Source organism: Notechis scutatus, chromosome 3, assembly GCF_049901735.1.
Source record: "Notechis scutatus isolate UNSWTSFEM ecotype Mainland chromosome 3, rNotScu1.2, whole genome shotgun sequence".
Classification (NCBI taxonomy): Eukaryota; Metazoa; Chordata; class Lepidosauria; order Squamata; family Elapidae; genus Notechis; species Notechis scutatus.
The window spans coordinates 186,564,959-186,680,204 of NC_142011.1; the positions used below are offsets into that span (position 1 = coordinate 186,564,959).

The 115,246-nt window shown below is 37.1% G+C and overlaps 2 protein-coding genes and 1 long non-coding RNA gene across 14 annotated transcripts; 1 reads left to right on the forward strand and 2 right to left on the reverse strand.

Annotated features, from left to right (window-relative positions):
* Window positions 1–12,836: 12,836 nt before the first annotated feature.
* Window positions 12,837–24,390, reverse strand: RRM2B (ribonucleotide reductase regulatory TP53 inducible subunit M2B). 2 transcript variants are annotated; one of them, XM_026690181.2, is made up of 9 exons: window positions 23,177–24,390; window positions 21,049–21,204; window positions 19,232–19,348; window positions 18,746–18,879; window positions 17,715–17,809; window positions 15,817–15,950; window positions 14,906–15,010; window positions 13,492–13,605; window positions 12,837–13,129 (listed from the first exon to the last, which is right to left on the reverse strand). In XM_026690181.2, the coding sequence occupies exons 1-9, from the start codon at window positions 23,237–23,239 to the stop codon at window positions 12,977–12,979; spliced, it is 1,071 nt and encodes a 356-aa protein (XP_026545966.1). In that variant the 5' UTR covers window positions 23,240–24,390; the 3' UTR covers window positions 12,837–12,976. The 2 variants fall into 2 exon arrangements, with proteins under 2 accessions (XP_026545966.1, XP_026545971.1); XM_026690186.2 differs by lacking the exon at window positions 21,049–21,204.
* On the forward strand, window positions 23,180–24,736 carry LOC148131528 (uncharacterized). Of its 2 annotated transcripts, none has more exons than XR_015749004.1 (2): window positions 23,180–23,559; window positions 24,616–24,736. It is a non-coding gene; the product is annotated as an uncharacterized LOC148131528 (long non-coding RNA). The 2 variants fall into 2 exon arrangements; XR_015749003.1 differs by having other exon boundaries at window positions 23,526–23,650.
* Window positions 24,737–28,512: 3,776 nt separating this feature from the next.
* Window positions 28,513–108,754, reverse strand: UBR5 (ubiquitin protein ligase E3 component n-recognin 5). Of its 10 annotated transcripts, none has more exons than XM_087962070.1 (59): window positions 108,413–108,754; window positions 96,803–96,847; window positions 95,789–95,870; window positions 95,581–95,657; window positions 94,727–94,846; window positions 92,966–93,155; window positions 89,189–89,348; window positions 82,328–82,477; window positions 79,915–80,126; window positions 78,239–78,355; window positions 77,431–77,541; window positions 76,813–76,967; window positions 75,261–75,378; window positions 74,694–74,878; window positions 74,078–74,187; window positions 72,936–73,048; window positions 71,780–71,923; window positions 70,899–71,010; window positions 69,928–70,082; window positions 68,967–69,164; window positions 68,128–68,338; window positions 66,894–67,017; window positions 66,056–66,207; window positions 65,579–65,674; window positions 65,120–65,243; window positions 64,778–64,875; window positions 63,899–64,047; window positions 62,618–62,709; window positions 61,531–61,677; window positions 61,324–61,442; window positions 60,192–60,318; window positions 59,957–60,086; window positions 59,684–59,844; window positions 58,108–58,347; window positions 56,421–56,544; window positions 55,926–56,037; window positions 54,727–54,858; window positions 51,878–52,135; window positions 51,347–51,615; window positions 49,869–50,080; window positions 49,418–49,648; window positions 48,908–48,981; window positions 47,599–47,771; window positions 45,731–45,844; window positions 44,541–44,758; window positions 43,513–43,633; window positions 43,331–43,429; window positions 40,616–40,859; window positions 39,344–39,458; window positions 38,916–39,060; window positions 36,739–36,869; window positions 36,076–36,136; window positions 34,809–34,984; window positions 34,528–34,612; window positions 33,642–33,797; window positions 33,385–33,498; window positions 32,553–32,697; window positions 31,924–32,009; window positions 28,513–30,960 (listed from the first exon to the last, which is right to left on the reverse strand). In XM_087962070.1, the coding sequence occupies exons 1-59, from the start codon at window positions 108,472–108,474 to the stop codon at window positions 30,748–30,750; spliced, it is 8,394 nt and encodes a 2,797-aa protein (XP_087818196.1). In that variant the 5' UTR covers window positions 108,475–108,754; the 3' UTR covers window positions 28,513–30,747. The 10 variants fall into 10 exon arrangements, with proteins under 10 accessions (XP_087818196.1, XP_026545933.1, XP_026545942.1 ...); XM_026690148.2 differs by having other exon boundaries at window positions 63,899–64,044; window positions 66,894–67,020; XM_026690157.2 differs by having other exon boundaries at window positions 59,957–60,080; window positions 66,894–67,020.
* Window positions 108,755–115,246: the final 6,492 nt, after the last annotated feature.

A 115,246-nucleotide genomic window follows, 5' to 3' on the forward strand; every position in this document is an offset into this window, starting at 1 on the left:
CCCTTCCAGCTCTATTCTGATTGATTGATTGATTGATTTTAGGTTGCATCGTCTACTTGTAACAAGATAAAAACAACACAATCTCCCGAGTGTAGTATCTGCTAAAGGGAAAGGAGCAATGTTTCCTATAAAAATATTCTTAGCAACACATATCTAAGTTCCTAAGTTATTGCCCAGTTATAACATCTAACCTTCTCCAGATGTTGTCTGCTAGAAAAAAAAAGTATTATTTTTGGCAGAGGGTCAATGTTTTGAATTCCTAGATTACTGACCACAGATGTCATCAGAACAATCTTCAGGTGATATCTATTACAGATCCTGTCTTACCTAAAAATATCCCTGAGCCCTCTCTCTCAAATTATAACCAAATATTGATAAGACGCGCTACCAAATCATCTTCAGGAATAAGTGTTTATATTTCCCATCTCTTAAGAATATTATAAAAAGGCGCCAAAAGGCTGTAGGTATTTCACCTTCCTCTTCAGGTTAAAGCTAACCTTAGTTGTTTATACTGCCTTCAAAATTCTCCAATAAGCAGATAAAATGCCATAACAACTAATGCAAATAACAAAATTACAGTGACAAATGCAGGAACTGAGCCTGGGATTTATTGTTGGCTGAACAATTCAAATAGATATAATTGTGTATAGCACTCATTTCAAAATGATGCATTTCACTGCACTTAATTTAGTTGTTTCTTAATTCATTTGTTTTTACTCCGCAAAGAAGCTGCTGGCAGATAAGCCAAGCCAGTAACTAACAATGACGTATTTTATGAACATTTTCCGGTGCATAAAATATTTTATCAATGTCTGAGTTGAACTGATCCAATTTGTCTTATTACAGAGTCAAGAAAATAAATTAGGAATGTGGTAGTCTATTATCAAGCACAACATATGTAAGAATCAGTCATTGAATTGCTGTTTAACAGACCATTTCATCATATTTTGAAGCAAATGAAATATTTGCATAAAATAGCACAAATCAGGGACTGCAACATTGACAAATCTATATATTTCAACCACTTCTAATTTGCTGCCTTCTTTCTTTGGAATTGCACTTAATTAGCACCCATTCCATTGGGATGGAGGCAAATAAACTCAAAACCCAGCAGTTTCAATTGGCTGTGGTGGAATCTCCAACTGCACAGGAGGGAAGGGTCAAAAGGAGGCTGAATTTAGAGTCTTTGCACTGCATTAAGTGGCACAGTGCAGGACTCCTCCAGAATCCTTGAAGCTTTATTATGTTGTCACTACATGTTGCTCTGTGTGCAGCTCAACATGCAGCTAAACCCACCTATCCTCCAATAAAACAGACTGTGTGCATAGATGTGGATGTTTTATTGAAAGAACAGGATATGGTAAAATTGGGGAAAATAGGAATACATACAATGAGAACCAAATACAGGTAGTATTGAGTTACTGCTGAACATAACAATTGATAAATACAAGTAATCTAAATCTCACCAGCAATGCTCTGTGTGTAGCATGTGGGTTTGTCCTTGGATGAACATGTGCCACAAATTAAGATGAATTCTTATTTGTGCTTCTGCCTCCTCCAAATGCTAAAGGAAAATGGAGTCTGTCTTCCCAACGTGAACTTGTTTTGAGAATGAGGGCTGATGGGTAAAGGGGTTGAATTAGCTTCAAACAAAATAATTGGTGTTTGTCTCTCTGGCCACTAGATGGGACTAGAGAGCAAAACAGTATATAAAAGTTATGTTTGGGGCATGATACTTATGTTGTCAATTCCCAAGGAGATGCAGTCAGTCTGATGAGATTCTTGTAACATAATTGACTAGCAATTATCAGGTGCAAGAAACCAGGAACAGGAGTAGAGTTCAAAGCACTAAAAAAATTATTTCATGCTACCTATAGAGTAATCTGATTTACTAACAGTCAAGTCAAATTGGCGCTAAAGGTCAATGGAATTCACAGGGGGACAAGATTAAGTCTCTTGTGATAATGTAATGATTTCAAATTGATGATGCAATTGATCCCAACCTCGGGCTCCACCTAGTCATCTCGTACATCAGTACAACTATTGTTGAGAGTCTTCATGAATGATTCTGGTTGTTATCCCGACACTGGCGTTCAGGATGGATGTGGTATGACACTGGTCTTTTTTTGATGATGTTGAATGCAATTCTAATTGTTCTTTGGTGCAATGTGGGTGCTTGTAATTTGCTGTGGTCTGGTTGTTATTTTTTAAATCATATTTATAGATGTTTGGTAAGTATGCTGCTTAGAGTCGATAACAAGTGTAACAAGCTTATAAGATCAAGAATTATATATAAATATCTCTAAAAGTCTTTTCTCCCTCTCCCCTGCCAAAAATAACACACACCCCACAGTCTTAAATCTGGAGAAGACAACAATGTGATGTTTGTTAGATATTCCTCTTGCTGATCAGGCTGCTTCTTCTCAAAACAGTATGATGTATTAGTACAGGCTCCAGATTGCAAGACCAAATGACTGAACGACTAAGCCAACTAGGTAATACCCTTGGCCTGTTCTCCCGTGTTTATGTCAGCTAATCTTCAATATGTCATTGCATGCCTTTGCCAACAATCTTATTGATATAAGTTCATGAAATAATCAGCTGGTTAAAGAGCCATCCTATGAGAGATATGTAGAGCTGACCCAAGTTACAAAGAACATCCCTCTCACTTTCAGTTATTGAAATGAAAGACTGGCTGCTGGAACTTCCTTCAGCTCAGAGTGGAGTAGATAGGTTTCTATATGAATGTAGATACTCTATGGCAGGGTCTCCAACCTGGCTGGCTGGGGAATTCTGGGAATTGAAGTCCACTAGGCTTAAAGTTGCCAAGGTTGGAGACCCCTGCTCTACGGTGCAGGAAAAATACATTAGTAAAGCTATATTCAAAATAGGAATATTAGTAAAAAAAAATGCACATGGAGAGAATGTGTATATATAAAGGTACTTCTCATTTTTAAGCAGACTTTCACAAAAATTCAGAAAAATGAGTTATTTTTAAAGCCTCCCAGACACCAATCACCCAGGTAGAACAGCTTGCCTTCACTGGAGGATTTTAAGAAGAGACTGGACAGTCAGTTGTCTGAAATGGTTTAGGGCCTCCTGCTTGAGCAGGGGACTGGACTAGAAGACCTCCAAGGTCCCTTCCAGCTCTATTCTGATTGATACAAAACTACAATTTATCAGAACTGAAGTGGTTCAAAAAATTGGGGGGTGGGTGGGGAGTAAATTTGTCAACCTTTCTCATCCCCACCATCATTTAGGTGCTGAATTTAAACTCTGCCTTTGCCCTCCAACCTCAATCCTCTTTAATTTGCAAATTCTGCTATAATACTTGCACTTGGAAAGAGGGTAATAAAATCTGCAAGCGATTTGTCTTGATTAATCCAAACCCTAATCCTGGACTCATATCATAAAGAGCTTTAAAGGTAGTAATCAATACAAGCTGGTAGCCAGTGCAACTTTATTTATTTATTTATTTATTTATTCATTCATTCATTCATTCATTCATTTTGTCAAGCGATTATAAGATTACAGGTATAAGTATAGACATAGTTATGAATACATGAAATGGTTACATATAAGAAAAATAAAAGAAACAATAGGACAGGGATGGTAGGCACGTTGGTGCGCTTATGCACGCCCCCTACAGACCTCTTAGGAAAGGGGTGAGGTCAATAGTAGACAGTCTAAGGTTAAAGTTTTTGGGGTTTGGGGAAGAAACCACAGAGTCACGTAGAGTATTCCAGACATTGACCACTCTGTTGCTGAAGTCGTATTTCCTGCAATCAAGTTTGCAATCAACTTGCACAATGGGAGTGTTACATGTGCCACCCTCCGAGCTTCCAGAACTGTCCATGTCACTGTGTTCTATAGCAGTTATAGGTTCTGCATTCTCTTCAAGGGTAGCCCCATGTAGAGCCTGTTGCAGTAATCCAAACAAGAAATGAGCAAGACTTTGGTGCTTACAGCCCATTCACCAAGAAGTGACTCCAAGAAACCAATAAGGTTTGTGTCCCCCCCAAAAGTTGCCATGTCTATTGCCCTAGGCCAATAGGACAAATTAGGCATTTGAAAGATGGGCAGGATACAATACTTTAGTTAGTAAGCGTGTATATGCTAATACAAAAAAGTTTTAGTATATACAGTACATATTTAGTTTTCATGTATAAGGAGACAGATCCAACATGATTGAAAAAGCTAGGAGACATTCTAATTTGCATCTGGATTCCAAAAAGAAACATCCTAAGACATACCATTTGCAGAAACACCTACTTTGCATTTAGATGTGTTTTTCCTTTAGTGCAGCATGGTGTACAAACAGTTCTTTCCAATTCATTAAAGATGCACAAATCACTTCCAGAAGAAAGGGCACCGATATCTGGAATATTTCAGAAGTGTTTTCAATACCTCAATATTATTTTCTTCCTGCGGAAAGGCTACAGCTGAGTGGCAGCAATCAGTCTTGGCTCATAAAAACAATGTGGTTTCTCCCCCACCCCCAGGAACACAAGATTGACTAGTTATGCAGTCCTGGAAAATAAAAATTAATTACAGATTGGTCTTTCATCCAAGGGATGACCAAGCCCACTTAGCTTCTCAACCTAAACAGGACGGGATAGTTGCAACACAACTTGTCCCCAATTTATGATTGGTAGCTTAACAACCTTTCAAAATTATGACAGACACCGCCCCACATCTTCAAAAGCTATTTACAACCCATTTTCAAAGTTATGGTGGCCACACACCAGCTCCCCTTTTCGGCTGTTTGCAGCATCCATGGTCATGTGACTGCAATTTGCAATGCCTTTGCCATGGTAAACAATGCTCATTGGGGAAAATTGATTTCCTTAGTGACTGATGTTTGCTTGATGTTTGCTTGACTGCAAAAAAAAAATATGTAGAAAAATCAGATCCAGTCATTCCCTATAAATCAAATTTGCTTTTCCAGTGGACTCAAATTTATATGCTGAGAAGAGGGGAATAGGTATAGAAATAGTGTGCTGTGCATTCTTTAGAAGTGTAAGTCTGCATTTTAAAAACTGGCAATCTATAACCTTGAAAACAACAGTCCTTTCCAAATTCTGTGGGACCCTAATCTACTCCATCCATGTAAATTCCTACAGCTTTCCTATAACTAAGTCAACATGGCATGCTTACTTATGGCTACTCAACCCAATTTTCTAGTTTTGAATGACAAACTCCAAAAACACTGATTCACAATTTAATCAATATATTTTTACTGAACCGCTGTGCATATTCAGTGTACATGATCAACTAGAAATGTGGTCAAAGACAAGCCAAGGATGCTCAAAAAAGTGTTAACAAAAAGAGGAAAAAAACAGCTCTGATTCCAGGAATCAAATAGCCATGATCTAAAACAAAACCAAGTGCAAATTATAATCCATCACTGAAACTAAAAACTGAAGGGTTTGAAGCCAGAGACTCCAGAACCACATCTAGGTTCCACCTGCATACAATCAAGACAACCCCTCCACTGAAGAGGTTCCTATCTCAGAAGATCTGTATCTCTACCACTTCTCCAGTGGGTCTAAATTTTCATCTTCCCTTTACTTTCTGTGGCTAATTGGTCCTCTTCATTTCATCCTCTGAACCAAGTAAGAGTTCCTAGGTTACCCGAAGATCTGAGCTTAGAGCAGTGGTGGGATTCAAACATTTTTACTACTGGTTCTGTGGGTGTGGCTTGGTGGGCGTGGCAGGGGAAGGTTACTGCAAAACCCCATTCCCTCCCCACCCCACTAACCTGCTTTCCAGCTCCATCCTCCTGTGCAGGGCAACAAAAGAAGACCCAGCCAATCAGCTGGGACTCAGGAGGCAGAGAATAGATGGGGGCGGGGCCAATCAGAGGTGGTATTTGCTCCTTCTCCGAACTACTCAACCTTTCCACTACCGGTTCTCCAGAACTGGTCAGAACCTGCTGAATACCACCTCTGGCTCAGAGTAATGGCTTTTAAGAGTCCTGATTCTTTAGGATGTAGTTCAGAAGTTGCTGTCCCAGAGAAGAACACAGACTTCTTTAGCAAGGTCATTACACTGTATTATATAACAGTACAATAGCTCCATAAAACAAGAGCAATCTGAAACTTGAAATCTTTCCAAGACTTTTGGGAAACATTTGGGAGGAATACAATTCAAGCTCTGTCTAAACTAGGAAGGGAAATGGAAGAATTAGGAGCCAAAATGTAAGAAAAGGAAATGGTAGCTGCTTCTGTGCAGACCATAAAAAGGTACAGCTGCAGGAAAGGTATCAAATTCCATAGCCACTCTGAATTTTCAAAAGAAAGAGAAATTATTCTGAAACATTTTTGGGAGCATGTTCTTTCTTTTAAAAGAATAGAACCTGTTGGGAACAGGTTGCTATTTCAACCCAAGTCAACTTTTCAAAGGGAAATCAGACAGTTATTCTAAACCTTGCTTCAATCTCTAGTGGAGAAACTAAAATTTAATGACATTTTTCCCTGCACCAGCTGCGCCTTTAGTGAGAAGGCTGATTACCCGGCTCTTCTAACTGGAGGAGGCAGAAGCGTTCAGGTCTGATTTATTAAATCTCTGGATAAAAGACAAGATCATAGAAAATGATCTAAAGGTAAAAGCTGCCCAAAATAAGAAACACAAAATTGCCACAAAAGTGTGAGATTTGATCGGTTGCCGCATAGGGCCTTTCACTCTTATAAAAAAAGCGAATATGTGATAGGCTTTACTGTATTGCCACCTACTGGCTGGTACAAAAATATCCAATCTGCTAAAACCAAGCTTGTTGATTTAACCTCTAGACATTCGTGTTTTAGTCAAATTCAGAATCAAGGTTTAGAGAATGTTATCTGTGTGCTGTTGCAGATTGTGTAGAAATTATGTGTTCCTTTGGCTGTCTTAAAGAGTATTTCTCAACCTCCGCAAATTTTAAGATGTCTGAACTTCAACTCTCAGAATTCCTCAGTCAGCCTGCTGGCTAAAGATTCTTAGAATTGAAATCCACACACACATCTTAAAAAGTTGCCAAGATTGGGAAACCCTGTTCTAAAGAGCTAGCTAGGAACTAGCAAAACTAGGAATGATCTAGTGAAGCTGAAGCTCCTACAGCCGTGATGGCAAACCTGACATGCGTGCCACAGGTGGCACGCAGAGCCATTTGTGCTGGCACACAAGCCACAGGCAAACTTACCTCACTGATTTTCAGACTGTTTGAGGCAGACTGTTTGGGGAAAGCCTCTGCAGCCCGAAAAATAGGACCATTTCATCACTTCCTGTATTTCTGGAAATACCGGAAGTGACAAACGGGCCTATTTTTTGGCCTGCAGAGGCTTTCATCAAGCCTCTGAGAGGCCGAAAATCAGCTGGGAGGCGCAGTGCAGGTAAGGAGGCAGTGGGGGGTGGTATTGCATGCACATGCGCAGGGGACGTAAGGGGAGGCATTGCCTTCTGGGTGCGCGCACGCAAGTGCACACACAATTTTTGGCACAGGAGCCCAAAAAGATTAGCTACCACTGCCCTACAGTATTTAACCTATTTTATTTGCAATGGTTTCTCTTTTTACTTTTAGCACTACTGCCTCCTAACCTAGTAGGAAAAAGAATCACATCTTTTTACACATTATGAGGGTCTGCAGATTTAGATGTCTGTGACAAATTGTCTTCATTGTAATATGTCTAGTCAATTGTTAAAACAAGTCCTTTGATACATCCCACGAAATACTGTCAACTTCCAGCCACCCTACAAATTAACTTTCTACATAGCCGTGCCAGAAATCTGAATCTGTCCTGACTTTAGAAAGGTAACTAGTAACTTTAAAGCACATGTTGGAAGACCACCTACCCATTCCAGTGAGAATGTTACATAGTTTTATTTCTCTTGCCTTTCTTGCCATTTTAAGTTCCCAAACTTTTTAAATTGAATAATAAGAGTTTTGATATCAGATCTGTACCGAAGAAAATGGAGTAGTGCTACTTCACAAACTACATTGGTTACATCGGTTTTCAGGTACCCCTTTGGGGTTCTTGGCTCCCTCTCAGACATCTATCTCCAACCATTTCTACCAAACCGGTAAGAATTGGTAGGACAGGTGTGCTCTGAGTCCTATCCCACAACCCGCCATCTTGTGGGACTTCGCTATCACAGCTTCTGCTTTCTGGAATTAACATTCCCTGCAATGTTCAATCTAGAAAATCACTAATAAGTTTTCCTGTCAGACTCTCAATCAGACAATTTGTGACCTCACTTGAAAGGTTGTTTATTGACGTTTGAGTGAATTCACCAATGTGCTATCTCTATATTTGACCCTGCACTGTTTTTAACACTTATACTGCAGGAACTAACCAACTATATTTTTGGCTTCAGGCTAGTTAAACTCAGGCAGCATAATTAGACTGTGTTTAGAACACTGTGCGAACTTTACCATGCTTGCTGAATTAACCTGGTTGCTTGGCAAAAAAAAAAAAAAAAGATTGGCTAATTTCTATTTCAGGGTTAATAGCAGCAGTGGGATCTACCTGTTCCACTACTGGTTTGGTGATCGCGCACGTGCTTTCCCCACACCAGTTGAGGCCTGCAGCGCCAATTAGCTGAGAAGATAAAGAAGAGAAAAGCGCAGGGGCGGTTGGGAGGGCTGATCCTGCGCTTTCTTCTTCTTTCTCCTCTTAGCTGATTGTCCTTTTTTTCCTCCTCTCAGCTGATCCTCAGAGGCCTTTTTTTTTTTTTTTACTACTGGTTCAGCTGAACCAGTCCAAACCGGTAGCATACCAGCACTGGTTAATAGGGCGTGCAAATAATTTCAAATGCATGTTCAAATTGCCCATTTTGAGTGCAAAACAGCTATTCTGGGCACCACTTGGACTCTCCCAATCATTTTGGAAGTATTTTGTACATCAACAGCTGTTCCATATTCAAAATCCTGGGATACTTCCAAAATGATTAAACCAGCCCCTTTGACACAAAACAGCTGTTTCGTTTTTGCAAACTTGAGAAAAAAAACATTACAAGGTCAACATGAATTTGAGACATTTTGCGTATCCCTAACTTTTACTGTCTCTGGCATCTTAGGGGTTTGAATTTGGGTTCAGAGAGTATGTTTCCATGCCTAGCTTTTCAGTCTGGTTAAGAGTTTTGTGTAAATTGTGGCATGGTTATCCTCAAAGGGTCCAAACAGAAAACTCACACAAGGAAAAACATAATTTGTTCTCACAATTTTTATTTAAATTATTTTGTATTTTTTTCCAAAACGTATGAGTGACAAACTCACTGTTTTTTTTTAAAAAAAGAATTCTTTACATTGTCCATTCTAATGTCATGTATGTCATGTATTTATGACACTTTACTGGCGAAAAAAAATACACTCAATTAAAAAGATTTTACAAGACTTAATACAAGTTTTAAGCCATTAATAAAATGACTAAATCAGAGTCTTATACATGAAACAGGACTATTTGAAAAAGCTTCAAAATACATCCAACAAAATATCTCATTTATTTCCTTGAAGTGGGCCAGAAATTTGCCTGCACCAAAACAGAAAGCTTTATAAACATCAAACTAGTACAATTACATACATATTTACTCTAAGGTAAAACTTACTGAGTTCATCAGTCACTGACTTTCTAAATTTCATTTTTATATTACAGTTCCTGAAAAAGCAATTTTGCAACTACTTCAGCTTCAGATAAGACACTAGACTTTTAATCTGTACCCCACAATCTGATCACACATCACAAACCTTACAATGGTTTAGCACAATGTGTCAAACCCTCATCAATTCCTGGCAATATTAGGGTGTGATTTATTTCATCCCTGTGATATATTTGATCCTTAAATTGTGCTTCTATTTGGATTGGAACAATTATGAATAAAACTGTTTCATAACCCAAAGATTATGGGAGTTGAAGTCCAAGGTATTTAGAAGTTACTAATGCAAACTTCCAGAAGAAAAAAACAATGATATAGTTAGTTTACTTTATTGTCATTGCACCTTGTACAACAAAATCAAACACCATCTTCAGTGCACATCATGACCATGACCATAAAAATAAACACAAACACACATCCTTCACCCTTCACACATTGAACCGAAAACCCCCGACACCACACCAACACTGCCCTATACAGTAGAATTCAAAAGAGCTACTGCCCTGGGATAGAAGCTGTTTTTCAGCCTATTTGTCCTTGTTTTTATTATTCTGTACCGTCTGCCAGATGGTAATAGTTCAAAAAAAAAAGGGTTCCCAGGATGAGATGGATCTTTGAGAATGTTTTGAACTTTCTTAAGGCAGCGGGAGCTATAAAGCTCTTCCAAAGAGGGGAGAGGGCAACCAATGATCTTCTGGGCAATGACATTAACCCTCTGAAGTGCTTTCCTATCTGCCACTGTGCAATTGGCAAACCATACAGAGGTGCAGTATGTTAAAATGCTCGCTATGGTGCAGCGGTAGAAGGTCACCAGCAGTTTTTCATTCAGTTGTTGTTTTCTGAGAAGCCTCAGGTAGTATAATCTCTGCTGAGCCCTTTTGACCAGGGCTACAATGTGGGTACCCCAGGTCAGGTCCTCTTTTAGGGTAACACCCAGATCATGAGCATTGTTAAATTATCTCTGCCTCTGCCTTACTCAGTCCCCTTTACTGGATGCCCATACAGAAACCTTAACAAAACTGGCTTTTCCACATAAACATTAGCTGTGATATTTCACAAAGGAAGCTTCAGTTTAGTCAATTACCTCTATACTGTTTTTCTCTTTTTAAATATATGCTTTTGTTGCCAAGTTATCTGTTCTTCATTGCTCACATACTAAATAAAGTAGCTTAAATATTATCCCACTTCATACATTGAAGCTAAGTTCATATGATATCATTATGCATAAATTATTAAATTATACCTATTTTCTAAGTTTGCATGACACACCAAAAACAAATTATAAAGTCTGGGTTCGGGCAATAGCTTAAAATGCCCTGGATAGCTTTTGGATCAGTATATATATATCAGTATATCAGTATATCATATAAACACAGATACTGTTCACACATTACTTTAAGCACTGATTTGTTGAGAAAACAGCTATATTTGCATAACAAGGACAAGCTATGTTGGTTCATCATGCTGAATAAGCCAGACTTTTATGTAAGGTGATCAAGTTCTATGTTAGGTGGGTTGCTGCAGTCAAGTTTATGGCCAAAATGAAGTTTTGAGGCCAAATGAAAAATCCTTCCAAAACACATTATTTCAGACATTGTGTTGATTTGACTAACCAAAATGAATGATAAAAGATTATAAAGTGCTCATGTCATCGTCTTCATTTTCCCAAGTACAGTTTTCTTTTGCATAAAAACAGTCTCCACCGAGTCAATTTCGATACCTGATTACGTGGCCATGTCCATATTGCGATCCTTGAAACAACACAGAGGTGGTTTTCTATTGCCTAGAATGTTTTTCAAATCTAGTTTGCAGTCTTAAGTTTCTCTGATGGTCTCCTATCCAAGACTTTATGCTGGAACATTCCTTTAAGAAAAATAAGTATGTCTTTCAACTCAGTTCAGTTCAAGAACTGAGGTAAGAAGGAATGTTATATAGCGTAATCATTATCCTCATAAAAGCTTTTCACTCTTAATGATGGGATTGGATTTTATCAAAAGCATCAGCAGCTGAACTTCGTCCTAAATGCCACAATATAGTTTTAGAAAAGTTGTATGATGTTATAGAATTAATTGTTGTTAAGAGTGTATATATGCACACGACTTGTAACCTATTTGTACCGTGTTTCTCATAAAATAAGGCCTGGTCTTATATTTTTTTGAGCCCCGAAAAAACGGCTAGGCTCTTTTCGGGGGTGACTTAATTCCCCCCCTTGCATCCTCATTTAGAGCGCCCCACCGGCAGCCTCGCCACCAGCCGCTCCTAACGGGTGATCATGGCGAAGCGCAGAGAGCTCCCTACTCCCACCAAACACCTTTGCTGCAGACCCAAGACCTTTGGCACCTCCGCTGTTGCTTTCCCTTCTGCCCATTCCGCCGCCACGTTTGGAGCTGCCGCTTCCGTGTTTGGAGTGCCGCTGCCATTTGGAGTGCCGTTGCCATTTGGAGCACCGCTGCCATATCTGGAGCTGCCGCTTCCGTGTTTGGAGTGCCGCTGCCATTTGGAGTGTCGCCGCCATTTGGAGCACCGCCGTCATGTTTGGAGCTGCCACTTCCGTGTTTGGAGCTGCCACTGTGTTTGGAGTGGCGGCGGCGCTCCAAATGGCGGTGGTGCTCCAAACAGCAGCAGTGCTCCAAACGCGGAAGCAGCAGCTCCAAACGCGGCGGCAGCTCCAAATGCGGACATGGCAACTCCAAACAGCGGCAGTGCTCCTAACAGCAGTGGGGTTCCAAACGTAGAAGCGGCAGCTCCAAACGCGGCGGCAGATCCAAATGCAGAAGCGGCAGCTCCGAACAGCAGCAGTGCTCCAAACAGCGGCAGCGCTCCAAACGTGGAAGCGGCAGCTTCAAATGCAGAAGCGGCAGCTCCAAACGGCAGCGGTGCTCCAAACAGCAGTGGTGCTCCAAACGTGGAAGTGGCAGCTCCAAACGCGGCGGTGGCATGGGCAGAAGGGAAATCAACAGCGGCGGGCGCTGAAGGTCTTGGGTCTGCCACAAAGGTGCTTGGCAGGAGTAGGGAGCTCTCCGCGCTCTGCCATGATCGCCCATTAGGAGCAGCTGGTGGCGAGGAATTGCTGCCCACGGGGCGCTCCTAACGGCAAGTCCCCCCACCCTTCCCCCCATTTTGCATGTTTTAAAATAGGCCTAAATTTCATTTTATGCCTAGAAAACATGCTGGGTCTTCCTATTGGGGGAGGTTGTATTGTTGGAGAAACACGGTAGAAATTTTTCTATCAACTATTAATAGTTAATAAAACATTCCAAGAATACCCTACTTGGCTTGTAAGATGTTTCTTGTCATTGAAGGTGAATGTGTAGTGTGGCTTTGTCAATCTCCCAAGTAGGCAGCATCAAAAATCAGCATCTAAAGTAAATATCTTATTATTTGCTTGGGACATAACTGCAAAATGTTGATATTCTGAAACCCTCCTCTCAAAGAAATTGGTTTTTCCTTCCAGGGAAATGTTCTCCATGAAGTCAAAAGGGTTTTCTGCTTGAAAGACCTGAGAACACCAAAGATATTAATAAAACATAGGAACTGAATGAGGCACTGCAAGGACAAATCGTTCTTTGGTGATTGCTAGGGAGTATTTCCATTCCCCCGCCCGCTTTGGTTTCTTCCTCTTTGACTGATAAGGATGACCAGGAGAAAGCCAAGACATTTCAAGTTTTCTAAAAGCCCTCAGTTCTGTAAAGATTGACACATCTTTCCACTTTGCTCTCTACCGGTATATTCACATCTTTTTTCAAACATCACCTGTTCTATCACATTTCCCTATCCGTTTGCATTTTTAAACAAGACATGAAAATTCTCAATCTCTTCAAATACATAAATATGTGTATACTTTAAGGTAAATTACTTTACCTTAGGGAAACCCAGTTCCAGGAGCAGCCTATCAGCCACAAATTCAATATACTGTTTCATCAGAGTACAGTTCATTCCAATCAATCCCACAGGTAAGGCCTCTGTCAAGAACTCCTGCAATAGTAGAAAAAAATGAAATGATTTCAGAGAATTTTCCTGGACTGTTTACCCAGTTTGATTCACATATATAACATGAAATAGAAGCTCTTACACCAGGGGTGTCCAACCTTGGCAACTTTAAGACTTGTGGACTTCAACTCCCAGAATTCCTCAGCCAGCAAAGCTGGCTGAGGAATTCTGGGAGTTGAAGTCCACAAGTCTTAAAGTTGCCAAGGTTGGACACCCCTGTCTTACACCATAATAATTCTGGAAGTGTGAGTCCATGCAATGTAGTAGTTCATGTTGAACAAGGACCAGTGAGATCTGGGTTCCAATTTCACAAAGCCCCAATTTTTTTTTTTTTTTTTTTGCCATTTTGAAGTTTTTCAGCAGGGACTATCCCCTGAAACCTAAACATATTAGAAATTTGAATTTACTGCAGCTTTTAGAGAGTTTTAGAGCTGCTCCTAAAGCTTTGTTGGGAGAGGGAGGCGGGGGGAGAGAGAAATCTCCCCCATCTTAGGAACAGCAATTACTTACCTTAATTATTAAACAATTTAATTGTGGTTTGTAAACCATGCTTATGGTTTAGAACAGTGATCCCCAACCTTTTTTACGCCGCGGCCCGGTACCGGCATCAGCTGGGCGCCGCCATCTTTTTTTGATGAAAACGTGCTTCCGGTGAGCTTTCTACCCGGAAAAGCTCACCGGAAGCGCTGGTGCCGCCATCTTTTTTTGATGAAAACGTGCTTCCGGTGAGCTTTCTACCCGGAAAAGCTCACCGGAAGCGCTGGCGCCGCCATCTTTTTTTGATGAAAACGTGCTTCCGGTGAGCTTTCTACCCGGAAAAGCTCACCGGAAGCACTTTTAACCAAAAAAGATGGCGGCGACCAGCAAGCCAGCGGCCCGGTAAGACTTGTTCCGCGGACCGGTACCGGTCCGTGGACCGGTGGTTGGGGACCCCTGGTTTAGAATATTGTGTGAGCTCAGCCAATTGTACCTCATTCAGCAAGTAAGTGACCTGTCCTTCCATGCAATGCATTCTTGAGCAATCACAGCAGCAAATCACAAGAATATAAACCTTGGGTAGGGTGGTTGTTTGCCTAACCCACTAAATCACAACTAATCCACCACATTTTAACCTACAGGATTTGTTAACCCAATTCAGATGGCCATATTAAGGTGTGTATTATGAAAATTCAGAAAATTACAACTGAGTCCCTCAAGTTCATCATAGTAGGCCAAATGGTCTTATAAACACAGCCTACATTATTTTGAGGTTCATCACAACTACGTCCAGGCAAAATCTCCTCACCTTTTCAATTTCAACTGCATTGACAATGATCTCTTTCACCCTTTCCTCCAAAGGTTTATTCACTAAATACTGAAAAATCAGGCAAGCAAAGTCACAGTGAAGCCCCTTAAAGAAATAAATAGGACAGAAACATAAGAAATTGATCTTTTTTTAAAAAAGCAGAAGACAATTTTTTAAATGTAAAAACTACTTTAAGCCTTTGCGTTTTTTTGAAAAGTTAATATAATCCATTAACAATGTATGTTAACAACAACTATTTCAAATGTGTTTTAAAACTTAACGTATGCATTAATTTTGTCTATATTTAAGATGACTCTGGACATCTCTTGCTTAATTCAGAAACTTGCGTTGCATACCCCTATTCCTTGCAAATACAGTTTATGACATTTCTAATTCACAAGTTATAACTACAAGAGTAGTATGGTTGTGGACTGGGAAAATACCCAACTCCTAAAAATATTGGTAGAATTGGGAAATGTGTTTGAGAAAACAAATGTGTTTTCTCAAATATATTGCTGTATTTAAAAAAATGGTAGCATTAACAATATTCTTGTTAAACAGCATTCTGTGGATTTTATTTCAGATTTTAATGATGTATGAATCATCATCATTTTCAAAACAGTAACAATCCCCATCAGTTAATTGCAAAAGGCAGTTTTACTTGGAATAGCTTACATCCTACAACCATACTCTAACACCATTAAAAGCATCTGCTTATCCCAGGACCCTGGGAAGTACTTGCTAGGTGGATAAAAGTGCCAAATCCAGTCTAAACATCAGGTGACTGTGCAACCAGCCATAATAAATTACATTTGTAGACTGTGCAACTCTTCACAAATAAGACAAGTAATACTGCTTCTCTGAGAGCATCATATTTAACCTTATTTATATATTTTTCCCCCACACCTTACTTCATCTCTGCTAATAAGTTCGTTGGAGAAAGTAAGGCCTGGCATTAACCCTCTCTTCTTGAGCCAAAATATGGCTGCAAAAGCACCAGAAAAGAAGATGCCTTCTACAGCAGCAAACGCAACCACTCTTTCACCTGTTTCAACAAAATCAAAAAAATTTAAGTTATCAGACAATGAACTTCTTCAAATTGAAGAAAAGAATAAAACAGTTTTCTCCTATTTTACTCAGCCAGGGTGTGAGGTAAATGCATCTGGAGCACAGAAGGTGGGAAATACTGACAAAACTCACAACCCAGTGGTGGGATTCTATTTTTTTAATACTGGTTCTGTGGGCGTGGCCTGGTGGGCATGGCGTGGCTTGGTGAGCGTGGCAGGGGAAGGTTACTGCAAAATCCCATTCCCTCCCCACCCCACTAACCTGCTTCCCAGCTCCATTCTCCTGTGCAGGGCAACAAAAGAAGACCCAACTGATCAGCTGGGACTCGGGAGGCAGAGAATAGATGAGGCCGGGGCTAGTCAGAGGTGGTATTTACAGGTTCTCCAAACTATTCAAAATTTCCGCTACCAGTTCTCCAGAACTGGTCAGAACCTGCTGAATACCACCTCTGCCACAAGTCTTCCAAATGTTAATTAAGGTACAATCTCAATAACAAGGAAACAGCATCTACTGTATCTTGTATGAATACTCTGGACATTGTCTCATTTGGTTTGTCCTGTTAATTCCAAAGAGATATTTTAGAAAACCTGTTAATTGCTTGATTTACCCAAAGGAATAGCTTTAATACAGAGACTTCTGGAATCTGCATATATTTAAGAGGCTGATATCAACTTTTAGGATGTAGAGAAGATTAAAGAAATATATGTAAATGTAGACTCTACTGGAATGGCAAAGGTTTATTTTACTGTCATACCTATGAGCATCTCATAAGTACAAATAACACTTTAACTTAAAGAAAATTGGTTGCCCTCCAAATTTCAGAGTAAAGAGCATTTGAAAAAAATGAATGAATGTTAGCAGGTTTCATCAATTTGGGATGGAAGTAAAAATGCCCTGACTTACAAAGCTTATTGTCTATCTCTAAATGTATGATCTTGGATTATATTTGCTCCTCCTGGCATAAGAAATACTCACATGCTTAGAGGAACCATCTATATATACAGTATGTGGCCAGGTTCAGTAAGTGAGAAGCCATCTATTGATTGTGGACATTATTTGACTCCCTGAATTGATTTTGAATGTGTGTGTGTGTGTGTGTGTAGTTGAACAAGCTGGCTTCTCACCTACTGAACCTCGCCAACTTTGCAGATTACAGAACAGAAAGATCCTTCCAGTTATTATGTTATTAAGACTTTTCAAACAAGGACTGCAAAGGGAGAAATTAAATCTCTGTTCACACAACACACTTACCAATGATTAACTGAACTACTGTTTATTCAATTAACCCAATTTCATGGGTTCACATGACACACATAACTATGAACTAATCAGAGAGGCCAGGTTCATATAATGCACTAGAACTAAAAAATAGTCTGTGGTTCAATGGGTGTCATATAAATCCAGCCCATAATTATTAATATGCTTCAGTCTCTCCTTTTTCTTCCAATCAGAGAAGACTGGGAGAAATCCCAAAAGTCAAGATGATGGCCCTGACCACACAAAGCTCCACCTCTTTTGTATTTGCATGTGATGTTGCTGCATGTAGAAAAGGGGCAGGGCTTTGACAACACCCTTACCCCTTTTTCACTGAGCATGTGACTGGGTTCCTGCAATCTACTCAATTACTGCTAGAATACTGATTCATCAGAATGCCCCAAAGCCTGGTGAACCCCATTCTGATCCACAGCTGCTCCCCCCACTCTCACTCCATGGAGAACACATACAATGGAGGCACACCTACCAAAAGTGGCTTCTCTGTCTGTTATCCACCTCATCGCCCAATCTGCTTTCTTCTTGACACATGGCATTGTTTCAATAGCATTAAATAAAAAGTCCCTGAAAAGATGGGGAAGGAGGAAAGAGGAATGGAGGAAAACCAAAAGACTGTAAATCTGGGTCGCGAGACTGACACAAAAGCATTGTTTGTCACTTGCTGTGACAAATTAGCTTACATCCAAGGCTAGCAAGAATGCTTTTAATGTAGCATCTTCATTTCTCACTGATATAGGATCTTCTGACACTACACCGGCATATGCTAGAAATCTCTTCTGCAGTTTGAACAAAAATTAAAAATCAAATGTTTTCAAGGAATTGCTATCTAATCACAAAAAGGATCTTCATATACTTCGTCCTGGAAGTGACTCACATGGGTGACACAACTATATGAGTTCTGAATGTTAAACGCAAACAATTTTTTCCAATTTCTTCTCCATTTCTCCAGGAGCGAAAAGCCGATGCTTTCGCTTCTAATGACACCAGTTGGGCCCATCATAATTAGTGAAAATAAGCCAGCGCCCAAGACTGTAATTTAGTATTCTTAATTTAACTTTGATTGCTTGAAGCCAGTATAGTCTAATGGTTAAGGCACCAGGCTAGAAATTAAAACTTTAGGCATGAAAGCTGGCGGGGGATGACTTTGAGGCAGCACTCTCTCTCAGCCCAACCAACCTCAGTGGATTGTTGTTATGTGGAAAATAGGAGTAGGATGGAATATTAAATATCTTTGCCACCTTTAGTTATGTATAAACATAATAAAAGACAGGATAAAAATAACATTAAAAAAGTTAGAGCAAAGACTGATTTTCTTAAGATCAAGCAAAAACTCCTCCTCTACCCCATATAAGCATAAAAAAAAATTACAAATTTCCACTGATATGTCCTTGCAATGTTAAACCATGGTCTCCCATTACACCTAGACCAGACTAGACATGAAAATTACAAACAAAGAAATACCTAAGTCCTCTACATAGTGGTAATACTTACACTAATTACCTTTTCTCGGGGTCTTTGATGTAAGTGTCTATTAACAAACTATACATCTCAGAATGAACATTTTCTATTGATATCTGGAAGCCATAGAAACAGCGAGCTTCTGCGATTTGCACTTCTTGGCTAAAACGTTCTACCTGTCAAGGAAAGAAGTCAGACATCTAAATGTCCATGTAAGACCGGGTTCAAAGCCTGCACTAGACCACAATGCCTTATATAAATGACTGTCTTCTCCCAAAAGAGCATCTCTGGGTAAAGCAAATATGAGATACATATATACGATTCCCCCCCAAAAAGCAGTTGAAAGTCAGTGTGATTAGTACAAGCTTCATTAAAAGTAAAGTACTTATAGGAAAATATCCACAATGCTCCTTATGATGGACAACTAATACATGCAAAGTACAATTACGAATAGATGTTTGATTGCATGCAATGAAAAAGAAACACAGCATCAAAATATTAGAGGCTATGTCACAGGAAGCATCTCACCAAGTTTTCATTGACAATTCCATCACTGGCAGCAAAAAAAGCTAGGATATGCGAAATAAAGTATTTCTCTTCTGGTTTTAGGTTGTTCCAATGAATAACATCCTCTGACAAGTCAACCTATACAAAAAAAAAGAAAGAAAGAAATACAGATTACAGACTTGAAATTGTCATTGTTACTGATAATTCTGAAAAGCAAAATAAATGTCTAAGAGAATATATCCTGTAAGTTCAAAGAGGGGCATTCACAGGAAGGGAGGCATTTTTGATAAATTTGGTAGCTGCAACCTTACCAAAGTCCCGTTCTTTTTCCATGTCTTATAATATACATTAAAAAGGGTGGGGCTTCTATTATATAGCTCTTCCTGCCATCTTGACTTTCTTTTCATTGCCTTTGCAGATTCTTCTGGCTTCTAACCATCTTCTCCCTGGTGGAGTCTTGTAATGTAATGGATTATTATTGCATGTAATGGATTATAATTACCATCACCGTCCTCTGCCAGGAGGGGTCTGTGGATAATTGGGAGTTGTGTCCTAATCATCTGGTGGTTACCTGATGAGTAGACACACTGGTTTACTAGAAATTCTCTGCCTAGGTTTATACATAACTTGCCACTAATGGAGACGGAAAAGCAATGCCACTTATTGTATGATCTATTCCAGAAATCCCTTCTATCAATGACAGAAAACAAAAACAAGTAAACAAATCCCTCAAACACTTCATTGCTCATGCAAGCAGACAGTGCATTTGTTTTGTTTGTTTGCAATGGTGACTGCCTTTTTATAACAGGAACTGACTCTTTCTTAAAAGCATCTTAACCTAAATGTAAGGAAAGTGTGTGAAGTAGAATATCAGATTAGTGAACAGAATTTCTTCTGCACCTTTGCTTCCCTCTCTTGGCTGCTTTATGGTCTAAATATATCAGGGATTTTTCACTTGTTAGGTCTTGAGGGATCTACTGTAGGGTTTTGAGTTTCATCATATGGACCAAGGTGCAAAGTCACTTTTCTGCCAAGATGGAAATAAAAGGATTACCTATGCTCTGGGTAGAAATCTGTGATTTCTGCTAGAAGCTGATCATATTCTTTTCACAAAAAAACTCTTTCCCTCTGGTATTCAGCCATTTTCGTGTTGCTAACACTGTTGCCAGTATTAGGCATGGGGTGAATAATCCATACGTAGCTTCCCAAATCCTGTCTGCAATGCCCAGAAAAATCAGTCCAGAACACTTCAAGCTTTTACTTCTAAGGCTAAAGTTTAAGAGGCAGAATGAACGTTTAAGTTCTGCAGAAATCATGGTGTCATTGGTCATACTCTGATGGTCCCAAGATAGGACAGAGAAAGAAAATACAGACAGTCCTTGACTTACAACACAAGTTTGTTTAGTGACTGTTTAAACTTACGACGACAGTGAAAAAAGTTGCTTATGACCATTTTTCACACTTATGATGATTGCAGTAAATCCCCTGGTCATGTGGTTTTACATTCAGATGCTTGATAGCTGGTTCATATTTATGATGGTTGAAATGTCCCAAGGCCATGTGATCATCCATTATTACCTTCTGACAACCAAAGTCAATGGAAAAGCCAGATTCACTTAACAACAGTGTTACTAACTGCAGTGATTCATTTAACAAATGTGGCAAGCCAAGTTGTAAAATGGGACAAAACTCACTAAATTTCTCATTTAGCAACATAAATTTTAGGCTCAATTGTGGCTGTAAGTTGAGGACTACCCGCATAGTCTCTAGGCTGACATTGCAGCTTATTCTTGGGTTAGTGATTGTCACCTGTGCAACCTGCCTTCTGCCCAACTCACCTCTTCTACTGTCCAGAAAGAAGCCTGAGCCTGCTTGTACATTTTCCATATATCAGGGTATTGGATTGGAAAGATGACAAATCGATGGGGATTCTTCCTTAAGAGAGGTTCCTCATTTGATTTTAAGTCATTTTCAAGTCCATCTGAGGGCAATCCCTAAAGAAAGAGCAAGAAATCATACATGTGCTATTTTCAACAACACCTCTGATTTTCCTTAACTTTCATCTAAGAAAAGCAAGGCAGATCCTATTAATCTAAATATCAATTATATTAATCTTTTGTTTCTCAATCCAGAAACTATCCCGGCATGGAGGTTCTGAGTTAGTCAGATACTGATTCACTGAAAGACCATCTTGATGAGGACAACATACACACTGAGTAAATACAACTTTCGGTTCACTGAAAGTGTGCAATGCCGAGAAAGATAACAATAGCAACACCACAACTCTGATGTACACTTTTAGCACGAGCTTTCTTGTAGTACATTTGAGGGGACTCGCTTTATGTTGCAATAAGACAAGCTTTGTAATCACAACTCCCAGATCTTAAAGCATTTGGGGAAACTAAGTCAATCCCAGGCATTTTCAATGTCTACTGTCCCACCTAAAAGCTGGAAGCCAGTACTATAGATACACAGTAAATAGCAGCTCAGCCATCAACCTTTGGATTCATGTAAACAAGTTAAAGCCTAAATAAACTTCAAATGTCTGGGAAAACTCCTAGAGATCATTTCCTTACTAAGATCTTCTACATTCACCCAACCATTGTTGGGCCAAAATAACATTAACATGGAGCTTTTTGTTACTTCAGTGAAGACTGGATGATGTCCTGAAGACATGGAAAGCTACTACTGCGTATTGACCTTAGACAGCTTGCACTGTATACAGTACTTAATTGAATTGTGCTTTACTTGCAGACTTACAAATTGCCACCACAGAATCAGAATCTAAGATCTAGATGCCTAGCTTTGAAGGCAGGTTGGAGCCCTTTTGGGGTGTGTGATATTTGTTGTTGGATGGATTTGCCCTCTTTCTTATTCTTTGATATTCTATTGTTTCTATTGTGTTGTTTTGCTTTCATTAAGGGAGTCAGGCAGCATCTAAATAAATATCTGATGCCCACTGTAAATAAAATATGGGACAAATGCATAATCAATCTCTAACAACATTGGTATCAAGACAGAATATTAAAAAAAAACATGGGGGAAAAACTAATTTGGGCAGAGCTCAGCTGCCTGGCCTTGATTAACATTTCCATAATTTTTATGCCACCTCTGCAACTATGAAGGAGTAAACAGGTAGCCCACAATTGAGCCCAATTTTTCTGTTGTTAAGTGAGACATTTGTTAAATGAATTTTGCCCCATTTTACAATCATGTAACTCTGGGACGCTGCAATGGTCATAAGTATGAACCAGTTACTAAGCATATAATCACATATTCTTGGAAATTTACATTTTAAGAGAGTTGAAAGAGACCTTGTAGGTGGTCTAGTCCAACCTCCAGCCCAAGCAGGAGACCATTTCTGACCAATGGCTGTCCAATCTCTTCTTGAAAGCCTCCAGTGATGAAGTGTCATGTTACTTTTTTTCAATGCCGTTGCGACTTCGAATGGTCACTAAATGAATTGTTGTACGTCGAGGACTACCTGTACCTGACCACAAAATTATGATGCCCGTAAAAAAACGAGATCAACCACCACCAAGTGCTTTAAAAACTATAAAATGACAATTTTTCTAAAACCGAGCCGAAGGCAGCCTATTGGAACGTGCACAGGGGATCTCTTAAGAGGCGGAGCGGAAACCCCAGAAGCGCCGGTCAGTTTCTGGCACGTGCTGTTAAGCCGGGTCCCGCATGCGGCATTCAGAAGTGCCAAAATAATCGTAGAGATGGATCTCCCAAGAAAACGGGCCAACTCCACCGCGGCGTTTAGCCCGCCTGACCCGACGCGCTCTGATACGCCGCTCTGCCGAAAGAGGCGTCCTCCAAAGCGTGGCAACTTGTGGACTTCAATTCCCAGAATTCCTCAGCCAGCAAAGTTGGCTGAGGAATTCTGGGAGTTGAAGTCCCTGCTCCAAAAAGCCTCCGCCGCCGGCTCTTAGGCCCAACGGCGTCGCTCCGCCCGCTTACCTCGCTGCTTTCCGGCCTCGCCGGCCCGTACGGTCCAGAACAACAGCCGCGATGCTCGCTCATGGCGCCCTAGAAGCCAGCGAAGGAGAGGGACGCCCGCGGAAGGCTCGCCTGACCTTGCTCTGCTTCTCCGCCTCCTCCCGGGGCGGGACTGCGGGCGGCTGTGAAGGGCAAGGCGGGAACAGCGCCGAAGATCCGATTCCGAAGTGGAGTCGAACGAGGCTTATTCGCCAGTCACCTTCCTCGCCTCGGTCTGCGGAAATCGGCTTTTTTCGTCCTCGCGTGGGCGCCCCCTCCCGTGTCTTGACGCGCAGCGCCTCGGGTTGATGTCCTGCGGCCGGGAGAAAGCACGAGGGGTCTCTGCGGTGCTGGGGATTGTTAATGTAGTAGTGGGGGCGTCCTTGCAAAATGGCTGGAGGTTGGGGGGGGGGCGGCTGCCTACTCATAAAATGGCTGCCAGAGGCCCATAAGCAGGTACAAAATAATGTTTTATCAGCATCCTGCTTGATCCTCCTCGTGCCTTGCAAGACACCATTCCAAAAGTAGTTTTACCTTTTTTAAAAGAAGAGGTATTGGGCCCACTGATGACTCAGACCCGTTCTTGCAAATCAAAATTATGCTGGAATCTTTGCTTGCACTTGGCCACCGTTGCATTTGTTTGATTTGAAACTTTTTAAATGTAAAAGGGTGGGGCAGGGACCCAGAGGGAGACAGCAATACTCACTCCTGTTGGTGTCCAGGAGCATTGCACTGGAGGAGGGCTTCACTACCAGTAACAAAAAAATACATGGAGTCATCAGTCCCATTGGAAACTCTTAAACCTTCATGTCAAACAACAGCAGAAAGTCTTGGCTTGTCCATGAGGCTCAGCTGGTTTAGGATTTTGAAAACTGATACAAAATGGTTCTATAGTATTGTTTTTCTTGCCAGAGAGTCTCTGGGATGTACAGCTTCAACTATATACTGTTAAGATGCAAATGTGCCTCCGAATACTATTTGCTAGGAAACATTGGGCTTACTTTTAGTAGGCTTTGTAGTGGTTTATTCAGTTTTTCCACTACTGGAAAAGGCAGATGATGTCTGTTAGGAAATTTCCCATTGGTTCTGGAATGCTCTGAATTCTTGGGTCATGAATCATAAATTCATTATACAAGGTGTGAATTGGTATTGCAAACATTTAAAAAGTTTCACTAAAAATTAAAATAATTTATTTAAACCAGATTACTTTTGCTATGCACTCTGTGTATCTTGAAATATTTGACAGTATACTGTTGCAGTGACGACTTATCTGTTGTGTTCTATTTCTTCTCGAGTTCAACATGTACAGCTGGGACTAATGCAGCACAACTATAATTCTGTGCATGGAAAGTATGGTCTGCCACTGCATTAATTTCCTTCCTTTGATAAGACATTATCAAATAATGTCTTACTTTTTACAGAAAGTAGACAAAAGTGAAGGGCATACAGAGGGACCTTGAAGGACAGGAGGAAGAGCCACTGCTGAGGCAAAAATGAGACAAATGTGGCATAATCCCATTCCAATAAATAAAAAATATAAATGTATTTGAGCAAATGTCTCAAATGGAACTCTTAATTCATGTGAAGATAAACTGAGGGATGAGAGAAGCACATTCAGACTTGAAAGATTATGGTACTTTTAACTTACAATAAAGATAATTATCTCTATATGGCATTGGTTTCTTAGACTGATCTATCTTAGAAGTAGCTCATGAAATCAGATCATAAAATACATGAACATGATATAAGATTTAAATATTCCCTTAAAACAGCTATTAAAAATAATTGCAACAAATAAAATCAGTTTTGGAAAAGCATGTTATTTCTTTAAAATGTAAGCAGTAAGAAGGGTAGCTTTGAAAGAGGGAAGGTTCCTTACCAAAGCAGTGAGAAATAAAAAGGCTTAAGTCTAAACAAAGGATGAATGTATGTCTTGGGCAGGTTTCATGCTCTGATATCTTGGTCTGACATAAGCAAAGAATATGCACCTGAATCTATTTCAATTGAAGGTCCTTGGAAGGAAAGAATTTTCAAAGGAAATTTGCCAAGATGCATAGACCTTTCTTTCTATTAGGTATGGCAGTTGGTATGATGAGGGTTGAGATGAGCCATTTGATATGGGAAATGCACCAGGGTAGAAACCCAGAGATTGTAGTTCTTATTCCACATTAAGTCTAAAGCGGGATAGCCTTGGGTCAGTCCTAGGAAGCAGGCAATGACAAGCCACTTCTGAAATTTTGCCCCCCAAAACCCTGCAGGGACTAGTCCAGGAAATCATCAGGAGCCAACATTGAGTTGAAGGCACCAAAAAAAGGTTGTTTAGATGTTACTTCTCACAGGTTTTAGTGCAATCTTATGTGTATTTATTCTGCTCAATATCTGCTGTGTTTGCCAAGTCTGGCTTCCTAGAAGCGTCTCTGGAATTTGTTCCTGAGAGTGATACTTAGCCATTGCAGATGGTGTTAAAGGTTCCTGGAAAAGTTAAGGGACAACTAGGCTATCAGCTGCTATTAATCTTGATGACTGTTTTAACTGCCTGATCTCAAAAGGCCTTTAAATACAGCTACTAGAAAGTAATAATAGAAAAAGCACATCATATTTGCTTCAGACTTTCCTGAATACATTTGTTGACTAATTAATAGATATGAAGGGTCCCCAACCCCTGGTCCACGGCCTGCCAGGAATCCATCTGCGCAAAGGAGCGAAGCCCTATCCATGCATATGCAGGATCCAGGCAGCATGAAACTGCCCCCCGTCTGTGAAAAACCGCCAGAAGCATCAATTTCAGCCATATTTTTCTCTACTGGTGCCCATTCTTGAGGATCATTCTGCACACTTTGATACACGTCCCAATGATTACTTCTGGAATTGACTTGCAATCTCCTTTATGTAAGTCTGCCTCAGTATTGGTCTCCCCACTTTTCTCTATGGAAATGGTATTCTTTTAATTTTTTAAAGACATGTATTGGTGTTGAATACATTTTATGGTGCTCAGTCATCACATGGTGCAGGGCTGAAATGATGTTTTTTTTAGAGTTGGGATTCTTCTAATGCAAATCTAGGTATTCATCCCAATTTACCTTAAAAGAAAAGGTAACATTTTAAATTAAGTTTTTTTTAAATCCTGTGCACTGTACCTTCCATAATATTGTGGAGATTTATCTTCCTCCCCTCAAAATATACGCATGTGAAACTATATGCATGTCAGAAGTCAGTCTTCAAAATAGGTTGAGGCTAGATTAAAAAATAGTATTGAGTAATTGCAGATTGAATTAAATTGTAAGAGAATGTCCACATATAATAGCAATAGCATAGCACTTATATACAACTTTACAGCCCTCTCTAAATGATTTTAGTCAGCATATTTCTCCCAACAATTTGGGTCCTCATTTTACCACCTCTGAAGGATGGAAGTCTGAGTCAACCTTGAGCCTGGTGAGATTCGAACTGTCAAATTGCAAAATACTGTATAAATAAACATATTAAATATATGTTTTCAAAAGCTTTTACAGTGCTAAATAAGAGTTAGGTTATTAGTTCACCAGCACTCAGCAAATGATAATTTGCCTGAAAGACCTGGTGAATTGGAGACCTACTGTTGGTTACATTGAGAGATTTTTTAAAAAAATATGAAAAGGTAATAGCAAACCACTTCTGAATTGTAAGGAAAAACAATAATTTTGTTAGATGTGTCCATAAAGTTAACCAGAAGTCAATTTGATTTGAAAGAAACTTAATTCAACATTTGTGTCAGAGGTTGTAGGAAGAACATCTCCAAGGATACAAAACCTAATGGTTTTTCTTAGCTTTTTTTTTTTTACAAAGGTATAAAAGCTCAACCACTTTAAATGCAAATTATTGAGTTTCACTGGTTTTGAAAAATATTTAAACAGATTAAATAATTTTGTTAGAAATTAAGTATTGTAAGAAATTTTTAATTGAAGATAGCAACATTTTAGGATATGCAGTGAAAATGTGTTAACAATATTAAAATATTTCTCAGCTACCAACAGGTACAAAAAAAGTTAAAATGTTAAGGCTTCAATGTACAACTTGCACCTCCCAAATCCATCCCCTCTACCTCCAAGTAGACGTTCTGCATGATTTTTGACAATTCATTTTTATTGTTAATCTTGCCTTTTCAGGAATTCAAGGCAGTTTGCATGATTATCTCCATTTTATCCCAATTGAAACCATCCTGTAAAGGTGGTTAGGTTGAGCAAGAGTGATTCTCCCAGTTATTCAGTAAATTTCCATCAGGGATTTAAGCTTAGATATCTCCAATCTTCATCCAAAGAACTTCAATCTCTACACCACCCTTAATGAGCGCCCAGACATAGGCACGTCTTCAAATAGCATCACAGACAAAAACTTTTTCTTATTGTAATGAAACATGACATGCAAAAAATTATAACTGTAAAAGATATGACTCTATTGCTACAATAAAGTGCCTTCAGAGGCTTAAATACCTTATTTTGCTTATCTGGTCAGTCTTTTTCTATTTAGATTTCTTGGAAAACTGGGAATAAAGCATTTATTTTTACCAGACTAAAAAAACTATTTGAACCAAATAAAGTAGATAGGCTAATGATGGCATGAAGTAAATGGGGCTTTTTAAGACTATTTAATAGGTACAGTTCAATTAGGATATAGCCATTAAACTAACTAGGAATTGGAAACCCTAAACAAATTTCATCAGTAATAACAAGCATTATTAGTACCTCACCTGTGGCTTGAACAATTCAAGTATTGGTTTATTTATAAAGCATAACAAAACTTAGGATAGTGTCTAAAGGATTACCCACAAACTAGCTTGATGATTGATCTTCAGCTGCCTCCAACTTCCGAAATGTTAACTGGAACAAGTGGCAGCACTCATGCTATCTCTGACAGATAGTAATATTGACAGATATGCCATGTTAAACGTATACATAGTGCTAACAACCAGATTAAATAAGGGTTTTTAATTGTTCATAAATCTACATACGTTTCACCATTTCATATTTTATCTGTTTCTTGCAAAAATAAAAAGCTGGCCTGATCAATAGACAGTGGTGCTAATTAACAGATGTACAGAATAACCTTGTTCTGTCTTCTCAAGAAAGTCCCAAAGGACTTTAAAGGGTTACCACAGCAACTCAATTGTCATGATTTCAAGACCGTTTCGCTCAGTAGCTTCTGAGGGAAAAAAGTAACCAAAATCCAGCTTTTAAAAGAATATGATTATCAAAAGTTAAGTAAAATTCAAGACACTATTGGAAAACTTTCCTATGATTTTTCTTGCCATATATTTAAAAGAAACTAATTTAAGCCACACAGTAATGCGGTGTACAATTTTAATAAGCATTTCTTATTAAAAGCTTGATAATGTTCAAATATACAGAGAAAAGCTATTTATATAGCTACATACACATTTTGAGTCAATGACTACAACATTAATCATTCTAGCTTTCCCCTTGGCATTAGAGTAACAACAAAGTATTGTTTGTGTACTATTGTATAGGCCTTATGAATTTTTGTAATGTATTCTGCTGTGACTGTTGTAAAACAATTGTGTTATATACAGAGCTATACATATAACATAGGGATATGCTAGATATACACAGGTTATATATAACAATATTTTACAATATACACAGCCTTTCCTAAAAGGGCTTCGGAGAATATTAAATTTATTATGCCTCAACTCTTCTGTGAGGTAGGTAGCATTTTTAATTACAGAATGCAAGAGGCTCAGACATTATGAAACTTGCTATATAAGCCAAGTATCAAATTCAAAAACAACCTGAATTCTATGCCAAACATGAAAAATTCCATCCTTATCCTTAAAAGGGCTGTCATTCAGAAAGAATGATTTCATCAAAGTGTGCAAGGGGAAAAAATAAAGCATCTGCTATTTAATTTTTTAAAAACCGAGTAAGCCTGGCACAGTCAGCTTTTAACAGAACAGTCTTCAGTCTTTATTTAAAAGAGGTTACAGTTAGATTTGCACTGCTAGAGTGCCTGCCAAAACAATAGATTCTCTACAGAAGCAGGATGCTATTTTCAAGCTAAGGCAGAAAGAGGCATGAAAGTTGTTGGCATAGAGAAAGAGAAGAGGTGGTCCATTTTGGCAGAAATTCAGGCAAGTTCTTAATGATGTGCAATTCTCTCCCCCCCCGCCAAAACCCCACAGAAAAGAGAATTAACAAATTATGAGGAATTCCTGACTATGAGATGGTAAGAGTAAAATAACAAAGAATCTTCCCCTTTCCTACAATATATTAGTGCTCAACTAAATAGGATCTTAATATACTGAAATATTATGCACTAAAATGCTCCAATAAAAATAGCATTTTGTATGTGCACCACAATGCATTTGGCAAACATTTTTGTGCTGTGTAAGCTATATCTGATGAAAAGATTATACTTTGTTGGATCAGGCCATCTTAAACTTTTCTGCTAACTAAAATGCAGACTGAACTGCTTCTATTTTAACTGAAGAGGAAGAGTAGTTTTATTCACTTACAAATAACTTAATAGATAACTGTGATGTGCAGTAGCAACTAAAATGTACAGGTCACATAAATAAAAACTATTTTTTTCAGTATGACTGTAATTTATTAAAAACTGTAACAAGATACTTAAAAAAGGCTAGATACAAAAGTAGTTAAGCTGCTCACGAACATTAAATTTTTTTTTCAAAATGTACCTTCAAATAATCATGATCTTATAAACATTTTACAGTTACCAGGTAGTGCCTAGGCTGAAAATTTAACCAGCTTGAGACACAGCAGAACAAGTATCTGGATTTGAGCTGGAGGTATAAGCCTCCTAACTGAATGCTCAAAGAAAGAGGGATACAAAATGTTGATTGTAAACGATTAAATACTGTGCATTGGCTTCCTTCTTGAGTACAAAAAGAATCTCACTAAGGTTATACAGACTACATGCAAAACATTAATGGTGGTATTTATTGTGCCAGAGTCCAGTGCAAGCAGACAAAATTGCAATGGCAGTGGTTTTTGTAAGCAAACGTGAATGATTTCAACTCTTAGCTCTAACTGGCAAGAACTTTTTACAAGTTCAATATACATGATGCACAACTGCAGCCAACCACAAACTTAAACACCATTTTTTTCTTTTTTTTTTAAAAAAAGTTAAAATAAACCACAGGACATACTTCATCTTTTATTTTGAAATTTCCTATTCCCTCTATAACACTTTCCACAAAGGCAGCAGTGAATTTTTTTTTGAAGAACATTTGACATATTTCCACCCCTTTTGCAAAAAGTTAAATCACAGTGTAATTCATATTGTTCTGCTGTCATCTTTGGCTGGATTTGGCCAAGAAGTTAATGACTAGCAAATTATCACTATCTAACATCGCCACTGCTTCTTCAGCCCTTAGGTTGCAAACTTTGTTTGGGAATGTTGCATTTTATCATTGCAGTACCAGCAACAGGAGGGGGCATGACAGCATTAACTTTCATAAACTTTTATGGACAATGGAAACTCTACAAAAAATCTAGCTAGTAATAATTATACAGCAATACACACTTTTTTTTAATAGCCTACACAAAACCAAAATTTTTGGTCTTAATGGCGAGTAGTAACTTCTGTTTAAGAATCTGTTTAGAAGAATAAAGTGGAACATAAAGGCGTGATATACATGTGTTTGCTGTAGGAAGGTGTTGATCGTCTGGTGGTCTTATTGTGATGGATGGCATAGGCTGAAATCCTTCTTCGCTAGCGGGTAATGATGGACTAGATGTCCAAAAGTAAACCTGAGGGCCATTAAAAAAAATATTAATCCTTCACTAAACAAATTCATATCCAATTTTGATATTAATAATATCCTGTAATAAATATACATGGATAGTATCTTGCAAACAACGTATTTTTATATGAACAGCTTTTCATCTATATCACTTTTGTTAATATTTTTCCTAACCCGAAGATCTGTATATAGTGACATTAAAATGAACACCTACCAATTTCTTAACATATTTAATTTTTAACAAATATTTGTGTCAAATCTCTTGACTTAAAAATCCCTTTACTGGTAAACATTCAAGTAGTACAGTAGTATATTCAGGTGAAAATGCCACAGATTGGCTGAATGTCCTTTTCCACCTATTGTACTTTTTATGCTGATTAGATGTTTCCGTAATTTAAGTTAAATGCACTTAACTGGAACTATAGGAACTATACAGTCTTACGAATGAGACCCATCATTTCATTAATGCTTCTTAGGATCTGATTCTTAACATTACTTTTGATTTCCACAAATAAAGGAATTTCTATTCACATGGTAAATGTATAAGATTCCAGCAAATTTATTGACACACTCTACTATTATTTTTTTGTGACAACAACACTAATCTTCTCTACAGACCTGGCCTGGACAAAATACAAAAGTGGGAAGCAAAACATCTACCTTCTAAGTATTTTCAAGGACTACTTATTTGTCATTTACATTTTTTCAGTTTCCATGGAAAATCCATGTCATATCTCAAATAGCCATTCAAATTCCCTCACTTTCAAAAGTTTGCAATGCAATCTCAGGACTTCATTTTAAAGAAATTCTGAATCTAAAGTGTAAGGGGAATAAATCATGAGAAAAAAACTGAATAATAATATGTAACTGAGAATAATGTGTTTTTAAACTTTTCAAAGCTTTAAAGGAATTTAACAATTAGATACTCCAAATGTATGAATTAGCCCCAAGGAAAAGAAATAATACTTACTAAATCTTGTCTTTCAGTCATACTCATCTTCTCTACTATGGACCAAAACCATCGTTTAAACTGCAGAAGTTTCTCAGCATTTTCTCCTATTCAAAATGAAATAAAAGAATATTAAAAGCAGATACCGCACAGTATTGCTTTCAAAAGTGAATTAATCTAAATATAGTATATATTTAACCATGTATTAAATGCTATTGAAATAGTATGATTCAACAGCACTCTTTAGTTGATCAGTAATACAATGTTCATTATAAATTACATTTTGCATTAAGCAAGTGATCAAGTCTCAAATTTTCAAAAAAAATCCAAACATCGTATCTGAAAGAAATAACCCTGAAGTATCATTTTTAATTTGTGAAGAAGTTCCCCAATGGGCACAGGATAAATACAACCAAGAAGCACTAGTATGTATGGATTACACACAGCTGTTTCCATCCCGCAGAAGAATGGACACTAGTGACAAAACAAATTCCCACTAGATCCCTTTCACATCTTCTCTAGAGGAATGAAATAGGCTAGCTTATACAACATTGGATAACCCTACAAAACTTATAAAACATTTTATTTTTTAATCAATGATACTGATCAGAATTTTATTATGGTGCAACTTATAATCAAATATATTATACCTGACTCATCATTGAACGAAGTAAAGCTGATTAGCATCTGCACATTAACTTCACCACATCCATTAACTAGAAGCCTGAAATCCTCTGCTGTCAAGTCTTCTAATGAATTCTTTGGGAGTACGTCCAACAGACCCTTCCTCATTGCCTGAAAAAGCCACCAGAAATAGAATTTTAGCACTCAAATGTACACTGCTGGGTTACAAAGCAACTCAAGATCCCTTGCTGTGATACCATGTTCTTGTCACGAACTGCAGCAACACCTTCCCAGAATAATCCTTTGCTTCATGTCATCCAGAGCCAGAGGTAAAGTAGAGGGGTGTATGTATATGTGATGTCCTCTACACATTTCCCTGAAATTACTATTTTATGTTCTGGAATCAAGGGACCAGCTGGAATTGTTCTAAATCTCAAGAGAGCTATTCTGGGAAACTGGGCTCACAGAGAAGCAGAATATTAGCTATCACAGTGTTGGTTCAGCTATCAAAGCCAGTCCAAATTTAACTGAGAATGAGTACAATTTTTTTTCCAGAAACAGAATTGCAGAAAAATTAAGAATCAAATGGTAAATTGGCAGATTTGTTCACCCTTATTCAGAACTGGATCAGGAGGAAGAGCAGTATTTACTATGTTAATTCTGAATTTCACACAGGTTACTGCTCATACTAAGAGAAGTATTTCTGTGACAGATTTTCTGAATGTTTTATGAAACCTGGTATTTCACGAATGGCTTAAAAGTTTGTATCTATCAATTCAACCCAATATTTTTTTACAGATTACAGAACAGTACTAAGAAAAGGTGCATCAAATTCCAAGAAGATTTCACATCACTTACATGTAGAGGTTGTTCTGCAACTACTAACATTCTATGTTCTGCATATTTACGTACATATTCATATACATTTTGAGGAGTGACTGGTATATTTACACCATTGGAGATAAGTTCAACCTAAAAAATAATGCAACACAGAATCATTTTAAAAAGCTTATTGAAGACTTCCCAACCATCACTTATTCATCTTAGTCTTGCTTACTATCTACTGATTATGAGATTCTGAGGAAGTAACATTAAAGACAGGAATTTGGGCCTACCTGTCCTCCACCTTCCTCTTTGCACAGGTCTATCGCAAAAGCTAAGTCCATTGCTGCAAAAACTGCATCAGCATCTGTGCTTTGAGAAGCGAGGATGAGCTGCCGTAAACTCTCATACATAACCGGATCAAAAAAGGCAAAATCATGCCAGTTAACCTGAAAATAAAAAGTAATCATTAAAATTTACTCATGTTTCATTGTACAGGTAGTGCAGTTAAGCTTATTGTTGGGGATTTTATAAGATTTTCCAACTAATATTCTCATATCTATGCTCATTTCCACAATCTGGTCAAAAATTAAATAAATCACAATATAAGCACAAAAGGGTATATGGACATGGGTTACTTCTCAGATTGATTGTTACTTCTGTTTTGGGTTGATGACCATCTGAGTTTGTGACTTCCAGCAGATTAAAAAAAGTTGTTTTGTTTTAAAAATAATGGCTTAATTCAGTCTGATGAATTTTCTGCTTAGAGCAGTGTCAAACTCATGACATTATGTTGCTGTCACATGATGTATCGCACATTTTTCCCCTTCATGAAGCTGGGGTGGGTATGACCTGTGCGTGATATCCGGCCCTCGGGCCGCCAGTTTGACACCCCTGGCTTAGAGGATTATGAAAAGGCTTAGGAGATAGGCTACAATGATTTCATACACACACAAAAATCACTTGGTACCTTATTTGTAGATCCGCATTTACGCCCAGAATTGAACTTTTTGAAATATTCTTACCTTTTCTGGATAAAGTATCTGACATTAAGAAAGGGAACAAACATTTTAAACAGAAGGATGGAGGTCATGGGAGCAATGCCCTACATTTTTAGCTGAAGACAAATTTCATCAAATAATGAAGCAACCCTATGCTAAATCACTAAGAGGTGCTTACCTTTCTGCCAAGAAGAACTTTTATTACATGTCGATTTAATGTAATTGGACATAGTTCATTTTGCAGCAAGCACAACCCTAGAATTCTGAAAATCAGTAGAAAGCAATTAATACTTTAACAGAAAATTTTAACAATACCAAAATAGAAGTATTAGAGAAACAAAAGAATCATTATATTCAAATTTTGATTGAAAATCCCAATCTTATTACATTTACTATCACATATGCATTTCATATTGTTTTTCTCTCAGAAAGCAATTCATTGTCTAGAGGATATTTTACCTCCCAATATTTCTGAAGCAATTCAGCCTGGCTTCTGTATTTTTGCCTGGCCTCGGTGTATAAAAGCCACGTTTTCCAGGTTGATAAAACAGTGGTGCATTATCATCACCATCATCTGTATCATCTAATTCCATGTCCACAACGCTACGACTAGAACCATGTCGTTTTCTATTTTCCTTTTTAAAAGAAATGCACAATAGAAATAAAAACAATGTTTGATGTTTCTCTGTTAACAACTGACTTCTTTAGTACTGAACTGTGCATTCAAAATACACAATTCAAAAGGTGATTTAAACAAATCCTAAAGCTAATTGAATAATATATATATGTGGTTATATATGTGGTTATATATATATATGTGGTTATCTAGCAGTTTCTAAAATACGGACTGTACTTTAGTTCTGTGTATGTCATCTCTTCAAGCAAATAAAAACTAAAAGGAATAGTTTAATTTCTTTCTAATAACTAGTTTCCAGGTATGCAACCCCCCCAAAAAAGGTTTTAGCTTGTATGCTCTTATCAATTCAACAAAAGGAAAGAACAAAGGAACAGTAATTTGTAGAGAGGTAGCATGCAAATACTTTGAAATGAAACTAAGAAGAAAAATGTCTGAATGAGTTCACTACATATCAACCCAGAGACATTTTTTCATCTTAATACAGAATATAGCTGATCTTATGCTACCTGCTTTTCTAGGTATAAGACTAAGATGAGTAAATGAGACCACTTCTGAGCATAGAAACTCTTCCAGATACTTCTCACTTAGCGATCATGAATAGGACAAGAAACTTGATCTTTAAGCAGTGGCTAAGTGAAATTTCAATTGTGCTTATAATTTTATTTCAATTTTCCTTTGTTTTATAGATCTACAAAGGTTGTACATGTGAGGACTGATCATAAAATTATTTTTTCATCATTGCCCAAAATGTGAATGGTTCCTAAATGAGGCAATCAGTAAACAAGGACTAGCTATATGATCAATTTCCATGACAAAACTGAGGCTGTAAGTTACAAGAGCAAGTTGCAATAATATGCTGCAGTGTAGTGTTTCTTGTTCAGAACTCCAACTGGCATGACTTCATGGAATTTGAGACTATAATCTTTTATAGTTGTTATTTAATTTGGTGACTCTGGGAATGCATATGATTTCCAGTCCCATGTATGTAAGTAAAAGAATATTCTTGGTAAATACATTTCTCTATTTTAGACATTTCAGACATCTTTAAACAGTAAATTAATAAAGGCAGTGTCTACAAATGTTTCTTACTTGTACTTTATCAGAAGAATCCAACAAGCCAAGGTCTAGAATGCTATCAGCTCCATTTTCCCTTTGAAAAGAATAAAACCAATTACATTGAGCCAATATAATGTTTACAGATAAGAGACAGAAAAGCAGCAATCAGCAGAAATTGTGCTATTCATATTTCTCATAGAATGCATTGAAATCTGTTGGGATTTCAATGCATTATTTATCACACCTACAGTGCGTTCTCCACTTCTTGCAGAAATTTCAAATACCCCCGTTAGAATCTCTAAACATAGCATCACAACACAACTAGTGGACTCAGATGCTAAGGGAAGGCAAGATGACAATAAAACAGATTAAGAACCAATGTTGCCTTTCTGTGATTGTGTTACACACCGCACCCAAGTACGTAACGAGAAGAGTTTGTGTCATAATGTCCCAATACATATTTCATCATTTTTGCATGCTGTGGATGCCTCTTATGATAGAATAAAAGAGCCCCTTCCACTATCAAAAAGATCTAAAATTTTGTGTAATACCAGATGTTGTATCCAAAATTTGGGGTGAGTTTTCAGCCATTGTTTATAAATATAGAGGAGGTAGACTTCTTTAGGAACTCAGAAGCTAATCATTACCACAGTTGAAATCACAAGCATGCTTTGATTATCATTAATGTTAAATTACCTGCCATGTGCAATGATGAGCTCCATAGCCTCATCCACTCTTGCTCGAAGGGAATCTTCACTTGCTAATAGCAAAAGCAGCTGCGCAGGTGACAATTCCAATAGCATGCCTGTAATTTTGCTTGCAAATGCCTGAAAAGATGTAGATTTATATTTATTTCCCAATGTTTAGATTTTCCCCTCTACCTAATTATTATCCTTAGATAGGCAGAAAAAAAATCTACTATCTGCTTCCCACTATGTTAAAATTATGGAGAGAGAACCATGGAATATATGGGATGGGATTTGGCTCCAGGAAACCTCTATTCTAGACATAGGAAGAACAAATCCAGATAGTAAAATATAATTTATTCTGAATTCAAACAATATGGAAAATGTGGAAGAATTATTTTTCTAGAGTTTATCCCAATCACAGTCCAATAAGCAAATTAATCTAACAGATTCAGACTCAGAACAAATTCTGTTCCAGCCTTGGATCTTTACTAGGTATCTGTCAATGCTTCTGTATTTAGGCTTGCTTGTTTCCAGTTTCAGCTTACAGCCATCCTTCTCAGCACTTCTGATCTTTTGTGCAGCAATAAAAAATTCCCTCCAGATTTCCAATTGGAGCCTTTTTCAAACTTAATAGCCATTAACTTGGCATTCAGAAGAAAGGATGGCAGGTAGGTTGGGATGGGAGTGGTCTTGGGTCTTGCCCAGAGGAGGCATGTAATCTATATGCGACACATAAGATAATGCAGTCTTTGCATTGAATGCTGACCTAATTATTAAAAAAAGTAGCTCCTCCAAATGTGGATCTTTTTTCATACATGAAAAAGGTTGTTTTCTTTAGGTTTAAAAATTATTTATATTGTCTAACGTCTAAAATTATTTATATTGTAGCTATATATATTCATTAAATAAATATACATTCTGCTACAGATTGTGTCATATTAAGTACCGTATATATCAGTATAAGTCGCGAATATAAGCCGAGGCACCTAATTTTACACAAAAAACTGGGAAAACTTATTGACTCAGTATAAGCGAGGGTGGGAAATGCAGCAGCTACTGGTAAATTTCAAAAATAAAAATAATTAATTTGGGAAACGATCTCACTATCATGAAAGGTTTAATTGATTCACTAACCCAAAGAAGAAGATGATGATGACAGCGGAGGCAGGAGTCACTCTCTTCCTCCCTCGGAGGCCCCCTGAGTCAGGAGTCACTACCGCCGGCACGGCCCCAGTCCCGCCGCTCGGGAAGGGAAAGGCAAAGCGCTTTTGCCTTTCCTTTCCCGGCGGCTGTTGAGTCACTGCCGCGGAGCGGTCCCAGTCCGCCGCCTTGGGAAGGGCAAGCGCTTTTGCCTTTCCCTTCCCGGCTGGGCTGTTGGGAGTCCTGCCGGCGGCAGCGACTCCACACCATTTTTCAGAGGGAATCTGACTCGAGTATAAGCGAGGGATTTTTCAGCACAAAATTGGGCTGAAAACTAGGCTTATACTGTATATACAGTAAGTCTTGTTATCATAGCATGTTCGAAACCAATGTCAGTAAATAGATTAGGAAACATCCAAGGAGACTGTAAAACCCTCAAATAAAACAGGTTAGAATATTTTGTATGATGATTGATGATGATGTCATGGGAATATAAAGTGGAGAAGGTTGTTGAGAATGAGACGGTGAAGATCATGGGACTTTTCAATACAGACAGATTGGCATTTGGAACACAACACGCCAGTTGTTGAGGGCCAAAGCGTACAATTTATGGATATTGCTGTACCGGGAGATGCCAGAGTCGAAGAAAAAGACTGGAAAAAAAATCACGAAATACCACGACCTGGCCATCGAAACTACACAGTTATGGATGAAACATGTAACCGTGATACGGGGCACTTGGTACCATGTCCAAGAATTTTACAAAACACATCAAGAAACTGCAGTTTCCTGAAATAACACCAGTGGAACTGCAAAAAACTGCGCTACTCGGAACATCGTATATTTTAAGAAGATACTTGGTTGATACCTAGGATGCTGGCAGCAACCTGTATCAACCATTAGCACCAGTCACTGGTATTTGTGATACATTTTTACATGTTCAGTTGACTGAGTTTCATGTTTAATGAATAAAAGAGATGATAATGATAAATAATAATAATGATAATGATAATGCCCTCCCCAAGTAGAGAGACCCAGACTCACAGGTTGCATTGCTTGTACACGGGGATAAAGTCTTTCACCCAGGGCCTGTCGATGTGCTGGAAGAGGATCAGGGTCATCACTAGGATTTCCTTCAGAGGCAGGTCGAAAAGGTCTGGTGTCAATGGACAGCTGCCTCCTAAAATCCCTTTAAAAATACACACAGACGTTATCAGAAATTATTGTTGTTTCACATATGACCAAGACATTGAATTGTGGGGCTGTGTTAAGAAAATTAAAACGGTCTCTACTCCACCTTTTGTTTGTACTTCAATGCAAAGCAGAACGTCTTGTTTATGTTTTTCCTTAAAACATTTTGAATCCTTGTGAGGTACACACCCTGTTCTAACGTGCTATCCTGTTCCCTACTACTAGAAATTTACACCAGAAAATTCTCTGAGCAAAATTTGTATGTTAGGGGGACAACTTACCTGTCTCTGTCTCTTCGAGAACCAGTTCGCAACCCACTACTGTTTCTCCTCATTTCTCTCTCCCGCTCCCTTTCTCGATCTCTCTCCCCTCTGTTCCGTAATCTCTGCATTAGACCTGAAGAGACAGTCAAGTTTACACGGAGTTTTTCCTATAAGAATCATAACTAATACAAAGAATCATGAACTGTGAGATCTATCCCTGAGGAAGAAGAATACACAATTGTAGTTTGGAATATTTTTACAAAAGATTTAAGAATGATGCAATCACACTTTTTCATCTAATTTTATCTCCCCACTCTAAGCAATATTTTAGAAGACTTTAACACTAGTTCAAAAAATATAATATACTGCAGGAGAAAATGTGACGGGATGCCAACCTTATTTGTGAATCCTTCCTTGCTTCAAAATGTTATTGATTCTCAAGGCCTTTACAATATAGTTAATCCTCAACTTATGACTACAACTGGGACCAAAATTTCTGTTGCTAAGCAAGGTAGTTAAATTAATCCTGGCCAATTTTTACAACCTTTTTCACCATGGTTGTTAACCAATCACTGCAGTTGTTAAGTGAATCATATCGTTATAAAAATCTGGCTTTTCCCATTGACTTTGTTTTTTGGAAGCCAGCTGAGAAGGTCACAAAAGGCAATCACACAGCCCTGGGATGCTGCAACTGTCGCAACTACATGCCAGCTGCCAAGCACCCAAAATTTCATTATGTGACTGTGACGATGCTATGACAGTTAAACTGCGAGGACTGTCCATATGTTACTTTTTTCCAATGCCACTCTAATTTCAAACGATTTCTAAATGAATGGTAGGCCCAAATACATGTAACTGAAATAGACTACGTAAATTTCCCTCCATAACATTGTTTCTTTTTTTCTTATTCTTCCTTTGGTATTTCTTCTATGCTGAATGTTACTAATAAATCTCTTAGCAGCAGAGGGGTGACCCTTTTATTCCAAAACAATACACATGAAATATGGGGAAATTCTGATAAATTTCCTTCTCTTTTCCTTATTTGGTAAAACTTTCTTCTATAACTGATTGTGCAGAAATCTGCATTCCATTCTACAAGTAAGATTTTGTTTTTGTGTGCACATAGGACAATTGTATCAAGTGTGTGGAACAATATTGCAAGACAACTGAGATCCTTAATTTGACCATTAAAAACGTCTCACTATACTACAGCATACCCTTTTGTCCTTCTCTTTGCCAAATGCATCCATCTTAAAATAGCAAACAAAGCATATTCTTTGGGATACCTACTTGTATGTGTCCCCTTGTTGGCATTTTGAATACAATCTAGATTTGGCAGTTTCTCATTTGACAAAAAGGCTTGTGCAATAGCCGTATAAAAGCTTCGTGCCACACCACTGCCTTCTCCTGGTTCATCCTTAAATGTAACCTTTACCCTGTGGACAGCCATTGGAGTGGTAGCACATCTTCGACCAAAGTGATTGTTGAGCTGCCTCATTGTTTGCTGAATCAGAAGGTCTCTATCCCGATCAACCTAGCAGACATATCAGAATAAGAGCTTAAACTTCTGAAGAAAAGGGAAGAACAAACACTGGTGCTATATGGTTATACTCCCTCTCAAAGTCTGCCCAATATCTCATTAATATATCTTAGTAGCCGCATTTAAATAATTATTCAGGAACTTGATATGACTGTAATTAAGAATGCCATGAGCTGTCCATGAGCTGTTTCAGTAAAAGAATCAGAGGAATATGGGTTAGAAGATCACTAAGGTGATATCAGATTCAAGGTATTAAAACTGCATCATTAGTACTGTTTCAGTATTTTTCCTTAACATAAAAAGTCATGCAGTGTAATAATAAATATCATGTCAAGAAATGATATTTTAAAAGATTAGAAATCAATGCTATTAAGGCTGAACAACAAACTTCCTCAGCTTAGGATCTCCCAAGATACCATTAACAAAATCAATGAAGAAAATATAATAAAAATTCCATTTTGAAATACCCCAAATCCAGCTAACTTATTCTCAACTGAGACTGTCACATATTGATTCAATTACTCTTGAGTTACTATGTACATGTAGTTTGAACTTTTTGGTTTGCTTGGTCCTTCCAAAATATATAGCTGAGAATCAATTATAATTTTATTTATTTATTTCTATCCTGCCTTTATTATTTTTACAAATAACTCAAGGCAGCAGATATGTACAACACACTTTCCTTCTATTTTCCCCACAACAACAACCCTGTGAGATGAATTGGACTGAGAAAGTGAGTAATCCAAGGTCGTCCAGCAGGCTTTCATGGCTAAGGAAGGACTAGAACTCATAGCTCCCACTTTCTATCCTGATACCTTAACAACTAGATCAAACTGGCTCTCTATTCTCAGAAGATTTTAAATCTGGAAGTAGCACAGAACAAAGTGGCTCAGCTACTATAGAGAATACTATACATCAGGGGTGTCAAACTCAAGGCCCAGGGGCTGTGCTGGAAACAGTGAAGGACTGGGCTGCAGTGCCTCTGCCAACAAAAATGGAGCTGAGGAAGGCTGCATATGGCCCTCCTGAGCTCCGTTTTGACTGACAGAGGGCTGTAGGAGGCCATCGCAGCCACAAACGGAGCCTTGGGAGTCCACTTTCCCTGCTAGAGCGCTCAGGCCACCATAGACGCCCCCAACATGGATGATGTCGGGCTGGCCATACCTACCCCAGCCCCCCCAAGGTCAAACACAACCCTGATGCAGCCCTCAATGAAATGAAGGGCTGCATTAGGGTTGGAACATAATGCGTTTGACACCCCTGCCATACATAGCTTAATGGTGTTCTGATATTGTTGACTAGTATTTCTTGATGAAATGCAAAATATGGCTTGAGAGGTTTATGTTTATTTGTTTTATTCATTGTCCACCTTCCTCAGAGTTTCTAATTTAATTAACATCCTAACCAATTTTTAATACTGTGAAAAATACCCACATGCAACCCTACAAAACCAGAATTCATGTAGTCTCAGTGGCATTATCATCAAATCTATCTTCTCACTGACTTAAATTGGCTTTCAGCTATGTTTCTAATGGCTAGATAACTGCTTTACTGTCTTTTAATATAGAACAGTATTTTAGTCTACCAAGTTTTTATTTTAAAAAATTAATAATTTTATAACTTTTATTGGTAATTTTTCTGATATACAGAACTTTTGTATACATGTGTAATTTGTGATACGAATCCCCCCAAATTCTTTTTCTAACACATTTTTTTCCTTGGCTAACTAGTTTTAATGCTGACTATGTGTGTGCATATGCAGATTACTTACTTTCCAAAAAAAAAAACCAGACTCCATTCAATACCACTTTCTATAATCTGGCGGAATCCATTATGGCAGATCTTGCTAATTAACTCACACAGAAATCTGGCAGATTTCTTTTACCTCCCTAGAGTCTACCTATTGTCATGCCCTTGGTAAGAGTCGACTCTGAGGGAGAGGAGGAACAGCCAGACGGGGAGTGGAGGTGTGGTTCCGGAAGTTGTGGAAGAGGCTGGGGAAGGGCAGAGGCTGGCTGGGCAGTCAGAAGAAGAGCCAGGCCCATCCCTTCTGCATCCTAGGACATGCAGGGAGGAAAGAGAAGGCAACAGCTTGACTTACGAGAGAGGAAGTGGCCATGATCCTCCTCATTGGTTGCAGCTGGAGAGACTAGTATAAGTTTGGACTGTATTGCTTTCGTTTGAAGACTATTTTTGAGTATGTTTTATCTCCAACTGAGAATTATTGAACAGTGTGGCGAAGGTGGAGGCATTAAAGGACATTTATTTACATTTTGGATTCTGTTACATTTGTGTTACACTCTGGGTCATCACACCTATTCTGAAATCTATTCTGTCACTTTCTCTGAAATGATTTGGGATGGTTAGATCAATTTTATACTCTAAATGCTGAAATGAAAAACAGGATATTCCACTGCAAGCCATCTTTTAAATCAAACTAAAATAAGAAAGATCATGTTCATTACCTCTAATGTTAAATCCCTAGACTGCTGATTTCTCAGCTTTTCCATTTCTCTGCGGAATTTTGATTCCTTCACTTCAAAACCACCTAATTCAGTCAAGATCTACAAAGATAATGTATGCATTAATAGAAGAAAAATCCCACAATACAACCAAGTGGCCCTTCTATTGACAAACAAAAACATACCGATCCAGGTTCTGCTCCTACATCTTCCATGAATACCCTCCCAAATAACTCTAGAGAAAGACGCCAACGTCCAAGCAGCATATCATGAGAAATTACCATTCCCATGAAGCTACACTGTGGCCTGTGAAACAAAAATATAAACAACAAATCAAGAAGGCAATCACTTTTATCTATCCCAAAATTCTTCTCTTTCTAGCACGATAAATGAAATGTTTATCCTACAAGTCAGATCAAGGTGTATTCTAACACAAGCAAGAAAATAAATAATATTCAAGAAATTACTATTCCTGCCACCCAATTCATTGGCAAACTAAGCTGCAATTCAAAATTGCTTGCCAAATCAAACCTGAACTGTGGAAGAGTCTCTTGTTGAAAATTCAACCAGTTCTTTTAACTTCTGCTTTCAAACCTTGTTCTAAAAATTGTGTTCATAGCGTTATTATTAAAAAAGGAAGTAAACTGTTTAATTGTGTAGGCAGGAAAGAGAACAAACTGGGCAGGGAACCTGTTTTATACTGATGATTATCTGTTGGCAGCTAATAATAAAGCATGTTTTTTCTCCTCCTCAGACATAATCTTTCCCTTCCTTTTTATACTCCCACAGATACACAATATGTATATGCATCCTGTGATTTTCAGAATTTCAAGATTCCTCTATCCTCATACTTGTTTTTTCTCTGCTGTAAGTCTTGAATTCTCTTATGTTGGGACAAGTCTATTTTGCTTTTAGAAATGCCTCACTTCAGCTTACCTATTTCAATTCCTCCCAAGCCCAGACTATGTGCTGCGCTGCAGGAAGATGCAGACCTTTTCTCTACATTAGAAAGACAGTAGGATCTATAGCTGCTCAACAGCCACAGAGAGAAATCTCTATTAATCCTGGAACTACCTACTAGAATGCATAGATGTCACTTGTTCTTTCTTTTTGCCATCTAACTCAAGACTTCAATTCCCAGAATTCCCCAGCCAGAAAACTTCCATAACCTCATTGAAAGTTACATCTTTACATCTTCTTTAAACTATGCTACCTGAAGGATGTTAGAGGAGGTCCTTCACTTTCAGTTAGCCCAATCTCTGCCAGTAAACTGCTTTTCAGTTGTGCTGCAAGATCGTGTGCTGACGGCCCCGGTTTTGAACCTTCTGATTCTTCTGATGGCACATTTTGTTCTTCTTCTTTCTTCTGCCGATACTGCATGCTCATCACATTTTTTAAATTGGCTGCATAGGACATCTTGGTTGGAAGAACCTAAATGAAAAGGACATTAAAATTCTTTTGAAATAATGTCATACACTTTCAGGACATATTCCTCAATATAGTTCTGAAAAATCCAACTTAGAAAATGTTTCTACGAGTTGCTAAGAATTGACAACTTGAACATACATAATCACAGTGGCATACAGTATTTCAAAACAGCATTTTGAAACTTATTAAAACCAATGTATGATGGAAAGTATTTTTTTTTTTTGCTCACAAGTGCTCCAGAAGTTGCTCCTCAAAGGAGACCGCAAGGCAGAAATTGCTTATTAACTAATTATTAGTTATTAAAATCCTTTGGGTCCACAACAAATACTTTGTTCATTTGATCCAGATTAAAATTTATATGTTATTATTTCTGGCAAATCTTAACGGGCCTTTTATGATACCAGGATTCAAATGATGATGCTTTATGGATTTTTTTTCTAGATAAAGAGGTGGGACATGGAATGAAGTGATCATCGTAAGTTGCATATTAAGAGGAGATGAAAAAGTACTAAAACTGTTTAACGTATGTTGAAGGTGAAGTCACTTCTTTATATCTTCTTTTTCTTTACTATATTCTTACTTTTCTTTCTCTTTCTATTCTTTAAATTTTTCCTTTGCATTTTTCCTTTTTTTCTTTTCTTTCTTTTATTCTGTATTATTTTTCATTATTGCAATTATAATCTTAAATAAAATTGTATTTAAAAAAGAATCAAAATCAACAAGGTAAAAACAAAATGGCAGCACTTGCGTAAGAGTAGCAATTATAAAGAACAAAGAAAATTGCCTTCTAAATTTGTAAGTCAAGGCAAGGGTCTCACAATCTCAGGAAGTTCATTGAGAGTGGAGAACGAAGGAAAGCATGCACACTGTTGCATTGATTTTTTTTTTTTTGACAGAAGAGCAACAGCAAGAAACAGAGGAAAGGAAAGGGGAAAAGGCTAAATGAATTATATAATACACGTAACAAATTCATACCTCAAGACAGTTTCTATCCATGGACACTTCTAATAAGCACTTCCCACTATTGGCAGATGATGAATAGAGACCTTGACTTGGCCGACCAAATAAATCTTCTTTTCTAGCATTTGGCTGAAAAACAATTTATCCATGAATAGCAATATTAGTGCTAACACTGAGATAAATATAATACACTGATCATTTAACCAGGGGGTGGGGTGGTGGTACTGACATATTTATCTTATTTCTATTTAAAAAATTTCTTATGCTATTCTGTGTCATTCCATGGTTTAGCCATAAATCAGAATCAATATTAAGGATAAATTCAAACTGCAGTTGGCACAAGCCCTAGTTAATAATAGACTATATCAATTAGCCACAAATGAAATATGCAATTGTAGTCTAGATTCCCTATATCTGCATGCTTTCCAGAAAGTAGGGGAATAAATTAGATGGAAGATGGAACATCCATTCAATAAAATTCATTCTGGAAGATATTCCACATTTGTTTGCCCAATCCATTATCATTTGAGTTGCAATGGGATTCTCTTATGACATTCCCCACCACCACTCTCCCCTCATACCACCACAGCCTAATTATCTTCAAATATAACCAGTCATGGGGTTGCTGGGTCCCCACAGGTCTTAACTAATCTGGATTAAAACAGGATATGTTAGCTCTGAAACTGCAGGCAGAGCTGCACATGAACATTTTGTGTTGAATTTATCCTCAAGCGAGACACAGATCACAAAGTCCAGATACAAGGAAAAACGTGTATATCTCTCCTTTCATATCATTGCCTAACTGCCTGGAAGATAAGCTGCTAATGTTTTCTTTTAAAGAATTTTATAAAGATGTTTGCCTTTGTGTAGATGGACTAACATGTATGGTCTGCAAAAAGAAAGCAGATAGAATGTTGTGAGATAGCATCAAAATGTGATTGTGCACACACATAGCTAACGTTCATACAAAAGTGATGTAAATGTAAAAAAAAGCCCAAACCACTAATATATGTTGGTTTGTCTGGTCTGCTGCTGAGTATCTTGTGTGTGTTTGATTTCTACTGCTGTTAAGAATACCTGTCATGCTCCTGTCAGAATCTGATTCCAAGGGGGAGGCCGAGCAGCTGACAGGGAGTGGGAGTGTGGCTCCGGTGACTTTGGAAGAAACTGGGGAAGGGCAAAGTCCAGCTGGGCAGAGTAGGGGAGAGGTAGAGCAAGGCAGAGGGAGTTCAGAGAAAGACCCAGGTCCACCCCCTCTTCATCCTAGGGCACGCAGGGAGGAACAGAAAAGGGAGCAACATGAGTTGCATGGCTTACGGGGGAGGAAAGGACCCTGGTTCCCTTCATTAGCTGCAGCTGGGAACACAGTGTTTAAAAAGGGAGATTGCACACAGCAACTTGTTGGAAGCAAATCGTGAGTTATCTTTTACTGTTGAAGCTTATCTGGGTTCTTGGCATCTTTGTTTTGTTGGCCTTTGAAGTCTGCAATTCCTTATCCTGCCCTGTTCAGTTAATTTCTGCAGCGTGGTTTGTGTGGATTTTTATTTAGTTTATATGTACTTCGTTTTTGGACTGAATTTCCTCCACTTAAAGACTGTTTTTGGGAGAGTTTTTTCTCCAACTGAAGGTAACTAGACACTGGGGGCAATGTTGGAGGTAATAAAGGGACTTTCTTACTTAGGCAACTGTGTTGCCTTTGTGCCATGGCCCGGGTCATCACAATACCAGAATGGTGTTCCATATTTCAACAAAAGTACTAGTGAAGTCACAGATCTTTACTTGGGGGGGAAATTTTATGTCACCCAATGTGCTCCTGATCTCTCAACCTGAAAAGGCCAGAACAGCAGTATACACACCAAATAAATGTTCTTAGTCAAGGTTACCTGTAACAGATGAGGCTGGTCTGCCAGAGGGATGGCCTCAGCTAGAGGAACTTCAAAAGGATTAGGTGGAATACAGCCTAAGAATGTCATAGAATCTGATCGCCGGAAGAATGGATGATTTTGGCCTGTTTCAGCTGGAAGGGAGTCCTCATCCTTGTCATTAAGTGTAGTACCTGGAAAGCAGAAATGTGGAGGGAAACAATTCAATTTTGGAATACTTGGAAATAACTAATTATTAATATTTTGTAATCATCAATCGATGATACTACATTACTATTTTGATATGAAGTTCTCTTTCTTCTTGCATTTCTTTACCATTTCCATGCAAAAAATTTCTGTTAGGCATAAATTTCTTCTAGATAATTTCCTTCCTTTTTCAAACACAAAGGATGGTTTGAACACACAACAGCATTCCCAGCAGGCACAACTATCAAGATCTTATTTCTTTTTATACTGAACTCATACCTCTCAGGTGACAAATTGATATTATTATTTCTAGCAAATTATTACTTCTAACTGATACTCAACTGAGCTCTTCAAATTCTAAAAGGAGAGAGGCTCAATTAAGAATATGAATGCTGATCACATAGGAAGACCTTGGAATATAGAAAAATGTGTGAACATTGGAGTCAAGGTAATTGAATTTCCAAAGATCTGGCTTAATCCACCAGAACTTCCAATTTCCTGTATTTTAAGTGAAGAAACACTCTGCATGACCAAGCAGAACTTAAGCCTAAAGTTATTCCCATCATGCTCTGCAAAATTAATTTTTCTGAAAGAAAGATAGTCATGGCGCATAGTAAGATGCTCATCCATGCATATTAATATGATTCTTTCCAAAAGGGAAAAAAAATCCAAACCAGTAAATGAGGATGTAGGAGACAACAATCTTCCATTGCTACTTTAAAGCCAGATATCTGGAAATTACCTACAGTTGCTAAATGATAAAGTGTCAGTCTGTATTTGCGCAAAACATCCCATATAGAAATACTTAATATACTTCTTTTTTCACTAAAGGTGTTTTTTCCTTTAGTGAAACAACATAATTTGCTTCACTACATTAATATGTCTCTATACTTATGTAAAAATGACAATATATTATGAGATGCTTTTATTCTTGAAATGTAATTCTACTATGCTAAATGGAATTATTAAATTATTTCCAAAACCAATTTATTTTATTTATTTCTAAAAATAATTCATTAATTTTAATAATAAAATTCTTAAGCCTCAAAACAAATCCTTAAGCCATGTGAGGCATAATTAAGTCTCCATTCATTTTTTCTCCCCAAACCATATAAATACTAACTTTGATTCGTATCATCATCATTTTCATGTTCAGAATCCTCATTGTCCAGGCCAAGTTCCAAAAGCTCCCGAGTCCTAAAAAACGGATACCATTTTAGCTAGCTTAGAGTAAAATTCAGCAAGCTCTATCAGATCTCTCTTGTAGCAACTTAGAACAATAAATCCCAAAAAATCAGTATTTCAAAGATTTGATTGGCCATAGTTGTTAGAAAATGGATTACAACTGTAACTAAGAATCCCAGGAAGTATTCCACCTTCAAATGAAAAACCTCTGTATAAGCAATTTAACATGATACAATTATGATAGTTTCTCAAAATCTTTCGATATAAAGATTTGCAAATTAAGTGCATCTGTTAATCTTATAAAAATATAATTACGTAATTATGTATATCTGCCACAAATGCATGATATCATATCCTAAAACATATATTTAATCTTAAGGAAAGATAGAGGAAGAAATACAACTTGCTGCTGAACTAGATAGTTATCTATGATTGATTTGGTTTCTACCTCTTCCGTTCCAGCTGAGGTGTATCCAAAATTGTTTGCTGGTTCATTGCTTTAATCCAATAAATGAGAGCTTGAAAGACATAGGCTACATGTTTCAGTGAGCAGACATCCAAGACTGGAAGAACATCAGAATGCTCATCATTGTGGGAACGCATCAAGGAGAGGGCGTAATTCAAGAAATCTCCCCTTGCAGACATCATCCCCTGTCGAGCACTGAGAAGTGTGGCACGCCTGCAATTATAAGAAGTAGCACATGTTCTACAATTGCTGGTTGTTGTTTTTTAAAAAAAATCATGGTTAAGTCCAAACAAATATCACTTAGTTTGCATAAATATGACCATACTGTAATAAAAGTTATACGTCTTGAATATAAATTGCTGCTCTGAATTTTTTGGCACAAGCATATTACTTATAGGTGTGGTTTTTTTTAAACATACAATTGTGAACATACCGTCTACCCTCCAAAGTCCTTAGGCTAGCTTCTTCACGTGCTGTCATCCTCTCTCTCCTGGTTGAGTTCTGTGATGCATGAAGAGGATGGTTTGGATGGCCGGGATCTCCAGCAGAGGCAAGTGCAGATCCATAACGTAGCTGAGCTTCAGTGGAGTCCATAATGCTCACCATCCAATTCCAAGTGGGAATCAGTTTGTCTTCAACGTAATTCTAAAAATAATTATTATTGTCTATTTGTTACATACAAATAATATAGGTAGATAATAGATGATAATTTTTCTAATACTATTTCTTTTTACATTTCTGGAAGCACTGAATTGCTTCTCAAATTTTCCTTTTATGAACTTCCTGATTTACAAGCAGACATTTATCATGTTTTTTGCCAACCAAGAAACCAGATATTGGAAAGAGGTATAAGGAATCTCTAACTGGTCTAAATCTGGACCACAGAACCAATCTGAAATCCATGCCAGGCACACACAAGTGCCTCCTGCTAGGATTTTACCCTTTGAAATGCATCAGTAAATGCAAAGTAGCAAAAGAAGAACAATGGCTGGAAATGTTATCGAGCATTCTTTGTTATTCAATCATTCTGACTGAAAGATCTTAAGGCTTAAGCTTCCAGAAGTTTTTAAAATAGGTTTGCAAAACTGGCTGGAGACTGAAATAAACTAAGTAAACTGTAGGTGCTAGAGAGCAGAACCTGGTGCAAGGAAGGTCCCTTAATAATGAGTAGCATATCTTTAGCAGGCTGTCTGATTATCTCCCTATCAGCATGTGTATTTTCCTCTGCACAATTGCAGACCACAGAGACCTGCAATTATTTACACCCAGTCTCCCTTTGATTTCTTTCATCCTGTGCCATTTTGCAGAGCTGAAAAGTAGGAGAGAGAGATACCTTCTAGTTATTTGAACTGGCCAAATGAATAGGCATGTAGGAAGGCTTAGATCGGTGGTTCTCAACCTGTGGGTTGTGACCCCTTTGGGGGTCGAACGACCCTTTCACAGGGGTCATCTAAGACCATCGGAAAACACATAGTTTCGATGGTCTTAGGAACCGAGCCACAATTTTATGGTTGGGGGTCACCACAACATGAGGAACTGTATTAAAGGATCGCGGCATTAGGAAGGTTGAGAACCACTGGCTTAGATTCATGCGTTGTGTGCATGCTTGTGTTCGGGCATATCCATTGCTAGTATGTAGATCCAACCTATTTTGGCAGAGCTTGAGAACATCTTGAAGAACTGTAGGAATTTCTCAGCTATAATGCAGGGAGGAAATTCCTCCCAGTAATTTCAAAACAAGGCAAGATGCATATAGAGCAAATCAGAAAAATAGTAATAACAGGCAAGTAAATAGATTCTGATCAAACGAGTAACTATTTATTGAGAGAAAAGGACTTATGAGTTTGAATGAGAAAAGGACAGATTTTTATGTTTTTTTTTAATATAGCTAGAAAGCATACTCCATCGTACCTGCAAATTCACAGCATCTTGGTATGTCAGCTTCACTGCAGCTGGGATCTGGGAGTATACCAAATGATTGTATTTGGGAATTAGTCCCATAAGGTCTGATATTTGTCGTATCACAATACTATACGCCCTTGCCAAACTGCTTGCAGATGTTAGGTAGCTGCTAGCATTGCTCGCCTCAAGAGCTGCGGCGGCCGCGGCTGCACTGGTACTGATGGTTCCGCTCCGGCGCAGGTTGGATGGATCAATATAAATTAAGCCTGCTGAACTAGCTAAAGGGAGGGAAAATAAAGACCATTGTGGGAAGAATACACAAAAGTAAACCCAAGTATTTATACCAAAGCAGAACCTCCATCTTGTCCTGCTAGTATGTGGCTCTTAAACAACAGAAAGTATCACATGACAGGCAAAAAGACAATTCTGCAAGATCACACCATGTAAAAATTTGCATCTACATTTAAGAACAAAAAAAATTAGTGAATCGGAAAATGTCAGACTAGATTTTTTTTTTTTTAAAGAGCACTTTTGAAATACCTGCTGGAGCAGAGGTACTAGATGGTGCGGTGCTAGTGGTCCTCTGATTCTGGGTGTTGCGTACGGCCCACTGCATGGAGCGGGGAGCCTGGGCTGCACCATTGGCATGAGAGCTGCTGGTTGTTCGCTCTAGTGGCTCATCCAGCATAAAGGTTTCTTGCTCTATATCATCGCTCTGACTGCTGCTGCTGTCTGAATCACTGGTATCATTTGATTGAGAGTCATCCTCAGAAAAAAAGGCTGGTACGCTACTAGCTCCTATGAAAAAAGCATATGCCCAAAAGTCACATGTTTATGAAGGAGCAAATCTTCTAAGGGCAATTTAATGGCTCTTTAAAGCAAAGACAAGCAACTCAATTGAACAATTGAACCTCAATTTCACTAGCCTTAGTATTTTCAATGATATGAGATCACTGTAGTTATAGTCCAACAGCAGGTGAATGCACACTGCCCAACCTCATTTCAACTGATCTACCCTCATTTGCTTCAATTAGATCGGCCTTGTTTGGAAAACTGGACACAAACTCTATTTTTTGCATACCGTACCAAGTACATCATTCACAAGGTTTATTTTTGCATTTATATTCAATTTTCTAGCATAAGGAATATACTAGAGGCATCAGAATATCTTTACACCCTGGATAATACCGTGTTTCTCACAAAATAAGACCGGCCCCTTTTTTTTTTTTTTACCCCCGAAAAGACGGCTAGGCCGTCTTTTCGGGAGTGACTTAATTCGCCCCCCTTGCATCCTCGGGTGGGCTGGGCGGCGACAGCTTGGATGTTGACCTCGGCGTTGGTGGGGCACTTCGTATCAGGAGACCTTCCGCCACTGTTGCTTTCCCTTCTCCCTTGCGGCCGCGGCATTAGAGCAACGCCGCGGCATTTGGCCAAGCCACGTGCGGCCAGTCAGGGCTCCTCCCTGCAACCGGACCCCTGCAGAGACACTTGGCTTCAGGCGCCGCCTTCCCTTTGCCTTCGAAGGTAAAGCCAATTCTTTTAAAAACGACACCCCACTACAACAAAGCCTCCCCTGAGAGGGCAGCCCAACCCCACGTGGGGAGGTGAATCTCCCGGGGCCGCAGCGCAGGATCGGGCCACCTCGGGAGAAGCGCCCAGCCGCCATCCCTGCCTGGCACCGGGCAGAGCGCGGAGAGCTTCGCCTGGGGCGCCCAGTGCAGCTGACAGGCGGGCCCTCCTTCCCGGCAGCAGAGCTCTCACCAAGGCAGTGAGCGCCTCCCCGCCAGACCCTCCGTTCATCCCGCCAGGGCCGCTCCAGAGCCGTGCGGGCTGGGCAGAGCCAGGAAAGCGAGCCGCGGGTGCGCGCCCGCCTGCCAAGCAAAAGAGCCGGGCCGACCTGAGCTTGGCTTCCTTCCCAAGTCCCTCCAGCGCGAACCCAAATGCGCCACCGGGAGAGGCTGCCCGAGGCAGTGATAGCGCCCACCCGTCCACGGACAGGGAGTCGAGGTGATGGCAGCGCTGCTTCCCTGGCCGGCGGAGAGAGCCCGATGCCCCCCGTCCTTTCCACCCCTCGCCCAGCCCGTCCCCGTGCATCTCCAAATGCACTGGCAGCTCCAAACGCTGCAGCGGAACGGGCATCAGGCAGAGGCGCTGACTCGGCGGGGCTCAGCTCGTAGGACGCAGCGCAGGCCGTCGCCTTGCCTCCCTGTCCATGGATGGGTGGGCGCTATCACTGCCTCGGGCGGCCTCTCCTGGTAGCCCCTTCGGGTTCAGGCTGGAGGGACTTGGGAAGGAAGCCAGGCTTGGGTCGGCCCGGCTCTTTCACTTGGCAGGTGGGCGCGCACCCGCAGTTCGCTTTCCCAGCTCTGCACAGCCCACACAGCTCCGGCGCGGTCCTGGTGGGATGAGCGGAGGGCCCGGCAGGGAGGCACTCGCTGCCTTGGCGAGAGCTCTGCCGCCGGGAAGGAGGGCCCGCCTGTCAGCTGTGTTGAGAGCCCCAGGTGAAGCTCTTCGCGCTCTGCCCGGCGCCAGGCAGGGATGGCGGCTGGGTGCTTCTCCCGGGGTGGGCCGAACCTACACTGCGGCCCCGGGAGATTCGCCTCCCCACGTGGGGTTGGGCTGCCCTCTTGGGAAGGGGAGGCTTTGTTGTAGTAGGGTGTCGTTTTTAAAAGAATTGGCTTTACCTTCGAAGGCAAAGAAAGGGAAGGCGGCGACAGGAGCACCTGAAGCCAAGTGTCTGCGCAGGGCTCCAGTTGCAGGGAGGAGCCCTGGCTGGCCACAAATGGCTGCGCCAAACGCCACGACGTTGCTCTAAACGCTGTGGCAGCAAGGGAGAAGGGAAAGCAACGGTGGCAGAAGGTCTCCCGATACGAAGTGCCCCACCAACGCAGGCAGCACCATATCCAGGTATGCAACAAAAGTACTTCCTAACGGCAAGCCCCCCCCCCCCGCCATTTCCCCCCATTTCACATGTTTAATATAGGCCCTAATTTGGGGGGAGGGGCTTAATTTGATTTTATGCCAATAAAACATGCTGGGCCTTCCTATTGGTGGAGACCGTATTGTTGGAGAAACACGGTATGCAGACAAAGTATCTGTCCACTTTTCAAACCATCTAACTTTTTAAGGCATTCAGAGTCTTCAGGGCATCTTTTCACCTTAGATAATATGCAGACAAAACATCTTTCCACTTTTCCAACAATCTAATTTAAAGCAACTCTCTTATTCGGAGTCTTTGGGGCATATATTTACTTTAGATAATATGCAGACAATATATCTCTCACTTTTCAAACATTCTCTCAAACTTAAAAACAACTCTTATCCCAATTTTTTTCGATGTACTGTATTTGGGTAGCCCGGGAAAATGAAGCTGACACAAAACACATTACCTGCTTCTGATCCTGCTGTAGCTGCTGTGACAACACTTCTGCGCCCACTAGCATTATCCTGGTTGCTATGATTACTCTCACTGTCACTCTCAGTTTCTGCTGCCGCCAGTAAATCCAACTCCATATCGCTTCCTAATGGTGCGTATAATGAAATGTACGCAACTTTTTTTAACACTGTATTTTAGATTACAAAATAATTCAGATTTTTTTTAATAAAACTGGTTTAAATCACACCCACTATTTACCATCGCATTGGAAATCTGTATATTCTTCTACCATGTTCCTGCTTCTAACAAAAAGGAGTTCTCTTAGCCCTAGCTGAACAGGCTGGCGATGTGCTGTATAGTAAATATGATTCTTTTCAATGCTTTTGATAGATATACAAGTTGAATTATTATTTGTACCACTTTTATGGTAAAGTAAGATGAACTGCGGACTTTGTTGTGTTAAAATAAAAGATATACGATAAAATACCTATGCAGGAGGAAGTTATTAAGAAAATTATGGACTGTGCTGAAATGAGTAAATTGACATTTGAAATTAGAGAACAAGAAGCTAAACATTTTTATATGATATGGGATTTGTTTTATCAATGGTTGGACAAAAAGACATTGTAATGTAATAGACTAGGCAATTCTGTGATAGAAATTTAATAGACTGATATAAAACATAATATAGATATATATAACCATTGGTTGAAAGTATAACATGAATTTTAAGATAAAATTTGGAATATCTCGATGGAATAAATAGTTTAGTCATGGATGATTTATAACTGATAAATATATAAGCATATGTTAGTTTGACAATGTGAAAATTGATATAAACTGTGAGTAATGACAACAAAAGGATAGCATAAAAGATTCGTAACCAACTGACACACTGTATGTATATAAAATGGAAGATGGTTTTAGGTTTTATGTTTTGTATGTGTATGTTTGTTTTAAAAAAAAATAAAACTCTTTAAAAAAAATAAAAGATATACATTCTACAATCTTTTATTGAAGAACTGAAATCAATATGAAAAGTCAGTTCTTATTAACTTATAATACAACTAATGCAAGGATAATTTATGCTGCACTTTAACACAGACTTGCTCGAAAATAAACCTCAGTGAAAATGTTATGGCATTCTTTGAGTAACCTTGAAGAAGGCCATATCTATGCCTAGTCTCAACCAAAGACAGAGATAAAGCATACCATCTTCATCATGTTCATCATGCTGGCCTTCTGCTTCTGCATTTTCCTCACCATGTTCTTCTTGTTCATCATGGTGATCTTCTTCTCCTGCAACTCCTTCAACTACTTCAACCTGGCATGAAAGAGCATTATATCAAGTCACACATATTATGACCTACAACTTATTGTGCATATAAAACTGCCCTTTATGGATATTTTACATGTGTGCTTTTTATTATGTTCAAGAACTGCCAAACAGATTTTCCCAAAGCAAAGAGAAATGAAATGCACACAACAGGCCATACTGTTCTTTTAAGAGTCCAGGATACTTAGATGTCAACAGAACAATGTTTCTAGTATTTTATATTTCTGTGTACGAAATTAGATGTGTTTATGAAGCACAATTCTATAACTTTACAGGCAAAAGTGCACATGCTTACCAAATTCACATTATTCTAAACCAGTATTTGTTTTGAAATACATACAACATTGTGTATTGAAAATAATTATAATAACCTCTTCCACATCTGCTGACACAATATCATCTTGTTCTTCATCTCTGCCACGAACTGGCTGAGACTGACTGATCCGTCTTTGCTGTGGATTCCTAATGATATAGGAGGACTGTGATTGACTGGAACTGAGAAGAGAAGGGAGAAGAAAGCCTTTTTAAAAATACAAACATAAAGCAATACTCGTAAAAATAATTTTGATATCAAACATGAAACAGATCAATGGAGAAGATTTTCTGTGACTATTTTTATTGCCTGACTGACTTTATATGCCTGCCCAATCTCTGGGGAGTTAAAAAACTGGAAAACACCTTTTAGAAAATTAAAATCAACCCAAGCACTGTTGGAGTGCTTAGCAAACTTCTAATAAAAAACAAGATGGGCTCGTCGTCCCACAAATTCACTCTGTGTCCAGTGGAAGCACCAGGTCTTTAGTGCCATAGCAAAGGCCAGAAGGTTCGGAGGCTAGAAAGTTGGAGTCCTCCAAATCAAACAGGGGTATAATCATTTAATCTCCAAAGAATCTGCTTCTTCTGTTTAGATTACAAAAATTCACTGGTTCCCAAAATGGATTGGGGACTGTGAGCAAATTTGATAGTGAAAGAGTTGCAAATTATTTTTGATAACTGACAGGGTTCCAGTTATGTTCAATCTGATAAAGACATCATTTCCAAAAACTGGTGCCTGCTGAGTCCTCCCTCCAGTGCTCTCATCGTGAAACCACAATAAGAGAGCCAGAGCTGAAGGACTGTCCCAGTCCTCAATTGAACATCTGGGTGTATGTTAAACATCACTCAAACTGCATGTTTCTGTTTGATCCTCCTTTCCAAATAAGAACAAGGAAGCGGAACAAAAGAATGCTATTCTTTGATTTTCTCTCCTTTGCACACTTGGGAGTGTGGGAAAACAAAACCATGTTCTTCTTTCTCAAAAGATAAAAATGAACAAATAGAGAAGAAAACTTGTGGCACTTTTCTAAGCACTGGGTCTCTGGATAAGGTATCTTGGTGAAATCAACTCCAATGTAGCTTGGAAGAGTGGCAAGGGTCAATTAGGTTGGCAGGCTGTTCTACCAGGCAAGTTCTGAAAAGCCTTTTTGGATCCAGTTTTGGAGCTAAGGAAGCAGTATAAGTGAACAGCAACAACCATGGCCTGGGTTTCTTTTTTGCAGCAGTCATTAAGCAAACCAGTGGTTCACTATGGACCCGTTTTGCCAAAAACTGTATGAAAATGCCAGCTTTCAGCAAAACTGTCGTAAAATGCAGGTAGGTGATGGCAGGCGGCTGTGAACAACCCTAAATGTGTGCCAGTTGCCGAGTGCCCCATGTGGATTCATGTGACCAGGGGAAGCATTGGAACTGAGTCTTAAGCACCCCAGGGAAGCCCATCGTAATTTCAAGCAGTCACTAAGTGACAGGTCAAAAGTTGAGGATTACTTGTGGGATCCTCAGCTATGCTGTCCTTCTAAAATATATAGAAACTCATCATTTTGGATTCTTTTTATTTATATCACACTGGTGAACCAAGTCTTTTATTGGCTGCTTGTATGTGTTTATACAGGGTTTGGGGGGTGGGGTTGTCATTTGTTACTTTAAAGTAAACTCACCTGTACCAAAGACAACCTGACAAAGAGCATATGGCATTGCATTTAGAAGAATGTAATCATAATAAGCTACGTGCTGGACATTTACCTGCTGGACTGGTCAGAAGATGGCCGTGGAGGAAGAGGTTCTACTGAGAACAGCTCTTCACTGCCTTGCATGGCATCTATACTTGTGCTTGCCAATGTAAAAGGTGCTGTAGGACGTGCAATACCCATCCTAACTGGGATAATGAGGGACTCTGCTACATTGCATAATTCCTCTACAGCATAAGGTAATAAAGCTTGGAATACACGCTTACATTTTCCAATCGGCTGCGGAATAAAGTTGCTGGAAAAGAATTGGGAAAGGGAAAATGAAGGAGTCTTAATTCCAAAGGGACCAAAATATAAAAGATGCATAAATCGAGACTGTTCTTATTGAATGCTTTTGCTACCCATGTAATTACAGCAATTTCTCCTTACATTCAGTCCATGGTCAAGCTGTATCTCATCCCACAATGCTGCAAAAAAAAAAACTTTTGAAGAAAAAAATGTGTCAAAGTTCTGATCAGGTCTCAGAACTACTGAACTGTTCTCACATTATCCAGAATTAATTAGTATCCAGCATTCTGTTTCCCAAATTAGTCATTTCTCTTGTTCTAATTAAATAAACTTCTCCCTTCTTAAATTCTGGCTTCCTGCTTACTCCAGTGTGATTCCTCATCCTTATTTAAATCTCTTTATGACTTTGCTCCATATCTCCTTTTCTGCATTGCTATATCTTGATAGATCACTCAATTATGTCTTTTGCTTCTCCAAATCCATGATTCTTCCTCACAACAATCCTTAATTACTCCCTTGCTGTATCCAATATGCTAGTATATCATTATCTTGCTGTTATCTTTCAAACTCTTGCAAAAATCCACCTGTGACACATTTTGCAAAATTGTTGTTATTTTGTTAGTAGATAAATCTAGGAATATAGAACTAAAATAATTCCTTATTCTTTACCCAATTACCCTTGTCTATTTTTCTTCAATAGTAAACTTGGTCCCAGGAACCTATCTATCCGACTATGTGATCCCCATGAAAAATGAAAAGCAGTAAGAATAGCAAAACATTTAAATAAAATATGTCTTCCTGTCTCAATTCAATCCTACGGAGCAGTTTGTTCAGCTCTTGTTAAAAAGATGGATAGTTTCTCCAATGCACGTACCCACAGATCTGACAAGTATAAAAGGACCAACAAAGTATATTTTAAACAATAAACAAATAAATAAATAAATAAAGTAGAAGACATGATGCTGAATTATTTCTGCCAATAAACACGTCAATAGTCTTTAAAATAGTAATGATCAGAGGCATAATATGCTACATTTCCATCTAATTTATAAAATCAAAATAGCTGTCAAGCAGACAGCTTAAAGCTAATGGAAATGACTATTATATTCTCTTAATTGCTCCCATTTTGACAAAAGCTAGTGAGTCACAAGTTTTCCATGTGAAAGGGACATCTATTTACAACAAAACATAGATGGCCGTTCTCTGTTCTTCTTTTATACTGAACTGGAGCTTGAGGTTCATATAAAAAAGCCTACATGAATGTATACATAATTTTAAAATACAGTGGCAGTTCTTACCCCAATGTTAATTTAAGTAAAAAAAAAATTAAAAAAAGAACTTACTTTTTCTTTTTTGAGGAAGCCATTTCCACACTAAGAATTACAAAAACTCTAGCTACCGAACGCAGAAACCGCATTGTAACAGAAATTGCTTCTTCTCTGCGACCTGGAGTGTACTTGTTTTGCAATTCTTTGACAAGTGTCCCCAGCAAAGTATCTAAAAGCTAAAGAAAACAACTGTCACACCACAGCTTACATTTGCAAATTATTATATGATCTTTTAATTGAAAAATTGGTACCATGCATACCAAAAGAAAAAAGAAACATACGCCTTACCAAAATATCTGCTGTACATTTCACAATGAGACAGTGTGTAAAACAATCCAGCCGAATAGTACCACTCTGCTGATTAAGATAAACTTGTTCTTCAGGCAAAAGGTGACCAATTCTACTGCTTGCACTAAGACTTGGAAAAAAGCAAAAGGAGAGAAAAAGAGAATAAAATGTGGTTGCACGTTTACAACACAAAGCAAAATTTTCAAAGTAACTGAAACATGGTATCTATACACACGGGTCTTTGTTCTCCTGTGAGCCAAACATGATCATAGATTTCAAGGCATTCCAATCTTGTAAAACACGTTCCAAAGCAAGCTGTGCAAATCGTGGGGGTTCTAAATCATGATCAGGCATATCTGAATCTAAGATACAAATAGAAGAAGATTTCAGTAGGGTTTCCAGAAAGGAATATTCTTTGCCATAATTAGGTGAAGTTAGGTCAACAGGTTTGGGGGTCATAGAGGAATGGAAACTTACTGAGATGGCCACATTGTTAAATATTGCTACTTTTATTATAGTTTTTTAAGCTGTTTTTATTGTAAACCATCCAGAGTTACATTTGTGAAATAGTCAGCTATATGCTATAAATGGAAGAAATAAAAGTGCTTCCAGTTTGGTAAGCTTGCAAGTGTGAATTGAACTGCTCGGGAAATCAGGAAAGTTATATGGTTGGATCTGCTGCTACATCCTCTCACTTCCCTTCCGTTTTTATCTACTGTTTTGTTGAAAGAGAGTCTAGAAAAGCCACTATAAATTAATTTGAGAAACAATAAAAAATATTCCACTATTTTCTGTAAGAGGATGGCAAAAACATTAAATTGGTGGTAATAGCATTGTTTTGATGCCTTCCTGTCCCAAAGCAGGAAGAGCTTTCCCAATATGTTTGGGACTTAGAGACATCTATGGATAGGATACTTATTTTCTGGCTCATGTAGAATTTCTTTTGCATTTTGAGGCTTGGTGAATTAAAGAACAAAATGAATGCCCTAAATATTGCAGATGCTTATGTCTTCCATTTCACATCTTAAAAATGCCTCTGACCTCTCCAAATCAGAGGGCAATTTTGTCAATTTGGAGTGGACCCTCAAAAAAAACAGGTTCAGTTTACAGAAGTTGTATACTCCTAGACTAGAAAGAGGATGGGAGAAGGAAATATTAAGATCAGAATGGGAAGACAACTGTGGAAATACAACATAAAAATAGCTAAAGTTCATCCTAAGTAAGGCAGGAAAATAATGGAAAGAGAAGCCTAAGATAGCTAATATAATAGTATTTATATTAGATATTATTCCTCCTCTTACGTGTGCTGGGAGATCTTGACAGGGAAGACTATAGCAGAAAATTTTGTAAATCATTGAATGACCTACCTTCAGGGTTTGCAGTTTTACGATTACGATCTTCTCTAATTCTTGGCGGCCGGTATTGGCAATGCTCTACTGTTTGTCGCGCAACTGTCTGTACTAAGAACAGTAGAAGATGTTCCCCCCTAGAACACAAAGAGAGGTGTAAAAAAAAAAAGACTGCTCTAAATTTCCCAGATTACTTTTTCCCATTTGGAATAAACAGCCACTTGCCTACTATTTGGCATGGTGACAAGATTTGTAGTAGTAAGCAGCCGGAAAAGCAGATCAAGACGGGCAGATTTCTGTCCTGCAATTAATGTTTTGCACTTGCACTTCTCCCAACAATCACAGTATGCTGTAGGTGATGTGCGTTTAAGCCTGAAAGAGAGGAAATTTTAATTATGTTATGATCGATTTTCATATCAATATGAAATGTAGATCTAAAAATGTGAGCTTTATGGTCATGTATAAAAGAATGTACTAATTTAAGAGTAACAGTTAGGAAAAAGAGTAAATTGTCCCTTGCCTATGTACTTGTGAATACATAGCAAATGTTGCCGAGACGGAAAACTCAAACCCTTGTGTCTAAACAGAAAAGAGAGAGAGAGAGAAAGCAGGATCAGTTGACATCTGGATAGAAGACACTCAAGTCATACCATGCTGCATTTGATTGGAAAGTAGGAAAACATTTCAGAAAGTGGCCATGGCAAGCTACCACGCTGTTGCCAAGAAAAGAAAACAGCAAAGGCCATGTAGTCATTTAGAATTAATCTTGACTTGAGTGAATCTTCATCTTCTCACCTCAATAGAAATGGGCTCCACATCTTCAATTTCAACTTTTGTGTCTTAAACTCTTTTCAACTTTTCCATATATTAACAATATAAATACATAAGAACCATTTTGATCAGCAGATCACTAAACCTTATTGTGAGAGACCAGGGTGTCCAGAAAATGGCCAGTACTTGTGCTACTATTGCCCTGCCTCTTTCAGCCCTCTCCCCAGCCAGCACAACATCACTGGATATAAAAGCTGGACCAACAGCTGGGTGTGGAGGGTCTGTGTTTGTGTATGGATGTAAAGCAGCTTGTCGTAGCCTAAAACACCTAGAAAGAAGTAATTTTCTCTAGCAAAACTTAACAGAAGCAGTAGTTGGAATAGCAGGAGTAGGAGTAGAAATGGCAGCGGGGAATAGTGGAATAGTGATGAGTAGTGGTGAGTGAATAACTGTGTGGTGATGGCTCTTTTGTGTTTATAGCCCACTAAAATGGGTGTAGTTATAGAATCTGTGATATTCATTGAAGTAAACATAAACATACTTGCAATCGTGGCCTTTATGGCACACTCGTGCACATTCTGTGCAACAGCACAGAGATTCCAGTAAACCACATGTTCGGCATTCAAATATATCCTGAAATGGGAGGAAAACCACATTTTAGAAAAAGTAAAATTAGCACCCTTCTCCCCTCTCTCTACATATAGATATCGGAAGTAAGCTGGATGTTTGGCGTAAATTATGACTTGCTTTTCTCATTTGCAGCAGTGACTACTTTAAGGATATTAAAAATTCCAGACACATTTTCTGAAACTGTGCTAATTTTCAGCACTGTTTACTTTCTTTTTTTGCAATAATTTTATTCCATTTAAAAAGGCATTACAATTAAAAAGGCAAAAGTTAACACGAACTAAAAACGTAAAAGGAAAAAGAAAAATTGTAGAAAAGAATAAAGCCCCAGAAAAAATAGAAAAAAAGGAACAAATAAGAATATAGTAAAGAAAAAAACATATAAAGAAGCAACTTTCCCCTTCATCACAGCAAGTATAAAACAATTTTAATAACATCCCTTAAATTTCACCTAAAATACAACAAAATAATTCTTCTTCCCATGTCTCATTTCTTATTTATAAACAAAACTGTAAACAAAACTATTATTCTGTTAGCAAAATTCCATTAAGGATTGCCAGAGATAGCAAGCTATCTATTTTAACCTTGATGAAGTAACCAACTTCAGGTTACTTCCCTTTACTTTTTAACAATCTGGATTTTTAATCTGTTTAAATATATCCTAGAACTAGATTTTTTTTTCTTTTATGTCTTTTCTTTTCACAATTTCACAAAAAATCCATATAGGAATTTTATCCAAGTCTCTCTACTGGTGTATTATTTGTATGTCCCTTTTCATTATTAAACATCAACTGAGCACTGTTTCCTTTCTCAATGTTACCCAAGATCAGATTTTTAATTTAGCACACAAATATTAAGGCAGGGTAACATCTAAGTTAACATCTTCTTGCTTATCAATGGCTAATATCTTCTTGCTTATCAATGGCTTAATACTGAATTACTCATAGTTTTAACGGAAACAAATTAAACATAAATTAATGAATTTATTGCAAGAATAATTACATCTGGACTGAGATTTCAAAAGGAACCAAGTTCAACTGTTTTAGTCTGCATGGAAAATGGAAAAGAAAGAAAGCAATAGTAAAACAAATGTGGATTTTTAAAAAATAAATTATAAACTTGGGGAAATAAAAATGTTTAACCTGGCAACAAAAAACAAATGAGAGAAATGCTAACCAAGACTCCCTAAATTTACCTGGTTTATATGTTCTGCACCAGTCCATGTGAAACTACAAGTATCGTTGCAACACAAAACATACAAAGGAGAATCATCTGGATTTGTGCCAGTTGGACAAACCATTCCCATAAACACATCTTCTTCTTTTTCACTTGACATTGCCTCTGCTTTAAAAAGAAGGAGCAGAAAGAGGGGAGGTTCCAAATTAAACATCAGAACTAAAGGTTTAAAAACCTTAACACTCAGAAGTTCTGCAATAGTGAAAAGGAAACACTGGTTTACTTCAGTTACATATTATGCAATATTTATACTAAATTCTTCCTAGAAATAGGTTGTCATCTGACTATTTAGCTTTATTGAGAGGAACTGCTATACACTCTCCTTTAATAACTACCTGAAACTGTTTTAAGTCAACAAGAAAAAATGGCAGTAAGTAATGAAAACAGTTTTTTTCTTTATTCAATCATGTCCGATTCTCAGAGGTTATCTAGACGATTCCCTGAAGTTTTCTTGGCAAATTTTTCAGAAATGGTTTGCCATTGCCTCCTTCTTAGGGCTGAGAGAAAGGGATTGACCCAAGGTCACCTAAATGACTTCATCCCCAAGGCAGGGCTAGAACTCACAGTCTCCCAGTTTCTAGCTTGATGCCTTAACCACTCCACAACCTGGGACTCAATTAAAATATGATCCACTACATAAATGGTAAAGAAATAAATTTTCTAAGAAAATTCCTTCAACTGAATTAATCCAACTACACAGAAGGGAATAATCCATGTAATATAGACAAGTAACAAGAAAACTGAAATCTTCTATTCATTCTATATTATAAAATGTGTCAAACTTCCCCCCAAAAAAAATCCTAAATCATTAGCATTTTTTTTAAAAAAATGTCCATACCTTTCGCAACTTTCTGTGCAGTTTCTAAAATAGTAATTGCAGCAGGATATGCTCTGCCACTGACTGCAGACATAAATGGTGTCATTCCCCTTGCATCCCTACAAGTAAAAATATAGCCATGTCATTTTCCAATTAAAATATCTTCAGGAAAGATTTTTTAAAAAAATAATCACTGTAAAGACATTAAAAAACAGCACACATTTTATTTGAGTTCTGATTTTCAAAAATACATAGGGGAATATGAGGACAGATAATTTAACCTAGCTGCTTGATTGAAAAAGCAGGACTAAAACCAAATACTGACTCTCTCAAGAGTAGAAAGCCAATGCAGAGGACCCTTACTTGGCTGATAGCAGTTCCCGGAGATATGGCTGTAAAACAACACTGTCACACAACAATTTCAGTATGAAATGTGCATTGGCCTTCCTGTCTTTTGATTCCACTACAGAAGGTTCTGTAGAAGGACCTACAAATGAGAAAACATGGATGAAAACCACAATTTAAAAGATGCTTTCTTGCTGTGACAATTATGACTGACGTTGCAACTATACTTGAAATGTGATATGACAAAATTATCAGTATTAGTGGAAATAGAAGGACTGGAGATTTTATATTCTGAAACAACATTTTAACTGACAACGTATTTTAATGCATGCAAATTATTATGGAATATACTTGTAAGACTTACAGAAATACTTGCAAACAGCAGCTAGTACACTAGTAGAGTTATTTAGGTAAATACACCTACACAATCTGTTTGCAAAGACATATATTTAAGCATATCAAATAATGTTCTCTCACCTGGTATGGTAGAAGTGCTTGGTCCTTGGCCAGTGCCAGTTGTTGCTGTGGTAAGAGATCCCACAGCAGGAGCCAGGATAAAATCAATGTCACCATCTTTAGCAAACAGAATAGCAGGATGTACATCAACAAATAAAATACATTCCAACATGAACAACACCCCCATATTCATTAAAAAAAAATCACTGCTTAAATTTTCTTCTAGTCAAAGGTTATTCAATAAGTCTAAAAGTAACTAGCAAACAGCAAGCAACAAGCCCAAAATGAGCAACAATTGCTATAAACATCCATGTGGTAATTTCACTTCATTAAATACTGCATACAGTCAAATAGGTTATATTATATACCTATTATACTTTTTAATACTAGGTATATATGTCTTTCATTTACATGACACTTGCTATAGGGTTCCTCTGGCATACCATTAACATTTGTTTGGAATCTGCAATTATGCAGAGGAATATCTCAGGATCTTACCAGGATCCATTGCTGGAGGATCAGGAACCCAGCTTGGAGGGGCTATGGGAGGAGAAACAGGATCCTGATGGTCACTTGATGAAGCTCCAGCTTCATGTCTGCCCAAACCCGCTGCTCTCAAAGATCGTCTCATCATTTCTCTCAGTCGCAAACTAACAATAAAAAGGAAGTCATAAATAATGGTGCATTTTTAGAAAAAATATATATAATTTTATCAAAATTGCCTGCTAAGCTGGTAAATTGTTCTCAGTTCATACTTCTGTCATCAAGTAAAACTATCCATCCCTCTTGGCTTTCATTAGGATCTCCTTCCAACTGCTTTTGAAATTTCTAAGTATCAGCTCTCCCCAGTGAATCCTACTTTTATATTACATGTCCAAAATATATGTTATTTTCATTATAGCTTCCACTGAGCAATCAAACCTGATTTCGCTTAATCTGAAATGTGGCAGTTTTCTTGTCATCCACATTACATTACTCAATAATAATATTAATTATTAAAAACAACAATTTTCTCCAACATCACAATTCAAAGGTCCCAAATGTGTTTTGTTTTGTTTTCCAAAAGGCAACTGGACTTTCTTGATGTCTTTTTTGAAAACATTTCACTTCTCAAGAAGCTTATTCAGTGGAGAAAGTAAGCATGTTTGGAAGAGTTAGTAGTAAAAGAAACCTGGGCCATCAAAGAACATGGTGGCTGGACAGCATCAAAGCTGACAACAGCCAGAACATAGGAAAATTCAAAGAAGTAGTGGAAGATGTGGAGCGACCTGGCCCATAGAACTGTTAAAAGTAAGACTCAACTGAAAGGATAACATTATCATCACCACTAACCTACCTTCTACTGCTGGAGGAACCTGCACGATTTCCTGGTCCGTTACTTGACACCACTGAAATAGCGTTTGCAATAGCTTCAACCGCAGATAATCTTTCAGCAAACGTATTCCTTTCTGAGCGCTCTGCTTCTGAAGCATAAATAAGAACCTTGACAAAACTGTTGCTATTATGGCTAAAACATTGCTCTTTCAGATGTTTTGTCATTATTATATAAATGTCCTAATTTGAAATCAATACAATAGCATATTAATATCAAATATTTACTCAAATGCAAAATAATGAGAGGAATAAAAGTTTACTTAATAAAGTTTCAAAGGATCAGAAGGTTAGGGTAATTTAAATCATAGAAAGTATCTGCATGTTAAATAATTTATAGTCAACTAATGGCCATCAAGGCAACTTAAGCTCTTTTGTGGCACATTCAGTAAATGTGAGTTTCAATCTCTTAGCAATGTAATGATGCATTCGGAGGTCACAATGTTCACAGACTCAAATATAGCTTACAGGGCATTTAAAGCAGCGCTGGGTAACATTTGCAGCAAGTAGCTGATATCATCATCATCATCATCATTATTTTGAGTCTGCTTTTGCATGAAAGTTTAAGAAATGAAAGTGCAAATAATCTCCCAGTAGCCTAAGGCAGCCATTTTGTTATTTCAACAAAACAACCCCCACCCACCCAAAAAAAAAAACCCCACCCCATAGATGATATATCATTGGAAATCAGAAGTTTCGCCACTAAATTTTGGTGATGCAGTTAAGAGGTCACAAGCAACTCTTAAGTTGCCTATCATTGATTTAGCGAATGGGGACCAAAATTAGCTTTCTTTCTCCTTTACTCTACAGCTGTCAAGTGCCAGCAAAATCAGGAGGTCTAGACAGTTCAAATGGGTATAAAGATTTATCCTCTGTAATTTCCAGGAAATTACATGCTTGTATTAAGGAGGTGACTCTGTTGATCCAGTGAAAAAATGCAGCTTAAATAGATACCAACAATTGTGGCATGCAGGTCCATGCTGCTCTGAAACCAATTTTTGGCTTTAAAACTAAAGTGCTTCATGTCACTGTGTCCACTTTTACCTCCCCGGGTAGTTGTGCTTTTGAATCTCAAAGACTCTCAAAGTGACTAATTTGTCTATACATGTACAAAGCTATTTCAAGATTGATTTCTGAATAACAGTGGGCCCTTCTTTCAACAATGTGCAGAAGAATTTGCATCAGATTGTTAAGTTTACCTTCTTCCTCTTTAGTTTCTTTATTACTGGTTGGAAAGCACACAGACACACAAGCATGCAGAATATTTCTATTTCCGTCACATCGATGGCCAAGGAATGTCTGTAGCATTTGTGGATTCTGATCCAAGACAACAGCTTGCTCGAGGTTCATAAGATACTGTCTGCAGGACTCATAGTCACATCGCAGAATATGTTGCATTAAAGTTTGCTTCTGTACCCAAAAAAAACCAGGCACCATTACTCAGTATATTTCTTTAAACTATTTTGCTGTTCTGAATTCCATGAAAAGGGATTAGCCAGAAATACAGTTAATAAAAGTTTAATGTTGCATTTCATAAATTAATTAATTTTACCAGTAATGATTTCAGTCAAAAGTGCATGATCTATAAAGTAATATGAAAGCTAGTAAATTTTGGCCCTTTGAAATCTACCTGCTCGAAATGGTAAGTAATATAATGTACATTTAAAATCTCTGATTGTAGCCAAATGCTTGCTGACGAGAAAGGAGATAAAATGTTTGTTTTAATTTTCAGTATATAAAATACCAAAGCAGAACAAACTGCAATTACCAGACTGTATTTTTGAAGATTCTAGCTTTAACTTTATATGGTAATGATTACTTAAATTGTACAACTCTTCAGAAATCAACTATATAACTTTGAAAAAGAGCTTTAGTTTAATCAAAGTATTTGTACTATAGCAGAAATCTATATTTAAGAATATCTACAAAACACTGAATGCAAACCAAGTGAGTAAATTACTAAAAGATACATCTCTAACTTTGCTTGATATATTTAATTATTTATTTAGCATATGGCACGTTCAATATATTTAATTACCTCAACAGCCATTATGATGATAGCAGCTTTCTTTTTAATAGTTGAATTAGCAGGAATATTTGTTAAAGAATGTACTCCCATTCCCAGACTGCTAATAGGAGGGAGATCAAGCCAATCAGGATCTCTTATTCCACCCATACAATCTTTTGCCATTGGATATATAGTGCCATTTCCATCTCTAAGAATGATTGGTGATTCCTATGTAAGAAGCAAAATGTCATGACATACAAAATTCTAGTAATTTTTCCTTGTTTCAGTTAATACTTTACAAAAAAGTTTACATTCCTCATCTACCAGCTATTCTTCTTGGTTGAATATTTTTGCTTTCTTGCCTATTTTAACAACAGGACAAATGTGGCCTCCAGCAGTGCATCGTCTCCTGAAGTAAACCCAGCTCAACTCATCTTAGACACAACCCCTTTGACTTCAACGCAATCACAAACTTAAGGGCAATTGTTATAAATATGCAAAATGTTTCAAATGAAAAATATTTCGAGCTGCAATACTCTGTGTTTCAAATATGTCATTCCAACTTAAATAAGTGAATAATCCCATTTGTATAAAAGATTATATATGCACACATTTTACTATTTCATCCAGTAATATAGATATCACAATATCACAAATTTTAGGAATGATGGCAATGATTGTTCCTATTTAGTGTGGGGATTGTATATTCACCATTGAAATAGTTCCAAATGTCACAGAAGAGGAGGGGACTTCCCAACATTCCCCCGCCTCAACCACTAAACTGTGCCATAGGCTTAGACAAACCCTCTCGATAGTATTAAATATTTGTAACTTTCTTTCCTTTCCCATTCCTTGCATTCCAAATATAGAGAACAATTATGCACCCTGTATATGGATAGAGAATATTGACAGCTTTCCTATAAAGACATAGTTCAAAATATTTCAAGTTTGCACTAAAGCCCCTTTCTAAATATTCAGAATAAAAACAAACCTGTCCAGCAGTGAAAATAGCAACACTTCTCTCATTCTGCCCAAGGAAAGCAAGGCTGCTAGTGGGAAAATTATTTTCCTGTTCTGCTTTTCCAGTTGCTAGATCAAAAATGCAATATCTAACCCAATTTCCAGTCTTAAGGACAGCATGGACTCCTAAAAAGTGAAAAAAATGCTACTTTAACATATCTATATATTACTTAAAATCTTGTTCCTGTAACCTTTAACTGGGCAAAACAGTTCATAATAGGCAACAATTTTTGAACCAAGGTACCTCAAATGGCCTAATTTACAGAATGAATCCAAAATCCAGGACCTACAACTCCTATGGAATTAAAACTTGGTAAAATTTATGAAATATTTTATGACCTAAAATTTAAAACAATTTATAGCATAATATAAAATGTCATAAAGAATTTCCTCTGTTGATGTTTGATTGTGCTATCCAGTGATGGCAACCTTTTTGGCACTGGGTGCCCAAAGCACACGCATGCAAATCCCCAAAATGCAATACGCACACATTCCCTGTGCATGTGCCCTGTCCTCTCATGGATGCGCATGCATCCCCCATGCATGCACGGGTGCCCCCATGCTTAATGTGCGTCCCCATGCCCCTCCCCCACGTAATGTGCAGCAGAGATCCAAAGACCAGCTGGCTGGTGAGAGGTGCATGCACAGTGGAGCTGAGCTGGGGCGACAGCTCGCATGCCCACAGAGAGGGCTCTGCGTGCCACCTCGAGCATGCGTGCCATAGGTTCGCCATCACAGTGCTGTACAGTTCAGCATGGGCTATTTGTAAAATAGATACATCTCTGAATATGTCATAACTTTTGCAGTGAAGAAATTCTGTCTTTTTTATGGCATTGAGGGTAAGGAAATATCTCTGAAAGGATGACCCAAAGGGTCACAGATTGTCTATTATTAAACTATAGATAAGCCAAGAAAGTGAGGAAGAAAAAAGTTCACACCTACCTTTCGAATCTACATTAACTGCCAGAATTTCTGTTTTTTCTGGAATACATAGTTTTTTAGGAGTTCTCTGAAAACAATCTGGAACTTTTGGCGTCCCACCAGTTTTTACCACCTATAACAAATAGACTCTAATTCAGTTAACTTGTATCTAATCATTTCTCTTATTCAGAATGTAATGAGATTCTTCTGGAGTCTCAGCCAAGCTATTTTTTCTTGCATAGTGACAAATAGGGTATCATGGTGCTAGAAATTAATTCCTTCTCTCCATTCATTGTCCCTGACATTTACTCAACACAATGGGGATTGTTTGAAGTTGTTCTGGCTAAAAATATTAATTTATCATTCATCATTAGATATATTCTTTTTATTGTAATCTAACAAAATATCCATTATTATATCCTATATATCGCAGGTGTCAAACTCACGACGTCACGTTGCCATCACGTTTTGTGATGTTTTCCCCCTTTGCAGAACTGGGGTGGCATGGCCTGTGCATGACTCATCCGGCCAGCTGGCTGCCAGTTTGACACCCCTGCTATATATATTAACTAAAAGCAAGTTATATTTTTTTCTGCTTATTCTGAATTTACTGCAGTTTTATAAATGGTCCCAGGTTTTTGTTTAAAAGATAGAATTTGAGTAATTCTAAAATCTCATTTATATCATAGTTAGCTGATTTTAAAAAATAATAATAATAATCAAGGTTCATGAAATATAAGGTTTCACATTATCAATTCTTCAGTCCCTTCTATTATCTGCTCATTGCTGCATCTTCTATAGCCGACATCTTTTTAAAGATAATTAGAAAATGATAACTTGTAGTCCTTAGCACCAAATTGCTAATCATTTACACTGTCATGTTTTCCCATTACTACACATACTTGTAGTTCATCTATTCGGAGCAATCTGCAATCTTGAAGAAGAGAAGAAGGATCAGGATCTAAACCAGTGCTGCTTGCACAATTTGCAGTAGTAGACGTCCCCGGAAATTTTACAGCAACATAAGCACCATCCACTTTTAATACCTAGAACAAAAGTATGTAAATAGAATAAAATGAAAGATATTAATGAAGCTGAAAACTTAAGTTTTAAAATATACTAAAGATATTAAAAGGTTTAAGAAATATAGTTAAATAAAACTTGAGTCAATACCTTTAATGTCAGAGATGTTGCCTACCTTATTTGTGAAGCAGAAGGTCCCAGACACAGTTCTTCTACCAGATGCATACCACAATATTGTAATACATAATTTTGTTTTGCTAAGGAACATGCACTCGAAATAACACAGCACAGTGGTATCATAATCTGTTTTTGCTGAAGAAGTCCATGTTCAGTTTAAACAAATCTTCCAGCCTCACTAAAAGCTTCTACGCTCCCAGGATTGCTCTGGGCCACCATTTTAGTGTTTTATCAGAACATAATGTAAAAAAATCTAGTATCTTACTTCACACAAAGAATCTTTCTTAATTTGTAACATAGCATGTTATCTAATATTTCACTTACAGAATACTAAAGAGCTTTGAAAATTGACAAATAATTGCCTAGATTAATAGTTTAAATATATTTTATTTTTATGCTGCCTTTAAAGTAGTACGAAACCAAAAAGCATTCCCCACTCCCAACACATTAAAACTGCAATTACCTAACTAAAACTGTCATGTTGAAATATTATATGCTCAAAATGCATCAGCTATTTTGAAGAGATATATTCTAATTAAGTGGCTTACAATAGCTACATCACGTATAAACCTTATTGCATATAAGAATATCTATGCAACACTAACCAACAGCTCTAGTTTAGCAGAGTAACTAGAGGAAAAATATTTATCTATAATAGATAATATCCTGCAGCAGAGAAGCAGCTTGCAATGCATTTTGTTTTGATTAAGCCCATGCAAAATAGGCAGCATCTAGTTCAAAAATATTTGTACACATCTCTATTTCAGAGTGTTTACTGTAACAAATTTTGATGTAATTTAAAAAAGCAGAAAACCAATTCGCAAAAGTAAACAAAAATGGAATTTGTTTTATACGAACCTTCCCAACAGGAACATTTTTAACATCTTCCACAAATACAACTTCTCTAAGGGACCACTGTTCCTCATTCACTTTCTCTTCTTCTTTAGGAGCTGGCGTAGATCTTCGCCGTTCTTAAATAAGCACAAAGAAATGGGGGGTGGGGGTTTAAAATAAGTTTGATCTTAGAAAATCTGCATATGGCTGCAATGTAACATATATTTATATTATTTATATATAATTATATTATAACCGGCAATATTCATAAAAATATGAAGTAATAAATAAAAGTAAACTTTCTCAAAGCACTTTCATCTATTAAATATTTTATTGATCTCTAAATCTATTCTTAAAAGGTTGGCTGTAATTTGGACCTAACAATAAAGCAGAACTGATGAGAATTCTAGCTTGTTGTTTACAAGCGGCATAAACCTGGATCTTAACATTTACAGGAGTTCCATTTCAGGTTAACAACCACAGATAAAGAAACCACAGATGAAAAAAGTATTTTATACATGTGTGAAAGCCCACACAACATTCTGCAATGTGTGAAATACTTCCCCCTCCACAATGTCTTCTAAGTCAAACAGTTTGGCAACAACCTTCATTGCAGATAAAAAGGTCTTCTCTATATTTAACCCACCAGAGATCTGTAAAGCCATTAATACTGGAAGGACAACTAGGCCATTTGTATACTTGTTACTCAACTGCCACTGTTCAAAATTTCCCACCAGTGGCAACATTACAGTAACTAGAAACAGCTGAAGAACAAGTTTCCCGCAGAGTTAAATCAATCTGACAATAGCCTAATAATGTGTTCTACGTGTCTGATATGGAATTCACACTGCTGGGATGAATTAGTAACTCCCACTGGCTGGAGATTGCAAGGGGAGCAATTGGGCCATGTGCTACCTATAAGCAACAGGCAGAATTCAGAGCAATTGTGTCTTGATACTATATTCAAATATAGTCAATATAATGAAGAAAATATGAAAACATCAGTGATTAAAAGGAATAAAAACTATAAATTTATCAAAAGTTTGGCATTTTCCAAATAACTGTTTTAAGATTTTAATTATTTAGATGTTAATTATGGATAAATTACTACAACTGGAAAATTGGTGACAATGCAATTATGAACTATTTCCTTCCATGTAACTTACTATATGGCATTGATGCACTGCTTGCTATTGAAGACGCATCACTGCAGGTAGAGGCTGGAGAAGGCGGTGGGCCCATTTCAGTTTTCACTGGTTCCTGCTTACTTTCAGGCCTAAGATTTCAAGGAAAGAAATAATTCATGTACTTTGAGTCAGTCAGGCTTAGAATTCATATTTTTACTCTGGAATTGCCATTTCATTGTTTCTTGTCCCGTTTACATTATTTCTAATTTTTCTCATAAATTCATTATAAAGATTGGTGAAAACTTTGGACATACTTATTCATTTTTCTAGTATCTTTAGATAGTAAGCATTGTTAATATCACATTTTAAAAACTCTTTAAAATGTACAAATTAAAAAAATGTCCTTAGTGAAAACTGGAATTGAAATAAAAACTCAAAAGCCCTGAAAATTATGCATTATTCAAGGCTGTTTACCTAACTGCTTTTATCCATTATTTGCTATAGCCCTCAGAGAAATATTTAAGAGTATATATTATAATCAAACAGAATTCCATGTAGGTCAAAAATGTTAGCAGACTGAGATCCATAATTCAATGTTTCTCGAAGATTTTCACCCATGACCAAGAAGTTCCTCACAATATTTTAGAGCACGTACTTTGTCTCTGTAGTTTTATTAGCTTTCTCCATGTTCTTTAAACTTTCTGGTGATCGAAGCTGAAATCTACAGCTATCATTCATATTCCAAACAGACTCCATTAAAACACCAACTTTAGGAATTCCAGCACTAATTGAAAAGGCCACTGCACCAGCATGATAGAGAGGATTATTCCTCAAACACACCTAAAATAAAGAGATAATGAACTAGTTATAGTAAATTAAACAGCAAAAAATCAGAAGGAAAAACTGTATTTTATAGATAAAAAGGTGATACTGAAATACACATGAATGTTTAAATGTAAAATAATCAGGACACAGTTTCCTAACAGTAAGACCATCAGCATGCTTAAAACTATAGCTCAGTCAGTGATTAAGGAGAAAACAAAGGCAGAGAAACAAATATAATATTTACCAGGCACAGCACATACTATGGATATCAGAAATTTTGTCAGTTCAGAAAACAAGGTGCTTCCACTTAAGAATTCCATTTAGAGATACAGTGATATTCTGCAACTCATTTGTAGTTCAATTTGTTCATTTTTTTAAAAAATAAGCTTGTACATACCTGAGTACCAACAGTGATATTTGGCATTGAAGATATACCAGCACTAGACTTGGGCTTTTTATTTTTGGCTCTAGCCTTTTCCAGCATCTTCTTCCTTTGGCTAAAAGGAACTACACCCCTAGGAAGAAAAATATTAGTGTTAATATGAAATCGGTGTAATAAAGTAGAGTAAGAAATTAAAACAAGATACAATAAAAGACAATATATCTAGCCAATAAAAGTTTTAAGACTTGGGAAGGTAAGATTATATCAGGCAGTTCCTAAAATTGTGGTTCTAATAGTTAACTGTTCACACTGAGTTAAGAATATGTACTTTATATATGAAATATGAAATATGAAATTTATGGAAAATATGTCAGTGGAGGCCAAGATTAGAAAATTAAGATATTTCATATATAAAAAGTAGACAGAATGTTTTCCCAGCAAGTTTCATCCACCACTCTGAAGTGTGCACACATGATTGTGTTGCTTAAATAGATCCCTATTTTTTACAGTCTTCTTCTATCTGATTATACTCCAAGTTAGTATATATCTCTTCTTGCCTACCACTGAAAGCTTCCATTAAGGTCTTTAGTTTTCCCAAAATCCTCTCTGGCTTTCATGGTTTTCTTTCCTTAACTATTTCTATGTCTTGGTTTAATAGCCAGCCTGCCCTTTGTTTCTTTCTGTCTTTCTCTTTTGCAATTATTTTTATTTATTTCTACCTTTCTCAGGCTCTCTCTCTCTCTCTCTCTTTTTGAAACTGTTTGTGACCTCATATTCAGGAATGTTTTTGGGGTTTTATCACATTGGAACCTGATCCTTTCTAGTCTTTTTTAGATTGATGTGAAATGTCTGTGATTAGTAGCAGATGGTCTGATCCTCAGTGAGCACCTGACAGCATTTTGTAGTTCTGCAGACAACTGTTCCATCTGTGGCTACGTAAGATACAATTATGTTTGATTATGATGCTGTTTATTTGGACATTTTGAATACAGCCATCTTCTCAGCTACTGAAATAAGTTAGCAACACACAGCCCAAATTTACTTCCAGAAATCTATTAGTCATTGTTGAGCACACTTGGGGATCCTAGTCTTGGTTTTTCAACATTTTTCAATACATGAGTCCAACTTTTGCATTAAATCCCAATAATTTAAAAGCATGTTTGGTGTTTGATCTATTATTACCTGTTGTAATCTTTAATGAAATTAATCAAGCACCTCTCTCTTTCTCTCTCACATGCAATAAATCTACTGTCTTTTAGATAAGTTGAGACTATAATTCCTAATATTCCATCTTCCTGATCAATAAAAATTAGAAATTTAGTGTAGGGAAAAAAATGGTTCCTAAACTGAAGGCAGCACTGATCTTTTCTTATTCTTTGTTACAATAGTGTTTTATTTCATTAATAGATACAAACAATTTTGGCATCTTTTTTATCATGTTTTCACCTACTGCTTTTCCAACAAAAAACCTCTTCAAACGTAAGTACGTAAGCTGATCAGCAGAGATTTTTTGTTCTTTGCAAACATACAAGTATATTTCAAACTTTGAATAGAAATATACACTTACCACCAATATAAATTATTCTCCAACTGAGCACAGGTATAAAGGGCACAACAATGCAGTGAAACTATCCGTTCTCCTTGAAGTTCTGAGTAGGTCTGTGCAGTATGTTCTAACTTAGAAGCTACAGAACTCAAAGTTTCATCTACCCAAGTAGCCACCTGAAAGGGGAAAAAATAGTTTCATTTCAAAATCTTATATTAACCAATAATTACTGGCAACGCTTTATACACAACATAAACTATCTGTTACCATCAAGTTTGAGATGAAATTTTAACAACAACAACAAAAAAAGAATTTTTCTGAATAATTTTACGAAGCAAGAGTTTTGGGGGGCATATTCAAGGCAGAAAAAGCCCAGCACGGTTTTTATTAACTTTCTATAGCTGCTTTTCCTTCATCTTTTTTTTGTTTGTTAAGGAAGTTTCTCTTTTACTTAACTATTTCTGTACCAATTATACAACTTCGGGTAGCTGACAACAATTAAAACCCTTAAATTTATTTTGCAATAAACTGATAAAATTAATAATTAAAATTTAATAACAATTTCATAAAAATTACTATTAGAATGATAAAAACTAATAAAAACAAGCAAATGAAAATGTTTTCTCAAATGTTTCATACCTTATTGTTTTCAGTAGCAACAGTTGCTCTAATGCTATTTGCAGAAAGAAGAATTATCTTCTCATTTGTCAATCCCAATGAACCTGCACGTGGATGATGTATTGATGGATTCTTTGGAAATAAAACCATCAGACAGTATGTTATGAACTCATCAATAAACTCCTAGCATTACTTTCCTGCCAAGGGTCAACTAAAAAGCAGATTTTGTCCCATCTCAATTTTATCTTCAAGAACCGCAGCACACTTTTTGCCATGAAAGTGATTTTCTTCTATTCAAGTAAGACAGAATTACAAATCAGAAAAGGTCAAGCAGCTCTTGCTAAAAATTCATTGTTATCACTGCTCCTCTTCTCATTATGCTGGATGCCAAATCACTCCACTTATTGCATAGTACTAGTACTAGATTTTGGTCACACTCTGATGTAATCATAGCACATTAGTTTTTATTAAACATATATTTGATACCATTAAATAGAATTGTTCACTAAGAAAATAAACAAATGGATCACTAAACAAATCACTCAAGGCACAAATGGCCAGACTGACATTATTATACTAGGGACACCTTATACAAGGATCTAACTTTTTGGAGACTATAAAGATGGAAAAGGTAAGAGGAAGGAAAGAAAAGAAGAGATCAAACGCAAGATGGATGGAATGAATTATAGCGGCAATGGGTACACCACTGGAGCATCTGAAATACCAAGCTGAGACAGATTATCATGGAGAAAATCTATGTGATCACCAAGAGTTACTATTAACTTGATGGCAGATAATGAATCAACCAAACAAATATAACTGTATGTACCTGTGTATTTCTGTATGGTTCAGATTCACTCCATTTCCACTGATAGAGCTCCCCTTTACTGCTCACTGCCACCAATTCAGAATACAGAGCACCAATAGAAATAAATTTCATTCCATCCTACAAAATCAGATAAGTTTAAATGTTCAACATTGTACACCTTGATGTTATCGCACAGGAATACCAAGATAAGAAATGTGTATCTGGTTAAATAAAAATTTGTCAATTTATGAAGACTGAAGTTGACCGATAAAAATCATACTTTGTAAAATCGGGAAAGACTTTTCTACACAGCTTTTTAGTCAATTGATTGCTCATAAACCTCATCCATATCAGAGTGGACTGAGGAAGTATCATTAATTAAGTATCATTAATTAAGTATCATTAATTACTACTTAATACAATTTTACCAAATTGCTTCCTTCCTGATAAGGTCAGTTTACATTGGGTAAATAAAAATGGAGAACGGTAAAATGAAGACAAAGGATTTTTGTCTTTCCTCTCAGTCTCAGGGAAAAACAATCCCATGCTGCCAAAGAAAAAAAAGACATGTAGAAAAACTGTTAAGAAAAATAATTAGTTAAGTTTCCAGAAGACATAGTATACCAGATGCCAAATTAAGGGTCCAGCCAAAACCAGTAGCATGCTACATTTAATCTGTTTAAGGCAATAGAGGTAGTCCTCAACTTACAACCACAATTGAAATATGAAACCTCAATATTGAACAAAACAGTTGTAAAGCGAGATGACTGGTTACAGTCATTAAAGAATCTCCCAGAGCATTAAATGGATGGAGCAAAAGAGCTGCCTGCAGAATTCAGCGCCCCAGCGTGCCGAAAGTAAATGCTCTGGCAGGCTACAGGGATGGAGCTGTGATTTTCAGGGTCTAAGCTCTGTTTCTTGACCCTACTGGAACAATTCATCTCTTCTCCATGCACAGAAGAAAACTGCTCTGATGGGCTGCAGAAATGGAGCTCAGATCTTTCAAATCTGACCTCCATTTCTGCAGCCCTTTGGAGGATTGCCGCCTACCTTAGCAGGCAGCTCTTTTTCTCTAGAAGGACTGACTGCCTGTGGATCTCAACTCCACATGGAAGCTGAGATCCACAGGCAGCGAAGTGCACACTCACCGAACTGGTTGTTACACAGGTTGAATTGCACCACTGCCTTTCACCGTCAAAAAGTGGGGAGGAAATCTCAGCTCCATGATAGTTTGCAACCTTCCCTGCTGGTTTCCCCACTGATTTTCTGGGTCAGAGAAGATTACTAATGGTGTTTACATACATGGTCATGGGTGCTTCGCAACTAGTTGTAAGTGTAAACAGGTTGTAAAACAGCAGACTCTGGTCACCTGACTGGGGAGGGGGGTGATTTACGATTGTTGGAAGTGCTTTATAGGCTATAAAGAAACCTATCTGTGGCAGTTGGAACTTTAAATGGCTGTTAAACAATTGGTTATAAGTTGAGGACTATCTGTAGGTGAGTTGTCCTGTCATTAAGGTCAATATTGTATGTATGTATGTATGTATGTATGTATGTATGGCTAGACCATTAATTAAAGATTAAGACCACATAAAGGTAACACAAGCAAATAGTGTATTTTCAGACTGTTGGAAAGAGAAGAAATGTAAATATATAGTTAACACATCTTATATATTAATTTTTAAAAAATCCAGTACCTTATCTGGCCACCACTGCAAATCTTCTCCTAGTGAGACTGGGCTTTGGACAGGTGTATTCTTCTTGTCAAGGTTTGGCTCTCCTTCTTTGCTTGTAGAGCCTCTTTCATTATCAAATGAGGCTCCATCAAGCCACCTTCGTTCACGCAAACGTAAAACGGACTCACGTTCACGCAACAGCTCAGAGTCTCTCTCTAAGGGAAGAAGGAGAACTGGTATGCAATTGGGTCACACCAGTGGGATAAAAGTAAGCCACTCTCTAGTAAAGACCCTTCAGGATGCAACTAACAGCAATTACAATCTATTATAAAATATAAACATCAAAAAGGCATGCAACACTCAAAATATTAACCCTTTCAAGCATATGTACTATTATTGCCAAAATCAGAATGATACTCAAAATCTATTTCAGACCCAGGAAGCTTCAAGCTACCTAAAATGAATTCATTTTTTTAATTATATCATTGGATATATAGAACAAGATAAAGTGTTCTTCAAAATTTGTAGTACCATATGCAAAGAGTATATTATGGGTGATGTATCAAACGGTACAAACAAAACAAAACCTAGTTTCAACTAAAAAGGATTTGAAGAGACTTTTAATCTAGCAAAAAAGGAGTGTTTATTAGAGAGTCTCAGCAGTTCCCCCACCACCACTTGAAAAGGTTAACACCCAATCCTATGGTGTTGTAAATTTGCTAATCCAACCCTTCAAACAAAATATATAGCACTTGATGTGATTTTTTTTTAAAGTTCAAGAATAAAGTTGATTAAAGGAAAATTTTGAAATCAGAAAAGTTATAGAAAGATTTTTTTTAAGGAAAATGTTCCTTACCAAAATGCTTTCCCTTCAATTGGCCTACAAATTGTCTAAAGCCAGTACGCCAGTTCTCTCATACAATTAAAATGTTAAGTCAGGTAATCAAACTAAATATCCAAGAGAATATATACATGGAAAATAAGGGTTTTTCATCTTAACATAGAAATAACCTTAGAAAGGAAAAGGGAAGGGATTTAAGAAAAATCAGAGGATGAATGTTTATACATGCACATAATGCATTTAAACTATATTACTCCTTATTTAATAACATTCTTAATCAAAACATGCCTCCGTTCTTTTGCCTTACTTCTTTACTTTGTTTTCTATCACTGTCACCTTATTCTCCACTTCCTTCAACAATTGGTTCAAAAATGAATGTCCATCTAGCTTTCTCATAACTTCTCTATTACTAATGTTTTGACATTTTTTTCCTCTTATTCAGACCTCATAGTTTAGTTGACTTCTAATGAGACTACAATGAGGAGAGTTAGGATGTGCGTGGCATGTATATAAGTCTAAGATTGTCCCCAAGACCTATGCATATATAGATAAGGCCTTTGGTTTTAATCTTCACTAGCATGAGTAAGCAACCCATTTCCCTTCAACTGTGATCTTCATAATTTCTGACTGTTTGCCCTTCTAGCTAGATTTTGTGGGAATTAATCTAAAACAAAGTAAAGAGACTTTGAGATGTCTACCATTTTAGAAGCTTCATAAATAGCACAATGAAGCCATATATGGTAATTTGGAAAATCACCTTATGTTCACAATGTACAGCAACCATAATACATTTTTAACTAACTTAACATAATGAACTAAAATATTTATGCATGTGAATACTATGAAAAATATTAAATGGGTAGAATGAAATTCAAGAATGGTTTGTAGCAGAGGTTGGATTAACAACTAATAAAATGCTCTGGACAAAGTACTAGTTCTTTTGAAGGAAGCACCAGATCCAGTATTGGATTTCATACATTTTCAAATCTTACTTATAATTTGTTTTTATGCAAAATATTCTGTAGCTGCTATTTCTAAAATGCAAAAAAATAATAATGACTAGGCTTAATATATTTTAAAGTGTCACTGATATTATATTTTTCAAAGAAATTATTAACTATCTGACTGATATATAACTTTCACTGCTACCCATCTGAACATAGGTAGGTTTTCTATATTTGCTATAAAATTATGCCTTCATATCAGAGAAGGCAGAAAATTCCCTATGTACCAACTAATTTTAACTTATTCTAAAGTAAACAAGTGATTTTCTGGGATGTTTCAGAAGAGAATAAGTTTTTAGGCCAAACCTCCATAAGTCTTTGTTTAAAAAATACTGGCTTCGGGCAGACAATTTTAAAAGCCTCATGCACATTTCATCTGTCAAGACATTTCAAACATAGTACTAGTAATTATTTTGTAACTTACTAGAATATTTTTGAAATGTTACAACTTAGAAGAAAGTTTTTAATTGTCTAAATTTAGAAAAGAAATTGCACACACAAATCTAAGACAGAAATCACCAGCATGTGCTATAACTAGTACTGCACAGCAATACTACTTATTTACAAAGAAAAAAAGGTGCAAAATTACCTCGGGACGAGCTTAGCCTGGAAAGTGATGAGCGCCGAAAGGATGGATAACCAAAGTAACTAATATCTTCTGAAAACATAGCATCAGCATCAATAATGACACTTGGGTGAGCAGAATGTATGTCAGCATCCAGAAGAGACATAAGATCCTCTATAAGAGGAGACAAGGATCTGAGGTAAATTATCAGCTACTTGAAAATAATCTAGAAAGACCATCACCACCATCACAAATCCACCAACAAAACTGATCTTTTCTTCCAATTCCCTAACATATAAACATTTTGCCTACTGCTCGCATTTCAATCAAACAAAATATCCTAGAATGCTAATCCAATGGTATGTACTGTATATCAACTGCCTACTTGCTGCTTCAAGCCATTAAGTCTAACCTCATCCTAAGAACTCAAGTATTAGACAAAGCTATGAACAGTTAAGCAATATAAAGAGAGACTAAATCGTTCCAGAAAACAGCATGTGAAATGCTTCCTTCAAAAGAAAAGAAAAAAGGAAGAAAGAACCTCTAATTTTATCTGAAACTAAGACAATTGTTACCTAAGCTGAAAAATGTCATTTTAATGGAGTCTACAGATGACTATGCAAAAATACATACACATATCTCCTGAAGAAAATATTTTATGAGACTACATTTATGGTATCAAGTTAACTGAACTATTGATAGGGCAGGAGAATGTCCCACTTTTGAATCACAATCTTGGCATAAAATCTCAGCTGTTGTTAGAACAAACAAATGCCCTTCTGGTAATAGCTTTTTTTTTCTGCCACTTTCTATTAAATTTAATTTCCAGCATGGTAAGAAATGCTGCCTAAACTGTCAGCAGGCACAGTTAAGTTTATCCAGTAAATCTCAAGCTTTATAAATTCAACACCTTGCATTTTAATAGACTCCCTAACAACTTGCCACACATAATCCACCTACAACAGACACTAGTTTATCCTTACTCACCTGTCGCTTTAATTCCATAGCCTCACTATGATGTCATGTCCAATTCTTTTATTTCCCATTTCTTTTCTACCATAACTGAATTCTTAGCTGTCAAGTACTATCTGTCTGACTCCTACAAATAATCCCACTGAGATCATTATTCCATTCAAATAATCTGACCTTGATTTTTACAGATCAATACATAATATAAATATGTATGTCCCCTATTTTCCCATGTCCATCATTATTGTATTTCTTCCCAGAAACCATGTCCTATTGCCCTATTTTAAGAAAACACTGGTTTATGCAATCCTTTCAGCGTCCATCCAAGAATTACACCACAATGGAGCAGTACCTCAATAACTTTCCACTTCTCCACCTTTGGTATCCTATAGGAAATATATTGCGTTTCTGAATTACAAACTACAAGTAGCAACTAAGAGTAGGAAGATTTGCTTTTAAATACATCTTAGTTACTTTTCCACATCTAATTAATGAAAAAATCAATTACTTTTAAAAAACAGGTTAGAGGTATGTGAAGTTTCACAAAAGAAGAAACTCTAACCATTAGCATTTGATTCAGAAAATTTCCCACATATTAACTAAATGAAAAAATTGGATAATTTCCAGCACCTTAGTTCCTTTCTTCCTAATTTAAGCTTCTGATTGGAGTACTGAATAATATAATTCAATTCCCTTTCCTACTGACCCTCCAAAGAAGTATTGGTTCTTGCTTTCCAGTAACTATTTAAAATGCTCAGTGAATCACATTAATACATCATATTTCACAGCTATTACTTTTCTTATGCATTCATGCTCGGAGTCTTATTTATCCATTTTGAAACTGCAAAGCAAAATACTACAGCAATATTGTAACTATCATCTTAACTGCTAAGCAGGGTAAGATTTAGTTAGCTAATGAGTGGGTACCTTGAAATATCAGAGTTGTAAACTAGACTAAGAAGTTGGGGCAGAAAAATCCTAGAAGGCAGCAATAACAAACTATTCTGTGTTGTTGCCAAGACAATTACATGATCATTTCCACAGAGTCACCAGTAATCAAATATGAGTTACAGCTTTTACTTTTACATGCATACAGAAAGGCAACCCACCAAATGTTTGCCCTCAATACTGTTAACAATATTGATAAATTATAATTATAATGTTCCTTTCTTATGAACTAAACATCTTCAGAGTTGTTGTGGATCTCCAGGCTATAAAGCACTGGATATAGTGTAGCAGAATAAGGTAACTCTGACAAGATGGTGTTACATTGATTCTAGGCTGGATTCAGGATCAAGATTACAACTTGTTCCGTGACATGCCTATATTCCTCCTTAAGTAACACATTTTCAGCCCAGGGGGGCTTTTAAATCCAGCACAGATGCTAGACAGCCATGTAACTATGGCAATTAGGTTTTTCATTCAGCTGATAAATCCTGAAGGAGGAAACCTAGATTTGGTTACTTGTGGGATGATAAGCTTAAGCAAGATTATAGTACACTCTACGTCGAACCATTGGGATGCTGCAGAAATTTCAGCTAGACTGGAATATAGAATCAAATATGCTAAAGGTTTTCTGTTTTTGTTTCCACATTACTCTAACACTGAAACTGCTTTACTATTTGCTAATTGCTTTGGGGTACACAACTTAGAATGTCTATTTCCACAGGGCCATGTGTGCATTCTTTGGTCATGTCACGCTCCACAAGACCGACAAGTTCAGGAAACAAGTACCATGTGACATTCTGAAAAAATTGTAATGTTAGTAGACTAACATAAAATAAATTTGAAAACTAAACTAAGTGATTCTCTCATACAATTTATATATAGTGTAATTAAGACAAAGTTAGTTACTCCTAGTCTTTCTCTCATATTTCTCCATTCCTTTTCTCTAATGGCCTTGTTTCCTCCCTTAACTGTCTTGCTCCTCTATCTGTTAGATATTCCATCAAAGATATCAACCCCACCACATCCAGCTGAAAATGCAAATCAATTTGTTTTGTCCATTGCAGATACATATTATAGAACTAACAATCAGACAATAGTACCTCTCCCCAGTATTACATTTTAGGGTAGTGTTTAAAATGTAGTTAGACATCTCTATATATTGTTTTTAATAATAGTGCAATGTATATATTTACTGTGTCTTTGTGCCCAGAGCACAAGAAGGTAAGTAGCATATAAATCTTTTAAATAAGCAAATGGAATTCATATTATTCACTTTAATAAAAACTAGACTATCATTCATATAATATATATTAATTCACTATAATCTAAAATGTTTACTACAATTTAATAAATAAACCAACCTTTTATTGCTTTCCTTTGTAATCTTACATATCTGGGCAAGACATTTCACTCTATAAAAAGGTTGTACAAATTTATGTTGAGAACTAATTAGTGATTCTATATTTTTATAAATTTTTAAGATGTATTCTTATAGTTTCCTTGAACTGTTGGCAAATTGAACTCTCACCAAGAACCTGGATAAGACATATATTGTATTCTTTCTTTACATTCATTCAAAATTTAAGCTTTTTCATATAATAGGTATAGATCTACCATTCAAATACAGGATTATTAAGAATCCAGATCAATTTCTCACTTCAACAGAAGAGAAATATGTAGCTGTGGAGTTCTTGGTGCTCTCTGAGCTTGGTTGTTTATTTGTAGAAATTTCATCACCTGACTAGGCAACATGATCAGTACTACTGAGTATGGAGATTGCTCCCTACTGTATATATACAGTAGTTATCTTAGCAATATTGGTGGAGGTATGGTTTTCTCCCTGGTAATTCCTTGATTGAGGTCTTGCTTTCTGCTTGACTGTTTGTCTGACGTGAGTCCCTGTTTATCTGAGTTCTGGTAGAAGGAGATGATGTGTTCTGATCTCTTTATTTTTTTAAGTTTTCTTAATTATTTACTTTTGTTAAATCTTCTCATTTTCTCACAACTCAAAAAATGAAAATATTGTCCTATTGGATAAAACAATAATCTTCTCTAAAAGGTTAGTTTTCCCTGATCTCGATCACTATGAAAATGTGATATATAGTCTTCCTTTTAACATCAAAATGAGACCAAGATTTCTCTTTTTGCAACGAATTCTGTCCATGCTCAGAAATTCAAGACACTGTTAAACAGGAAATATACAATAAACTAATTTAGAATGAGTTCATATTTTTACTTGAAATTCTCTGGATAACCGTTGCCCTCTATTTTTCTTCTTCCAAAATGAATTCCTCATTATATCTTTATATATGGCATTACCATTAAAAAAAATAAAATGTGCAGAACTGTATGACAGCATAGCTGCTCAGCTACTCCTGTGTTTTTAGGATTTTAGAAAGGGTTTTTTATTACATTTAGACTGAAGGGGAGAGTCACTAGCAAAGGGACTCAGACAAGTAATTTTCTCTTCCAGATCTGCAACTAGGAGCAATTCTAAATTTAATAAAACATGCTGAAAATGATTTTTTCTTCGTGATCTGAGAGGTATGTCCTGAATTCTACTTAGTGAAAACTAAAGAAAAAAGCACTGTAGGGTATATTACCTCTGCCTTATGCATTATTTAACATATGATATTCAAATGAAAAATCAAATTAATATCTCTGCACTAAAGTTGCTAAAGTGATATGATTTTGAAAGTCATTTGGTAACAAATAGAGTTATACTGTAGCATTGATTGCGAGTTTAAAATGTTCTGGAAAAGAAAATTGGTCAATTCAGCAGGAACAGAATTATACTATTGTATAAGACTAATCATAGATTAGATTTAAATTGCCCATAAATTTGACCCTTGAGGGGGGGGGGGTCAAACAAGCATTCAACTATCAAATAACTACTGCCTTAGAATTTAAACGTGTTTTAAATGATAATAAAATAGCTACTCTAAAGTTTTTTCTTAAATTACTATTTTGCCTCAGATGTGATACGCATTTGCTACTGAATACTGCAGTCAGAATTAAAATGTTTTGTATAAGCCAAACAAAATAACAGCTTGGCATAACCATAAAACAGAATTGTGGAAATGCTTATGAGAATCAGGAGAATCTTAACAATCAACTAGCAAGGCTTTTAACATTTGCTTTTAAAAGAGCAATTTATTTCATATAGCTGTATTGATTTTTTTTCCACACAAATATTTTCTGACATTGACACAGCTTTGGCAATTCTCTTATAGCAGGGAAGCTTTCAAACTACAAACATGGTTTTAATTTCTCATTCTCACTGTACTGATTGTAATGCTCCATTTTAAATGTCATATTTTATTTTACTACTATAAGGTGTCACATATTAAACAGAACAGTAAGGTATAAATTTAATTATCATCATTTTCACTATCAGCACCTTGTCAGTTAGGCTGACTTAGTTGCAGATTCATGTGTGAGTGAACATCTCTAACAAACTCTCTGTCACTAGTTTAGCCAAGTTTAGTGTGATGTGTAAATGTATATGTTATTAGTTTGTTATTAGCTTCATTCTCTGGCTTTTCCCAAAACCAGAATCCAGTGCTGACATGTCATGTTATCCCTGAGTAACATATTTCTTTCCCCACATTGTTTTCAAATATTATCAGCAGGTAACTCAAAGATGTGTTTATCATTACAGCAGCTATATTTATTTGTATAAGGATTTTTATTCCAATCTTCTAATTTTACACACTTAGGTGTAAAAAGAGTGGGCAACTATGGCTTTTTTTATGACCTGTGGACTTTGACCGGCTCAGAAATTATGGGATTTGAAGTCGACAAATTGCAAAGTGATCATAGTTGTCTACCCTGGCTGAGAAGAATATGTGAGTTGACATCAAGTATAAAAATCACTTTGACTTTCTTTTATTAAAATGAACAAAAACAGACTGAAAAACACCACTGCCAGTGTGAGCATATTAAACTACGAAGTGCTTTTTAATACTTCCTTTTTAAAACCAGCAGTCTATAAAATTCCATAAAAAAATTATGTGCAACCAAGGCATTAAATTATGTATCTCTACCATGAAATAATAAATTGCCTTAAATTAAGATCTGTTCTACCATTCAACTTGCTGAACTGCAGGACACCATACAAACCAAACTGGTCTTAAATACAGCTTATTAGCAGCATCAATAAGACCTATGGAATGCATTGCTGATTGTAAGATTGTTATTGAAAGTAATATAAAAGTGCCTTCCAGCTTCTTGTTTTAGTATAATCTATTTACTTCAACAATTTCTGTTTTAACAAAGGTCTGCCTTAGAAAGTAATTGTGAAGAAATAAACAAGATATAAAGATTCACTTTTTCATGCAGTGTGCTTTGTTAAAGTATTTATCTCTAAGACATACATAATCTGTGGCACAAAAACAATCATTAATTGTGGGTTTATTTATTATATCTCAATGCTGCCTTACTCCCAAACATTAATCTATGCAATAGTTACATGTTTTTGAACCAAGTTACTCAGGCTCTTTCTTGACTTTTTTTATTTGTAAACGTTAGAAACTTGTTTCAGTATGAATTGTTTAATAGAAACCTTTCAAAGTATACTGTAACTGTATCCATTGATACTCAAAATATGTACATTCTTATAACACAAAATTTCAAATTGAACAATAATACAGATGACCTCCAAAGTCCCTTACATTTCATGATTCTGTGTGGTGTCTTCCTGCACTAGGCAGTATTTTAGACTATATGATTCCTAAGGTTCCTTTCAACCCTCATATTTTACATATTCACTCCAGTAGTAAAAGTAATAAAAAAAACTGGCCTGATTTTGCCTTACCTATTCTTTTTTTTCTTTCTTCCAAAACACGAATATTTTTAGAAGAGAATGTTAATTATTTATAAATATTGCAGAATGAATACCTACAAAACTCTTATAAGAGCTTAAAATGATTTTTTTGAGAAAAATAAGAAAACATTTCCCACACAAACCTCCAGGAAGGTAGGATTCACTTGCTGTATCATCACCATCATCACCATCCTCATCATCACGACTCAACAAGTTGTTCACCGCAAGATTAACATCAAGATTCGTCCGTTGAAGCTCTCTGATAATTACACTTCTAGATTTTCCTTGTAAAACAACCTGTGCCTATACAAAACAGAATGCATACACACATTAAGCTGAGTACATGATCCTCAAGACAATTTGATTTACAAAAATAAAATATTCCTGAGAAATTAAACTAAATACTACAAATAAGTTAAAAAGTAAATACAAGTTCTTAGTGCAATTAAAATTGTGCAACAGAAAATGCAAGTGAACTGTGGCAAAGAGAATCTTAAATCTGCCAGATCCCTTCCTGAGAGTTCCACCTGTCCCTACTCTCTCTATTTAAATTCCAACATGTCTGATTGTGATTATTCTACAACTACAGCCATGTAGTTAGCAGAATGGAGATGGAGAAGATTCAGATGAGAAGATTCCCCTATTCATTTTCATATAGAATCTGGACAAGGCATCAAACAAACAAAAAATCACTCAGGCTGTCAAACTCGCAGCCCACAGGCCAGAGGCGTCAAGTTTAGCAAAGAGGGGAAAAGTGGTGATACATCATGTGACGACACCGTGACAACATGAGTTTGACACTCCTGATCTAGTTCTAGGGAACGCTTTGGGGTTTTTTAATCTTATACTTAATTTTCAGTTTTATTTGAGTTACCAACAAACAAGTTTAGAATGCATGGTGCTAGTATAAAAACCAACATTAGAGGAACAAATAAATTATTTTTATTTTAACAAAGGCACCAGATTAATAGTCTGAGAAAATAGTGTAGCTGCACAAAATGACAACAGAATGAAATTCTATACATATCACAAAACTAGAAATCATTCACTTGTAAGCATACTGCATACAAAGAGATAAAGTGATCAGAGAATGGGAGCAGATATAGAACTACACATTCTGCATGAAGTAGCACTAAAAAGAAATAAAAGTATTCCTTGCAAAGCTATCGAAAGCTTTTAAGCTTAGTATTCCTCTATTAAGCACATAACTTTAAAAATTATCATTGCCTTTTCTCTTACCTTTGCAATTCAACTTTTATTTATTTTTCTACTCTTTACTGTACTTATTTTATAAAATATTTTATATATTTTATAAAAATATTTCCAACTTTTCCATTAGTTCATTTTTATGGCAATTATTCTTTCCAAGAGGAATTACTGAGGCAAGGTAAGGATGCTGACTGTTGAAAATCAACAAGCTTTTGGAAAGAAGATGAAGGGTGAATTCCAGTTCATTAAGAATTTTTAAGGTCTCTTTTACTGTAAATAGCCCAGAGTCACTTATACAGTGACTTAGAGGTAAAAGTAGTTGGGAAATATGCGAACGCCTGCCTCATTCTGAATCCTAGATATAAAGTTCTTTGTCTTAGATTTACCATATACTCTTTATAACAAGAGTGTATGATTACTTCAAACAATTCTGATATTATTGGATAAAAATTAAAACAATTCAGATATTATTGGATAAAAAATTCTTTAAAGAATTAGATAAAATTGTGATGAAATTTATTTGGGCAAGGAAAAAAATGAGAATAAAAAATATATATTTACAAGATAATAAAAGCAGAGATGGATTTGGACTCCCTGCCTGGGAGATCTATTATAAAGCGGCGGCATTAGTATGGATAAAAGATTGGATCAATCTAGGGAACAATAGAATTTTAAAATTGGAGGGCCACGATTTACAATTAGGGTGACACGCATACTTGTGGAACCTGAATAGCCAAAACAATTTATACTTTACTAGACATGTATTCCAAAAGTCATTAATTAAAATCTGGGCTGATATTAGAAAAAATCATTATACCAAAATTCTGAGGTGGTTTTCAACGATGGAGGCAATGTTCCACTTAAATACGATGGGTATCAGTAAAAAAACTGAAGTACCATCAAATATTAGATAAAGAGGGAAGAATACAGGAATCAAAGTATAAGGGATAGTCATTGATAATTGGTCATATTTCCAAGTAAAATTGAGATATAATAAAGACATAAAGGAATATGGAATTGAAGTAAAAGATATGCATTTAGACAAAATACTCTCAAGTCCTGAGAAAAAGTTGAACTTTAAACTATATAATTATTTATTAGAATATGAAATGACTGAGAGAATTGTGAAAGGACCCTATGCTAGCTTGGGAAAAAAACTTTGGTTATAGGATAGAGTTGGAAGACTGGGAAGAAATCTGGCAAAAAAAATATTGTATTAACTAAATCAGTAGCACACAAGAAGAATCTGTATAAAATGATGTATAGATGGCATCTGGCACCCTCTAGATTGGCCAAAATATTTCTGACAGCAAACCCATGCTGTTGGAAATGTAAAAGGAAATTTGGTACCTATTTTCATCTATGGTGGACTTGTCCTGAGATAAAGAAATATTGGTTAAAAATAAAGGAGTGGATAGAAGAAATTATAGAGTGTGGGCTGGAGTGGAAACTGGAACTGTTCTTGTTGGGAATGATTAAAGGGGACTACACCCCTAAAGTAAGATATCTGACCATCCACCTGTTAACAGCGGCACGGATCTCATTAGCACAATATTGGAAGAACCCAAATGTACCACCAATACATGTTGCTATTCAAAAAACATATGAGTGTGCCCAATTGGAGAGGCTCACACTCAAAATTAATGGGAAGGAGGACACAATTATAGGATATGGGATAAATGGTACAACTGGGTAAATTGTAAAGGGAAAACACATAAATGAACCCAAGAAACAAATTATATTCAGCTGTCTATACGAAATGTATAAAAATAACAAAGGTGTTAAATGCTCTTTTCTCCTACATTACTATTATTATCATTATATATTCATTATATCTTTCTATTTATTATCTAAAAATTATGAATGTATTAATAGTCATAAACCAACGAGAAGATTAGTAAAGTATTGTGAGTTGTTTAGTGATTAAGATGTGATAGTAAATGGAAATGTCAGAAGTATCAGCAATGACTATTAGGACGTATCAAATTCGATATCAAATGTAAAGAGGAATGTGTTATGTATACACTATTGGTTTTGTATTTTTTAAATTTGTATGTTTTTAATTCTTGTAAATAAAGTTTATTAAAAAAAATTTTTTAAAGAGTGTATGATTACAATAGCAATTATCTCTCAGAATACTTAGTAAGAAGTTATTTTCAAAAGCTTGAGTGATAAGTTCTGTTATTGTCAAGCAAAACTAATGGACATACCCTGAAAAATATTCAGCAACTAGCCTATTTTTCAATCCTTTCTATTTCTGTCAATGGAAACTTATTTTCAAAAGTATGCATTTTATATTCATTTATAGAAAATGTTTAAAGTTCAGATATCTAGGTTTAGATTGTTATTATCTCTTATAGTTTGTTATTTGGACAGAATGACTTCCAGATAATGAACTATTTTTTTTCTAAAACAGAAATGTTGTCTGTCATCAAGTAACTAAATTGATTTCAATCCATACTAAATATCAGTTCTTGAACTTACAACCTATTAGATGTCAGATTAAGGGAGAACAGCTGATAAGCATATGCTGCATATCAAGCTAAAAGAAAATGGTAGGCAGGCAAAAGAAACTGAGACAGAGAGAGAGGGAGGAAGAGAGAGGGAAGGAGAGGGAGAGATAATCGAAGAAATTTAAAAACAATTCACTGACACAACTAATTTCTTTGTCACAGAAATCTCAAATAATTCATCCTGAGCAAGATTCATACCTGTGAAATGAGTTCTTCTGGGATAACAGATGCTGGAATCACCGGTTGTGGTTGACTACCCAGGAGACCAGATCCTCTGTCACGTCCAGTTCGAATAACTCGTGTTTGCCTTCGTGAATCTCTAGCTCCAGCTGATGATCTACCAGATGATCCTCCCCCACTTCCTCCCACACCAGAGCTCCATCGACTTCTGAGAAAAAAATTAAAAGCAAAGGATCAATGTTTTTGAATTATTTTTAAAGTTATCATGTATCTGAACTGAACTGTTCCCTATCCATGAGATAGTGAATTCGTGTTAATTCTGCAGTTTTGCAAAAGTTAGAAACCCTGCAACAGATTGTTTTTCCTTTGCTATCCCCCATATCTTCTCTGAGCACCAAGGGTTCCCTTTTGTGGGGAATACCCTCTGTTTCAACCAGTTCTGTAATTTGTTCAAAGCAACACTATACAACATCCATCCATCCACCCATCGGACAATATGATTAGCCTTTCACTTGCAGATGTGACACAGACTTTTATAATTAGAATATCAATCTACAAATAATTTAAAAACAATTACTTTAAATGTAACATGCTTAAACTTTTACCACATTAAGTATTTTTTAGGCATAGATATTAAGAAATCTCACATTATTTCAGGAACATTCTTTTTTTTAAAAAAAAAAAGATCAGTGATTGTTTTAAAATGTTTATGAGTAAAAATGTAAAAAAAAACATTGATGTTAGCCAGGTTTCGTTTTAAATTGTTTTTACTAGCAGAACACATGCAAGATAAATCTATACTAGCAGCTGTTCATAACCACTATCTTTAAAATTGAGTGATCTATTCTAGAACAATACAACAACAGAAGTTAAAAATATTCAAATGATTCTAGTTAAAATTCTAATTAGAAATGCTATCATGGATCATTTATAAATCATGCTAGCTTTATTCAACCAAAAAAGCAACAATAAATTAGAACACAAAACAACACGTATCTTCAAATATTTCTCCTAAAATGCTTTTTAATGTTTTAATGCTTTCCAAGTGTATTTTTAATACTGGTATTGCATGGAAAAATATGCAGGACATATATTCATCTAAAATACTTACCACTATTGAAGAAAAAAATCTAACCTACCTGTAATAGCAGTAGCCTAATTTGAAAATTAAAGTACAGGTAGTCTGCAAATTATGACTATAATTGGGACCAGAACTTCTGTTAAGTAAGGTTGTGGTTACTAAGTCATGCTCGCTTTTTTATAAGCTTTTTTGCCATGTTGACTGAATTACTGCAGCAAACAACACAGGTGTTAAACAAATCCATTTTCTCCCATTGACTTTGCTTGTTGGAAGCTGGCGGAGGTTGCAAATCGCAATCACATGACCCCGGGACTCTGCAATCATCAGAAATACATGCAGGTTGCCAAGCACCTGAATTTTGATCATGTGATTGTGGGGATGCTGCAACAATCATAAGTTCGAGGACCATTTGTAAGTCACTGTATTCAGTGCCATTATAATTTTGAAAGGTGGTTAAATGAATGGTTGTAAGTCGAGGACTACCTGTAGATTAAATATTTCTTCAAAATCTAAGTTTAACTGATGAAATATAAAATCGTTCTTAATAGCATTTAAAGAAAACTACCTAAACCATTGCTGCATTGGAATGATCTTCACACATATGGAGATGATGTTATGCGTATTCACACATAACCAAGGTAACCTTTTATAACCATGGTATACAAACACGTTGCAGCCTCAACCCTATCAAAACTTACCCAAGGGTGTTGCCTGCCAGTCTGCCCAGAGTTTCAGAACCAGACAGAAACCATGGGGAATCACTAGTCCTGCCTGGCCTGGATGTCCTTCCTGCCCCTGAGCCACTGCTCAACTTTGAACTGAAAGTAAAAGATGGTAGATCAGTCACAATACAATCCCAAATGGGTTAAAAACAAGCCCTGGAATCCCAGGTTTAAATTCTCAGGGACTTAGTCTGGTAACACACCAGCTTAAGCAACACCCTTGGGGAATCTTCCAAATTTAGCTAAAGGTTATGACAGTCTAACAAGGACCAAGGAAAAGCATGCCAAGCATGCCAATATAGTTCTTTTATCAGAAAATGTTTTATTACAAAAGTAGCATTAACTCTCATGGTGAAACTATTGTGTATGTGTTCAAATGAATTACTATGTGTTAAGACTATAAATTAACATAATCAAATTTTAAACTTCTGCTTTTAATCCCAGATTTGAATTAATGTTAACACTCCTATATCCTTTTAAAAACTCAGAAAAAAATGTGGATCCAGAAAACATATCCTGGCAAGAGGTAATATCAAAAATGAAAATATGTCAATTCAATTCTATTAAGACTATTCAATTCAACAGTCAATGTTGGTTAGAACATCTAAATTGGTTTTAATATTTATGATTTCTCTTATTATTTATATGCAAATAGATTAGAATTTTAATATCTATAAAATCATCATCAGAAAGGAACATCAAAATATTTTTTTAAAATTCTTCCATGTTTATTTTCAATTCTGTTAACAATCCAAGTGAGTAACATTTAAAAACAAAGTGGATTAAAGTATTTGATACTTGTTACAAATCAGAACAAAAGTAATTCTTACCCATCACTGTTATCAGGTTTACCCAATTCTAATCTGTCTGGCTGAACTAAAAAGCCAATTCTGCAGACTCTACCATCCTAAAATTGAAGGAAAAAAATGTGTCTATTAAACATTATGCTTAAATTGCATTATTACCATTTTTAGCAATTATTAAGTTGGTCTAACCTTAACTATACAATATTTTAATTGCCTAATGTATGCAATTTACCTCAAGAAGAAATGCAGCATGATTTGGTCCCACTACACACTGTTTAATTGTTGCCTGTTCCAATACATTCAAAGGAGGATGGCTGAAAAAGAAAAAAAGAAAAATCCCATGAATGAGACACTCTTGCTTTAAGAAATGAAAGTAGCAGCTTGCGATATAACATGAATTGCTATCTCAAAACTTATTTTCAATTGTTACATTTAAAAAACAAAGACACTTCTGGAAACTCTCTATAAAGGTTTCTTTACCTTTATACATAAATACATAAAAGTGAACTGTTGATTTTGGGATGTATTGATTAGAATATTTGTTTATTGGAAGAAGGAAACTATGATATGCAATATAGGATAGAGGAGTTGGTAATTGCTATGATTGCAACAGCTGCAAAAAAGATTGCTTCTTTAGATATCTTTTTCTTGCTTTTTTATTATTCACTTTTTTAACTCTTTTAGAATCTTCTGTTTTTTTTATGTTTCTGTATTTTTTAAAATTTGTGTAAATTTTTTAGATAAAAATTATTTTTTAAAAAAGAAAACTATAAAGTAGTTATTGTTTATTTGAAGTAGTATGTCAAATAAATATTTTTAGCTGAACAACTTGATGAAGAAAATACCTATTTTTTAAATAAAGGGATATCACTATCACCTTGTGTTTAGTCTTATTTATTTTTTACAAACATAAATCTTCATTTGTTACAGAGGAATTCAATGTATCACAAATATCTATATATCCACATACAGAATGAAAAAGGTTTTGAGATAGTGGCTACAGGTCATATTATGGCAGTCCATTTTTAGATCTACTGAAACCAATCAAACCAAGCCTTTGCTTTCCAAGTTGTAATCAGCCTGAGATCCAATGAAGAGTTTAATACAAACATACAGCCACATGGGTACACACACCTGCTTCTCCTTCATCCCTCAGTGCCGAGCCAATTAGGTAGCTGAGTAGAAAAATATGCTTGAAGATATCAAATTTACAAATTCAGAATTGCAACAAAGAAAGATTCCTCACCTATTTAAGTTGTACTTGTTGAGCTTTTCTGAAACTTCTCTTAACCTGTAAGAGGAAACAATGCATATTTTAGCAAATATAAGCATGCATTAATCAAACACATTTTGTGTGTTTTCTGAAACCTTACAAGTAGTCCTCGATTTATGGCCACATTCTCTAATTGAAATCTAACAACAATTCCATCACTCTCTGTTGCACTTGTTAACCAAATATCATAGGTAATCATTAGTTTCCAAAGCTGTCCAAAGCAAGTTGTGGCATCCTTTCGAAGAAGTTCTGAAGTTAGCACAACTTTATGAAAAGAAGCACCTCCTTAACAAAAGGCTCAGGGACCATATGTAGAATATTTGCCAGTGAAACTGGGTCTGAAAAGGAAGACAGCAAAGAGAGCCAGGCACTTCTTCTTCAGCCATGGTGGCTGGGCATGAAGGAGAAAGGTTGGTGCAGTGAACTGGAAGGGAAGGCAAGTGGGGAGTGAACCAATGCTGGTGCTTTCTGGGGAGCAAATGAATGCTGGTGCTTACTGGGATAGCCACATGGTTCTGGGGCTGCTTGCTATCTCTCAAGGCAGGGGGCAGGCAGCCAAAAGGGTATAGATGGGGAGGGGGAAGAGATAGTTGGGTGAAGGGAGTTGCAGCGGGGCTACCAAGCACCTGAATTGTAATCACATGATTACAGGAGCATTGCAATGGCCATAACTTCAAGCATGATTTGTATATCCGTTTTTAATATCAAATGTTCGCTGAATGAAAAGTCGTAAGTCAAGGTCTACCTGTATTAGGCAGAACTGCAGCTTAACAGGTATCCTGGTAACAAAATCAGAACAAATCACACATACTAAGTAACCTTTATATAGTGCACATCAATATATACACATCAATCATTCCCTTTCAGAGCAAGGAATTTTCTGCAAAGCACAAAAAAGAACTACAAGGTAGCCAGCTAAATAAATTAAAATGTGAGGAAAAAAAATAGTTAAAATCAGGTTACACAAGCAACTTTTCTATACCAATTTATTCTGGCAAACATCCTTGCTTCTATCATATCCATGCATTGCTTGATACACTGCTCGTATTCTTCTTTTGACATTAATTCATTGTCCACTACAGATTACATACAATGTACTACACTTCTGATAGCATTTATACATCCTAAATTTTCTATATATTTTTATCCTTATATAAATCCTATGCTATATTCTAATACATAATTTTGTGAAAAATTAGAACTATATTTACAGATCCCTCACATCCCGAATATAAACTGTTTCAACTCCTTCCCTCAAAACGACACTATAGAGCACTTCATACCAGAACAACTAGACACAAGAACAGTTTCCCCCCGAAAGCCATCACTCTGCTAAACAAATAATTCCTTCAACACTGTTCAACTATTTACAGTCTGCACTACTATTACTGTTAATCTTCTCATCACTCCTTATCACCCATCCCCTCCCACTTTTGACTGTGTAACTGTAACTTTGTCGCTTGTATTCTTACGATTTATATTGACTGTTTCCTAGTATGATTTGATTGCTTATTGTACCCTATGACTATCATTAAGTGTTGTACCTTATGATTCTTGACTCTTGGTGAATATATCTTTTATGTATACGGACAATATCTGCACCAAGACAAATTCCTTGGGTGTCCAATCACACTTGGCCAATAAAGAATTCTATTCTATTCTATTCTATTCTATTCTATTCTATTCTATTCTATTCTATTCTATTCTATATATTCCATTTTCATCATCAAACACAATTACTCTGGTCTTCAATAAATTATTTTCTAGGCATAAGCTGTTTTATACCATGCAATCTAATATTACTGCAAATCATTCAGCTACTCAGCCAACAAAACATCTCAAAAGTCACAAACATTTTTATGTATTTATCCCTATATATATAAAACAGTCAAGGAGATACTGCACAACCAAATCTTATTTTCTGCTCAATGCTGAAATTATCTGCTAAGCATTCCATTTATTAACAGGTGTTCTCTAGTTCAGCAGCCCCCAACCTTTTGGGTACCAGGGACCAGTTCCGTGGAGAGAGGTTTTTCCGGGGAACAGAGGGTCGTGGTTTCATGTGCTGCCTGCATCCCATGGATGGGGTTTCGCTTGTTTTCGTGGCCGTTTCTGGCATGCTGTGGACTGGTGGTGGTCCACAGACTGAAGGTTGGGGACTTCTGCTCTAGTTCCATCATATCACTCTTACTGCGTTCACCATTAAATTAGAAATATAAATGTTAGATCAAATTTACTCAGAACTAAATAAATACATTTTGTGAGAATGTTCTACAGATGAATAAGAACCCATTGGGAGAGAGGCTGCTGAAGCTAACACCAGCTTTTAGCTGTCTCTGCAGGACTAGGTTGTTGAACATCTCTGCCCAAAGATGTCAACATCCTGCTCCCCGAACTACAGGATCTACTACCCTGAAACAGCAGACCTGCTATCAAAGGAGACTCCCTTAGGATGGGAAAATATAGTACTATGTATGCTAGCCGAGGACTTCTGTTTTCTACCTAGTAAAGCACCTGTGTCTCCTCTAAGGAACTGGATCTGATATTTTCAATTCCAGTTTATTTCTTCCTTCCAAACAGTCTTTTTTACAAGCACAGAATTAAGTTATTTTTCATTTTCACTAACTTTCTATCGTAAGGTTTACTATGCAGAATTCGCAATACAAATTCTCCCCCCTCCTCCCTTTCAATTTACTTTTATTTCATCTGACTGAATGAAGAGCTTTTGAGTTCTTAAAAGCTTACACATTTTATGACCTCTGAATCAATCTACTCAATCTCAAACTGAGGAAAAAAAATAAAAGTTACAAGAAGTTACAAGAGTTATTTGCTATTTATGCCATTTATATGACTGTTCACTTGCCCCTGTGACACTGTGGAGCGAACAATGAATGTCAAACAATCATAAATAATCAAACACAATTAAAGCAACATATATAATACTTGTATGTTTCACAGGCTACACAATCTATATTAGTTGTTGAAGACAGCCTTAACCAGCATCCTAGTGCACTGGCCAGGGGAAGAACCAGGTCTTAGCACCTTACAAAAGACCAGCAAGGTCACTGTAATCTGAATCTCAGGAGATGCTCTTCCATAGAACAGCTTTCCCAATCTTTTCAGTTCAGCGGACCAGCAGAGACAATGGCAAGGGGGATAGTGGTTAGGGAGTGGTTTTGCTTGCACACGCGCCACTTTCACAAATGCAGCTTCGCATGCACTCACCCACCACTTCCACGGTCCAGTTCCAAACGGGCTGCAGCCTGGCATAGTATAAAAGAATAACAGAAAGGGTCTTGGAGGTCTTCTAGTCCAACCCCTAACTCAAGCAGGAGACCCTATTACATTTCAGACAAGTGGTTGTCCAATCTCTTCTTAAAAACCTCAAACGATGGAGCATCCACAAATTCTGAAGGCAAGCCATTCTATTAATTAATTGTTCTCACTGTCGGGAAATTTCTCTTTATTTCTGGATTTCTCCTTGATTAGTTTCCATCTATTGCTTCTTGTCCTGCCTTCAGGTGCTTTGGAGAACAGGCTGACCCCCCTCTTCTTTGTAGCGGCCCCTTAGGTACTGGAACACTGCTATCATGTCACCTCTAGTCCTAGAGTAGATGCAGTGATAGAGGAGGCCTGTTTCCTGGGCTTCATCAGATAATGTTCTTTGATACAAGGGACACACAGCATACCCACCCTGTCAAATCTCATAGGACAGGCAGAAATAACTGGAGACAGGTTATCCTGCAAATAACATGGCACTGGTCATGACAACCAGCATTTTGAATTGCACCCAGAAGTCCAATAGGAAACACTGTATCTTGCCAAATAGAGATATTAAGACCTATCAAGGCACACCAGTAACTACTGAAATTCTGGATCAGTTGTAGATTCAAGGACAGCCATAGACCACACTAATTCAGATGGAAGACAAAAAAAAAATCAGTACAGATAGTCCTCAACTCACAACCACAATTTGGATCTGAAATTTCACAAGTTGTGGTCGTAAGTCAAGGAGGCCACGTGACCGGACCTGCTTTTTCAACTGTTTTTATGGCAGTTGCTAAGTGAATCCATTGTCCCAGAACTATGTTTTTTTGCTGTCACAAAGTCACAAAAAGTCCTGTTACCGCAGGATGCTGCAACCTGTCATAAATACAAGTCAGCTGCCAAACACCCAACATGTCAGTCATGTGATCAGGGAAGGTGACATTTTATGACAGCTGGAAGTGCTTTATGGGCATAAATACCCTCTCTGAAACTGTCATAACTTTGAACGGTTGTTAAATGACTAATCATAAGCTGAGAACATAAGAGTTCCTGATCTAAGAATGGGTGCAATTGACACACAAGATGGATATGCACACACTTCTCCTAGCCAAGGTTGCTACCTGCTCTTTGAGCAGGAACCCAGGGTATGGTGGATCCCATCTGGGAAAATGCTACCCTAGTTTAAAAAAAAAAGGGTGGGTGGGTGGGTAAGGCCCAGGTCTGGAAGTTTCAGTCTTACTAGTTTCAATCTATGCCTCCCATCCAGACTCATATAGCCCCCTGAATAAGGCAACACGTTTTTAGGCAAAACTTAAGACTTAGTTTTAGAATAACTTTATTGTCACTTTAAATGTACACTAATCAGCATACATTAAAATAAAATTTCATTGCATACGGCTCTCAAAAGGTCACCACCTCCAATATATACTACATAAACATAAATAAATACATAATACATACATAATTATGTGCAATTTTAAGTGCTGGCTTTAAACTATAATGCCTTATATGGCTTGGCAAATAGAATTGACCAGTGAACTCCATGGGAAAAACTGCTGGCAATTATAGACACCTTACAAAACATAGGGGGGAGGGGGAGGCCTCCCATTTTATGCAACAGTCCTCCAGAGAAAGTATGTATAGTCACAATCTTGCGGATCTTCCAAAAGCTGGTTAAAGGAAAGTTATTCTGAAAAAAATTTAATGGATGCAGAGCCTGTGAAATGTAATTAGAGTACCATTTTAAATTAAATTAATAATAATGTTTTATGATTTTACTCTTTTACTTTATATTGTTGCATTTGGGATGTTTTTATCTTGCAGCAGCTCAAATATTTAATAAATAAATACACAAGTATTAATACAATGGAGACCACATTTAGGCTTTTCCTGGACTAAGTCATATCACAAAATTTAGAGGCTACGATGAAAGAACCATTAATACTAAATTTAACAAGATTTCTGAGATTCTCTCAAATTTCTCCCAGGTCACTGTCAAAGTTACTCAGTCAAGGTATGCAACTTCCAACTTACATTTTCTGATTCAGCCAATGATAAGCTAAATGAGAATATAAAATAAATACAAACATTTCTCAATATCTAACAAGAGCCTAGTATATTACCATAAATGAAAATAAGTTAGAAAACAGGAAAACAAGAGGCACCGAGCTGCAGTAGATTGGATCAAAACTATATGGTACCAAAACTATATGGTATTGATGAGAAAATCTAACATTGAGTAGACCAAATCAATATTTGTTGCTTGAAAATAATTGACAGAACAATTGACTATTAACTGGTCAAATTTTAGCCTTTCGGGCTTATTACTTTTAGAATAGAAGTGGGCAAAAGCAAGTAAGCAATAAGGAACAGAGAAGCATTTAACATAACCACAAAAAATGCAATATTTCTAACCAAATTAGAAGTACTTAGAAAAGATTCTTAAAGAACAGCAGCGATTAATATATGAGGGCTCTGCTTTTATTACATAAAACAAAATAGTATTTCAGGATTCCCGTTAAATGTCTCTCCCAATATTAGTGGACCACTCATACTTATAACATAAAAGGATATAACTTTTGAAAATGCCTATTTTAAGATATTTTAATTCCTTAAACTTTTTTTAAGTACAACCAACTCACAAGAATATGACTGTGATAAAAACAAAGTGTGCTGTCAATTGCTTTATTGAAGATTCAAAAAGAAATGCTCTTATTATTCACTTACAGTACACTCTGACCAGGGATGGGATTCTACAGGTTTGCATCTATTCGCTAGAACTGGTTGTTAACATTCTAAGCAGTTCGGAGAACCGGTTGTTAGAAGAAATTACTGGCCTAATCCTGTAAGGAAGGCAGGAAGGAAACATTCTGGTGTTGCTTACAGAAACTGCCTCTCCATTAACTTTTATTACGTTCTTGGCAGGACTAGACTTCCTGTCTCTGGAACTTCTCTGGAGTTTTTTTCCCCTCCTTTGCTGGTACTTTGCTTGTGTGGATTGACCATTCAAAGTTACAATGGCACTGAAAAAAGTGACATGACCATTTTTTACACTTACGACTGTTGCAGCATCCCCACAGTCATGAGAGTCCAGGCGAGGAGATGCGTGCCTCGATGTGAGTGATGTTGAGTTGGCCACACCCAGCCAGTCACATGACCACCAAGCCCTGTCCACCAAATAAGCCACGCCCACAGAACCGGTTGTTAAAAAAATTGAATCCCACCCCTGACTCTGACGTAATAAACACCATTATCAAAACAGTCTATTTTTAATATTCAAATTTTCCCCATAGCTATTTAACAGGATGTAGAAGGGAGGAGAAGAGAAACAATAGTCAGTTTCAAAAATGATTCAGAATTTGACTAGTTTCTAGAAACCTATTGTATGAAAGCTAGGCTAAGAAACACAAGTCCAGAAAAATTTATGTCATACTGATGAATAACCTGATAACTCCAGTGACTTGAGCAATTCCAAAGATCTATTCCAAAGTTTAGCAAGTTATCCATTGAGGGACAGACTGTTCTACGGTAGCTCCAATTAGAAACACCTTTAAGAAAGTCCACTTTAGTACTTATCTGATTATTTTCAGCACTGTGCAAGAACCAGTTTTTTCTCTTACACCTTATACCCACTTTTGCTGTTTGTTTTTGAGCAATTTTACCACTAATCCAGATTTGAGTTATATCATTTTTAATCCTTGTCTTTAACAGCTACATTTTACTTTACTTTAATGAGAATTATGGGTTTTTTTAGAGAAACATTTAGGACAATGTAAGCAATTATGTCCCTCATAACCCCCACCTATGGTTATCCAGGTTGTGGCTGAGGTGAGGGTCTGGAAACTGCAACAACCCTGCCTTCTGTTATCATGGAATTAGTACAATTTACGGGAAAATATTACAATTTCATTTACTCGTATTGGTCACACCTAAGAGCCTAAGAAGACAAGTAGAAGAAATCAAGATTTTAAGGAATTCACTATTTTCAAGAAATAATGCATAATAAACACTTTACAAAAACTAATTATTTTATTTTATGCAGCTTCAACCAAAATATCTTATCTACAAGTTTACAATTTGTCATGCTACATTAAATGTTTTGCTCTAGTTCAGGGGTCTCCAACATTGGCAACTTTAAGACTTGTGGACTTCAACTGCCAGAATTCCTCAGCCAGCTCTGGGAGTTGAAGTCCACAAGTCTTAAAGTTGCCAAGATTGGAGACCCCTGCTCTAGTTTCCTTCCCATTCAGAAGAGATATTCATGACATGGGGAAAATTGTCAACTACCCCACACATGGGTAGGAATTGAAAGATTCTTTTTTTCACTGCATTTATAAAATATTCCATGCTTTTCCAAAATAAAACAAAAGAATAAGTACAGCCTTTATTACCAAATGGAGAATTGCATTACAGAATGATGCCTGTAATGCAGAGAGCAGCAATAAATCCTGATTCTGTGATTCTTGAGTTGGGGGAAAGAAAATGTAATTTTAATGACTATGAAGCCATTGAAAATTAATGGATCATAGTCATATCTAAAGCCTTGAAAACAATAATAAAGTACTAGAAGACCTATTTTAATATTCTGATCAGGATCACACAACACACTAAGTTGTAAAATAAACCCATCACATCATCACTTAGCATTATGTGTTAACTCAGCCATGTGTCGGGTGGTGGTTTTTTTAGTTTTGGATGTCACAATGAAATAAAAATATTGGCAAAATATAAAAGTTTGGAAGATAACTACATGAAGATTAATCATACAGCAAACAAAAATAGACATTTTCCAAGTCAATGTGGTTCCCATTTACTTATCTACTCATTATGCCAAGTCAAAGGCACACTCTCAAGCCATATCCATACACAGCTTAAAAACATGAATATCAGCTAGAGTATAGACACATAAAAAAATTAATACAAAGTATTTTCACTATATCTTCAGCACTTTTATTGCATTTTAAAAACAATGGAAATTCTGATGTAATAAATTGAGCCATTATCAGTTAAACTGAATAATTTCAAAGTTATAATTTTTGTTAGATGACTATTATTAAAAGTGTGATATGTCTACATATTGAATTCCCAATTTCTTGAGGTAGAAAGGCAAATAGAGTAATTATATTTAAATTTGGACCAATGTATTTTTGAAGAGAGAGGAAAAGACATATAACATTATGTTCTCCATATATTTCAAATAATTACAGCAGCAATCCTGCAAAGACTAGAAACAGTAACACATATTCAATGTGGATTACATCATTTATTTTAAATATTTCTATAGCTGCATATCTTGAAACTAAATAATAGGCAGCTTATAACTCAGTAATAATGGATGGATGGATGGATGGACGGACAGACAGACAGACAGACAGACAGACAGACAGAAACCCAGAAAACCAAAACAAAAAAGTTGGTGCTAGAACCACACTCCACTGATGCAACCTGTCACATTCTCACCCTGCTCTGACCTCACCCAATCCCAGTGCCTGGGAGAAGATTCAAGTCTTGAATGCTCTCCGAAAGGTTAAAAGAGTAGGGGGTTCTTCAAATGTCATGTGAAGGGTATTCCACAGAGGCTGCAATGGAAAAGTCACACTTCTGAAGACCCACAAGGTAACAGTCTTTACGATAAGATCCTTGGAACCTACCTACTCTATCTGCTTTGGTGGGACAAGTAGAGACCCTAGGGGAAAGGGTTAGGGAGAAGCAGTCCTGCAGATAGCCTTTTCCCATGTATATATAGTTTTAGACTGTTACACACATTTTAATGTTCAGAATATACATTTTTCATAAACCTTTAAAAATCCTTTTTATGATCCAGTAATCCCTGTTCTTAAAACCCACTGGCAGGAAATATATATTTTTTCATTTAATATGTTGTATCTTTAAAACAAAGTCTAACATGACATTTACATTTTTATATTTCAAGTTTTGTAAAAGCAATACATCAAGATTAGATTTCATCAACACTAAATGCAATACTAAATATGACTTCTATTTCCACTAACTTAAGTGGAAATTAAATTCAATTAATCTGGATTTAATCCGTTGCTTAAGTATCAATGAAATATTGTGAAAAAGCTAAGCACAAAGCTTTTCAGGTTCACGTATCGTAGTTTCTACAATTTATCCAGTTCACATGATTCTCTGATCTATAAACTAAATCAATCAGACCATATGAGACTTTAGAGAAAGGGTCTTCAAAATTGGCAAGTTTAAGACTTCTGGACTTCAACTCCCAGAATTCCTGGACATGACTGGAAGAGGGATTCTGGGAGTTGAAGTCCAGAAGTCTTAAAGCTGCCATGTTTGAAGAACCCTGCTTTACAGTGAAATGCAGTCCACTAATTTGGGGCTCCGTGTATCATCAAACTAAGGCAGTGTCAACAGTTATTAAGAGTATGGATAGAATTGAAAATCAGAGGAAATTCAAGGATGTTGCTGCAAAGCATCCTGTACTCTCCACCCATGAAGTGTTGTATCACTTGTCATTTCTTATGACATCATGACAATGTATTTTACTACATCTGCTGTATGTCATTAACAATTATCTCTGAGGGGGAAACAAAATCTTACAATATTACAATAGCAAATAGCTTTTATTACATATTCTTTACATTTATATAATCTAGGCAGTTATACCAATGTAAATCACAGGTAAGTTACTTAGCCAGTGACAATACATAAAAACTGCCTTGGTTTTAAAGTGAAGTCTACCTGCTTAAGAATTAAATGATTTTTAAACATTTGTAGATGTGAAGAGAGAAATGAAAAGAAAAAAACAACAATGACACTATGTCTGAAATAATAGCATTTGAATGGGTTTTCTCTACCTCCCTTGTCACTGTACTAGATGCTGTAATACAAGTATGCTACAGAGATATAATGTATAATACATAGTATATGTATAATACATAATATAATATATAATAAAGGTATCATACACTGAGGAAAGATCCTTTATATTCACTTCTCTATTAAAAAGCCTCACAATGAACCCTAGAAAGGCAATCAAAAACTATGAAGAAATGCTCCTTTTTAAGTATGAAGACTTTTAGAATCAAGCAGCTTCATAAAGGTCTCTCACACTATTAAATTCTTATCTCCACTACTCTGTAAGTCTATGTTAGAAATAACATGCCAGCTCAAAGTAATATTGAAGCTGTAACCAATCCCTGAAGCATCCTTTTTCTCAGTAAATGGCACTGCAGTACAAAATGTGTCAGTAGGTCATTCAAAAAAACCACACCCAACCAAGACATTTTAAACTATAGATCCCCTTTTTGGTTTATGGTCAGTCATACTGTAATTTGGATGAGATGCAATTCCCACACTGATCTATGCTTGTCCTTCAGCATTTTCATTTTGTTTCAGTCATTTGGGAGTAGGAGACAAATTCATTCTGAAATAATATCAGGTTACTCATAGCAGGTATCCTTTTGTATGCTATCCCAAACCAGTGGCATAGAAATGTATTGCATGATATCAACATGGACTTGAATTACATTCAGTACTGCACAAGAAAAGCTAGAGAGCTTAACTATAAATTATGATACAAAATATAACCCATTGCAAACTGCATTATGGAAATCTAAAAATTAAACCAAAAAGACAAAAAGCATCCCAGAACATTCTAAAGCTGGTGAGGAAAATCCTGAAGCTACAGATTTTTTTTAATCCTATCTGCAACACCGCAAGAAATAAAAGGTCCATTATAGTTCTAAAGCCCGACGGGATCATACTGCAAATGCATATTTTCATGTCATCCAAAGCAACAGGAGGGTAACTCACAATCACACCTATACAAAATATGAAATGGCCCGAGGTCCGTCCCCCCCCCATTTAGCAATGGATCTGGAAGGACCTAGTCCAACTCATCTTTTCCAGATTCCCCCAAACCAAAACTAGTCGACCCGTTTCCCCGCTGGATCCCAACCACAACCGGTTGGACGTGCTTGAATTCACCCCCAAATAAGCAATGCCAGCACTGCAACTTTTTCGCTCAACATCCGCCGTGAAAGAAGCGACGATGTGCCCGGGAGGGTGGCTCGGGCAGCTCCATCCACGCGGCCTTCGCTTTCAACGCTCCCGGAGAAGGGCGAGAGGAAACGAGATTTTCGGGGTTAAAATCCGCGACGGCGGGGGGGAAGGGCTCCCCCTCCGAGGCCCCCTCCCGGCGTTTCACCTCCAGCCCGCCGCGCTCGCGACCCACGTTACCGGGGCTCCTCCCCTCACGCACGGGGGGCTCCTCCCTCTTCTCCTCCTCCCCCTCCTTCCCGGGGGGCCACTGGCCGGGCTCCCCTCCCGCCTCACCTGTCATTGAGCTGGTCCTCGGTGCCCGGCAGCGGGTGCACCACGAAGTGGATCGATGTCATGTTTTGCTCCCCCTCCCTGGAGGGAGGCGGGCAGGGGCCGGGCGCCCAAGGAGGAAATGGAGGGGGGGCGGGAGGAAGGACGGGCGAGGGGGAACTTGGCGTCTCCTTCAGGGTGTCGCGGTTACACTCGGGAGCCTTCGCTCCGCACGAGGGCTGGGAGAAAAAAAACCGGGCAACGCGGGGCGCAGGAACGGCAGGAAAGGTTTCGGTCAGCACCCTGCTCTCACACGAGCCGCCATCTTAACTTCCAAGCTGCCCCTCGCTTCCCTCCCTCCCTCCCTCCGCTGCGCCGGGAACAGAGCGGAAGGTGGGATGTCACCTGAGCCAACAGCAAATAGAAAGCCCTCACTAACTGGCGAACCGGCAGTATCCTTGTAAAGTCGGCAGCGATTGGCTGATGGGACTGGAATCGGCGTGCTTACGTCAGACGTGAGCGTTTTAAGGGGAGGAAGGGCTAGTGCTGCTTTCTTTGCAGAGGGGAGGCGTTGGGGAAGGTGCGCGCGGCCTCCCGCGATGGGCGGAGCTTTGCTTGCTCGGAGTCCGCGTGGGGGTGGGAGGGAAGGAGAGGCGGTTTGTTTCATTGCTATCTTGGCGCCGTGGCGGTGGTGTCTGTTCTCTTGAGTGGAATCCAGAAGAAGGGCCTATTTGGACAGTTCCATGTTGGGACGTGGGGGGAAGAGAAGACTGCACTTGGTAGCTTCGTGCAGGAAACTTGAAAAAGGGCTTCGCTTGGAAAAGGGCTTTTGCTTTCTCTCTGGACGTTGGGGTGCATTTGAGGATTGGGGAGCATCCAGATATGTGACCGCTCACTTGTGTAGTGGCTATGAAATCCGGACACTGAATTCCAGGACTCGCCATAGACATTGAAGCCGGCCGGGTGACTTTAGGCAATCCCTTTTCCAGCCCAACCCACCTCACAGGGTTGTTGCTGTTGTGGGGAAGATAGGAGGAATGAGTATTACAATAGACTTGCTGCCTTTAGTTATTTATTTAAAAAAAAAATATTAAAGGCTGGGTAAAAATAAAAACAAATTGCTGCTGAGTTGTCTTTCTTCATACTGGTGCTGTGTGGATAAGTTGAACAGCAACTCCCGGCCTCCCAAGTATTAATAGCTGTGGTATTAATTTCCATCTGGTTGTAGTCCAGTCCTTCCCAGAGAGGCCTAACCTGAAATGATGATGAAAAAAACCCCAAGAAAATATGAAATTTTTGTTTTTGAATGTGATGGGCAGAATTCGGATAAGTTTACTGAGTTCATGGGCAGCAAAATATTTTGCCGAAGAAAATCACTTAAATATTAATGTGCATTCATTATACTGAATGCAGTGTTAATTAGGATGAATAAAAATATCAAGTGCTGGGAGGCCATATTGATAAAATGGGGTCTGTTTCAGCAACATGCTACCCCAGTTGTTATTCTGGGGACTTGTGATGGGGTTTACTACTTTTCAGGGTGAACTTGAATTAAAATTCCTGCTCCCAGTTCTTTTGCAACCTTAACAGCCTAAGGCTTGCTCACAAGTGTTGGATGAGGTGAGAGGAAAAGTGGGAGGGGTGCAGACTCTTCAGCTGCTAAATCTAATTGTACAAAGCTGATCCATGAGATTGGAAACCTTGCAGTTAAAAGAGTCTTGCCACTGTCTCTCCTGCTACCCTGCCTAGCCCTGGCAGCTACCATTTCAGCTGCTTGGGCAGAGAGGAGTTTCCCAATCCCATGGATCAAATCTGTACAATTGGAGATATGGAAAACAATTAGATCACCTATGGAATTTGAATACTTTGAAATACTGGTGGCGGGGAGGAGACCCATTTTGAAAAAAAAGCTACCTCGCTGCCAAAGCAGATTAGTGGTGGAAAACTGCCAGGAATTAAAGGATGTCCCCTGTGGCATTTTTAATCCATTCTGCATTTGTATCAGGAGAAGAGATGAAATACTAACTTTAAATAGAAACCAGTAATGTTGAATTAAAGCTGCCTCTGTAGCAGACTGGAGATGAGATGAGGATATATAATCTTTAAAATTGTAGCATGTTTTATGCTGTGGTTAGGAGATCATGAGAAGGAGCCTTAAGCTTAAAGGTCTTAAGAAGTTTGCAAAATGTATTTGAAAATTTAAAATAGCCGATTTATTTTTCTGTTGAAAAGAATACCAAATACAGGTTCTTTGGTTTATATTTGGCAAACAAGATTTAATGACTAATTTGGAAGAACATATATGAAGCAATAATTATTTTTATCACAAATGGATGAATGATATTATATACTTCATCTTTCAGATTTAGAAGTTTCTTAATGGAATAGAATTAGATCTATTGCCAGATGTTTTGAGAAGGACAACTTACCTGAAATCTTGTCTGCTTCCTGTGGAACAGCTTTTAAATGAGCCATCTGTGCTTCTCTTAAACAGCAATTCATTTCCTTTTGTATGTTAAAATTGGTTGACTATATGCCATCAAGTTGGTGTTTACTCTTAATGACCACATAGATTTAATCCAGGTTGCGTTTCCAACCTGGTTCTTTATATGTTGTCAAATCATCCTAAAATTCAGTTGGGACTCTCAGCCATTACATTTTTAAAAAAAATAGTTCATAACTAGCATTCCCTCAGTTCCTGTATAATAGTTCCCCTACTTATTTCTATAGTCTCTTCCAAGTTAAATATAATGAAATACATATAGTACAATACAATGCAACACAACACCCATGACAATCCTCAAGTAGCTATGCTGGTCCAGATTGTGAGAACTGAAATCCAATGTATCTGGAGAACATCGGGCTGGAAAAGGCAATGTTATAAGTATCATTCTAAAGATTCTGCATTGTCATACTGCATTTGAGAATCTAACTACTTGTTTTTGCTGTACTAGGGGCTCCTAGGATTGATATAGTACCTCAGCTCTGAACCAAACTGTTTGGTAACGCTAAAAAAACAGTCCCAACTAACATTGGAACAGAAGCAGCCCTTATAAGCAAGAAAGGGATGTAGGAGAGTAAGAATCCCTTTCTAAGAAGAAACAAGGCAGCTCATCCATCAGGAAAACTTGTACTATAAAAGACCTTTAAGGTGGCATCCTCATTTCAGTTGATATCCTATTTCTGTATTTCTAGCAGGAAACAAAGCGATCCTCAAAACTAAGTTAAAAATATTCAAACTATAGTCATTATTATAAATATATATATTAAAAAGTATTGCAGTTCTATACAATATTCCTATATAAAGGATCAGCCAAACAAGCAAAAAAAAAAAACCTGGGGCACACTTTCCATGTCATTGGAATTTTCATCAGGCAACATACTATTTAAAACAAAAAAATGGGGCAGAAGGGTTTTAAAGAACAGAGTGAAAAAATCAATAAAAGGTTAAATAGAAGAGGTAGCAGAAACATGAATAAACTAGATTGAGCTGCCATGTTGTTTGATAGCTAAACTTGTTAGAATAAACATAGTAGATCCCTCCATTTTTAAAAATGCACACTTTCGTTTTTAACTTGGATCTTGGGCAAAATGCGCCTGGTAATTCAAATTGTGTCTCTGCTGCCATCTTTTGGTCAGTCAATAAATATTCCAATGTCAAGTTGCTAAAACATGGGTGAGGGCTGCCATGTCTCCCCACCACTTTGGAACAATCAGACTTGAAATATTCTGTTCTTATTGCCAATTTCAGTAATGGTGGTCTTAGTCTTCATGTGGATTGCCAAGTCTGCAACTCTATTCAATAGGTTTATGCTAATTACAATATATGTGGGTATATGTGTATGTGTTGGATGGATGGATAGATAGATAGACAGACAGATAGATAGATTCAGATATGCAGGATTCTACCAGTTCGCACCTATTCGCTAGAACTGCTTGTTAACATTCTAAGCAGTTCGGAGAACCGGTTGTTAGAAGAAATTACTGGCCTAATCCTGTAAGGAACACAGGAAGGAAACATTCTGGTGTTGCTTACAGAAACTGCCTCTCCGTTAACCCTTATTACATTCTTGGCAGGACTAGACTTCCTGTCTCAGGAACTTCACTGGAGTTTTTTCCCCCTCCTTTGCTGGTACTTTGCTTGTGTGGAGTGACCATTCAAAGTTACAATGCCACTGAAAAAAAGTGAATTATGATCATTTTTCACACTTATGACTGTTGCAGCATCCCCACAGTCATAAGAGGCCAGGTGAGGAGATGCATGCCTTGATGTGAGTGATATTGAGTTGGCCACGCCCAGCCAATAACATGACCACCAAGCCACACCCACCAACTTAGCCACGCCCACAGAACCGGTTGTTAAAAAAATTGAATCCCACCCCTGCAGATATGTACACACATAGAGGACAACCAATTGGTCTAAGTGGCATGTTTGGGAAACAGGTAAGTTTAGTTATGGAGATATTACAAAACAGTAGCTAATTGAAATAAATTAAAGCTACCTTCTTTGAGAAGATACTGTCCAAAAGCTATTTTCTTTAGGTATTATTGAGCAGACTTGCTTCCTAATGTTATTGCCAACTTTTAGTGTCCTAAACTGCATTCTTGTGTCTAGGGGAGGGAACAAATCAATATATTTTTTTTATTAAAAATATGTCCACAGTATTATTTTTGCTTCCTGAACTCATGCTTACTCCCTTAGATACTAAACATAAAATATAATTCTTCAGTTTATCGTTTATAGTTCCCAAATAAGAAAATATAGAGGATTTTTTTAAAAAATCCATGAAGAAGGAATCTGAGCAGCCATTTGTGAAAAATGACATTCCTACATTGGAAAGAAGCTACTGCATGCTGTTGATCGATACTTGTCTGCAGCCAAAAAAAGAATAAAAGTATGCATATAAGATTTTCCAGTTATTATAATACTACAACATCTCCAAGCATATTCAAGATGTATTATTTAATTTTCTGTATCTGGAAGAACAGGTTCTTTTCATTATTTTTTTATGCATTTCTTCATGCACAACAATAATAATATGGGTTTGTGCAACAGTTCCCAGCACTCATTTTTAGCTTTCCTTATCAGTAGGGTCCTTATCCACACAGATAGTTCTCGACTTACAACCATTCATTTTAGTGACTGTTTAAAGTTACAATGGCACTAAAAAAGTGACATGGCTGGTTTTGACCCTTAAAACCATAAGCAGAATTCCAATAGTCATGTGATTAAAATTCAGGTGCTTGGCAAATGGCCTGCACTTAGAACAGTCAGCTTATTCCAGGATCATGTGGTCACCATTTGTAATCTTCCCAGCCAGCTTTCAACAAGCAAAGTCAATGGATAAAGCCAGTTTCACTTAACAACTATGGCACGGAAGGTTGTAAAATAGGGTGCAATTCATTTAACAACTGCCTTGCTTAGCAGTGGAAATGTTGGAGTCAGTTGTGGTCATAAGTAGAGGACTACCTGTATTTAACAATGCAACCCTATGTATATCTAAGTAGAAAAAAAAATCTATTGACAATAATAATTAGGGCAGCTATTGTCTTACTATTAGTTTTGTTATTAAATAATTTGGCTTATTTGAGTAGTATGCACTAGAATGCAGTGAAAGAATACCACGTAGTGCTGTGTCTCAAAAAAAAAGAGGAAATAATATAGTGTTGGAAGAAATATCCTTCTGGGTTCAGTTCCAAGGGTGGGGGAAGACACTGGAAACATGGAGGCTATTTGGAAAGATGGTTTAATGGTGGACAGGATCACATGCCTTGGAGCTCCTGAGCAGAAAAAAGGCAGAGATGCTGAAAGTCCCTTGGTTTTATGCCCTCTGTTGGGATTTGAATTTGAGTTTGTATTCTGATTGGTTGTCAGACTCCCATGGGGCCATGCAGGGGCAACTCAGTAGGCTGACCTGAGTCCCATGCTTGGTTGAGCCTTGCTGGATGATGATGATGTAATGAAAGGGCTTTGGGCAATTTCTATTATAGCTGTGCCTGGAGTAGAACTTTGTTATGTAAAATAAACTGGCCCAGGACAGAGTAATGGTCCATTAGCAAAGGGGGGGGGGGGCTGAGTTTCTGCCTCTCTGAGTTTCTACTTCTCTTTTAGGGGAAATATTCTGCCTTTTCAGTATATCCTAAAATACTTCAGTATATCCTAAAATTTCGCCTTTTCAGATTCCAAATACTTGTTTTAGGAGGGTGGGTATAACTCAACAATAGTTAATGGCTGGATTCATACACACAAATCAGCCACTGCTGTAAAAAGCCACTGAGAGCCAGTTTTATATCAAATGTAGGCTGTAAAGCTTTTTTATTTATTACAGATAAATCAGGAATCCTGGCTTGGTCCTTTTTTTGAAAACCCATTTCAACAATCTTTTATTTTTCTTGAGATTTTTCTAGATACATTGAAAACTGTCTAGAATACTAAACAAGTATTGATAAATTGCTCCTCGCAAAAGGAGCCAAATCAACATGATTAGTCAATTGCATTGACATGATGCTTATTCCCAGATAATATACATTTTGTATGTTGTCAGTAAATAATTAATATTACTGACTTTAATAATTTTGCAGAGTAAATTATAAGACATTCTGGAACTATCCAGACTGGATTGCTTTCCCTTTGGGACATAGGATGATATTAAAGTAGTGCAATGTAGACTCTATTTGCACATCCAAAAGTATTAATTAAATGTATTCTCCAATAAAATTAGCTCCCTCTGACATACAAAAGTAGATGCTGCCTACGGACAGGCATTTAATAGAATATTTTTTTTATTCTGTTCAAACACATCCAACTCTCAGAGACTGTCTAGACCAGGGGTGCCAAACTCGATTTCATTGAGGGTC

Excerpts from the sequence above, each read along its gene's own strand:
- RRM2B (XM_026690181.2), bottom strand. The coding sequence starts at position 23,239 with ATGAGCGAGCATCGCGGCTGTTGTTCTGGACCGTACGGGCCGGCGAGG. Across the intron at positions 15,011-15,816 it reads AACTTATTAGCAGAGATGAA|GGGCTTCACTGTGACTTTGC; the intron begins GTAAGGTGTGGG and ends TATTTCTTTAAG. Across the intron at positions 13,130-13,491 it reads TGGAACTGGGTTTCCCTAAG|GTCTTTCAAGCAGAAAACCC; the intron begins GTAAAGTAATTT and ends TGGTGTTCTCAG.
- UBR5 (XM_026690141.2), bottom strand. The coding sequence starts at position 108,474 with ATGACATCGATCCACTTCGTGGTGCACCCGCTGCCGGGCACCGAGGAC. Across the intron at positions 58,348-59,683 it reads GCTTCCTCAAAAAAGAAAAA|CAACTTTATTCCGCAGCCGA; the intron begins GTAAGTTCTTTT and ends ATTCTTTTCCAG. Across the intron at positions 40,860-43,330 it reads CTAGGGATTTAACATTAGAG|GTTGATCGGGATAGAGACCT; the intron begins GTAATGAACATG and ends TATGTCTGCTAG.